Source organism: Cupressus sempervirens, chromosome 4 (assembly GCF_028749045.1).
Source record: "Cupressus sempervirens isolate cs-2001-9-10 chromosome 4, ASM2874904v1, whole genome shotgun sequence".
NCBI lineage: Eukaryota > Viridiplantae > Streptophyta > Pinopsida > Cupressales > Cupressaceae > Cupressus > Cupressus sempervirens.
In genome coordinates, this window is record NC_143121.1 from 513,661,954 (window position 1) to 513,806,132 (window position 144,179).

Below are 144,179 nucleotides of genomic sequence, written 5' to 3' on the forward strand. Positions count from 1 at the left end.
TGGCGCCTAACACAAAGGGTACCATGTTCCCTACCTGTCTAGCAGATATTTTTCAACATGTGGATAGAGATTAATGAGTCTGCATGTGGGGATGAAGCATGATTTCACACATGTACTATGAGTTCAAGAAATTTTTGACATGTTAGAGATAAAGCCTAACTATGTTAATCCCCTACTTTGGTGATTCCCACCTCTACAAATGGTCATTAGGAAATATTTTGTGTGTATGTAGTGTTTGTGTATCCTAGATTGTGGATCTAGAACGTAAAACTATTAATAATCTACTCTATGAGTGAAAACCTAGCATGTGTATAAGTGTATAGAAATCATACCAAGACCCCAAGGCTAAAGTACTCTAACCATCTTCATAATCTACTTGAATCTTCATGGTGATATGTCGTGATCAAATGCTTGCAGATAGAGAATAAAAACCTCACTTTGCAATGAAGAATAAGAAACCAACCCTTTGCTTTCACCTTAAAATTTCCTAGATTGTATGTAGTATTTGTGTGTATGTAGTGTTTGTGTATACTAGATTGTGGATCTAGATTGTAAAACTGATAATAATCTACTCTATGAGTGAAAACCTAGCATGTATAAAAGTGTATAGCAAAGAAGTATGAAGGTGTAAATAATTAGATCTAGACATAGTATAGAAATCATACCAAGACCCAAATGCTAAAGTAATCTAATTATCTTCTTAATCTCCTTGCATCTCCATGGTGACATGTAGTGCTTGAATGTTTGATACAAAATAAAAACCTTGCTTTGCAATGAAAAATAAGAAACCAACCCTTTTCTTTCATACTGAATTTTTTTGAAGTTAGATGTTGGTGTCCATGCATGCTTGCCTCTTCTTCCTCTTATGTAAATATGAGGGGTTTGATGTCCTTTCATAGTGAATTTATGAGATTTTCCAAAATTATCTCGTGGGAGCTAAGTGTAGTGAGAAGGAATTAATTGGAAGAGTAAAATAGATCTAGACATGAAATCTCATGACCCTTTGAGAATAGGATGGCTTGGTCAACCTATTTTGGAATAAGATGACTTGGTCAACATATTTTGGAATAGGTCAACCTATTCTTGGAATATGTTGAGGTCAACCTCTCCTCCAGGAGGCCAAATTGTTAGAATTTATTATTCTAGCTTCAGGAATTGCAAGACTTTTGGGTGTGATGTGCATCAAATATTGGTAATTTGAGACTATATTCAAGATATGAGGTCTAGAAAGATGAGGATGCTTAGAAATTAGATCCTACCTCAACCAATGTGTGAGAAAAAGGAAAATTAAAGAGGACTTATTAGGTCCTACCTCAATTTCACCTTGGAGAAAGAGAAGAAAAGAAGGCAAGTGTGTTCTCAAATAGTAATCATGAAATGAAAACAAACTAAAGAGGAGCAAAAAGGTCATAAACTAAATTGCTTCCAATTTAAGATGGTATACAAGATCATTTGTGTAATAGTGCTAAAACTTGGAAAAAAATTACAATATTGTTAAATTGCACCAATGTTGGAGTAGGAAGTTGAAAGGTTGCAGATATTTCAAGAACTGTCAGTAAAATCTTATAAAAATCAATGTATGTTAGTTCTAATTAGAATAAGAATGAGTACATTTTGTTTAAGTATTGTAAGGAAAATCTCTTGTTTTCTAGTGTTGGATACAATTGTTCAATTGTGTGTTGTCTTTGATGTCACACAAATGTCATATCAGTCATTAGACAGTGTCTACCAAGCTCAGAAGGTCAGCAAGGCAATAGATAGTGTCTACCAAGCTCAGAAGGTCAGCAAGGCAATAGACAGTGTCTACTGAGCCCAAAAGGTTAGTAAAGATAGCTTGTAGTGTCTATCGAGTAGACAGTTGGTTATCGAGCCTTCAAGGTAATCAAAGAAATTTAGTTCTTACCGAGCTCACTCGATAATCGAAGAAAATATAACAAAAGTAGTTCTTACCGAGCTTACTCAGCAATCGAAGAAAATATGATAGAAACAGTTCTTACCAAGTTCACTCGGTCATCGAAGGTAATTTGGTAAAAGTAGTTCTTACCGAGTAAACTCGACAGCTAAAGGATTTTAAGATATTGTAATATTAACTGAGTCAAGAAGGTTAACTCTGAAAAAATCCTAGAAGCAGTATTTACCAAGCAGGGTCAGCCAGTAAAGGATGTTTATTTGTTTAAGAATAATATCTGAAGCCAACTGATGAATGGTTTATTGGTAAATATAACATGTAAATGGGCCGACTTGACAACTAGAATGGTATAAGTAAGAAGTTAATTTGCAAATTCAAAGTATGATGAGCAGATATGAGAAGTTAATATGATATGAAGACTGATTATTGTGGAAGCAAATTTGAAGAATGATCAGAGATCATTAAGGAGCAACAGAGTCATATTTGATCAAGGAGGATCTAATGATGCTAAACAGAGACCTATATCCAACAAATTTAGTTGCATCTTGTTCAGGTCAATTCATTGTTGCTTTCTAACCATTGTAGTAGTGATTTCAAATCTCTTAACAGAGTTGGTTTAACAACCATTTTGTAAATCCTCTAACAAGGTGATAGTTCAATTGAATTGTTCTAAAGACCTATAGCAAGGCCACTCCTAACAGGGTGATTAAATCCTCTAACAAGGTCACACCTAATAGTGTGTATTGCAACCTTTAACAGGGTTGGCTCCTAATAGGGCTCACTTTAGAAGAGTGAAAATTGGTGACTAGTTACTTGGTGGTTTTTCCCATATTGGGTTTCCACATTAAATCTAGTGTCTCTTGTGTTCATTTTATTTTCAGTTACATGTATGAATGCTTAAAGATAAGTAATAGCTTAATTTACCGAGTTGCAACATTTGTTTACCAAATATCAGTAGTAACTAGTTCATTAAGACATCTAAGGGATTTATGAATTAATTTTTGTGAGTAATTGATTCACCCCCCCTCTTAGTTACTCTATCTTTAATTCCAACAATTGGTATTAGAGATTTTGGTACTTACAGAAAAAGATTTCAAGGATCTAAGCTAAAGATCAGGATGTCTTATAAGAGGGAAATTCCAAGACTTAACAGGGGCAACTTCTCAGCATGGCAAGGGTTGATGAGATTTCATCTGGCCTCTATTGGAGACACAGGACTAAAATACTTTGATGAAAAATATGCAGAACCAGCTGGTACACTATCTGTCAATGATATTGCTGAAAAGAAGACCCACAACATTATGATGATAGATATAGCATCTACTCTGAGTTATGAAGAATTTTATGACATCAAGGACTGTAAATCTACCTTTGAAATGTGGGAAAAGCTAAAAAAAATCTATGGAGGAGATGATAATGTAAGAAGAGCCAAAGCAGAAAGTTTGAGAGGACAATTTGATCAAATGAGGATGAGAGAGGATGAAAACATAGCAAAGTATGTTGAAAGAGTCAAAGCATGTGTTAGTGCAATCAAAGCATCTAGAGGAGATATCAATAAGGAGATAGTTATAAGTAAAGTTCTTAGAACTCTACTCCCTATTTATGCAATTAGAGTCTCTGCGATTCAAGAAAGGAGATGTGAAGCAAATCATAAAATAAATTTAGAGGCCATAGTTGGAAGATTGATTGCATTTGAGCTAGACAACTATGACAACTATGTTCCAGCTGCCAAAAATGTTGAATCAGCATTTGAAGCCAAGCTTTCAATCAAAGAAAAAGGGAAAAAGATGAAGGAACCACAATCAGAAAGTGATGAAGAATCAGAACAAAGTTCAGACAATGATCTTGAAGTGGTTGAAGCTCTACTAGCAAGAAAATATTCAAGCAAAGGAAAATACAAAGGCAAAGTTCCTCTAATCCATTTCTCTTGTGAAGAAATTGGACATATTGCTGCTAGGTGCCCAAATAAGCAAAAAAAAAGATGAGAAGAGAGGTCACAAGTACAATGGAAAAAAAGACTTCAAATCATTCAAGGATAAAGGTAAGAAAATATGCTTTATGGCTAAAAATTCAAATGATTCTGATAATGAAGAAGAAGATGAAATTGTCTACATTGTTGTAAAAGATGAATCTGATAATGATGAAGAAATGGCACTAATCTCTCATATGAGCAAAAATGATACATGGATCATAGATAGTGGTTGTTCTCATCACATGACCGGTGATAAGACTAAGTTTGAATACTTTGAAGACTATGATGGTGGCAGTGTAAGATTTGGTAACAATGAACCTTGTTGCATAAAAGGAAAAGGAAGAATCTCTCTAACCAAGGAACTTGTGTGTGATAATGCATATTGGGTAGAAGAACTAAAACACAATTTTTTGAGTGTGGAACAACTACTCAATAATGGATTCAAAGTAGAATTCATGCATGGAAAAGCAAGATTACTGGATGGCAAAGGAAAGCTGATTGGATTAGGCACTCAAACAAAAGGTAACAAATTTTATCTTGAACTAGTTGAATGTTCATATTTCATTGCTCAAATTGAAGAAAGTCAGTTATGGCATAGGAGGTTGTGTCATGTAAACTTTGACAACTTAATAAAGATTAGTAAATTTAGAAAAGTAAGAGTTATTCCTAACATAAAGAAACCTGAGGTTGGTCTATGCGAGAATTGTCAAATTGGTAAAATGGGAAAGACTAGTTTTAAAAGCAAGAACTATCAAACTGAAAAAGTTCTAGAAATTGTGCATACTGATTTGTGTAGACCTATTGGCATTGAAAGTTATACTGGTGAAAAATTCTTCATTCTGTTTGTTGATGATTACTCAAGAATGATGACTATCATGTACCTTAGAGAGAAATCAGAAGCATTTGAAAAGTTCAAATGGTATTTGGCTAGAATAGAAAAGGAAATAGGCAAAAGACTGAAATGCTTAAGGTCTAACAGAGGTGGTGAATTCATCTCACATGAGTTCAATAACTTTTGCATTGAAAGAGGAATCAAAAGACAGGTTTCAGCACCTAGAACTCTAGAACAAAATGGAATAGCAAAAAGAAGGAACATATCTATAATGGATTATGCAAGAACCTTAATGATTGAGAAAGGAATTGCTATCAAATACTAGAAGGAAGCTATCAGCACTGCAGTTCATACCTTGAACCAAGTACAGCTGAAAAATGACTCATTCAAAACACCCTATGAATTATGGTATGGTTACAAACCCAATGTAAGTCATCTAAAAGTATTTGGAAGCAAATGTTACATTTTGAAAGAATCTAGAAAAGGTAAATTTGATGTAAAAGGCGATGAAGGAATATTTTTGGGATACTCTTGCAAAAGCAAAGCTTATAGATGTTTGAACTTATCTACTCACAAAGTCATAGAAAGTGCACATGTGAAAGTTGATGAGTTTGCAGAAAGAATAGAAGAAGAAAGAAAGAAGGAACCTAAAGACTACAAAAGATTTGTTTACATTGAACTTGATACAATACCAAGTATACCTATCAATCACGAATCCTCAACTCCCGAGTCTTCATTAATCGAGTCACAAGAAGTTCAAATTGAGTCAGCATCTACCGAGCTTCAAGAACCCAAGTTGCAAACAAAAGCTACCGAGTTAGCATCTACCAAGCTTGAGCAACCAGAATCAGAACCAGAAGTTGAGATACAGAAGGATAACAATGCAAGTCATTCAAAAGGAAAGGAGCTCGTGTTAGCCAAATATGTCAGAAAGCATCATGCACCAGTTTAAATCATTGGTGATAAATTAGAAGGAACAATGACAAGAAGTAAGTTGAAAGGCACTTGTTTACTTGCTGGTTTTGAACCTAGAAATGTCAAAGATGCACTAGACAATGAAAGTTGATTGAAGCTATGAATGAAGGGATAGAACAAATAGAGAAAAACAAAACATGGACTCTTGTATCTAGACCCAAAGACAAGAATGTGATTGGAACAAAGTGGGTATTCAGAAATAAACTAAATGAAGATGGTAAGGTATCAAGAAACAAAGCTAGACTAGTATGCAAAGGATACTCTCAAGAAGAAGGTGTAGACTATGGAGAAACTTTTGCTCCTGTTGCAAGATTGGAAGGTGTTAGAACCTTACTTGCATATGCTACATTCAAAGGATACAAAGTTTATCAGATGGATGTCAAGTCAGCATTTCTCAATGGCATATTGGAGGAAGAAGTTTACATTGAGTAGTTTGAAGGTTTTGTTGATCCAGACAAGAAGGACATGGTTTGCAAACTGCATAAAGCATTATATGGTCTGAAACAAGCCCCTAGAGCATGGTATGGAAGATTGCATAACTATCTTATTCAGATTGGTTTTCAAAGAACTAATGACAACAAAAATATGTACATTAAGGAAGGACCAGATAATAAGATTGTTTTGGCAGAAATATTTGTAGATAATACTTTGTTCACAGGAAATGATGATCTTTGCAAAGAATTTTCAGAACAAATGAACAAGGAATTTGAAATGTCAATGTTTGGTGAGATCAAATTCTTTTTTGGTATTCAAATTCAACAGAATAAGAATGGAATCTACATCACTTAATCTAAATACATCAAGGAGATATTGAAAAAATTTGGTATGGAAGATTGCAAACCAGTTGGGACTCCTATGTGTATTGGATTAAAACTCACCAAGGATGATGAATCAAAGGAAGTGGATCACACATTGTATAGATCTATGATTGGAAAGTTGCAATATGTAGTGCACACAAGACTAGACATTGCCCTTGCAGTAGGAATTGTAGCAAGATTCTCAACAAAACCAAAAGAAAATCACATGATGACAATCAAAAGAATCATGAGATACTTGAAAGGAACTGAAGAATATGGACTATGGTATAAACTTGGAGGAAAATTGGATTTAAAGGTGTTTACTGATGCAGATTGGGCAGGAAATATTGATGACAGAAAGAGCACAAGTGGAGAAGCTTTCTTTCTAGAAAAAAGGTTAGTTTCTTGGACAAGAAAAAAGCAGAATTGTACATCTCAATTCATAGCAGAAGCTGAATATGTTGCAGCAGCAGTAAATTACTCAAACATTGTGTGGTTTAAACAATTATTGAAAGGTATGAAGCAAGAAATCATAGAACCAGTTGTTATGTTTTGTGATAACACCAGTGCAATTAACATCTCCAAAAATCCAGTGATGCATTCAAAAACCAAGCATATTGCCATTAAGTATCACTTTGTTAGAGAATTGGTGCAAGAAAAGGAAATAAGATTGGAATATGTGCATACAAAGGAACAAATTGCTGACATATTCACAAAGCCTTTATCTAAGGATGCATTCTTGTATCTAAGAGGTAAGTTAGGGGTCATATTCCCCTATCTGAAGCTCACTAAAATACAGTTTTTAGTGATGCATCAATAGGAACAGAATTGAAGATCTATCAAGTTGATGCAGCAAACTAATGAAGACATTGCATATGAATCAATACATCAAGTACAATGCTATTCAGTTGTTTTGATTTATCTTTGGCATGTGCTGTCAAAGAGGGAGAATATATATTGTCATATCTTTCTAAAATTTGCAAATAATAAGAGTTTGTGTAAGAGGGAGAGATTATATGTAAGAGGGAGTTTTTTCATTAAAAGACTTCTTTTCAAATTTCATTTTGCTATGACATATTGTGTTGCCATCAATGCCAAAGAGGGAGATTGTTGGATATAATTGTTCAATTGTGTGTTGTCTTTGATGTCACACACATGTCATATCAGTCATTAGATAGTGTCTATCGAGCTCAGAAGGTTAGCAAGGCAATAGACAGTGTCTACTAAGCCCAAAAGGTTAGTAAAGATAGCTTGCAGTGTCTACCGAGTAGCTAGTTGGTTACCGAGCCTTCAAGGTAATCAAAGAAATTTAGTTCTTACCGAGCCCATTCGATAATTGAAAAAAATATAACAAAAGCAGTTCTTACCGAGCTCACTCGATAATCGAAGAAAATATGACAGAAACAGTTCTTACCGAGTTCACTCGGTCATCAAAGGTAATTTGGTAAAAGTAGTTCTTACCAAGTAAACTTGAAAGCCAAAGGATTTTAAGATATTGTAATGTTAATAGAGTCAAGAAGGTTAACTCTAGGAAAATCCTGGAAGCAATATTTACTGAGCAGGGTCAGCCAATAAAGGACGTTTATTTGTTTAAGAATAATATTTGAAGCCGACTGATGAGTGGTTTATTGGTAAATATAACATTTAAATGGGCCGATTTGACAACCTAAATGGTATAAGTAAGAAGTCAATTTGCGAATTCAAAGTATGATGAGCAGATATGAGAAGTTAATATGATATAAAGACTGATTATTGTGGAAGCAAATTTGAAGAATGATCAGAGATCATTAAAGAGCAGTAGAGTCATATTTGATCAAGGAGGATCTAATGATGCTAAACAGAGACCTGTATCCAAAAAATTCAGTTGCATCTTGTTCAGGTCAATTCATTGTTGCTTTCTAACCATTATAGCAATGATTTCAAATCTCTTAACAGAGTTGGTTTAATAGCCATTTTGTAAATCCTCTAACAAGGTGACAGTTCAGTTGAATTGTTCTAAAGACTTCTAGCAAGGCCACTCCTAATAGGGTGATTAAATCCTCTAACAAGGTCACACCTAACAGTGTGTATTGTAACTTTTAATAGGGTTAGTTCCTAATAGGGCTCACTTCAGAAGAGTGAAAATTGGTGACTAGTTACTTGGTGGTTTTTCCCATATTGGGTTTTCACATTAAATCTGGTGTCTCTTGTGTTCATTTCATTTTCAGTTACATGTATGAATGCTTAAAAATAAGTAATAGCTTAATTTACTGAGTTGCAGTATTTTTTTACCAAGTATCAGCAGTAACTAGTTCATTAAGACATCTAAGGGATTTATGAATTAATTTTTGTGAGTAACTGATTCACCCCCCTCACAGTTAGTCTATCTTTGATTCCAACATTCTAGATCCTAGACAATGTTTTCTTCCATTTCTATGCCTTATATGACCATGTACAACCTATAAATTGTGTATTATTAATTTCATATGATATATTAGTTAATAATCTTTATTTTTGTTTCGGTTTGGATCATTTTGGTGAAGAATTGAATGAATTATGAATGTTTCACATATTTTTTGAATACAATTGTGTTGCAACATGTATAGTCATGTAATGATTTTTTTATGGGGAAAAAATTATATATGTAGAAAGAGGAATGAATTATATTACCAATGAAATTGGTTTGGCACATTTTCATTAAGTTTTGTGGATGTTATGATAGTTTTGGTAAAAATTGATTTCAAACCCTCTTTAATGGAGTTGTTGATAAGAGTTCGATAATATCTTTGTTTGTATCCAAAGGAAAAATGTGATTCTTGAGATTTTTTACAATTAGATTAAAAGGGATTTTAAATTTTTTTGGTTTTACTTGAAACGGGTTTGTATTTTGCAAGATATTTGATGCTCTAAGTAGATTAAGTAAGCAATCTTTCTTGTCTTATGATAGAAAAATGGGCCTCTATACAAGGGGTATATCACTTGATTCCACCATTGGATTTTTTTGACTTTAGAATATGTTAGTAAAATCCTAATTTTCTAGATTTTTACTGAATCATTTCCAAAATTAATTTCTGGAAGAAAAGTTGTTGATGACAATGTGCATGTCTATCCAAACTATCAATGATAGTCATAATAATAAAAGACTAATTTATGACTACTTGAGGTTATCTTTGTAAGTAGATATTTGAAGGATTTTTGAAAGCATTAATTTAATGGAATTTTGAAGGATATAAGACTAATGTTTAGAATATTTTTTGAAGCTTCTTAAGGAGTGTTCCAAGGAGCTCTACATCAAATTTATATTAGAGCTCAATGAAATATTTGGGATGAGAAAAGTTATTTGGGTATTTTGATTTTTGTTGGTGATGTTTTGTGGTTGTAGGTGCATGCTTACTCCCTAAAATAAATGGACATAGAGGTATATAAAAGGTCCATAGGAGATGGTCCATTGTGTGTTTCCAAGGGACTAGGGAGAGAGGCAAGAGATGACTCCTAGGTGCGACACAATTGTTGTTGGTTTTTTCACTAGCATTGGGAGAGTGGACTAAAAATTGGAACCAACCTACGAACTCCATAGATGAGAGTATAATTAAATACATGGTTCAGTAGAGGCATCAAAGAAGAAGACATAAAGAGGAAAATTTGAATGAAGACAAATATTTTGGTCTAAATATTTTCTTGTAGGTTATTTGTTCCATGTTTCCAAGGGACTTGGAAACTTTATATGGTCAAGAGTATGGTAAAAGAGCACCTGCACCTAAATTAAAAATAACATATGGAGTTTAAGAGTCATTATATGAGATATTTAAATGTATTTAGTTCATTTATGATTTATTTGAGTCATATGAATCTCATATGAAATGTATTTCCACTAAGTTGTCAAAATTATCCAAATAGGTCATTGCAAGGGCTATTGCTTGATATGGTCAAATCTTGTAAAAGTACTCATGAATAGGGTAAATAAGCTATTAAAAATTCATGAATATCCCATTGTGACCTGTAAATGGTGTCTACATAAGGTTTCAATGTCATCTATGTAAAATTGCTAAATGTAGGTAGAAGTGCAAACTTACAAAATTACAATATTTCAAAATTGCACCAAGGTTGGAGAAGGAAGTTGCAAGGTCACGGGTGTTAGAAATGTTTAAAATAACTTGGGAGGGGGTGGGGGTGTTGAATCAATTACTCAAGGTCCTTAAGTACCACTTGAACAATCAAACACAAACACTCATTGTTCTACTTGTCTTGTTGTTGCTTGGTCACTACTGCAAAACTATCTTAAACATAACTTGCTTTGCATAATGAAAACATTATCAAATAAATAAAATATAAAGCATTCAACATAGATTTGACATTATGATTTAACATGGAAACCCAATTTGGGAAAAACCACCAGCAACATGTCACTATTTTTCACTCTTTCGAAGTGAGCCCTATTAGGAACCAACCCTATTAAAGGTTACAAAAAACACTGTTAATGTGACCTTATTAAAGGATTTAATCACCCTATTAGAAGTGGCCTTGTCAGAGGAATTTGATCATTCCATTTAGAATGTTACCATGTTAAAGGATTTACACAGACTATTAAGTCTTCAAATGATTGTTAGGTCAACCTGTGTTAAAAGGATTTCAATACAATTGTTTACATTAATTAGAAAGAAAACAATAAGTCTATTATTACAACTCACTTTTGTAGGTTTGGATCTATGTTTGATCCTTATGCTAACTCACTGATAAGTCTTCCATTATCATCTTTGATCTTGATTCGCTTGGAAACCCTTCAAGCAATTAGTCTATTCTTCTTAAGAACACTTAAGTCTTCTGTCAGATTCACTTATCAATATTAACATCATCTTTGCAAGCTTTCTCCTTCAGCTTCGCACTCACATGCACTTGTACATTTCTAATCCAACTTTGTTTGTATACCTTTCACATACGCATCACCTCGCACCTTGGATGCACATACAAACACTCCCTCAATAATTTTTTTGGCTCTATAACTCTTAAAAAGGCAGTTCTTGGTTTTCTCTTTTCCATCACCACCGTAGATCTTAGGGTTTACAATCAAGTTCAACTTGATTCAATGTATATGTCCATCTTCTTGATCATCCTCTAGAAACTTCTCTATAATCCGTCTGTTAAGACTTTACCTAATCATCTCCCTAATTTTAATGATCCAACTCATCAATCTTATCTTCAACACGATTTACATTTCCAAAGAAATAAATCATGTTGGTTCGATCTTCATGATTTTCTTGAATTAATTCTTATATTATCACTCAGCAATCTCTAAATTCTAACACTCGCTCATCACTAAATTACTTGGTTGTTGTAAATCTTTATGGCTCGGCATCAACTATCTTGATTGGTTGATGTTAATGCTCGGTCAATGCTAATTTTTTCTCGGCACTAACTATACACTAGCATCACTCGATCTTCCTTAGCTTTTTGCTCTTTTTCTTGGCTTGGCTTATCTTTCTTGACATGAACAATCACTTTGTTTTATCAAAGTCTATCTAATTAAATGTCCATTGTAACTCCCTTTTCATAACTTCAACCTTTCCTTTAGATTCTATTATTATGATTGACTTCTCAAATCATCTTCATCAATCAAATATATATGACATTTATATTAGTTAGCAATATATCTTATCAATGGATTTGACATTAATGACAAAACAACAATTGTTCCAATTGTAATTTTCCAAAATCTCCCTCTTTGCCATTGATGGAAACATCTTCAAACATCTCAATACTAACAATAGTTTAGTTACCATACAATCCAAAAGATTTTGTTACCGTCATTCTGATTCATCTTTTCTAATCTTCTCCTTCTGAAATGATTGATCTCCTCTTTGATATATCTTTCTCTTTTGTGTGTTCTCCTTCTTTGACAATAATCTTTGTATTCATCTTAGTAATATTGTCCCTCTTTGGTTCTTAAATCTCCCTCTTTTTGTATATTCTCCCTCTTTTACAAAAATGCCAAAGATGTTTAGTTGTTTGAGCTTCAAACTCTTCATACATCTGAATTATGTAGATGTTGCATGTTTGACTGATTCCTGTCATCTGTCTATGACTGGTCTTTTATTTTGTACATGATTATCTACCTTAGACATGTCTTCAATTAGAATTGTATTGCATCACTGTGTAGGATATTTTGATTAGCATATGTGATGCAATGCACCTTGTCTCCTTAAGTAGCTTTGTTTAGGGGAATCACTCGTATTTTACCTCTAATATATTCATGAGCATCTCTAAGTAAGGGTTTTGTGAATATATCAGCAATTTGTTCCTTGATATTCACATATTCTAGCTTCACTTCTTTGTCTTGAACCAATTCTCTCAAGTAGTGATACTTGATAGCAAATGTGCTTAGTCTTAGTGTGCATTACTGGATTCCTTGAAATATTGATAGCACTTGTGTTATCACAATAGATAAACACTGGAATTGTAATTTCTTCTTTCATACCCTTCAATAATTGCTTGATCCACAGTATGTTTGAATAGTTCATTGTAGCTACCAGATACTTGGCTTTACTTGTTGATTGGGCAATACAATTTTTCTTTTTGCTTGTCCATGACACCAGTCTCTTTCCTAGAAAGAATGCACCTCTACTATTTCTTTTTCTATCATCAATATTCCTTTTCCAATCTGAGTCAATGAAAACCTTTAGTTCAAATCTATCACTTCTTTTGTAATATAATTCATAGTCTTCTATACTTTTCAGGTATATCATTATCCTTTTTACAGCCAATCATTTGATTCTCTTTAGGATTTTATGAAAATCTAGCAACTATCCCAACTACCAAAGCAATATTTTGTCTACTGCGAACAACATATTGTAGCTTTCCAGTCATGGATCTATATAGAGTCTAGTTCACATCACTAGAATCATCATTCTTAGATAGCTTGTCCTATAGACATAGGTGTACTCATTGGCCTTGAATCTTCCATACTATATTTAGCATCTCCTTGATGTATTTGGATTGTGTAATGAGAATTCCAAGCTTCATTTGACATAGTTGTAATCCAACAAAGAATTTGATTTCACCAAACATAGACATTTCAAATTCCTTCTTCATTTTATCAACAAATTATTTGCATAATGCTTCTCTTCCTCCAAATATAATATTATCAACAAATATTTTAGATAACAATTCTTCATTGTTCATAACAATCTTCAAATATAGGTTTTTCTTATCATTTGGTCTTTCAAAACCAATATTCACCAAATAGTTATGTAATATTTCATACCATGCTCTTGGAGCCTACTTCAATCCATAAAGGGATTTGTTCAGTTTACATACAATGTTCTTCTTGTCTGGTTCTACAAATCATTTAGGTTGTTCAATGTACACTACTTCCTCAAGTATACCATTTAAAAATGTATATTTTACATAGATTTGATATACCTTGAAATTCTTGTAGGGTGAATATGCAAACAGAGTTCTAACTCCTTCAAGTCTTACCATAGGAGAAAAATTTTCTCCATAAGCAACTCCTTCTTTTGTATACCTTATGCATGGTAATATTGCCTTGTTTCTATGGGAGATGTATCTCTTAATTCTACCATTGGATTTTTATAGATTTTGAATATGTAAATAATAACCTATTGTTTTAGACTTTTATCAAATCGATTTCAAATGTATACATGGAACAATAGCTATTAATGATTGTGTATGGGTCTATCCAAACTATCAATGAAAGTCATAATAGTAAAAGAATCATCAATGGTTGGTTGAGGTCAATTTTGTTAGTAGAGATTTGAAGGATGTTTGAAAGCATGAATTTGATGGACTTTTGAAGGACATAAGACTAATGTTGAAAGCTTTTTTTTAAAGATTCTTAAGTTGAATTGGTCCCTTAATTAGGAGTGTTCTAAAGGGCTTTACATCAGCCACTACGAAGAACAATGATCAACATCTTTCCCAAGTAATTTCCATGTCTTATAAACACAAAAATTTAATAGAGTAGTATCCATTTTATTTTTGTTATTAAAAATAAACAAAACAAGAGTGATGACCCTTACAAAGACATACCCTAAATATTACTTATAATAAGGCCAAGAATAAAACATTGTCTATACACTAGCACAATTTCCAGTAACCCACATCAAGAGTTGGTAAACAACTCACCCATAATGTGGGGAAGAGAATGAGAAACTAGATAGCAATATTTCTTGAAAAAAAATCATTCAAACAATACTATCCCTAGGATTCTCACTGCAAGGGGGGAAAGTGGTGTAATCTTCTTTGTGATGTTGTCAACACAAGGGATAGAGTGTTAACAAGAAAAGATGGGTATGTGATCGGAGGGGGGATCCATAATTCCTAAGGAGTTCAAACCAATAATATGACATAATCTTGGGAGGATCCATCATTAGCATGTGAAGAATCATTAGAGGAAGAATTAAAAACTAGGGCAATTAGTTGATCACCATTAGTTTCGTTCTACCAAGTGGTAGAAATTTTATAACATTAGAGATAAAAAAAAATTGTCGCCAACTGACCAACATAGAAGCACCAACAAAATCAAAAGGGAAGGTCATCATAATCCAATAGTTGAATCAAGGCCTATCTCCAACCATGAGAACCACATTCCAATGAAGAGGTTTGGAGACATCAATATTAACTAAATTGTGTACAAAGGTAAAGAGACACAGGTAGGTAGCGATATCATCCACTTTCAAGAAATAACCAATATAGTTGTGGATGTCTACAAAAAGAGAATCCTCCAAACATAAAATAGATTATTATGATGATAAAATTATTACTAGACACACATTGAGCAATTAAATAAGAGGGTTGGGTAAGATTTTCCATGGTTTGGACAAAAGAGAGTGAATCCCTCAAGCCCATAACTCACTCAACACCAAATCTTGGGTCATGTAAAGAAACGAGAGTAGTGTTAAAAAATCACTTAGCACAAAGGAAAAGCTCAATGTTACCAGAAACTAAGGGCTTCCAATAATAAATCACCCACTGATGAAGATCTAGTAATGAAAACCAAAGGATTAGAAATTGATACATCAATTCACAACATTGGTACAAATCTACATTATCTGCTACATCATGAAAAAATAACACAAAAAATAGAGGTATTTCCATAAGAAAAGAGGTCAATGTTTATGTTTGGGAGGAATAGTAGGAAAAAGTAGCCCGCACCTTCATGGAATAATTAGAACCTACCCATAAGAGTTCCTAGTGAGAAGAAGCCCTAAAACTAGCAAACACCACCTCAATAAAATATCTTTCACTAGAATTAGATCCAATTTTGAATCTTGATGCATGCATACCTTAAAAACAACATGCACAAAATCCCTAAAGCCAACCACCCTAACAATAGGATGAGATGGAACAAAGTACCCAACCACCATTGAAGTAGAATCTAGTTGGGCACACAATGATCCATCATCGGTTTCAACAACACCCATAAACTAAGACCTATGAGATATAGGCCTACATAGATGGTAGTAACACACAAATTTAAAATATGAGAGACAAAGATCATCAAGCATTGGGGACCCTGTGGTGACAACAACAATGATAATGAGATACTAATTTGTTATTGAGGTGCTCTGGAAGCACTCTATATTATTACAATGACTTTGGAAGTGTGATTAGACTCATTTGTAACTTGCACATTTCTGTCTCATCCTTTAGCAAATGATAATATCTTGTATCTCCACAAATTTTAGGAGTTGCCTACATTTTCCCTTTCTGTTGATGTATGTGGATTCTGAAAAAATGATTCTAGTGTTGATATCTCATATGCTAATGTTAGAAATAGAATATTAGTAAGTGCTTGGAAGATGCCTTTTCTTCCCTTGTTTAGCATGTGTCAGTATTGGAAAATATGTGGCATGTGATCCAAAATGTGTAAAAGATTGAGGTGTATATAGATTGTGTAGGAGGAAATATTAGAAGGCTTGCAAATGTTTGTTGGTTTGTAATGTCATGGGAGAAAAACAAGGTGATCAATCTTGTAAGACAAATAAAATAAAATTGTGTAAATCAAACAAATTAAAGACTTACTTTTACAACCTCATGTGTGAATAATAGAGAAGGTTAATTTGAGTTTATAGAAGATTGAAAATAGTTATAAGTAATTTACAAGAGGAAATTGCAATTTTTAAAATTAGGGTAAAATGTTATCGAAAGAAAACAAGAAATAAGTAAAACGATGAATTATTTCTTGATTTGTTGTATTTTTTGCTACTATAGGTTTACGAGTTTAATGAACATGTTTCACTTAATAACTAGTTTGTTATAACTAGACTAGTCATTTTCCTTTTAGTCTAAATAAATGGTTAGATTATTTAAATCTACCATTCTTTTAAGGAAAGAAAAATTTACTAATTTGCATTCCATCATATTTTTTACTTGAAATGAATGAGTCAAAATATTTTTCCTTTAATAATATTTGTTATTTGATTAGATGACATTATGCATCGGATTATTATTGTTTGATAATAATAGTAGTCTAAGAAGAAAAAAAACTATTTTCCACAATGAAGGGGTACAATAATCAAGGAGAGCAGGCTTGGTGGTTTTTATAAGACAAATGGAAGGTTAAGATTATAAATGGTTTTCAAAAGCAAAGCAAGGGATTTGTAGAATAGATGGAAAGATAGAAAAATCAAACACATGTTTCCATGGCGTAAATGTAGTACTTGGAGGAATAAAAGAAGATACGTATTGTATAAAGGATTAATTTAGAACTTGACTTTAAAAGAAGAAAAAGTGGTAAAAACCTCTGAATAAGTTGGTAGTGATCTTGGCAACTAGGAGGGATGAGAAAGTGGAGGGATGAAATTTGGAAGAGAAGGGGTTTTCCAGAAAAGTAACTTGCCAAAGGAATTCTCCCTCATAGGAAACACTCCAAGAAAAAAGTGATTCCTTTGTCTATTTTTCAATCCACAATGTATTGACTAAATAATCAGGCTATTTTTGTTAAATGGTATGGTGAGTGATCATTAGATGTGGAGATAATAAAGTGGTGGTTAAAGATCTTTAGTGAAAATGTAAGTGTTTGTATTATTTACAATCATGTTTTCTTATTGAATGTATGTATTCTAATTTTAAGAATGTATTTCTATCTAGAGTCTTGGTAATGGAAGAATTTTTTTTAGCATATGAAGTGGTATGCCAATTTTGATTGAGAAAACTACCTACATGGGTGAGATTAGAGAAATTACCTTTGGAGCTCTAAGGTATAAAACATTTGTACCATCTTTTAAAGTGTACACTTTCTTATTAAGACCTTTTAGTCCTCCCTTTAACGATCTCCTAGGTCCATGAATGCACTTATCCTCAAATTGTTGCATGTTCTCAAGTTTTTGTCCATTTTTGGGCATTCCTTTTGCATACTCAAGATTCTAGTGTGCATCTTGAGGTCCAAAATCTTTAGGGCCAGAATTGAGGTCATCCCTAATCTCTGGGTCATGGATGAGATCGTTCCTAACCCCTTGGTAAGGGATGAGGTTATCCCATATTTGAGACATGTTAGCTCGGATTACACGCTCATTTTGGGGATTTCAATTTGTTTCCCACTTTGTTGAGTTATCCCTTCTCAGTTTTTGTTCTAAATTTGATATAAAAGAATGCGTTCTCTCTATGTTTGACCATCCATTCTATATGAAAGAAATACATGATTTATGTAAGTTATTGTGTAATACCAATGCATGTCCATTTGAGAGCAAGATTCATTCAAGATATCATCCATTCAAGCAAGCTTTCAAGGAGTTTTCAAGAGATCATTCCTTCAAGCATTCAAGAGCATATCTAAATTCATGGATCTATGATTTGGAATTAGTAGATCTATTGAAATTCATAGAGACATCCTATATCATCATTTATATAAATGCATTGATACACCCTTGTGGATCGAGGGAGATCTCTTGCTTTATCGCTACTAGCTGATATGAATCCATCCATGAAGATTTGATAAGCAAGGTGAATATTTACATGTGTCTTTCATTTACATGCTTCATCATTTTAAGATTGATTCCTCAACCGGATTAGTCGAGGCAAGCTCCTCTTTTCCAACAAAATACCTTTTTTCCTTGTGTGTAGGCGCATGTTTATAGTTTTTCAGAGCAACGAATTCAAATCTTAAAATTGGGGTTTTAGGTTATAAGCAGATCTCCAAATCTCAATTTTTGGTATAGATAAAATCAAGGATGACGTTGTCCTTGACCTAGGCCATCCTTGGCCTCCAGGTTGTCCTTGTCTAGTGACCTTCAAATTTGTAGAATTCATAGATACAATTTTCTAGGTCTCAGATCGAAAATAGTTCTTGATTTTGACAAATCCTACAACAATGTCTTAGATCTATATTGAAATCCCTCAAATAGTTCTATGGTGATTTTTTTACATTATTTTATTATTTCATAACATTTATCTTTTTTTTTAAAAGATCTAGTCCTTTCATGCATTCTGTCATCATATATTTTTTTCATTGTTTGCCTCTCAATCATTCAGTTTTCTTGCACTTAATAAACACTTAATCGAATCATTCAATAACATTACAATTAAGGGAAATAATATCTTATGGATAGTTGTCATTTGAGTACACATCTTGAAAAGGTTCTTAAATTTAGCATTGGCATCCCTTACACCCCCCTTAGGTTGTGTTGATCTAGTTTGAGTCCTTTGAAGGGTTATGCTTAAGGGTCCCTCTTTCACTTTCCCTAATTTCACAAATAAAGTAAGGAGAAATTTATTTACACACCAATCATTATCTTTATATCTTCCCTCATTATTTTATTGTACATTTTGGTGAATTGACATCTTACCCTCCATTTTGATATATGGTGTTAGATTGTCTTTCTTAGCTACATCTACTTGGTTCATTGCATAACAACATCTTGATTTGGTAGTTAGATCTTACATTCATCTTGTTGAGTAACTAGGATCACTTCTGCAAATGTAATAATATTGTCATCGTATATTGATGTCTTTCAAATACAGATTTGGATCTATAATAGTAACTATGTCATGTTGTTTGGCAAGACCCAACCCAAAGAACCATAACAAGTTGGTTATAATGGTATCCAAAAAAATCTCGCCCAAAGAACCGTGATGAGTTGGTTATCATGGTGTCTGACAAAATCTGACTCAAAGAATCATGATGAGTTTGTTATCATGGTGTCCAACAAAATCTAGACCAAAGAACCATGATAAAACTTGCTCTTAGACATCCAACACATTTAGGTGCTACAAGTTAATGTAGTGTATTTAGGAGATAGGTCAAACTATTGATAAGGTTGTCACCTTAAAATAGTGACCTTACACACATGAAAGATCATCACCTTTCAATAACTACCATGAACCAAGTCAAAGGGTGGTACAATGGCTTTCACCTCAATCCTCTCTCATAGAGAAGAATGCATTACAAGGAATTTTCATTTAGAACTTTTCCTCATAGAGAAGATATCATTTACAAAGGATTGCACCTCAAAAAAATTCCCTGTGAGCAATGATCCTGGGAAGTCTAGTCCTCTAGTTACTTCGTTAAAGCTCTCTTCACCTTAAGGATGTTTGCCAAACTCCCTCTGAGTCTGATATCAATCTTCTGATTTTATGGTGATAGTTTGTTACTTCATCATGATGTACATAGGGGAAGGCCATCAAAATCATGTAGTCACACACATGCATCTTTAGACTTCCTCATATTATGAATTTGATTGAACATATCTTCTATTTCCTCCCTCTCTTTGTCCAATATTTCCTCAAGAGCCTCATTTTCTCTAGTCTGATCATCAAATGACTAATGAATTATATATCACGACATCTTTGGGCTACTCTCATAAGATTGAGTCTGCACAATATTTGGTAGCATGTATAATGTATCGAATTTCTTTTCTAGAAAGAACATCCTGAGACATAAAGAAAAAGATCAAGGAAAATAACTCTTACAAAAGGAGAGAGACTACAATGAGTAGATAAATATTTTTGAAAAAAAAACTTATGTGCACATGAGGGTCCATAAACATTTGAGAATTGAAATATCATTTCTAAAGATGGTTCAAGTGAGAATGGAACATTTGTTATTATTCCCCCCCGCCCCCCGCCCACCCCCCCCCCACAATCTAATATTCTCACTCATTTCATTTTATAGAATTTCCAATCACTCACTCATCTTCCTATTTAATTCTATGTGATGGTATTCCATACGGACTTATAGATTCATCTAATATTATTTTCACTTGTTGATTACCATGTCAATCATCATTGAAGCTTTGTTGACAAGCATGTTGGATGCATGATTTAGTTTTCCAATCTGCATGTCTACCATGAATCTTGTCTACAATAGCATATTCCAATGACCTTAATCATAGTCCATGATGGATGTTGCAAGCAAGTGTGGATATTTTTGTAACACCTACCAATGTGTGTTTATCGTTCCTTTCATCTTAGACTTCCTCATTTAATATGCACGACTATGCATCGTTGTAACAACTGAAGAGGTTATGGGCTCTTGCTCAGCGTTTGAACTCTCGCTCCTACTCGTCACTATTGCTCTACTTGGCGCTTTGTGCTCAGGCCATGGCCCCTCTCGATAGTTTCTCAGGGGATCCTCTATTTGCTCTACCAAATTCTAGAGTTTGTTTGGGGTTTTGAACTATTCCTATTGCTGGGGAAAATCTTTTGCTGATGTGGTAGGTTTTGAGGTTGCAGTCCATGGTTTGGGGATTCCGGTTGTGGAATGTTTGATCTTGTCCTCGGCTGTGAATCCTGTCACAATTAGCAGTCTGATCCATTTGGTTTTGGATGAAGATATCACCGATGAAATTTCTCTCACAGCTGAGGATTTCTTTCGGAGGGTCGCTATCTTTAGATTTCATGGATTTTGGCCTTCACTATAGGCTCTTCATGCTTGGATTTCCAAGCATTGGGACCCTCTGATTTCAAAATCTGTCTAGATTTTTCCTGTGACTAAGGGTTTTTTCATAGTAAAATTTGATGTTGTTGATGACATGAGGACTATTTTATGCAGCTGCTTCAGCTAAGAGGATTGTTACCCTCTGTTGGCCAAACCCTGGCACAAGGGTTTCATCTTGCAATAGAATCTTTTTCTCACATGCCTCTTTGGGTTAGACTCCCTAATCTTCCCCTTCACCTATGACTAGATTCGGTTCTTGAAGTTGTGGGAGATGCCATTGGTGACTTCCAAATGGTGGACTCCAAATCATCTAATATCATACATTCTACTTATGCTCACATCCTTATGGTGGTGGATATGTGGCAGGGACTACCTAAGAAGATCAAACTTGAGGTCCCTAATGGATCCTGGATTCAAACTCCTAACCGTGAAGGAATTCCTTTCCATTGTAGGGTCTACTCCGAGACTGGTCATGTTGATGTGTGTTGTCGTGCGGAAGTTAGGAAATCAAAGAAAAGGCCCTCTTGGTGGTATGGGGCTTTGGTTCAACATTACTCCATCTTTAAAGATGATGCTCTTAAGGATGCCCCCCAGTCTGTGGGTGCTGAGAGCGACAGTTGCCCTGCACGGGCTGGTCCAGATCTTTGATTCATTAAAGGGTATGGTGACAGGGTTTCCCCTTTCTCTACGATTTGAGTTCTATTGATCAAAGGTTTGGATGTGATTTTACCTATTTCTCTAGTTGGGTCAGATGGCGAGGCTTTGATTTGGGAGAAGGAGGCTTCTCAGGTGGAGGAAAGTTGGACAAAGGTTAAAGGCAAAAAATATAAACATTCCTAACAATCCTCGAACTATCTTCTTAAATCTCACTCTTTTGGAAGTAGAAGGTCTTAACTATTTTGTGTTGTAATTAGTGGCAGAAACATATTGTGTTATCTATAGGGCTGCCCTAGTCACCCTTTGTTGGTTGGTGACCTGTTTCTTCTTTTGTCTGTGATTTTTTTTGTTTGGGCTCCATTGAAAAGGTTTTGTATAAAAGGTTTCATACACCCTTCAAAAACTGTTTTCTTTAATCAAAAACAACTTAAGAAGTTATGATCAGATCATTTTGTCGTAGATACAATTGCCTTTGCTATAGATATCATTTCTTTTGTTGTGGATATGAATCCTGCTATTAATTGATGTTGGATTATGACCCTTGTTTCAAACTGTACCTCTTCATACCTTGCTCACTCAAGACGATAAGTTTACCTCTTATTCAATCTGTGTATTCTACTTTCAATCTGTAGCATCCTTTGTGGTACAACAGTGTTACCTAGATTGCATTATGTGCACAAAATGTACCTAGTGTGCAAATTAATGAAATGGTTTAGAACCCATTATAGAATTGACGGCTTTGTTTCGCGCACGCACAACAATATACACATTACATTTACTCCATCGACGGATGCATTACCCATCAATCTGTCCAATCTGATCCTTTGTAAAGCGTCTGCTAATTCTTATCATTGTTTCCTGACATTTATCCTCTTATTGTGTGCATTCTCTTTATGTGGTGAACAATTCAACAATTGTATTGTGACTTCCCTTAAACAAAAATATATATCTATCATGGCAACCAAACTTGCTCCTTCATATGGTTGTTGACTGTTTAAGTAAAACAATTATCGTCTTTATGTCATCAACTATTCAATTCTTCAGTGTGTGTTCTTCCTCATTTGGTCATTGCTAAATATGTCCCCCACCGTTGTGGATTCTTCTGTCAGTAATTCGATATTTAAAACATGAAATTGTAATCCTCTCGAAGTGTCTTATGTTTTCCATTCTTTTCATAAGTGTCGAATGAAATGATATCCTCCCCTTTCATGTTATTTCATGTCATTTCCATGCCATGAAGAATTCTATAATCCCTAAAAATGGCCTTCCAATGACTCTCTCTGTTATGTTGTTTGTTCTCGGGTGCTCAGCATATCTATGTTCGATATCTCCCTTTTCTGCATATTCTCCACTGATTTTCTTTATGAATATATTTTTATATTCTGTTTTTGGTTGTTTTGACATATTTTCATAAGAACTGATTTTGTATATAAATAGCGCCTTGTGAAATCTACTTCGTTTCATATCCCTTAACGTGGTTTAATGGTATTGCTGGAGTGTGATTGTCGTCTTGGATCAGGAGATATTGTTTTAAAGTCTTATTGTTATTATATTTTCTATTTTCTTAAAGCTGTTCAGAAGATTTAATTTCTTATTATTTTCATCTTTTTATATGCATTTGCAGCCTAGCTCTGATTCCATTTTGAGTAACTGGGATCTCTTGTGCAAATGTAATAACGTATATTGATGTGTTCCAAATGTATATTTAGATCTCATATAAATATGAGAGAATGAGACATGCCTCTATGGTATAATCATTGCTTTATTATATTAACATAAATAATTATATGTGTGTGTATTATATACAATATTATTTAACATGGATAAGGACATATAGGAAATGATGATTTACCAATAACAATAATGTATATCAAATCGAATCAATCTAACTGAAGCTACAACTGTAACACATCTCAACTATATAAAAAATAATAATAAAATACCTCATTTAGTAATTTGATCTTTAGTGTTAGCTTACATTCTATATTTTAATTTACATTGTTTTGCATCATAAAAGAGAAACCTTACAAAAACAATTGTATTTCATTGCATTTAGTAGTTAGATCTCACTTTATATGCATTTTGCTTAGATTTCTTATTTTCATTGTTAGATCTACTTTGTATGCATTTTGATCTTTTATCTAAACCTTTCATCCTTGTTAGTTTTTCTCTTTGTACATGCGCTTTATCACTTTGAGTCCCACGTATAGCATTTTGATTAGAAAAAATTGTAGGCTAATAGGTTCTTTTGATCTTGAGTCTTCTTTCTTTCTAAGGAATATTGATGAGACCACCATGCTTGCTCATGACCCTAATTATAGCATGGAACACAACTCCTTTCATTCTTCCATTGATAATGATGATGCCTTAAATCTTCCTTCTACCCAAGTCCAAAATCTTAATAATAAATTGGAGAAATTGGAGAGTTGGTTAGTTCATGAAACCAATAATCTTGATGTTGTATCCACTATAGAAGTTGTAAAGGAACTCATTCAAATAGATGAACATGGCATTACCCTCTTGCATATCATTTCTCATCTTGCTTAGCATTTCTCATCTTGCTAATCCAATGTTAAACCATTAGTGGATAGTGCTCAAAGAAAAGATATATTCCTCCTAAGGGTGTTAGGATTTCCCTACCCATTTCCAGTTCTATTCCTAGTGTTCCTACTTATGCGCCACCTCTTGTTACCACTTCAATTCAAGTTTACCTCTACAAGTATTCCTAATTCCATTCCTACAAGTCCCACTCGTTTTATTGCCTTCATCTATACATTCCCATCATAGTATTCCCTTTACATATTATAATCCTCCTCCAACTATTGTTCATATTTATCGTCCTCGTAGTTCTCTCTCCCCATTGAACTTTGTGATACAATTAGGCATAATACTTCTATTATTATTCCTACTTCTGATCATGTGATAAAATTAGACATAATACTTCTATTGATATTCCTACTTCTGATCAATTTCAAATTAAACTTGGTATTCCTTGACTTTCTTCTACACAAACTATAGATTGCCCTATGCATAAATGTCTTAAGTTTCCTAGGATTTCAAGGTCAACAAATTTACAACTCCAAGTTCCAAGTTCATCCATAAATTTGAATTGCATAAAAATGTGGAGAGTTAATTTTGAATTATATTACCAACTTAATAATGTCTCCTCCAATGTAGCTTGTAGACTAATAGACAATGCTTATACAAAACGCAAAAAAGAACTATTCAAAATATTTTTAAATTTATGTGAGATAAAATTTCTCTCTATTACTTGGACATACTTTATTTGTTGTAGCTCACAAACATGCTAATTTAAAGCTACAAAATTTAGAGATAAAAAGAGCACACATCTCAGACAACCTTCTCTTCCCTTTTTTCTTCTGAAACTCATTATTCTATTATTTTGAAAACATGAAAAACAAGTTTTTTTTCCTACATACTTTGGATGAATGAATTAATAAGTAGATTTGACTAAGTCCAGACTTGTCCTATAATATATCTGTTTTAGTCCCATACAATTATGTACGTTTTTGTCACAAATGTTCTTCGACAGAATCATCAGGGCCTCTTCAAAGCTAAAATCTTATTATAGTAGATGGAATCAGAAATATCTAGATGTATACTTTTAGTTCCTACCGTAAGCAGGTAACTATCGAAATCATGAGATGCCAATTATTTTGTAAGAACCAATCATATTTATAAATTTCTAAAATTTACTTATGTTTTATAAAGATAAATTAATTATTATTTGAAAAAAATCAACCAAATTCAACAGGAGTGCTCTAAATAGTACAAAATGTCATTAATATTATTATTAATGAATTTTAAATAGTTGTTTGTTCCCGTGTATAGATTAAGTTGAAAAACCTTTATAGTAGTTGTTTGTTTCATCATTTAAGACATTTTAACATTGAAAAATCTATGAATGTGTCCCTAAAATAGATTTTGGTTTGAAGCAATGGTATTGTGGATAAGTTAGATTTAAAACTAATCTACCATTTCCTTTAAACTTAAGTATGGTCAGGCTAATATTAGAATGGATATTAAATAAAGCTTACATATTCGTATTTATTATTAAGAAAGATTGCTTATTTTATAATTTATATATGATGTGCAATTCTTAGCTTCTTAGGTTTTAAGTTAGTGATATAATTATTAGTTGTCTTATAGAGAATCAAAATAAATTTTAGTGTTTTATTAAATTAATTTCAATTTATTTAATATGACACTATTATTATTTATAAGAAATATTTTGGATATCTTATTTTTTATTGGTGGTCAAGGAAAAAAGTAATTATTTTATCTTCCACCTCACTACCTAAGACATAAATGCATGTCTAATCAAATAAAAACTAAATCATTTTTCTTACCAAAGATTGTGAACATATCAATCTATTATTTTTAACATCTTTGAGTTTAAGTTTATTTAAAATCTTACTAAAAACTAATTATCATATCATTTAAAAATACATTTATTTAATTTTTTCTTTATAATAATTTAAAATTGTTTTATTCTAATTTTAAAATTAATTTTTTATTATATATTATAATTAAATTGATAAATAACAAAAGTATATTTTTAAGAATATAATTATTTGATAAATTTTTACATAAATTTACCCTATCAATTATTAAAGAAAATTATGTAGCTAATAAGTTTAAACATTATTTTTTTCAATAATGAATAAATAAGTTGATTGTTCCATTTCATCACAGACTGTTAAGTAAGTTGTTTCATACATAAAAGTCATTGATTAGTTCTTCATTATACACTAGTTTGTCCTAGAGATTACAAGTATCCAAATTTCCCATGTACATTTATAAATGTGGCATATTTAATATATTATATTCTACAAAGGCTTAAATGTAATCAACAAATTTAAAGAAGACCGATTTGCTAATTTTTTAAACCTTTATCATGTATTCTCATTTATTTCAATTGTTCCTCCGATGTATTCTAAACTGTGATAACTGTATTCTCTACATCTCCAAAATATTTATTCTCCACCTTCATTTTCCCAACCCACAACACTCCAACAAGTACACAAATGGTTCTAAATTGTGATCAATATCTATTTAACTGCATTGTCCACATCTCCAAAATATCTATTCTCCACCTTAATTTCAATTCTTCATTTTACCAACCCACAACACTTCACCAAAGGAACTTTGCTTCCTTGCACCTCTTGTTTTTATAGAAGTTGATTTAAATCTATTTAATGTTTAAATGAAAAACGATAATCAATTTGAATTAGAGTTTCCAACATGTCAGAGAACATTCTTATCAATTAAATTAAATAAGCCAAGGGCATTATTGGGTTATGTCAATGATTTGAGTTTCCAACATGTCAGAGAACATTCTTATCAATTAAATAAGCCAAGGGCATTATTGGGTTATGTCAATAATCAAATCAAATAAGTGCTACATAGTGGCATAGTAATTGCCTTTAGTTATGTAGTCAAGTATTGTTCATAAAATAATAACAATCATAATTTTATTTGATTATAAGATATTAGTATTTAGAATTTGTTATTGGCAAGAAGTAATAACAACAAATTTAAGAAAAATAATTTAAAGATGATTTTATTGCGTGGAGATGTGACATTAGGTATGTGATTTCATATCTATAAAATTAAAATATTTTAAAAATAATAATCTATTATATAATTTTTTTTTTATTTGAAGACATTATATTTTAGATAGATAAAACTAAAATATTATATCATGATAGAAAGAGAGAGTAATATAAAAATTAGAAGTTTCTATGTTGATAACTTCTATTATCAACATAATAAATTCTACAAAGAAAAAGTTTATAAAAAGAAACAAATAACATTGGGAATGATTTTGTGTATCCCTTAAAAAGCGGCCTTATAAAGCATATTCATTTCAACCAAAACCAATGATACTTGAGATAAATAACTTTTTTAAAATAGAAAAATAAAGAATTATAAATTTTTAACTTTAGTAGGAGTATGTTTATTTTGAAAAAACAAAAAATAAATCATTATGATAGGTGGAGATTAATAGTGTACAATCAATATAATACTGTCGCCTTAAAAGGCAACTACTAACAACGCGGAAGTGAGTTATAGTTTTCTCTAATTTTGGAAATAATTGATCTTTGTTAAAAAAAAAATCCATATATACTCCACATAATTGAATTCCATTTTTTTTCCAGTGTATAAACAGAATGCTAGTATGTAGCACAAAACCTTAAAAAGTCAGATTACATAGATCCTTACCTTAAAAGTCGGTTCAAAATCTCTCGACTGTACATTCGAAGCATTCATTTTAAGTATTTTCTAATCCTCGGAAGAAATGGTGTTTGACAATCATATATATGGCACATTATCCCCAACTGAAGATTCAGATAATGCTATGTTTTCAGTGCTAAGAAATTTTAATAACGATAATCTTCTCGATCCAACTGATTTCGAGCCCATATGATTGGACAGCTTAGCCTGAGGAAAACTATCAACCGCTAGACTCAAAACTTTGGGCTGAGGTATGTTTTTCGTTATACATGGAACCTAACAATGTTTGAACAATAGTGGTAGAAAAGGACCTCGGCCTGCAAATTAATGTTGCTGATACTAGCTAATTCATTGTCTCCATTTGGAACGTGTTTTTGGGCTAAGTTCATATCTTTAAGAATATTATTGAAAATGTATGGCCATTATCTCTCTTGGACTAAAATTACAATAGGCATTTCATAACATGCTCAGCTGCTCAAGTTTACACTTGCAAATTATGTACTAGGCAAAGGATGTTACATAAGCAAAAGATTCGGTGACACTCGAAACAAGAGCCATCTTAGGAAAAGAAGACAAAATTTTCAAATTGAGAAATCTGATGGTTCGTGATCTGATTGCCTGTAAGATGCGCCCACTTCATCACCAGATCTTCTCTTATTGAGGCTTGCCCGTTGCATCAACCGAACCAAGGCTTGCACTACTTCAGACATCGGAGGCCGAAATTCAGGCTCAGGCTGCCATCCCAAATTGTAGAAATTAATATTTGAAAACTTTTAAATATTGCCATCAATCCTAAATGACAAGGTGCAAACAAAATTCTGGGCTGTATCTATGTAAGTTTCAGTATCTTTACCTGGACACACAACGCAATAATATCCGCAAACCGTGATAGAGACTTTGCAGGATATATGCCCTTCAATGATTGATCTACCATTTTTGACAATGCATCAATATCATGAAGCTGAGGTGTAGCCCACCTAACCAAAGATTGCTCTGACCGTGATCTTGAACTGCAGTACACGGGAAATATCTTACATGTGTGATGTGAAGCATATAACTTCCAATCATTTGCATCAACATACAAAAGATGCAAAACAGACGTACCTGTCCAGCGGCTTACGTCCTGTCAAAAGCTCTAACATCACCACTCCAAAACTGTATACATCACTCTTCACGGTGTAGATTCCTGACATGGCATATTCAGGAGCACTGTATCCAAAAGAGCCTAGCATCTGAGTGGAAACCTGAAAAAGATTTCGTAATACTGTTGTCAGCGGCTGAGGGTGACTACATATCGAGGATTAAACTAACAGATTTGAGAATTATTCAAGCAATTACGCAAGCAGTGGACTTCCATGCTAAACAACGTTAACTTGAGGTGCAAATTAGAAAACTTTCACACCTGACGTTCTGAGCTTGGATTGAAAGCTGCTACTCCACAGTCAGAGAGATGAGGGTTTAGTTCATCATCAAGTAAAATGTTTGCTGACTTGAAATTTCTATGCACCACAGAAGGCATACAAACTTCATGCAAGTACCTGCAGAATGTAAATGATTTGAACTGTAAAAACATTGAAGAATTTAGACTTGCTAAAATGAATTTTACTCTGTTCGAAAACAAAACTTACTCTAGAGCTCGAGCTGTACCCAATGCAATCCTCACTCGAGAGTTCCATGTCAACCTCTTACAACTATCATCTGTAAAGTGTAATATATCATGCAGGGTCCCATTGCCAAAATATTCATAAACAAGGAGACACTGGCCATGTTCTGTGCAATAACCCACAAGTTCAGTGATGTTTGAATGTCGTAGCCGTGACATGTTAGAAACAATTTCAAGAAAGTCTTCATCTTTCTGTACGGATAATGCTGAATTGTCCATCTTTTTCACTGCCAAAATCTAACATTTCATATAGATGATGCATTAGTTTGCATTCTTCCAAATGGAGACCACGGGTTTTACAAAAATCATCACTTACCATGAGAAAAAAATAGTAAAAACAAAGAAATAACAATTCAAACATTCTTTCCAAAACCATTACAAGTTCATTTTGAAATTTTTATTCAGGCCAACCAAGGTTCAAGAGAGTCAATCAACATTGACCAACTCTAAAACAAATAAAATTCTATACGTACGTGCTTTAAGGATATTTTAAGAGATCATGTATTTTCAAAGTTTCAATAAATTTGCCCAGATTTTCCCCATGTTTTTGCCAAGTCCCAAGGTTTTTGAGAATTTTGGGCCTGCCTAATCCGAGTTTTTATACAATAGAGAAAATCACCTACCATGCAGAACAGAATCAATATCAATTATCCGTCATCCTCATAATCTAAGCAAGGTTAGTGATGAAAGTATAAGTAGAGATTCTATTGGTCATCCTAGATTCGACTTCTTAGGTACCAACTCCAAAACATTGTCAAGATTTTTGCAATCTAGGAAGGCAATTTTTGGGTTAATAATCACAACATTGAGAAAATTGTGATAGAATCTAAATCTCAAAATCTTGATACCAGTCCTCGTGAAGAAAACTAAGTGACAAAAATAAATACCATGCCAAATCCTTAAAGAATTTAAGGATTTGTATCGCTTCACTAGTCCCTTTCAAAGACGCCGATTCTAACACATTAAATGGGAACCTGACTGTGATGAAGAAAACCAAGTAACAAAAATAAAGAACATGACAAATCCTTATAGAATTTAAGAATTTGTCTCGCTTCAGTAGTCCCTTTCAAAGATGCCGATTCTAACACATTAGATGGGAACCTGACTGTGATATGATGAGGCCTTGGTCAAGCATGCCTCCTTTCTGAAGGATTCCAAAGACTAGCTTAACAAAGGTATTGATCTAAAAAACAAGACTACAAAGGTTCCCCGCAATTAATTATCAGCAAAGAAAAACAAAATGAACCTTTCTTCCACCTTACTACTAAATTGCCGAGTCTAGTACATGGGTAGGATAAACTGATACAGCATATAATACAAAAAAAAGTAAATAATATTTACTATAGAATATTCAATAATACATATAATGACATTTTATTATTTAGCCATATGGTATGTAGTATACCATATTTAGTTTCACTTCTTTAATTAAATCATATAAATAAAATCTTTATAAAAATTAAAATTGTGTAATATCTAATTGTATTATTTAATGAATTTCTAATTTACTAACATATGTAGCATTTTATATTTCGAAAAATTGTATATATTCATATATACAATTATATCTTAATGAAATATGAAAACTATTTACTTGTATATGTATAATTGTTTTTAATAAATTAATAACACTAAATATAATATTTACTCGTTCTATTCAAATACTCTTCAAAGTATAATACAAATGGTTATTGACCATATCCTAATCGGCCATATTTGCACGGTCCATTCATTGAAGTGCTATGCAAGATATTCCGCAATATAGATTTATTTATCATAAAGGATACTTAGTTCAGGACTTACTACGCACAAGATACAAACCAAGACCCCATATAGAGACATTTTGTATACACGTGGCAATTTCACAACTTTAGTCCATTCATCAAAGTGCCATACAAGATATACCACAGTATAGATTTATTGACGCTCATATAGAGCTGGAACTGATTACTCTATGGCTTGTAGTTCTGACTTGACATCTGGTGCACTGACAGTATATGTCATGCAGGATATGCAGTTTGGGGCAGCTTCCACCTTAACTATAATTGTATTCCTTACCTAGCCCTTTCTTAACTATAATTGAATTATACAATAACCCCAAACAATCACATCAGTAATCTTGTAGCGATGGCAACCGAATCATATTCAATCATATTTTTCTAATTGTTTGTGTGCATTTTTCAAGAAAGGAAGTTTTACTCTTCCTTTATATTATTGGTGGTGCCCCTTCACCAAAGGTCACCACTCTTCCAAGATGGCCCAATAATTATCTTATTATCATATAATTATATTATCACAACAAATATTATAATATAGTTATATGATCATTGTGATAATATAATTATTATATTGATAATATAATTATTATATCACAATCTTTGTGTTATCGATGTCAGCTGAAAGAATCCGACCATACCTACAATAACATTAACACTGCCTCTTAGCTAGGGAGGAATCCTTCTTGATATATGAAGTATGTACTAATATACATCATGGCTACTCCTATGAATGGAAATGCAAATAACGCAAGAGCTCATTGCGGAATCACTCAACATGACATCATCATCTCATTGTAACGTTCACCATAGCTACTACAAAAGTGTGAATCAACACAAGTGTTGAGTCATGGAGTCTCTCACATGACCTCCACCATAGCTACTCCCACAAGGTGGATCCATCATGGTAACTCCCATGAATGGAAATGCAACTGAGCACAAGTGCCCATCACAAAAACACTCAACATGATATTGTCATCTTATCATGATCTTCACCATGGCTATTCCCAAAGGGTGAATAAACACAAGCGCTAATTCATGGGTCATCTCACATGACATACACCATGGCTTTTACCCCAAATTTCTCCAACTCAAAGAAAATTGCATACAAGGGTTGATGCCTCAAATTTCTCCCTCTTAGAGGAAAATGCATATAATAGTTGATACCTCAAATTTCTTCATCTCGAAGGAAAAATGCATACAAGGGCTAATACCTCAAATTTCTCCATCGCAGAGAAAAATGCATGCAAGGGATTGCACTTCAAGCTTCATCCTCAAATAGAAGAGTTCAATAACAAGGGATTGTACCTCAAACTTCTCCTTCATAGAGAAGCATTCATTAAAGTACATCTCAAGAAATCACTGATGTTGAGACTCCCTCTCAAGAAGTGCTTCATTCTCTACAAATATAAGATTGTCTTAGAAAATGCACAAACTTTACTCTGGCAAGAGTTTTGGTGAGAATATAGGCCATCTGATCATCAATACTGATGTATTTCAACTAAATAGCATTCCTTTGCACCATGTCTCTAATATGGTGATATTTGATCTCAAAATGCTTTGTTTTGTTATGAAACACAAGGTTGGATTGTACATCACTCTTGATGAATGCCATAAAGACCCTCTAGCCTACACACACAAAACTCCATACCATGTATCATAGTCCTTTGATTGCTACATTTTCCTAATCACTAGAGAAACCATCTTGCCTAGTCAACTCCCTTTGAATCAATATGACCAAGATCCTCAAAAGCCAACTGAAGAAGATCCTCTAGTTGTTCTCTTAGTCACGGAAGCATACCCTGCTCACATGGTCCCAATCGTAGAAGATATCTTTCTCCAAGAGACTCATCATCTAGTTTGGTCCAAATATGACTAAAAGTTCTAGATCCAAGACCATCTTGAAATTAGAATAGAAATCCACTTGCAGTCTACTCCCTCTCATTGGGAGAGCCCTCTTACTCAGCTTTATAATCCTAGATGCTACCATCACTTGCACAAATGCCTTTGCAACATTTCACAATTTAGATTATTAAAATATTAAAATAAGTTCCAATTTACTCCAATGACCAAAAAGGAGTTTTCGAAGTCACATTACTTCACGAGCTTGTTGATCCTTTACAAAGTACTAAATTTGAAGCTCTTTAACTCATACCATGACTTCTTGGAATTTAGCTCCCTATGAATGCAATCTCCCATCTTTCTTATGCTTCTCAATCTATCCGATTAGCATTAAATGGTTGAGATGAATTACATTGCTGCTCAATAGCTTTATGCTTGAAAAAAAACAGCCAGCTCGCTTTCTCCAAAGACCTAGGTATAGGGAATCACAACCACCAAGAATGAGACTCGACTCATTCTCCCATGCAAGTATAAACAGTTCCAAGAAAGACTTTGATAGATATCATCTAATAGCATTAACATACGCCAAAGAGAAGGATGAGTCATCCACACCACATGATATAACAATTATTGTTCGAATGCAACCTTTCTTTGCATGCCCAAATTAAATCCTTTGCTCAAGCTTCTCAGCTTGTCACAAATCAATTACAAGAAACCGCAATTTTAACGTTAGTATGACCAACAAGTACCCCACTATGAGGTGCTAATAAAAAAAATCAACTACAAGATATAGAAATGTTTCCTTTTGCTCATTTTTCACATCATGCAACTGAAAATTTATGTAAGATACATAACCTACACTTTTCATAGAAAAGTCAATTCCTTCAACTTCACATAAATCTCTTTCGTATGTGGATGAGATGTATCTTTCAAGGAATGTATTAGAAACATATTGATCAGCTAGGCTTATGAAGCACATAATGTAATGTATGATGCTTCTCAAAGCTGCTATTATCTATTATCTCAAACCAAGAATAATTAAGGTTCTACAACCATCCACAACATCTTGCTCTATTACTCAAGTATGGCCTTTTGGAACAAAGCACTGCTAGCACTTTGCAAATATCCTCTAATAGCATTAACATAAGTTAGAGAGAAGTATGAGTCATCCACACCACAAGATATAACAATTATTGTTTGAGCAAACTTTCTTTGCATGCCCAAATTAAATCCTTTGCTCAAGCTTCTCAACTTGTCACAAATCAATTACATGAAACCACAATTTTAATTTTAGTGTGACCAACAAGTACCCCACTATGAGGAGCTAATAAAAAAAATCAATTGCAAGTTATAGAAATGTTTCCTTTTGCTCATTTTTCACATCATGCAACCAAAAATTTGTGTAAGATAAATAACCTACACTTTTCAGAAAAAAAGTCAATTCCTTCCTTCACATATCTCTTTCGTATGTGGATGAGATGTATGTTTCAAGGAATGTATTATAAACATATTGATCAGCTAGGCTTATGAAGCATATAATGTAATGTATGATTCTTCTCACAGCTGCTATTATCTATCATCTCAAACCAAGAATAAATAAGGTTCTACAACCATCCACAACATCTTGCTCTATTACAAAAGTATGGTCTTTTGTAACAAAGAATTGCTAGCGCTTTGCATTATCCTTCAAGCTTGTACATCCACTCTTTTCATAGATGCTCAGTTGGATATGCAGTTAAAGAAACATCATGAGCAGCTTTGACCTTCAGCTCCTGCTATCTCCCCATACAAATTTCATCAGCTTGGAGACTTTCCATTTTGTATCTCTCGCTAATATTCGTCAATTTCCAGCCCTGCAACAATATCAATGATGAGACAATTGGTCCCCTTCCATTACTCATGTCACAAAAAAAATCTCTCTACAATCGAGGAAGCAATCTCCACATTGGAACAAAAACTCCAAGTCACGAACAAAAAGGGATCTTCCACGTGTAGGTAACCCATAACGAATTGAATTCATGGCGGCAAACTAAAATGTGCATAATAGCTCCCATGAACATATTTTTTATCCCACCACATATGAAGCAATGATTAATTCCAGCCTCTCAAATTTAATAATGATGAGCCCAATAATAATAAACCCTTCATGTTTTCTTATTTCAGACATACGATGGAACAACCAATACTAAGGCTCCCATTAAATATTAACATTGTGATATTTTCTAAGTCTCACACCTTTGTTGTTCCTAATATCTCCTTCAATAAAATGTCCCATGGCTCTGCATCCCACTCAGACTTGGATTGGACTCATCGTGATCCTAAAGAATCTATTCCTTGCTATCCAAAATACTCATCGATACCATCCTCCAATAATTCTAATAATAATAATCATCTTTGGCATTATTGCGACACTGTACAACTGTTCCATCCTTATTCGCTCATGACACCAACTTGTTGACAGTGATATCACTTGGTCACACATATCATCAGAGGCACACTCTGCAATATTACTCACGACAATACCTTCTGATTGCATATCATTCACCATTTGGAGTACAGTGACATACAGAGATCATGTATACAATATCTGATCCTTGGCAACAACTGTCATCAAAGTTCCTTTGACAATAAGAGATCGGGCAAACAAAGGCAAGTACAATTGAGCGCACTACAACATTTTGATAATCCTAATCAAAGCATCTTCGATCATCCTTCGTAGAATGTAATGATTGGCAATGGCGACTACAAAGTCGATGAGACTAACAGTCCTAATTAATTGATATTTCCATTTATGATTGGTCTCAGGACTTCGAGGGATTTGTCAATATTTCATTTGAATTTTAATATCGTTGTCCTTGATCCAAATACTTGATCCAACCATGGCTCTGATACCATGTTATTTTTCTAATTGTTTGTGTGTTTTTTCAAGAAAGGAAGATTCACTCTTCCTTTATATCTTTTTGTGGCAAAGTAACAAGAACCGGAATTGGCAAGGCCGAATCAATTTGTGAATCGGCCATGAATCAGAATTAAATCGGCTATGAATCGACAAATTAAAAAATCCCTTTAACTTTAGAGATTTTAACAATTTAAAACTTCCTTCATGCACCCTTTATTGAATATAACTTAAACACACTATAACATCATCAAATAAAAGTTAACATACATAAACATGGAACATAAATGATAAATCCATCACATACGTAACTATGTTACACATAAAATGTAAATTGTGGGTTGTAGCTGAAGTAAATAGAGATCATAAGATCATTATGATTCAAATCATAGAATGTATGTAAGATGAAGATCCATAAGACATCAAATCATAAACGTATGTAAGAATCTAAGATGAACATCCATAAAACGTATGTCTATCAATATCTATAAACAAAATAAAAAAAAAAGCTCTAGCTCAAGCCTCATCATCATCCTCAAGGTCGGTCGCAGCCTCAGCCTCTGAGTATCCAGTCTGCCTTCTAGAAAGGCGTATCCTCAAGGTCGGTCGCAGCCTCAGCCTCTGAGTATCCAGTCTGCCTTCTAGAAAGGCGTCCTTCTAGAAAGGTGTCTAAGGTAGGTCCTAGAGGACTACTGAGCCATTGCCCCTGCATGTGAGATGGGCTCATGAATAACATCACTAGGGCCTGTGTCTGTGCGTGCACGTGTGCATCTACCAATGCTTGAACATGCTCTAGCCTCAACCTCTCTATCCACCTAGTCAACCCCCTCATAGTCTTCTCTCACTTTTTCTCTTCTACTCATGCTAAACAATTAGAAGACCCTTTAGGGTTAAAACAAAGAGGAAAGGCAAAACAAAAGATTAAAAAAAATGCTTTTATTAAAAAATGAGTTCACTCTTTGGCTTGTCATGCGGCCGATTCATGGAGCTGATTCAGGCGATTCTCTGCATGAATTGGCGATTCATGGCAAAAAATCGGTGATTCGATTCACCGGCTCCAAAAAAATCACCATGCCTGAATCAAATCGCCGAACTAGCGATTTTGGCAATTTTTGGAACTATGGTTGGTGGTGCCCCTTCAGGGTCATCACTCTTCCAAGATGGCCAATAACTAATGATATATCTCATGTAATTAATTATATATTAATTAAATATATAATTACATTATCATAATAAATATTATAATATAATTATTATATCACAATAATTATATTATCACAACCTTTATGTTATCTATGTTAGCTTGAAAGAATCCGACCATAGCTGCAATAGCATTAACTGAATATGTTGCCACTTGCATTCGTGATGTCCATGAGTAGTGACTTGAGATCACTCTCTAAGACCTCCGAAGAAAAAATCATCCTTCTAACATGTGCATTCTTGTTAATACATAAATATATTATCACTTCAAATATTATAATGCAATTATTTATCACAATAATAATATGATAATTATATTGATAATAAAATTATTATATCACAACTTTTGTGTTATCTATGTCATCTGAAAGGAATCCAACCATAGCTACAATAACATTAAACATCGAATATGTGGCCACTTGCATTGATGATGTCCATGATTATGAGCAGTGACTTAAGATCACTCCTTAGGATCTCCGGATAAAAAATCATCCTTCTAACATGTACCACCTACACACACAAGTTTTATTTGAAGTATCTTACAAGTATTATAGCATCATAAATTTTACTTTCAAGTTTTTATACCCCAAATTCACCTCTTTTTATATTTACACAAAAAATCATTTGTCCAAGAGTTTTGCCAAAACCTTAGGCACACCTGTGCCAGTCTGGGATGAGTACAAACCTGTGCTACTCCAAATCTGCTCGTCCCTATTATGTATGAGTTGGAAATGGGACAACACATGCATTGCATGCATGGGACCTATGTTTGGACATTTCATGTTACAAACGTAAATGGTAGAATACTTGACTTATTAATCAAAGATCAAAATGATCTATATATACAAAAAGGAGACTCAAATAGAATAGAAACATTCTATTCTAGACTACACCTAAATATTAGAAACATTCTAATATTTACAGAGATATAATAAGATACAATAGTGAGCATTAAAAAGAAACATAAAGATTATTCTAATACCCCCCCTTAATGCTCAGTCTATTTACTACACCAATAGATCCCCTAAATTCAACTAACTTGTCAGGACCAAGGGGTCTTGTGAAAATATTTGTTGGTTGCTCTGAGGTAGGGACATAGAGTAACTGAATAGATCCATCTTCTACTAACTGTCGAATGTAATGGCAATGAAGCCCTATGTGCTAGTTCGTTCATGAAACACTGGGTTCTTGGCAAGTTTGAGTACTCCCTGATTGTCTAAAAACAAAGAAGTCGAACCTGCTTGAGGAATATGCATATCTGTAAGCATCTAACGAAACCAAACTGCTTCACAAGCTGCCTTGACAACTACTCTATATTTTGCTTCTGTAGAGGAGAGTGCATGTGCATGTTGCTTCTTACTAGTCTAGGTAACTACTGCAGATCCGATACTAAACACATTAGTCTAGGTAACTACTGCAGATCCGATACTAAACACATAGTAGATTTCCTGTCATCAATTGAGCCGGCCCAATCAAAATCAGTGAATCCACTGAGCTGAGGAGTAGTACTCCTTGTGTAAAGAAGACCATAATCTAAAGTACCATGTACATAGCGTAACACACGGTTCACTGCAATCCAATGATCACTCTTGGGGTTTGTCATGAATCATGAGATGTAGCTGACTGCAAAACTAAGATCAAGTCTAGCAGTAGTAAGGTAGATGAGACTACCTACTAGCTGCCTGAAGAGTGTTTCATCTACAGGAGGAGAATCAGATTATGTGGACAATTTTGGACCAATCTCCATAGGAGTGGAGGCAAGTTTGCAATCCTGCATTTGAAACCTGTCAAGCAAATTTTTGACATACTTGGACTGAGACAAAAAAAATACTGTTGTCAGTTTGCCAAACCTCAATACCTAAACAATAATGAAGCAATCCGAGATCTGTCATATCAATAAAATAAAATAAAATAAAAAAATAAAGCATTGGCTCTAATACCATGTTACAAACGTAAATGGCAAAATACTTTACTTATTAATCAAAGATCAAAATGATCTATATATACAAAGAGGAGAGTCTAATAGAATAGAAAAATTCTATTCTAGACTACAACTAAATATTAGAAACATTCTAATATTTATAGAGATATAATAAGATACAATAGTGAGCATTAAAAAGAAACATAATGATTATTCTAATATTTCACTCCTACTTCGTGTGCTAGAAGCCACTGGAATGAGGGATCATTTTGAAGACCACCCTCCTAACTAGGAAGCAATGTGCTAAAGGTGGAAACAAAAGTTGTATGCAAGGGAATTATGGTGTTTGAGCACTCTCTTCAAGAGGAGGGAGCATTTAATGATAGACGAGGGTTGATTTTGATGTTTGGTGGTGGCAGCATGTTAATGGATTCTAGGAACATTTGGAGAGGTAGGTAATGATAGGAATCCTTATATGATTGGTTATGTTGTTTGCATGATTTGTGTTGAGTCTTGTTGAACATTATCAAGGGTAGCATCAAGCACAACTTTCTATTTCAAAAAAAACTCTTCTAGAAGGGTTAACTCAAAGGCTTGTTGTCTTTGCATTCTATTTATATTTGATCCAAGATATAAACTTACTTTCTAATTTTCATTTAATAAACCACTTCAAAGTCCAGTTGAGTTTCTCTAAGCTAGTTCAGGATATATTCTATCTAGTCCTCTCTAATGCCAAGGCACATGAGCCTAATGATGGTGTGTTGAAGTGAGAAGAGATGTATAGTGTGTGCTTTAAGTGTGCTAGTTTGTGCATTTGCGTTTGACTTGTCTATTTTTATGTTAAGACTTTGGTGACGTTGATGGCTTACTCTGTTTCCTTTGTCTTTTCTCACTTGTTTTATTTTAAGTTTTGGGACTGTTGGTTCCCAAAACTGCAGATTGGAAATCCAAGAGCCTACCACTTCTTTGATAGAATTCCACAATCAGTTCTGGCCAACGAACGAGAATCACCTTGATTCCCCTCACTTCAGGCTCTGCTACACCTAGGCAGGTAGACCTTCTCCTACACCTAAAGCAAATTTAAACTTTGGAGTTCTTCGAATGGCAAATTCCTTAAACTCGATCTTACTAAAGTTGAATGTTGAGTTTCTGAAATAATTGAAGGAATTGTATAATGTTTGTCAATAATGAATTTTGATGCTTGTAGGAAGGAAGTTATAGATTTTTTGACTTCAACAATAAAAAGACCAGTGCCTCTGCTCTTCCAGGCAATAGAGTTAACTTCAGTGAATTTTCACATACAACTTTATAATGTTTTACACACTTTACTACCAACAATTAAATAATCAAGATGCGATAGATCAAATATATACGCAATCTTAAATTAGTCCAAATTGAACTTTAACTCCTTTGGTAGGGAGACAAATTGGACACAGATATGGAAACAATTAAATATTTCAATATATCTATGATGATCACATTTAAGATGCTAAATGACCATGTCCACTTATCCAGCATTTAAATTGTATACAGAATTCCAAAAAAAATAATTACAAAGGACTTTTCATCTGCAGTTTAAATCTCCATGCCATTTAAAAATAAACAAAAGACATTTTATTTTATTATAAAAATAAAATAATGGAATTTATATTACAAAATCGTGATGTTGCTCCTTATTCCTCCATACAATAAATGTTTTTGTTCTTATAAAAGATGTTGAATCTGTCTTTCAAAAGAACTTTGACCACCTTCTATTTATATCCCTTTTAAATTCTAAAGTTGTGACCTTTCCAATGAAAAGTCATATATTATATCCACACCTTTTAATTAATCAATAATATCGCCACAAACTCTACAACCTTTTATAACATATTCCATTAAGTGATAATTATATTCATCCTAGTCATGTTACTTCATTTCTGATGAATATCACTTTAATATTTATGATTGTTGTAAGTCTCTTTGCCTTGGTCCTTTGAATATATCCGGTGATAATATTTTTTTCTCCTGTGTATATTTTCCAACCTCTGACGGCTCCTCAGTCTTCATCACGTATGAAGAAGTGTTGTCATGAATGAAAAAATGACTTTCAATCAGGATGCTAGATCTTCCTTCTTGTCGTTATTGCCATTGTGCATCTCAGTCGTTGTTGACTTCGTGGCTTCCCATATATTTTCATTGCCTCAACACAGATGATGCGAACAGTATTCTTTTGAACATGATAAGGATAATCATTGTTGAGGGTGAGTGTCTAGACTGTGTTTCTTCAGAATAGGGTCTCCCACTCTAACATCTTCATCTCGTGTGCCATTCTATGACTTGTGTTTGTAAGCTTCGTGAGAGTAACCATCTTCAGAAACAGTTCACTTGCATTAGGTGCTAAGCCAGTGCCATCAATCATCAACATCAACAGAGTTTCTTCATTAATAGAAGAAGGCTTTTGAGCAATTATTATATAATCTTTCCTTGGCTTCATCCATACATATAAATATTCATCCTTGTATTCTGATAATGTCTCAGATGTATTCTGAAATCTGTGTATGTTCTTGGCTAAATGTCTTTGATTTTGGAAGAAACTCGCACTAAATCCATTTGGAGGGGTAGTGTACATATCTAAGAAGTTCTCTTGCAGAGATGTACCATATAAACAGCTATCAGTTAGAGGCTGTGATCGATTATTTCATAGCTGAAAGTACTTGCACTTGGTCTGAGATCAGAACACAATAATCTCTAGATATTATGTTGCTGGCTGGGTGCTGTACTTAGACCCAATGGAGCCATGCATAGCTGATAAACATAGAATCATAGATGGAACAGATCTGGGATGTTTGGAGTTACAGCCTTGGGTCTGGTTTTATATTTCACATCCTAAAGACACTCTATCAATCATTGAGTGGCTACAGCAAGATGACTAAGGCTGAAAAGCATCTGGAATGAACAGTGCATATCTGAGGTGTATTTTGGTAGCAACTTAGGTGGATCTTATAAGGTTAAATACTGCTGCAAGAGTTTCTCATGAAGAGTGCATTCTGGAGCATGTATTGGTACTATTGAGCATGTTGAACTAGGCTTTTAATTTCTTATATGTACCCTTGAACATCATAACTCTTCTACGATTGGCTGCATCTTATTTGTTGCTGCTTTGAAGCATACATAAATAACAGATGTCTCTGCACCTTCACAAATGACATCCTTTCTAGTTTCTACTGGTACTTGAGAAGCAGTATTCTTTAGCACTGATAGTACATATGAGCACACTGTTCCTAATGCTTGAGACTGAAATTGTCATAACTTTACAAGGTAAAATCCAGATTCTGCATATTGTGGATTGTTTGCAACATATGAAATATATTCATCAAGCCATTTCAGAAAAGGAATAAATGACCACTTCCAACACTCATATTTCATGAATAGAACTGTGTGGCAATTGTTTCCAACATCATAAATGGAGGCCCTAATTTTTACCAAAAAATTTAGGCCCCATCAGGGACTTTGATGACAAAAACTATCAGGACCTGAAATTCAAGTTGATGCTTTGTTTTGGATTTTCAAATGAATTTTGACTGATAAAGTGAATGATTGGATTTAACCTAAATACTCAAATGCGCTATTTAAATGACAGAAATGAAAGTTTAACTATATGTTGAGCCAATTAACTATCAAATCTAAGAGATTATTCTTTTGCTCCTTTTTGTGTATCTCAATGCTAGATGCAACTACATGATTTCAATTTATAAATGCAAAAATCATCTAGATAAAAATTTGTTATTGGTTTTCTACATGCAATGAATGCCTAACTATATGTTGAGCTCATTAACTATCAAATCTAAGAGATTACTGTTTTGCTCCTTGTGTATCTCAATGCTAGATGCAACTACATGATTTCAATTTATAAATGCAAAAATCACCTACATAAAAATTTGTTCTTGGTTTTCTACCTGATTTGAAAGAGGTTTCCTGTATGTTTTCATCTTGGTTTGCATTTGCTTTGATGAAAACGATTTTGTTGTTGATTGATTCTATTGATAGTGTTTACGCTGCTGAAATAAACCTAAAATTTGCAAATTTATGAACCCCTAAAGTTGAGGCCACCTGGCCTGGACAGCAGGGTTCGCTGCCAACTGTGAAGTTTCATCTCCTTCCAGAAAAAACAAGAAGACATCAGATTGCTGCCAATCGAGCAGTCTTATCTGGTATAGCAAGATAAAATTCAGATTTTAGTAAAAACCACCAACTTCTCAAAGAAGCCCAATTTTGTCTTGTAGTGACAGTTGTCTCCTAGAAGAAAATTAGATTTGTTTTAGTGACAGCTGTCTCCTCGAAGGAAATTAAATTTGTTTTGTCTTAATTTTATTTCCTTCTAGGAGACATCTATCTTGTAGTGACAGATGTCTCCTGGAAAGAAATTAAATTTTTGTTTTGTTTCCTTTTATTTCTGTTTTGTATCTTCTACTGACTTCTAGAAAGAGGCCAAATCAAATTGTTTACTCACCTTGCACAGTGAGTTGACCCACCCCAAGCAGGTATATATAGAAGACTCTGCTAGGTTTTTTGGTTATGCTGAATAATTTGTTTGTTGTTATGCACGTCTGGTGAAGGGACAAAACCTTCACATATCACCTCTGCTCTGTTGTGTACTGTGCAAACTCTATTTTGGATAGGCAATTCTGTAGCTTGAAATCAGTTGTTTAAGGATTCTATGTTCTGTAAGCAAACTGCTGCTGTTAAAAGATTTTGTGTCAGTAAATAAATCATAATGAACAAATGTTTAAAAGGTCTAAAAGGAGTTCAGTTACTTCTCTTGAAAATGTATGTTAGGTAAGCAGTCTGTTTTCAAATTTTAATGTTTAAGAAAAACAGAAGATTCAGATCCCTCAAACCTTAATGTAATTACAATTCATGCTAATCCAATCAAACGAAAATATTGTATCCACCTAATGTTAGTGTAGTTTTTTATTGTTCCTATTTTGCTAGATTTTTCCTACACTTTTAATAATCTCGCTTAGGTTAATAAAGCATGTCTTATTAGGTGAATGGTTGTGAGGTGTCACCTTCCTACATGTGAGCATCCATTAGCTATCTTGGGAAGATACTTTGCTATTTTTAGTCTAATAGATGGTTGCTCCTCATTGGTTGGTGTTGCCACCTCCTCCTTCTTCCTAGCCTATATAAGCATGCTACCTGACTTGTATTTGCATCTCTTGTTTTTGCATCCTCTTAATGTTATTTTACTTCTAGCATTTGCATTACTCTCTTGGAGACTAACTCTATGTTGCTATTTTGATTTTGTATCATTTGCATTCATAGTTTAGAAATTTATTCTTTGCACTAGTTTTCTGGGTTATTAATCTTTTCAGATTCTAACATGGTATCAAAATTTTTCTATGTGCAAGAGTAGATTTTAGTTTCCTTATTTGAGAGATTCGAGGGGGATGGGGGCTAATAAATTTTATTGTAGTTTTTTGAAAAATGAAGTATGCTCTTCTCTTGCATCTTTGGATGATCTTGAGAATCAGAAAAGTTTGACAAAAACATTTTTTCTCTGGGGTTTCAATCTCAAATCTGACAACCAACATGCATATTTGGAGTTTTCAATCAGTATTGCAAGTTCTAGCATGCCATTGATGGACTTAAGAAGCTGATCCAACATTTGCATGTCATATTTTGGTTGTTGGGGTCGTTTCTTGATTTTTGGAGCCATTTTTTACTGTTAAAGGCGCCTAATTTACACTACGGCTACATCTTCTGTACATCAACAAGAAAAACGCTTTCTGAGTTTTTGCATGCAATCTACATATTTTGGGTATCTTTTAGTTTTTGCATGCAATCTACATATTTTGTAGAATCGAGCGCGGAAAGATACAACCGTACCCCTCTCCGTTGGCAGTCGCAAATTTGAATACAATTTTCAAATGCCTCGTTCTTGCTCATACCGACTCCGATTTCAATGATTCTTGTTATGACCTTAGCTATTTTTTTGTGCTCTATCCACTAATGGAGTTGTTTTTGAATTTTCATGCATAAATTTTTCAGAAATTGTAGATTCTTGGCCATAACTGTGCACAGTTCTCGTTTTGGAAACTTCGGAGGATCATAACTTTCTCATACGACCTCGTATCGAGGCGATTCTTTTTTTGAAAGTGCGTGATTTTTCAAGTAGATCACAATGGTGCTATTTGTTTCCTTGATTATCGTGCCTAAGTTTCACTTTCAGCATATGCTCTTCATGAGGGTTTGTAATGCATTGAAATCAAGACCACTAAGTATTTCTTTCTAGTGGTAGTTGTAAACACACTAAAATAAAGTGCCAAATCATTTCTTTTCGAGGGGGGGGGTGTTCTTTGATTGAGTAAAATGGGGGGGGCGGGGCGCATTCTCGTGGCTGGGTTCTCTTATTTTTAACATTTCTTCATCATGGATCACACAAATATGTCCATCCTAACTCCATACAATTACTGAGTGGAAATCACGCATGACAATTCACTTAAGGAAAGTTGGATTAAATAGGATAACTATGGGACTTAAAACTGAACCTGATAAAGATGAAGATAAGCCTAAGTGGTTTAACAAATGTGATGAGACATATTGAACATTGTGTTTGTCTATTTCTCCTAACTTGCTATTTCACATTGAGTCTTTGGATACACAAAATGAAATATGGACAAAGCTAGAAACACTATTTGGCACACAAGATTCAATGAGGGATCATATGTTGGAAAATTAATTAATTAGTTTAAGTTCAAGCAATTTCAACACAATTCAAGATTTCTTCACCAAATTGAAATCACTAAAGTTGCAGTTAAAACAATGTGGAATTGAAAAGAAAGATGAACAACTAATTCTTAGTATTCTCTCTAAGCTAAGTTCAGAATATTTTGTGTTTGTCTCTACCTTCTATGCTACTAAGGGTGCACTTGGTACTCAATTCACCATGCCATCTCTAAATGATTTTGCTGTCAATCTCACTCGAGAACAGGACAAGCTAATCCAGATGGGCACTCTTAAGTCCTCTAAGTCACATGCCTTAGCTGCCAACGAAGGCACAAAAGAACAAAAAGGACAAAGTAGTAACAACAATAGTAAGGATGAGAAACAAAATAATAGTGAGGAAAAGAAGGATCAGATACCAATTGCTTCAAATGCAACTATTGATACCTCATCCTCTAAGGGCGATAAGCCTAAGAAAGAAAAGGTTAAATGTGCCTATTGTAAAAGACCCGATCATGATGAACATAAATGTTTGAAGAAACAAATTGATCACTTGACATACATTCTTGAGAAGAATAATATTAGTGTTCCTCAGTCTATCAAACAAAGTTCTAATGAAGGGTCTAACAAGGCAAAAGCAAACAAAGGGGAAAGGAAAGGGCAAGGCTCTTGTTGCAGTTGCTTCCTCACCATCCACTTGGGTTCTTGATTCGGGTGCTTCGCACCACATGGCTTCATCTAAGGAAGAACTTGCATCCTTGGAGCCATGTACTATGCCTTCTATTTTGATGGGTGATGACACTCCTGTTGAGGTGTGTGGGAGAGGTTCTGTTGATGTGGAGGATGGCACATTCCATGATGTTCTTTGTGTACCCTCATTATCAACTAATCTCCTATCGATATACCAGATCACTCACACAAGTTTAGGCAAGCGGGTTGAGTTCACTCCTGATTCAGTGGAGATACGTGAGTTGCATAGTGATTCTGTAGTTGCAGTTGGGAGAGCAGATCATCAGTCACGACTCTATCTGTTTTCTCACTTTGTTCCTGATCCTCCTTCATCTGTTTTGCTCACTCACTCTAATGATGTGAGTAAATTATGGCATGAGCTGTTTGGCCATCTTAACTTCCACTATTTGCATCAGCTTAACCAGCAGAGCATGGTCACAGGGTTGCCTTCGATTCAATTCTCAGGAGGTGTTTGCCAAGGTTGCATTCTTGGTAAGCATCCTAAGGAAAAGTTTGACAAAAGTAAGGCATGGAGAGCTTCACAGATACTAGAGTTAGTTCACAGTGATTTGGCTGGTCCATTTCAACATCCTTCTTTCAGCAGGGCCCGATATTGATGACCTTTCTTGATATACATGGGTGTACTTTCTCAAACAGAAGTCAGAGGTATTTGATCATTTTCAAGATTTCAAAAATTTTGTAGAAAAGCAATCTGGGAAAGCCATCAAGGTTTTGCACACAGACAATGGTGGTGAGTATGTCAACCATTGGTTTGAAAGATTTTGCACTTCAGAGGGAATTGATTTACAGCATTCAGTTCCATACAATCCTCAGCAAAAATGGTGTTGCAGAACGGAAGAATAGATCCTTGGTTTTGCACACAGACAATGGTGGTGAGTATGTCAACCATCGGTTTGAAAGATTTTGCACTTCAGAGGGGATTGATTTACAGCATTCAATAATTCCATACAATCCTCAGCAAAATGGTGTTGCAGAACGGAAGAATAGATCCTTGAAGGAAATGGCAAATTGTATGATTCACTCTAGATCTCTTGCACCACAGTATTGGGCAGAAGCCATTAACTATGCTTGTTATATCCAGAACCGTGTTCCTCACCGAGCCTTGAAGGGAGTTACTCCTTTTGAAGTTTGGAGCGGTCGGAAACCATCAATTAAGCACTTTCGAGTTTTTGGCTCCCCTGCATGGGCCCACATTCCTACAGAGAAACTTAAGGCCTTAGATCTGCAAAGCAGACCTTGCATATTTGTAGGTTAACCTAATGGTGTGAAGGGTTATCGGTTGCTCCACCCTACTACACATGAGTTATTCATTGAGAGGAGTGTTCAGTTTGAGGAGGGATCTTCAAGCTCGCTTTCTATCACTTCTCCAACTCCTTCTACCTTGACCTTAGAGTCACTTGGAATACATGACAGATCTTCTGATGAGTCAGATTCACCTGAACAGTCTTCTACCTCTACTTCTGATGCAAAAAGTGATTTAGAGAACTCAGCTCCTTCCTCTCCTAGTCATCATTCAGAGGTTAATGATTCCCCTCCAGATTCTCCATCTTCCCGTCCACTTTGGGCTAGACAGACCTTGCAGTCTGCAAGTGATTGGGTTGGGGATCCATCAGACACCAGGTGAACTCGTTCACAATTCTAGGATGCTCCCCATGTCTTCATTGCTACTGCCTTAGATCCACAATCCTTTCATGAGGCTTCTGGTATTCCTGAGTGGGATACAGCTATGCAGGAAGAGTATAGTTCCTTGATGAGGAACCACACTTGGGATCTTGTCCCTCTTCCTAAAGGAAGAAAACTTGTTCGATGTAAGTGGATCTATCGGACAAAATTTGCAGCAAATGGGTCAGTTGACAAACACAAGGCTCACTTAGTCGCCAAAGGATTCTCCCAAGTTCCTGGGATTGACTACTCTGAGACTTTTGCGCCAATTGCTCGAATGAATTCCATTTGAATTATTCTTGCCATTGCTGCAACTAATCGTTTGGAAGTACATCAAATGGATTTGAAGAGTGCTTTTTTTCATGGTGACCTTCCTGAGGAGATCTACATGGAGCAGCCACAGGGCTTCCTTCAGGATTCTTCACTTGTGTGTCGTCTTCGGAAGTCTCTCTATGGCCTCAAACAGGCTCCTTGGGCTTGGTATGCCAAGATGGACTCCTTCCTTCTATCAGTTGGGTTCACTCGATGCCATTATGATCCTAATATCTACATTTTGCAACAAGATGATTCACTTCTATTTTTGGTTTTGTATGTTGATGACTTGCTGATCACAGGAAGTTCTTCACCCAACATTAAGGCTGTAAAGTGGCCCTTCAGTATAATTTTTTGATGACTGACTTGGGCTTGTTGCATTACTTTCTCGGGATTGAGATCCTTCAGTTTCCTTCTGGGATCACCATCACATAGTCCAAGTATGCTCTAGATTTACTCTCGAGGTTTCATATGGCTAACTGTAAGCCTGCTCCGACTCCCTTCCTTTCTGGAGTCAAACTTGAGGCTCAATGTTCTTCTCCACTTGTTGATGTCACTTTGTACCACCAACTTGTTGGGAGTCTCATTTATCTAACTCATACAAGACCTGACATCTCCTATGTTGTAGGCATGGTCTCTCGATTCATGCAGGAGCCCCATGAGCTGCACTGGAAAGCAGCCAAGCGGATCCTTCACTACATTCAGAGTTCTCATAGTTGTGGGATTCACTACGCAACAAGTATTGAGCTTGATTTGGTGGGCTACGCAAATTCAGATTGGGTAGGTGATTTTGAGGATCGCAAGTCTACTTCAGGGTATAGCTTCTCACTTGGGTCAGGTCTTGTTTGTTGGTCGAGCAAAAAGCAGTCTGCTATTGTTCTATCTTCTACTGAGGCTGAGTATCAAGGGGCTGTAAATGCCGCCATTGAGGCCATTTGGCTTCAACATCTTCTCACTGAGTTTGGTATCCAGATTAGACGGCCATCAATCATATTTTGTGACAACCAGAGTGCCATTCAGATCTCACGGAATCCGGTTCATCATCAGCAAACCAAACACATAGAGGTCCACATGCAGTACATCTGGGAGCTCATCCATAGTCATGTCATTGACCTTCACTATTGTTCGACTTCCGAGCAAGTTGTTGATATCTTCACCAAACCGTTCACTGAGAGCAAGTTCCTTCATTTGCGAGCTTTGTTGGGGGTGCCGGATGCTTCATCTTTTGGGGGGCCTCTTCCTCTCACTCGACGTCCTGACTGTTTTTTGGGGGGTCTCTTTTCTCTCCCTTTTGAAAAATCTTATGTACATGGGTACCTCATCAGGCTTGACTTGTCGGGACCCATTTCTACATCCACCTAAGCTTTGCTTATGGGGGGGTGTTAGTGTAATTTTTTATTTTTCCTATTTTGCTAGGTTTTTCCTACACTTTTAATAATCTCGCTTAGGTTAATAAAGCATGTCTTATTAGGTAAATGGTTGTGAGGTGTCACCTTCCTACATGTGAGCATCCATTAGCTATCTTGGGAAGATACTTTGCTATCTTTAGTCTAACAGATGGTTGCTCCTCATTGGTTGGTGTTGCCACCTCCTCCCTCTTCCTAGCCTATATAAGCATGCTACCTAGCTTGTATTTGCATCTCTTGTTTTTGCATCCTCTTAATGCTATTTTGCTTCTAGCATTTGCATTACTCTCTTGGAGACTAACTCTGTGTTGCTGTTTTGATTTTGTATCATTTGCATTCATAGTTTAGAAATTTATTCTTTGCACTAGTTTTCTGGGTTATTAATCTTTCCAGATTCTAACACCTAAATAGTATGTACAAAATCTGAGAAGCAATAAATGAGTGTTACAGATGAAGGCATGGTGAAGAAATGATTAATTATTCTGCTCTAATCATTTTAAAATAAAATTTGTAACAGCTTGTAAACAGATACTGAAACCTCACACCTGGAATACTGGCAAACCTATAATGCCAAAAAAAAGGCCTCTGGCATACATGTCCTCAATGGTTCAGTTTCTACAATCTTCACAGTGTTGGGTCATTCATTTGATGGAAGAAGCCAAGTACATTGAAAGAAGATAAACCCAAAAGCAAATAGTTACAAATGCCGAAGCTGCTGTTTGGAAGCTCGGAAGCTTCAAAAGTGATGATTGGAAAAGCCTAGGGGCTCTGTACAGCTTGTGTGCTAGAGGAAAGACTGGAACTTGGGCTTGGAAACCTCCAAAATCAACTTACTGACTGACTGTGCTAGAAGAGAAAATGCTCAAAAAATACTGGAAGGGTCAAATCTAAAACAATAAATATGGGCACCTGCCTCAGCTCAACAAAGATAAAATAACAGGCCTGACACATATAAAACATGAGAAAATTCATTTGAAGAATCCCAAGTTGCTCTTCTGATCAACTAATCTACTCTAATCTTTTAAAATAAATTATTCTTAGAACTTGTAAACAAATACTAAAACCACACACCTGGCATATTGGCGACCCAATATGCCAAAAAAATGACATATGGCATACATGTCCTCAGTTGTTCAGTTTCTATAATCCTCTCAGCTTTGGGTAATCTACTTATGGAAGAAGCAAAGTAGATAGAAAAATAAACGCAAAAGGAAATGGTTGTGAATGATGTAGCTGCTATTTTGGGAGCTGGGAAGCTTCAAAAGTGATGATAGGAAGAGCCTAGGGGCTATGAAGAGCTTATGTGTTGTAGGAAAAATTGGGACTTGGGTTTGAAAACCTCCAGAATCAACTTTACTAAGTTTCTGCAATGACTGGAACAAGAGATAAATGCTCAAAAAAAAAGCAGAATTGAAAGGGTCAACCAAAAACAACAAATCTGGGTGCCTGCCTAAGGCCCAACAATGATCAAATAACAGGCCTGACAAATAAAACAAAGAGGCAATTCATTTGAATAATCCCAAGTTCCTCAAACACTTGAGACATTGGTATGAAATGAATTGATGCCTTTCACAACTCAAAGCTCTGACGGGATTAAATAAATTTATAAGGCTATAGTCTATACAAAACTTTCAGGAAAGCAAGTCCGACAGTGATACGTGTTCAGTTTCTACAATCCTCTCAGCCTTGGGTAATCTACTTATGGAAGAAGCAAAGTAGATAGAAAAATAAAGCCAAAAGGAAGTGGTTGTGAATGCTGTAACTGCTATTTTGGGAGCTGGGAAGCTTCAAAAGTGATGATAGGAAGAGCCTAGGGGCTATGAAGAGCTTGTGCGTTGTAGAAAAAATTGGGACTTGGGTCTGAAAACCTCCAGAATCAACTTTACTAACTTTCTGCAATGACTGAAATAAGAGATAAATGCTCAAAAAAACGCATATTTGAAAGGGTCAGCCAAAAACGACAAATCTGAGTGCCTGCCTAAGACCCAACAAAGATAAAATAACAGGCCTGACAAATAAAAACAAAGAGGCGACTCATTTGAAGAATCCCAAGTTCCTCAAACACTTGAGACATTGGTATAAAATGATTTGATGCCTTTCACAACTCAAAGCTCTGACGAGATTAAAGAAATTCATAAGGCTATACAACACTTTCAGGAAAAAAAATCCGACAATTATACATAAAAACAAATAAAAACAAAGAGGCGATTCATTTGAAGAATCCCAAGTTCCTCAAAACACTTGAGACATTGGTATAAAATGATTTGATGCCTTTCACAACTCAAAGCTCTGACGAGATTAAAGAAATTCATAAGGCTATACAACACTTTCAGGAAAAAAAATCCGACAATTATACATGACATTTTTTTCATATGCTTCTACATCTGAGCGAACACATTATCAAGAAATTACTCATGAAAACCTCAATGAATTGAGAAATAAATAGGTACTGTAATCACTGGAATGGTGTCTGCAACGTAGATTGGTTAGTGAAATGGAACACAATGGCAACCAAAACAATAATCGGTATATGCTAAAAAGCACGACACTCTTTATTTAGACAAAATTAAAACAAACCAAGGCTAAGAAAGTAAACCATTAACACTAATATACAATATTGACAGTTAAATTTACAGTTACTAGAATGGCAATTATATAGCATTTAGACAAAAATAAAATGCTGAAAACTAGAGATGATGGAATTCAGATCAGAGAAAAAGTGTATAATATAGCTGTTCTCTCAAGAAGTGATGAACTTTGTAATACAAAGAAGAAAATCCCTTGAAGAAATTCATGATCATATTTATACCAATTTACAGCAATTTACAGCCAGATCGGTACAAAAGAAAAGTAAAATCCAGCATGTCAATTTACAGCCAGATAGGTAATAACTAATAAAGAAAAGTAAAATCCAGCAAGTCATGCCCCGAACTATGACATGATCATGTTCACTGTACTAGTAAAAAATTGTCTTATTCCACAAGACTTTATGATGTTCAGATCAAACACCTGCAAGACCTCACTTGGTAACTAAAACCACCCTCCAAATATTGCAAACAAACTTTGAAGAACATCCCTTACCTATCAGAGATATTACTTTCCATCTGATCAGGGATTTAACAAATTAATTAATTGCTAATCAGCCTTCGAAAAAGGCACAGGACAATTGGAAAGGACGCAACCCTAGAAAAGGGTGCTGAACATGAAAACAGATGTGAATCTTTTACTTCACATGATGATCAGAGATTTCAAGAAATAATTAATTGTTAATCAGTCTTGGAAAAGGCAAAGGACAGTTGGTAGGGGCAGAACCCTATAAAAGGGCGCTGAACATGAAAACAGACGTGACTCTTCATTGGAATCGAAGGATATATAAATATAAATAGAGAGAGAGAGAGAGAGAGAGAGAGAGAGAGAGGGGAAAGTTGATATAAAAGGCATGGATGATGAAAAATAAGCATTCAATTTAGTAAGAATTGAAGACTTACAATACATGTGTTTTTTAAAATTTAAACAGCAACTAAATATTTTTCAAATATTGTGGTATGAAGTAGAATGCAAACCATATGAATTGGTTGACCTGTTTTTGGACTGTCATTGATAGGAAGAAGAAATGTATGCAGATATCTATCACTTCTAACGTATGCACATTTGATAATGATGAAGATTCCTTAAAGCTTTTCGACAATCCACCATTCCATTGCGTAGAAGACAAATGGCATATGAAAAGTGCAAGAAGCATAAAGATCCATTCAAGTAGAATGGTGGATGCCAATAATATGCTCGTGGGCTTGATGGATAAACTGAATGCCCCTTGTATGATATTCCAAGTGCTTAATAATAAGGAAATGTTCTTGAGAAAAGCCTCAAGGGAATTCCTTGTGCACATTATGATGGATACATATAAGGGATGTAAGTAGCACCTAAGTTCCACTTGTGTAGTAATAACCCAGAGTGGGGCTAGGAGGCCAAAAGGTGGCTGTCATTCCATGCTCCTGGGATTGATGGAAAGGAATAAGCTGGAGGCACCTTAAATGTTTTTCCAATGAACTCTAGCAATGAAATCAGTTATCATGTGATCAACTTAATTTTCCTAAACTTAGTAGGAAGGATACGTTTTACAAATTATGTCTCAATGATCATCTAACATAATTGGAGGGTCTCAAACATATACTTCATAGCATATGATTGAGTTAATGTTCCTAACACTAGTAGGAAAGATATGTTCTATATATTATGTCTCAATGATTATCTAACAAAATTGTAGGGTCTTAACCACGATCTATTTTTATACAATCGGTCAATGATATTGCTAAGTCTATTCCATTTCCTACTTTACTTGGAATTGTAAATTTAGGGCAATTACTAGGGCATTGGAAAAGGAGACATTAGGCAGCACAAATTGAATCATTTGCTATCAGTTTCAAATTTACAAAAATTAATCAAACATATATATTTACTGCTCAGTAACTTTCCTAAACAGTCTTGAGACTTTCTGGCAATTATCAAAAGGCCATTGGTAAGCATAACTTTTTGAATTCCAGTCCCCTCAGCGCACCACTTGGAAGTTGGGCATGTCAAAATGCCCTTTTGAACACAAGAAAACTATTCTTATATGATTGTATAACTAATTTTCTGAACGTCTTAAATTATGACAACATAGTCCAGCTATGCTGTCAGTATCAGAGAACTTAAGAATAGAACAAACATATACAGCCATTGATAACCCAAACTTCGCCTCTCTACGGGGTCCTTTCTCCAAGTACCAAAGGAAGTAGACAAAATACAAGTATAAACATAGAAAGCAAGAAGAAGTAGATCATGCCAGCCCAACTATGCTGTAGTATCAGAGAACACAAGAAAACTATGCCCTTTTGAACACAAGAAAACTATTCTTATATGATTGTATAACTAATTTTCTGAACATCTTAAATTATGACAACATAGTCCACCTATGCTGTCAGTATCAGAGAACATAAGAATAGAACAAACATATACAGCCATTGATAACCCAAACTTCGCCTCTCTACGGGGTCCTTTCTCCAAGTACCAAAGGAAGTAGACAAAATGCAAGTATAAACATAGAAAGCAAGAAGCAGTAGATCATGCCAGCCCAACTACACTGCAGTCTTCTCTTTGTTGAGCTACGGCTTCTAGCTGCGTCTTAATTTGATCATAGATTCATAAGTATTAGTTATTGAGATTGCCAGGTTGTGAGACATTGGCAATATGTGAGATAATGTCACAGTTGCACGTTGTTGGCCAGACAATATTGTCAAAGAGTAATATAGAGTTGTAGTCACATGTTTGTTGACATCATAAGTCGGTGACTGTACCATGGAAGAATGGGAGTTTTGGAAGAAAAGAAAAGAGGAAATGGAAAAAGGTAAAAAAACACCACCAATTACTTTAAGTGCCCAACTTTGCTCCCTGACGATAGATCCTTGTAGCAAAACCCCCATTTCCAAGACACGGCATTCCATGGCACTGGGACCAGTACATAATGTTCCCACACTGTCTCTCTTGGGGGCCACCCAGGTCATTTCCCTTTAGGGGGTCACATTAAAAAGTAGTAACTCAAAATAATAACAAAATTAAACCTAATATTCTAACCATATATCTAAGGGCAACCTAATATTCTAACGGGGTGGGTGTGGGGGCGCTAAAAAACCTATAAAAACAGTTACCCATGTTCTTTTGCAATTTCCAGAAAAGGAAATAGGAGAGAATAGGGGAAGAGAAATAGGATGTCCCTAGCAGACGATAGAAAAAGAAGCCTTTTAACACTCATAGTTTTTTTTCTAAAAAGAGTTTTAAAAGGTAATAAATATATTTTATTTACACTATCTTTGATTGATCTAATACTAGATGAATTCTATTTATACTCTTAGTTTGCCAAGTCAACCTCAATTCTGTGTAATGCTGCCATGGTTGCAGTCAAGTTATTTAAAAATCAAATGAAATGAACTTAATGAAGATGCTTGAATTTCATAGATATACATGTTGAAGATCCTGGCCTCTTTGTCAAGTTCTATTATCTACTGAATTCCCCACTCCGGAACATATTGACCCTCCTAATATCATAACATGGCGCATTGAAAACTTATTCATTACCAGGTACTCTTTTTTAAGATGTATTACAAAAAGTATTATCATCTTTAGAAAAAGCAGCTGCTAAATTTTCTCAGATTGTTAAAACATGGCTGACGCTGAAACATTGAACAGCAAAAAAGATAATTCTACAAATTCTAAGAATAAAGTCTTCGTCAATGGTACAATTTCCATGAGATAGGGGTGAAGACACAGTCAGATTCATTGCCTACCATGCAAAATGGCTTACATCAGTAGAAAGTTGTATGGATTTCACATCATTTCAGCTTCTTTTATTCATATTGTTTACATAAATAAAAAATTTCAACTTCTCTCAATTCTTTTATTTTTGTGCTGCCAGCAACCTGCAGTAAGAAAACTAAAGGATAATCCTCGTGTTTTGGGTCCATATTTTATTTAGTAAAAGGGTAAGTTGTACTTTACTTTTGCAGTGACAATGTGTTCCTTTCCCTAAAGTGGCAATGAAGGAGAGTTGAATATAATGGCAATTCCAAATTTGGGCAGTGGTACAATTTCCACAAGATAGGGGTGAAGACACAGTCAGATTCATTGCCTACCATGCAAAATGGCTTACATCAGCTAAATTTGTATAGATTTCAACTTCTTTTATTTGTATTGTTTACATAAATATAAAATTGCAACTTCTCTCACTATACTTATTTTTGTGCTGCCAGCAACCTAAGTAAGAAAAACAAAAGGATAATCCTCATGTTTTGGGTCCATATATTATTTAGTAAAAGGGTAAGTTGTCCTTCACTTTTGCAATGACAATGTTTTCCTTTCCCTAAGTGACAATGAAGAAGAGTTGAATATAATGGCAATCCCATAATTGGGCAATGTAGGAAGTGAAAGAACAGCTTATAAAATCGCTAACAGTGATAATTCTATAAATTAACTGAGAGTACCATAAAATTTGTTTGTGTACCATAAAATTTGTTTGTGTAATTTCCCCCTTTTGGAACTGCCGGCATAAGAGTAGCATTCAACAACTGAAAAGGCAGTGTAGGTTTAGGTCCAGTTCAATCATGATACAAAATAGATGAATTGGTTAGGCTCAGACAGTCAGTTAAGGTAGTTAAATGATAATGGATTTTTCAGTTAATTCCCATTGATTGAAGAATTGTTTGTCCGACTTCTATCAGGGCTGTATTGCCTATGATAAAATAAAACATAAAACACATAGGTAGTGCTTGAAGGTAAAAGAAAGGTCACTTCAGAAAGTTGATGACAAAAGAAACTTTATTCTCAAACTTGTGTGCCATTTGGAGACGGAACCCTTCGAAGCCTTAATTTCTTAGGGATGAAAACCTTCAAGGAGCAATTCATGATACAGAATGTCAGCAAAAATGTGTGAAGCATTATCAAAACATTTAGACTTGCACATTGCAGGGCATCATCAGAAATTAGAATCATCATAGGGATACTAGGTAAGCCCAGTAAATTAGTCCCAAGAATTTCATATTTCAATGAAAAAATAATATCAATTGATACCATATCTCTAGGTATCAAAACTGGTAGATTACAATTTGAATGTATATTTCTTAATTGTATCAAACTGGTAGAAACTATTTTCTGTATGCATTAGTTGAGGACTTTGCAGTGGTCTCAAAGCTAAGATCTGGTGGCCCTATGGGACGCTTACACACACACACACACATATGGTGTGTGAATAAGTGCCCAAAAAAATCGGATATCAACTTTGGGAACAAAAGTAGAAGAAAATGCCACACAAGGATAAAGCATTGAAGCCTTGGGATCCAATATCTAAAAGCTTGGAAAGAGGCAAGTGCACTTGATCAATAGAAGAGGATGAGGTATTACCAATAGGTCTTCCATCACTAGAAGAAATCAACTGCAGTCTGACATATTAACTAACAAAACTTTTTCTTGCTCAAGGGAAAGTGAATCCAAGGAAGGAGGATCTGCAATGTCTCCTTTTTGAACCAGCATCATAAGAACAATTAGGGTCAGTCAAAATCATGAATAAGGAAGATGAGTCAATTAAAGTCAGTTAAATCAAGAAATAAACGAGTTAGTAGAGGTCAATCAAACAAGGATTGATATGTCAATTAATTGTCATAAGTTGAGTAAGGAACTTGTTAGTTAGACTGCGATTAATTGAGGACTGGATTGCCTATTGACTGAGAAAGCATAGAGTATACAGATAGTGCTGGGAAGAAGAGAAAAGCAAACTTTAAAAGTGTGTTTAAAAAATGAAATTAAATCTGAAGCTTCTGATGTCACAACAAATGGCATTTGGAGACAAAACCCTTCAAGTGTGTCAACCTGATTTTGTGGGAACAAAAACCTTCAAGAAGCAATCCATATTCCTAATTTCTTAAGAGGCAATAACCCTTAAGAATCAATTTGTGATGCAGAATATCAGAAAGACCGAGAAGAGCATCATCAGAAATATCAGCGTACAAGCTGTCATCAGGAAAATCAAAGGCATGTAGTAGGTGCATCCAGTAAGTTGTATCAATCTATTGAATTCATAGGATGTATGTATTTGAATAGGATAATGTAAAATATCTATTTTAGCTTATTTATACAGGTAGTGCTGGGAAGAAGAGAAAAGCAAACTTTAAAAGTGTGTTTAAAAAATGAAATTAAATCTGAAGCTTCTGATGTCACAACAAATGGCATTTGGAGACAAAACCCTTCAAGTGTGTCAACCTGATTTTGTGGGAACAAAAACCTTCAAGAAGCAATCCGTATTCCTAATTTCTTAGAGGCAATAACCCTTAAGAATCAATTTGTGATACAGAATATCAGAAAGACCGAGAAGAGCATCATCAGAAATATCAGCGTACAAGCTGTCATCAGGAAAATCAAAGGCATGTAGTAGGTGCATCCAGTAAGTTGTATCAATCTATTGAATTCATAGGATGTATGTATTTGAATAGGATAATGTAAAATATCTATTTTTAGCTTATTACAAGTTATCATATTGGTAGTTTTCAATTCAAATGTATATGTCTAGAGTTGTATCAGACAGGTAAAAGTTGTTTTGTATGTGCATTTAGTTGAGATCTTTACAAATTGGCCTTCCAAGTTGTTGGGAAAGTTTGTCAATGGTCCATTTCATCTTAAAAAACCAAACTTTACAATGATTTACAATAAGATGTGATGCCAGAAAACATTGATTCAAGGGGAGCTCATCTATGGAATCCTAGGGCAGCGTAACAAGAGTGAATGCACAGATCCTGCACATTGGTGGTAATGGGGTTCGGGCATGCAGTCAGTTCTCACTCAAACAAAGAGCCAAGATAAGGAAACTATACAATAGTCATGTCTCAGTTTGCGCACTTGACACCTGCAATGACAAGTTTTTCTACGATTTGTGGTATTCTACATCTGCAAGTCCCTATTTTGGTGTCATGCATTGTCAATCATAGGAGGAAATATAACGCCATGGATTCTAGGCTTAAGCTGCAAACCCAGAGGTATATACATTCAATGCACGAGCCAACAAGCAATGAGAGAGATAATGTCATTCATGAATTCCTATATTGCTCACTCTCTTTATTTCAAGGAGGAAATCTCTAAGATTGTAATAGCAAGGATTGCTATCTAGGATAAGAACCATTACACGAAAAATGTACTAAAGGAGGAATGAAAACCACAAGGTTCCACTTGGGGTGCCACATTAATGTGGATGGATGGATGGACGAACATGATCCATGGTCAAAGGAAGGCATTTGCTTCCTTATGGTAACTGCAACTATGCAAGACTCCAGTTTCAAATCCTCAAAGATGCCATTTGCAAGTTGTGCAAGCTGTGGCATATGTGTGCACAGCAGCCGAAATGTTAGTTGAAGTTGTCAACTAGGAAAGAGGGAACGTGAAATGTTAGGGTAACAATGAAAAACCCTAATTTCAGAAGGATACTTATCTACCAACAGAGAAAACAAATTAAAATGCAAATTACTAAGATAAAAAGCAAAAGTATCCAATCTGTGAGATCTCCATTGTCCTTATCCTTCTTCAAATTGACTCTCAGATTTTTAGGGTGTACAATTGCATATTGAAAGCATAATAATGATGACAAGAAGGAATCAGAGGTCTGTGGTTGTGGTTAGCAAAAGTGAGGATTCGAGTGGTAATTTATATATGGCTAAATGGGAAGTTGAAAAGGTAAATGTACAAGGCAATTGGGCAAAGAGTGAAATAAATAATTGCCAGGAGGTCTCAACACCGTTCAAGAAAGTTACAAGCAGTAAATATATAATTTTCCTATATTTAGCTTTTGGAATAAAATAATTACCCCTGGCCAAGCCTGGTGTACCCAGTAAAATAATTAAAATATAACTTGCAACTTCTTTTACCAATTTTTGTAACAAATTTTACTATTACTTTGATATTTGTCCCCACATCATCACCAGAATCTACTCAATTCAGAAAAAGACTCATTTATCATGCATGACTCATTTGATTATATAGCCCACATGCTTCGTATCCATGCCACTAATCATCCAATAGCATAGAATGCTTATTCAGCATTTATATTGTATCACTAAATGATAGTAATATTTCCTAAATGTACTTTCAAGTAATTTTTGGTGCAATCATCTTATGTCATCCCTAAGGTTTCCCCAAGGGTGGAAGGAAAGTCCTCCAATGTTGTTATAGGCTTGTTTCATTATATACCTATCCCACACTCCAAGAAAGGTTTTTAGAACCTACAAAATATTCCCATTATCTTCAATGGTAAAAAATACTATAGCCGCTTCTTTATATTTTCTATGTTTTCCAATCTATGCGATTCCAAAAGCATGATATTTATCATGGATCACCAATGTGATTCAAAACATTAATGACAAATACTGTTCACACAATCCGATCCAGAAACTTGCATTACATTTTGATGGAATGTGGAAATCTGAGAAAGAATTATTTGTAGTTCCAAACAGCAGAAAAAACAGCTATTGTTGACAGGAAATACTTAGAAACCATACCTTTCCATCAGGAAACTCTGCTTTATAGACTCGTCCCAGAGCACCCTCGCCAATAAGATTTTCTTGACTGAAACTGTTTGTTGCCACTTGCAAATCTGCTATAGAATATGCTATTGCAGTTATTGGCAGTTTAGATCTCTTGGTAGCAGAATTATTTCCAGTTCCCTTATCACCATTTGTTTTGTGTCGTTCAGAAGGTGGAGGCTTAAGTGCAATGACAGGAGAGGATGCTTTTATTTTCGATTCTGTACTGTCCTTTGCTACTGCATCAAATATACAGTGTTATGCTATATAGATTCATCTTCTCAAGACTTACAGTACATTATGACTCCTAGCTTTCTTAAGAAATCTGCCTAAGTGATATACATATATATATAAGACACACACACACACACACACACACATCTATTCCTCAGAAAATATTATCAAAGCAGATGTTAGTAGATTAAAGATGTGCATTGCATATATTTAGAGTGCTCGATGAAACAGACAGCTATCACTTTGGACTATTATTCACATATATGAGTTTAATACAGTGGAGATAACTTAGAAAATAAAAACTTCTTCTACCAAAGAAAAGAAAGAAAAGGCTCACCCTAACTACCAACGTGGTCAAGCTCAGAATAATACCTTTAGCAGTGAATGAAGGATGAGGACTCAATGATGCACCAATCTTGACCTCCTCTTCAACATGTTTTCTTCTTGGAGACCTCCGAACAAAAAAAATAATTATAAACACAGAAACAGCAGCTACTAGAATCCCTGCAATCGCTATTCCTGCAATTACTCCACTAGCCAGACCTCCCTTGTCACTGTTTTGATCCTTTAAAATGCCTGGGGGACTCTCTGAATTTGGAGAACTATTTCTTGGGTTGCCACTGGTATTATGGCCACTATCAGGTTTGTGAGAGGGAGGAGGTGCAGTGTATGGTGGGGGAGGAGGAGCAGGGCCTGTAGTGAAAGCATTACCACCAGTTCTGCATTGGAACACAATCATATATTAAGATATCCATATGTATCTCATGAAGGACAACAAGAATACAGCACAAAAAAATGATCATCTTTACAGCATGACCATGTTATGAGTATTAAATTACTAACGATCAAATGAAAAAAGGGAATCATGAATTCTTACTTAAAATTTGGTTTTGATTGGAATTCTGTTGGTATCCACCCATTGAAATCATTGTTTTCAATATTCCTGTAAACAACAGCCAACGAACATTTGGTTTTATGATAAACATCTAATAATATATAGGAAAATATAGGAAACCTATTCCCCATTCATTTATCAACAAAAATTATGAAATAATTAGAAATAGGCTTACAGGTCAATTAGAGGAAGACTAGAGAGTACATTAATAGGTCCAGAAAGCTGATTATTTTGCATGAACCTGCAAAGTTCATATCCAATAGACATGGTGAGCTTCATAGGGAACAAGCATATATTTCTATACAAAACATATTTCTATACAAAACATTATAAACTTCCATCACTTACAGCATAGAAAGATTTGACAGTGAACTGAAACTTGAGGGCAAGTTTTGTGAAAATGAGTTGAAGGATAAATCCCTGCCAATGCCAAAAACATAACTTTAAATTTTATGTCTCACTTTAACTTCAATAAAATAAGTACATTTTGGAAAAAGCAGGTGTTTGCCCTTCTAACAGAGACGATTTTGCATTAAAAGAGAAATTCTAACTTGCACAAGCACTACGGTTAGGATTTTAGACAACTAACTGGATGAAGTGATATACAAAGAATACAGATGAACTAGAATGTGCCCAATTAGGGCCTTCGACATAAAATTGAAGGAGGTGACTGAAAAAGAATATAGGTCCCCCTTATCTTGAAAACTTAAATTCAAAAGAATATAGATTAGTGAGATAGAAGCCGAGAGTTAAGCTAGTTATCCTTCCGTTACAAAGGATCCATTTGATCAATACAACAGCTTCAATAGACAACAAGACCAATTGTATGAGTTCTAAGCTGTAATTCAGTAATATCAAACTTTTCCATGCATACTCTTCCTTGCAAACCTGCTTTACTATTTACTCAACGTAATTGCATGGAAAATTGATCCTAAAACTTTGTGCATCATTTAATCCGTCAGGCTATAATAACCAGAGTTTCATGCTCGGGAATATTAATTGTATAGTCAATTCTATATAGAAATAATATTTGCTTGGATAGAGATTCACACGAGTGAATTCAAGAACAATATGGTCCCATTTTCTCTCTGCAACAACTGCCTTGCCTTAACCACCTAGATTGCAAACACGAAAAGGTAAGAAACTCACTATTGCCGGTCGGTGGCAATTTTGGCAAAATTTTAGCATTTGCTTGTCCAAACTAGCGATGGACAATATTAGATCATCAACTTATATCACTAATGTTGATTCACTCTAGCAGAATAGTCAAAAGCCAGACTAGTGCGCTCCAGGCATTCAATTAACCAAATCTAGTAACAAGAAACTATCAAAATGCAATCCAGAGCCCTTTCCAAAAAATCAGATAGCAACAATGCAGTATTAAAATCTTATCCTTGCAGCTCAGCATTTGTAGAAATGCACTATTTCCTACTCATCATGTGTTACCTGCATACCCACATGATTGTCATAATGTCAAAACCAACTAGCAGAATACTCACTCCAGAAGAGCACTCAAAACTCAGACTAATATCCTCCAGGTATTTAATCAACCAAATCTAATGACAAACTATCAAACACAATCCAGAGAGTCCTATTCAAAAAATCAGATGACAAAAAGGCATTGCTATTTTATTGTCCTCACAGCTCAGCAATTGCAGAAATGCACTATTTCCTACTTGATCACATGTTACCTGCTTCCCCACATGTAGTTGACATAATGATAAAACCAACTAGTAGAATAATCCAAAGTCTGACTAGTATCCTCCAGGCATTTAATTAACCAAATCTAATAACAAGAAACTACCAAATACAATCCAGAGAATCCTTTCCAAAAAAATTAAAAAACAGATGACAAAAGACAGTGCTGGGCTCTTGTCCTTACATCTCAGCATTTGCAGAAATGCACTATTCTTACTCGCATATGTTACCTGCTTCCCCAAATGTAGTTGACATAAAGATGAAACCAACTAGCAGAATACTCAGTCAAACCACGCAATCCAGAAAGTTCTTTCCAAAAAAATCAGATGAGAAAAAGTCAGTGCTAGCTCTTGTTGTAATGTCCCCTTCTCTGCGCTAGCCTTAATGGTGCCTAATTGGTCTATCTTTCCATCCGGATAGGCTAAAGGCATGCGATTTAGGATGCCAGCCAGTCACAAGAGTTTGGTTTCAATTGAGGAGATTTTAAATGGGAAATCCTAAGGTTAAAGTCAATTTATTTTATTGAGTTGAAATATAAAGTACTTTATTATTTAAAGTCACTTTAGGACAAAATGACTTAAGTGACTAAAAGATGAAATAGTCTTTTATCCCACATTGCTAAGATGTTTGTATCTCCCCACACTTTGAGGTTATAAAAGAAAGCATTTGCATTCGGATTGACACCATGAATATTTGTTATTGTTCAAATCCTAATCGGTTGCTTGAATGTGACTGGATATTTCCTAAAGACGAAACCCCTTGAGGAAATTGGTGAGGCTGGACGCAAACCTGGCACTCATAATATACTTTCAGAATTGGGAGTGGAAGTGATTCATTTGATTTATGGGAAGATTGAAGCCTTCATAATAACTAGACGTATCAGAAATTCAAGGTACTTCCCGTTGCAAGTGCAGGCAGTTGGAAGGTAAACAAGAGGAGGATAGTAAATCTATACTGCCGAGCACAGTAATACCTCAGCATTTGGATGCCAAAACGTGTGGTAGTCTAAAAGTCCACAACGTGGTCAACTCAGCTTCAAGTCCGGTAGCAAGTTGGAAGTGAGAATGGAATGCAAATAAGGGAAGGAGTGAGTGTGTGTTATAACCAGCATCGAGTTCTTCTCACAGCACATTGCAGACGTAGTACCCTCCAGCAGTGAGCCCATTCCATGGTCGGCATCCTTTATGGTGTGAGCAGGTATCGTGGGTCTGAGAATACTCAGGTAGCCGTCTGAAGAAGTGATAACAGTGATTGGGCAATCAGCAGGAAGCAAGAGTTAGGCACAAACTGCAGTGACAGCATTTCGGGACTGTATACTCCTCTCCAGGTTTCTTCCATTATAATTTATTCAGCATTCTAGAACTGTCATTTTTGATACGTGAGAAGTATCTCAGTAGTACTTGTATTTCAGTTTGGTTTTGCTATCAACATTTTATGTAGAAGTTACATATCAATATATCAGTATTGTTATCCATGTGCCGCCATTGTATAGATTATCTGGACGTTTACATACTGTTTGTCGGTTGTTGTTTCACCAATATTTTCATAACAATCCTAGTTTAAAAAATCGCTGTGAAAGCACAAATTTCATTCTTGGGTTTACATGCAGACTGTTCGTAAAAATGTCACTAGATAAGTCCTGAATTTCCAGCAGTTCTGAGGTTTGGCATATTACACTTGTCCTTACAAGTTCAGCATTTAAAGTAATGCATTAATTCCTACTCATCACATGTTATATTCTTCCCCACATGTAGTTGACAAGCTATGTCATTTCCGGCAGTTCTGAGGTTTGGCATATTACACTTGTCCTTACAAGTTCAGCATTTGAAGTAATGCATTAATTCCTACTCATCACATGTTATATTCTTCCCCACATGTAGTTGACAAGCTATGTCATTTCCTGCCTAACGATATCGCAATATTCATAAACCAGGGGGATGTAATTTAAAAGGGTTAACAATTGAATGAGGACCAACTTGATTGGAAGAGATCAAAATGGCAGCAATTTACTTAAAGATGGCCTAAGAAGTTAAGAACATATCATCAGAAATAACCATATTAAAATTAAATTTAATACTTTTAGGCAGTGATCAAAGAGCTGTTACTCTTGCACAGGGAATGGGAATTATGAAGAGCTACAACACTCAAAATGAAAGAGGAGATGATGCATTTTAGGAAGGGGAGATCATCAACAAAAAGTAATTCAAAAGAGAGATTCTAGATCATAACAATTCAGAGATACATTCAGAAAAAAAAATTTCTGGACTGAGGAAACAAACAATCAATTGAAGCAGTCAGGCCCTTCAATGCAGATTTCAGCAGCAGTCAGCAATCTATTGGAAATCCCAACTTTCCCAATACAACAAGCAATATACCAATGACTAAGAAAATTGTCATAGATATAAAACTTCATGATTTTCTAGGAAGCAATATGCTCAGCCAATGAAGAAGGCAGTGATTATCATTGATGTATATAGCAGCGACTGAATAAAACAAAAGGAAGCGATGATGTTAATAGAAAGTGATGAAGGATTTGCATGTAATCACAAGAGTAAAAAGTAATTGACTAGTGACATTAAATAGAGATTTATATTGAAGGGAAGCAACTTATGAGAATGATTGTGTCCACCCTTAAAAACAGCAACTTCCACAAGTTGTCTATTCAAGACATGAAGATCTAAGGTAAAAGCCAACAATGCAGGAAGGCATTAAGACAATCAACACAATTAGCATCGATGCTCATAAGAGAAGAACACTTCATCAGATATCAGCGGTCAGGCACACAGATGGATCAAATCAGAGATTGCTATTTATTGCAAGGAATAGAAATCTTGTTCATTGGCAGTATGCATGAGATGTACGCTTAATGTATGCATGACAAAGTATATTATCTAACATATAATTTCATATATGAAATGCTACTCACTATAGATTCTTAATATATTTATTCTCCCCCAGAAAACAATCATGTAGGGTGAGGAAGGAGATGTGTTTGGGAGAATCCCGCTCTCAGTAGCCCACCCCAAGTTGGATGGAGTTGTCTTAGTTAGATGTTCCTGCCACTTGTGGACCAACCAATAGAGTTGTCTTAGTTGGATGGCCTCGGGCACACTTTTGTGATATCCTTTCCACTCCCCATGATAGTTGGTTATGAAAAGTGAAATAAACAATTATATAAGTGTTCATTTTTATGAATCTCTGATAGATAAAACAATTACAATGAAATAGAACTCTTACTTGTACCATAGAAGAGCAGAGTATGTATTCAAATAATGATTATCTCTTACTGATCTGGTTCAGTATCTCCCTTTTGTAATTTGCTGAGAATATCAACTGTATGCTGAATGTGATCTGAATGCTGTATGTTACTGCAGGTTAGATTTAAGTAAGAAATACTGAAAATAATAACAAGGTATTACTTGCAGATCGCTGGATCCTGTGATGCCATGAATTGATTACATTCCTCTGCGATCTGCTCTCTTTAAATATGTAGACAGAGAATCATGACACTTGTAGAGTCATGCCTCTTTGGTGGCATGACTAACTGTCCATTAGTTAAGACAAACTAATTATAAGTAATGAGCCCGATAGCAATGCAAGTAATGAGCCCAATAACATATTCATTAATGTGCCAATACAAACAGCAATTGCCTTACTGCTTTGATATGCAGTTGATCATACTATCGATAGGCAATGTGTTGCAAACATATATTAATTCAAACACACACACACACACAGATATACAGATATATATGTATATATATGTTTTAAGTAGCAATGACAATTTGTCTGAAAACATAAACACCGATTAGTATATCAAGTAATCATCATTTACTTCTATTGATGCTAAAACATTAACACTCCCTCTTTAGCAAGGGAGAAGTAAAACACCTTTAGAGTTTCAGTATAGAATACCTGATCGCTTTATCTGATCTTCACACAATGAACAATTATAAGTCAGATAATAAAAATCACCAAGTTATGAACACTTATTATAATGTATATTATAATCTCTAATTGTTTGAAACAATATCTAGAGTAACCACAATGAAAATGTTACCTATGATCTCTAATTGCTTGAAGTAATGTCTAGAGATGTCCATAGTAATAACATAGGATTTCATGATCTCTAATTGCCCGAAGCAATGTCTAGAGATGTCCATGAAAATTTGTTACTCATGATCTCTAATTGCTCGAGGCAATGTCTAGAGATGTCCATGATGATAACATGAGTTCGTTATCCATGATCTCTAATTGCCCGAAGCAATGTCTAGAGATATCCATAATAACAGCCCTATTATTTACAAGATTGTCACCTTGTAAATAATTACCTTCTAAATAAATATGTCCATTAAAGATTGTCACCTTTCATTACATATGATGCTACTAACAAACAATAGAAGCATAGACTCACATGAATTTAAAATTTAATTTAATATTCAATATTACAAATTAATCATACCAAGTTTTTCTCTTAAGTATTTCAACTTCACTTTACCAAGAGGCTTGGTAAGGATATCAGTTGTTTGCTCATTAGTACAAATATACTCTAATTGAATGATTCCTCGATTCACCATATCTTGAATGTAATGAAAAGGAATTTCAATATATTTGGAGCGATTGTGGAATACCGAATTGATTGAAAGCTTGATGCAACTTTGATTATCACAATGAATCACAGTGGGCTTCAAATTTGCTAACAACTTCCGTAGCCATACCGCTTCTCTAGCACCCAAGGAGGATGTGATGTGTTCTGCTTTAGTGGAACTTAATGCGACTGAAGTTTGTTTTCTGCTAGACCAAGAAACCATGCCAGATCCTAGACTGAAGCAATATCCAGAAGTACTTTACGTTCAATAGGACTGCCTGCCCCATCAGAATCTGAATATCCATGAAGTTCGATGTTGATTTTATCATATTTGATTCACATTCCAATAGTACCCTTTAAGTATCTCAAAATATATTTAGCTGCATGTAGATGTATCTTCTTAGGTGCACACATAAACTGACTCAAGGTGTGAGTAGCATAGCATATGTCAGGACATGTATTAACCAAATACATTAATGATCCAATAATCTGCCTGTAGTAAGTAGGATTTGTAGGTTATGATTTGATCATATCATCTTTCAACTTGTGTAGATTTACTTCCATAGGAGTAGTTGTTGATTTACATTCCATCATTCCAAATTTTGTTAAGATATCAACTGTATATTTCCCTGATTCAAAATAATGCAGTTATCCTGTTGCCAGACTTCTAATCCAAGAAAGTAGTGAAGTAGACCTCAGTCTTTCATTTCAAACTCTGTTGTGAGCTCTTGTTTGCATTTCTTTATGAGATGTTCCACACCTGTTATCAACAAATCATCAACATATAACACAAGAATAATTATATCATCGCCATCTGTTTTGAAATATAAGTTGGGATCAGCTTCATTTTTGGAATATCCTAAACTTCAGTAGGTAGTTGTCTATCCTTTCATACCAAGCTCTGGGAGCCTTTTTGAGACCATAAAGTGCTTTCTTTAACTTACAGACATGAGTTTTGCTGTCATGAGTACTGAATCCTTCTGGTTGCTCGATATAAACTTCTTCTTCAATCTTGCCATTAAGGAATGTTGTTTTGACATCAATTTGACGTACCTTCCATCCCTTGGATGTTGCAATAGCCAGGATGGTTCTGACTAAAGTATATCTAGCAACTGTAGCAAATGTTTCTTCATAATTGATGCCTTCTTTTTGTGAGAAACCTCGTGCTAAAAACCTGGCTTTGTATTTTTCAATGTTGCCATCAGATGCATGTTTAATTTTAAACAGCTATTTGGAAGAAACAACTGATTTGTTCTTAGGTCTTGGTACAACATCCCATACATCATTTTTTAATATAGAGTTATATACTTCAATCATTGCTTCTTTTCAAGACTGATGTGAAAGTGCTTCTTTACCACTAGAAGGTTTTGTTTTTATAAGTTCAGTTAACAATGCAACATAACATGATTGATTTCTTGTTCTTTTGCTCTCTCGCATTACTTCATTATGTTCAACATGATTTTCTTCTATCATTTTCCTAGCCCAGAGTGGCCTCTTTTTATTATTGATATTTTCAGAATCTTCATGATTAGACATAGTGGAAGAGGAAGGTTTAGAATCATTCTCCCTCTCAAATTTTGTTTGTTGATCTTCTTCAAGAATAGACTCAGTAATAGATTCATCACTGTTTCTAGAAATTTTAAAGGCAGAATCTTCTTCAAATTTCACATCTTTGCTAATCTCAATTGTTCTTTGACCTGGAATGAAGATCCTGTATCCTTTTGTTGTTTCACTATATTCAATAAATATTCCCTTCTTCCCAAAAGGTTATAGTTTTGTTCTTTTCTCTTTAAATATGTGAATATAAACTAGACATCCAAATATTCTTAGATGACCTAGGTCAGGTGTAATGTCTATGAATACCTCTTCTGGAGTGGCTAATACTGAGTGTGGACATTTGTTTTGGATGTAAACTATAGTGTTAGATGCTTCAGCCCAAAATGAATAATGAAGATTTTGATCGTGCATCATTGCTCTAGCGGATTCAACAATTGACCTATTTTTACGTTCAACAATTCCATTCTGTTGAGGATAATAAGGTACAAAAAACTTCCTCTTAATCCCAAGAGTAATGCAAAAATTCTTAAAAATGTCAAAAAATGTATTCACCTCCATTATCTAACCTTAGTGTTTTAATTTTTTGTCCTAATTGGTTTTCAACTAATGCTTTGAATTTAGATAAGACTTCAGCTGATTCTTTCTGTTTTAGAAAATAGATCCAAGTTCTTCTAGAGTAATCATCAATAAATATTATATAGAAGAAGCACCCCTTAAGTGAAGGCTTGTACATAGGGCCGCAAAGATCCGTGTGGATCAGCTGAAGGATGGATTTAGATTTGTGATCACTTTTAAGGAATGACTGCTTAGTATTTTTTCCTAAGGCACATCCTTTGCAAATACTTAAATAATCAGTTTTTGGACTAGGTAAACCTAGGTAATGCCCGATAGTGAAGATGACCTAGCCTCCTGTGTCAAATTTTAGTGGAGTTTGTAGTTTCATGATTCAGAGCTAGTTTTGTATTTTGACTATTACAAAGTTTATAAAGACTTTCATCTCTAAATCCAATAGAAATGGCTTTCTTAATATTAGAGTTCTTGGGCCAAGATAGAACTTTGTCCTCTTGAAAAGTGATTCTGAAACTTTGATCAGCAAAACCAAAAATAGAGACTAGGTTTCTTTTTATTCCCGGTACATATAAAACATTCTTGAGTTGTGTAATTCCTGAATTTAGTTGAATTGAACAAGAACCAATTCCTCTAATAGGATGAGTAGAGTTATCTCCAATGATGACTTCTTCTGAGATTTGTTCAGAAAAGGTTTCAAATTTGTCTTTAAAACCAGTGATGTGTCGAGATGCTCCACTATCAATGATCCAAGTATTGTTATTAGAGTTTAATTCACTTGAAAGGGCTAAGTAAAAGCATAGTTTTCTCTTTCTTCTCTCTTCACCCTCTTCTTTGATTTCTGCTAAGGCTGCTTGAATTCTCTTCTTTTCAGGACAGAATTTGTGGGGGTGATCAATTTTGTCACATTTAAAACCTCTAACTTTTGACCAATTACGTTGCTTGTAAGATTTGTTAGGCTTCTTGTTGTTGTATTTGAATTTTCTCTTCTTATTTGTTTTTACATGAAGTGCTTGAATTTCTCCCTCTTGATTTGTGCTTAGTCCTCTTGAAACTAATCTAGATTCTTCTTGAGTGCATTCATTTTTTAATATATCAAATTTTAGAAGTTCGGGTCAAGAGCTTAATCCTCGAATAAATGTTTCCCATGATAGTGGAAGACCTCTCAATGCTATCATGCTGAGTTCTTTGTCATCAACTCGATTGTCCATTGTTGCAAGTTGATCTTTTAGTTCAGAAATTCTTTAGAAGTATGAGGTGATAGATTTTCCATTTTTCATCTTTATATATAGTAGATCTTGTTTTGGAGTTAATACTCCACTAGCATTGTTAATTTCAAATGTATCTCAAATTGTGGAGAACATTTCAAATGCAGTCTTGTGAATAGATATGGATGGTAGGTTATGATCTTTTACAGAATCTATAATGATTTTCATGGCTTTGTTATTATGTCTTTTCCGTGTTACTTTCTTTGGCCCATTTTCAGGTATAGACATGTTTGATTCAATGAATTCTTCTAATTCTATTTCCCTTAATATTATCATTACTCTAATTTTCCATGAAGAGAAATTAGATGCACCCTTAAGCCTATCTTTTAGTCTCACATGATTCACCATTTTAATGATTAAAGTTTTAGCCCCTTTTTCTTCTAAAAATCTGAGATTTTAGATTTTATTTTTTTGTCTAATGGTTTTTCTTATCAGAATGGCACTGATACCATGTTAATTTTTATGGATCTCTGATAGATAAAACGATTACAATGAAATGGAACTCTTACTTGCACTATAGAAGAGCAGAGTATGTCTTCAAATAATGATGATCTCTTACTGATCTGGTTCAGTATCTCCCTTTTGTAATTCACTGAGAATATCAACTGTATGCTGAATGTGATCTGAATGCTGTATGCTACTGCAGGTTAGATTTAAGTAAGAAATACTGAAAATAATAGCAAGGTATTACTTGCAGATCGCTGGACCCTCTGATGCCGTGAATTGATTACATTCCTCAGCAATCTGCTCTCTTTAAATATGTAGACGGAGAGTCATGACCCCCGTAGAGTCATGCCTCTTCGGTGACATGACTAACTGTCCATTAGTCAAGAGAAACTAATTATAAGTAATGAGCCCTAACTGTCCATTAGTCAAGAGAAACTAATTATAAGTAATGAGCCCAATCTCAATACAAGTAATGAGCCCGATAACAATGCAAGTAATAAGCCTAATAACATATCATTAATGTGCCAGTACAAACAGCAATTGCCTTACTGGTTTGATATGTAGTTGATCATACTGCCGATAGGCAATGTGTTGGAAGCATATATTAATCCAAACACACACACACACACACACACACACACACATGTGTTTTAATAAGTAGCAATGACAGTTTGTCTAAAAACATAAACACTGATAAGTATATCAAGTAAGCATCATTTACTTCTACTGATGCTAAAACATTAACAATAAGGAATGGAAGGAAAAATGTTAGGGAGAGGTGGTAGACATGGGTTCCTTCGGATTTAAGTAGCTCACCCCAAGGGATTAAATCATCACACAATATTCCTCCGCTTGTGGGTCAAGGGATGAGTCGTCTTGGTCACGCATTGCATGCTCTTGGGCTCAATGGGGTTGCATAGTCTTCCTCTATAATTTGGGTTCCCTTAAATTAAGTAGCCCATCCCAAGGGATTGAATCATCATGGGATATTCCTCCAATTGTAGGCTAAGGGGCAAGTTGTCTCGGTTAGGTGTTGTGCACTCTTAAGCTTAATTGAGCTGAATAGAAACCAAACACCCTTTATGGATTTCCCCTTCAAACCCTAAATATGATTAATTATGGGAAATGGAACCATGGATGGTTATTGTACGATTTATCTAACAATAAGATGATTGTTGTTGTATGTGCTTATAATTATTGATTGGATCCCTAATAATCTTAAATAGAAATAATTAGTCTTATGAATTACATCTCAAATGTTGTCTAACATTATTCTCAATGCTAAACCAAAATTGACATTGGAGAGAAATTATTAAATTGTTGGCTATATCTTAATGAGCTATATTCCTCATTTAAAAGTGAACTTGTTATTTCAGGGCACGATCTACACTTATCCCAAGATAAGGACATTACAATTGATCTCAAAGCTTTGATCCTCTTAGCCTACAAGTCAAAGAGGATTACATCAAATGACAAGAACTACTGAAAAATAGTGTAGTGTTCAACTAAGCTACACAATGATATAGGTAGTGGCTAAAAGGACAATCAAGAGATAAAACCAAGGTCATAGATGTGTGTCATGCATCTAATCCTCTTCTTAATATATGGGAAGTTCACCCTTGCTTTATGAAAAAGAGATATGATTACACCATCAATATAACCAGAAAATTGACAAGAGGATAAGATACGAGGACACTTGTCTTAAAATCACGAACCTTGCACATTTGCTATCATTGGTTAAGATAACTCCCATTTGAATTCAAGCAAAAGATACATGCCTTGAATTAATATTAGATTTGTGCTATGAAAGCTAATTATATCCCATTGAGGATCCAAGAATGATGAATCTCCAACGGTTAGTTTTGGGCAGGCCGGGCTTTCATGCCCTACGTAAAGAGATCATAATATTCATAAATAACTGAAAATATAGACAATGCAATTTATGAAGAAGATTAGCAATTCAATGAGGGCTGACTAGATTAGAAGAAGTTAAAGTGTTAACAATTTACCTAAAGATGACTGGCTAAGAGAATATAATTATTAGCAATAACCAAATTAAAACTAGATTAATCTTGTTAAGGAAGTGCTTGAAGAGGTGGAACTCTTGCATGGGCAATGAGATTTATGAAGAGTCCAAATGAAAGATATAGAAGGAGAGACAATTCATTTGAGGAGGGTGAGACCATCAACAATAAAGTTTTCAGATCATAACAATTAAGAGTTGCATTCTGAAAAGGAAATCATACCGAAATGAAGAATCAATTCAAGCAGTCAAGCCCTTCAATTCAGATTTCAGCAGCAATCATCAACTATTAGAACTCCCAACATTTCCAATACAACCAGTAAGATATCAATGACAGAGAAAAGTATCTTAGTTATAAGACTCTACGATTTTCTAGGAAGTAATATGTTAAGCCAACGGATAAGGAAACGATTGGCATTCATATATACAGCAGAGATTGAAGTAAAAAGGGGGTGATCATGTTAATAGCCAGTATAAAGGATTAGCATATAACTGCAGGAGTAAAAAGAAATTTACTAATGTTATTAATTAATACCTAGGTAAATATTGAAGGGAAACGTCTGATGAGAAAGGTTCTATGCATCTCATATGAAAAAAAACTTCCAAGAGTTGTCTCTTCAAGCGATATCAAGATAAAAGGTAAAAGGCCAGTATGGAGGGAAGCCATGATGACAATCAATCCAATTAGCAATGGTGATCTTAAGAGCAGATCAGTCCATTTGATATCAAGGCACAGAGATGAATCAAATCAGAGATTACTAGGTAATGCAGGCAATAGCATTCTTGTTAAACAGTAGTATGCACGAGTGTATGCTTAGTGTATGCATGATGAAGATATTCTAACATATAATTTCTTATATAAAATGCTAATTATTCATTTGTCTTAATTTATTTATTATCCCAAGGAAACAATCATGTATTGGCAAGGAAGGAGATGCATTTGGGAGGAATGATATAGGGTCCCTATTAGTGTAGGTATTTATTTTCCTTATGTTAGTAGGGAATTTTTTTTTTCTGCACATATTATTGAGCTTGCTTAGGTATTAGAATGGTTAGGAGGGCACATGGCATAATCCTACAATTACACGTGTCATTCACAACCACCTTTGGGTAGTTGAATGTCTCACCATCCCATAACCATTTCTTTCTTTGTCTTTGCCTAAGTTGGCATAACCATGTATTTAGCATTTATCAAGTAGGTAAAACTCCCCCCTATTTTGGGTTGTTGGGAGTTATTATTCCTCTTGGATTTATTTGCCCATGTTTTGCTATATAAACAACCCTCACCTCTCCCTGTCTTTAGTTCACTAACTCATCTATTCATGAGTGCTAGTTCAGTGCTAGAGGAGTGCTGAGTATTGTTCATATCTGGATTATTGTCTTGCTTTCTTTCAGTCATTTTGATCTTGGGAGGCTTCACAACTAAATCTAACATGGTACCAGGAATAAGTCTGCAATAGTTAGGTATTAGAATGGTTAGGAGGGCACATGACATAATCCTACAGTTACATGTGTGATTCACAACCACCTTTGGGTAGTTAAATGTCTCACACTCTTTTGAAAATATTTGCCACCTCCCATTACCATTTCTTTCTCTGTCTTTACCTGAGTTGGCATAACCATGTATTCGGCATTTACCAAGTAGGTAAAACTCTCTCCAATTTTGGGAGGTTGGGAGTTATTACTCCTCTTGGATTTATTTGCCCGTGTTTTGCTATATAAACAACCCTCACCTCTCCCTTTCTATAGTTCACTAACTCATCTATTCATGAGTGCTAGTTAAGTACTAGGGAAGTGCCGAGTATTGTTCATATCTGGATTCTTGTCTTGCTTTCATTCAGTCATTTTGATCTTGGGAGGCATTACAACTAAATCTAGCATGGTACCAGAGGAAGTTGTGAGTTGTGGGTTACCATATTGTTGGAAATATAGAGTGTTTTCATTCTCAAAAGCAAGTATTATTTTCTCTTGCATCCAATGATTGCATTAAGAATCACTTGAAGGAACTACAGTTTCTGGGGGTTTATTGTCTCTTGCTTTACAGTTCAAGTACCTTGGGAGCTTTCCCAAAGGAAATCTCAGCTCACCATTGAGTTTAGAGCAGCTGAGAAAATCAAAATAGCCTTATGTTTTGTCTAGACTGGACACCAGATGTGAATTTAGTGCAGGTTCAATAACAATCACCAAATCCGAAGGTTAGCTGACTTTTCAAGGCATTTTGAGGCCAAACGAACTGCACCAATGTGTCTTGAAGGACCAAAAACTTAAGGATCATCTATCAATTTGTCAATTTTGAGAAAGTCAAATTTGGATACCTTTGAGTAGCATGTGGCATAGCCCCCACCATGAATTAGATATCTTTTATTGTTTAAAAATTTCAAAATGATAAACCTCGTGCCTATTGCACTGAAACCTACACATAAAACTAAAGACTTGCACCTTGTGTTGTGTATGTTTGCATTTGTGGGCTCTCTTGTACACTGTGTGCGCCTAAGTGTGTGTTGTGGGCCCCAACTTTTCTGAAACAATTTGATCCTTTAATTAAACAAAATTCAAAACCTATCAAAATTTTCTCGGATTGTTGTGCCCTTGTGTTTTGTACCACCAATCTAGTGCTTGACCTTTGTACTAGATTTGGCATCAAGTTTGGAGGTTTTCCAACTTTTGTGGAGATTTCATATTTGATCATATGCTACATTAAGTTGACAATCAAACCAAATGTGGCAACTCTTTGAACCAGTTGATGGACTTGTATTTTGGCAAATCTCTTAAATTCAACAACAGTTCCAGCTAAATTTGACAAAGGCTGATTTTTCAAATTTTGGACCCCTCACCAACATTAAATTTTTTAATTTTACACCCACTCTTCTAAGTACAATATCCTAGGCATACAGAGGTATAATTAGTTTTTTTTTTTTTTTTTAATTGGGACAGAATTCCACACTCTTCATAATAGAGTGGTCAGTTTTTGCTCTAGCGATCCCATTTTTCCAAGAATTTGGTTTTCTAATAAGATATATAGGACAATTCCCATTTTTGCAACTTCAAATGGACGTCACTTTCATATACAACCTCAGATTGAGATGTTTCTTTTTTTTAAAGTTCATATTTTTCCGAGCATTGCACACTGGTGCCATTTTGAGGATGTAATCCAGAGATTTTATTGTACTTACAATATTTGAGCCCATATTGGGACATTGTAAAACAAACAACTTCAACATTGTAAACATGCTGATTTACAAAGTGCCATGATCATTTTTTGTTGGTGGAAGATCCTTGATTGAGTGAGAAAGGTGGGTGTCTCTTGTGGTGTGTGTGTTTCTGATCCACTTTCTTACACTCTTTCATTTCAATTACAGATTCTCCTAAATTTCTACTCTTTAACTCCACATAATTATGCAACTTGGAAAGTAAGTACATGGAGTAAACTAATGGAAAAAATTTTAAATCATTATGTCGATGGCACCATTTCAAAACAATTAATAATCCTAATCTGAAAATAGAATGGCTAATCAAAGGTTCTATGGCTCTTGGAACGATAGGAAAATAATAAAATATATATCTCCTGATCTTATCTTTCACATTGATAAGTTTAAGACAATCAAGAAAGCTTTGGATAAACTTAGCAAATTGTATAGTCAAGTTGATGGCATTCGAGGTTACACACTTATAAGTGATCTTCTAAATTTGGACCGTAAAAAATTTGATACAATCCAAGACTTTGTCGCTAGAGCAAATGAGCTAAGAACACAAATGTAAAGAATGTGAAATTGAGAAGGAGGATACATAGTTGGTTTACAACTTGTTAAGAGAGCTTCCTTCTTGAGTCATCTAGATTCTCAGCCACATGCTTTGATGGCTAAACAAGGAATCTAGAAAAGGGCTCTAGAAAGAAGCAAAAGCAATTGAAGATAAAGCCACATAAGTATCGCGCACATGAGAAATCATTATTGAAAGATGATTCATTCAAAAAGGAGAAGCCTACTTGTGCAAACTGCAAGAGGATTGGACATGATGAATATTCTTGTTAGAAGAAGGATATTGATGAACTGAAACATCTTATTAAGAACATTATTGATCTTCCTTCTACAATTTCTGGGTCAACTTCTTCCAATTCAATACAATGAAGATTTAATAAGGTAAAAGGTCATGCACGGCTTGCTTCTGAAGCAAGTAAAGGTAAAGGTAACGCTCTTTGTGCTTCTACAAGTTCTGAATTTGGGAAATGGCTCCTAGATTCTAGCACTTATCATATGGCTTTTACACACTCTATGTTCTCTTCTTTTGAGCCTTGTTGTTATGTAACCTATTCTAATGGGCACCAACACTTAGATGAGTGTAACTGGAAAGGGTTCTATTGATATTGGGGAAGGCACCTTCAATGATGCTTTCTGTGTACCTCATTTGTCAAACAAACTTCTTTCCACCTATCAAATCACTTGCATTGGAACAGGGAAGACTATGGAATTCACACGTAATTCGATTATCATTCAAGACTTGAAAATCAAAGAGATAATTGCTACTAGGGTGGTTGATCATTCATCTCAATTATATATATTTTTAGAGTTTGCACCTAGTAATCCTTTGATTGTTGATCATACTCCATACTCCCAATGTGAACTTTGATTTTGAGAACTATGAAAACTTGAACTTGGGTATTCTCACATCAAATCCAATTCTTGAACCATTTTTTAAGGATACTTGTGTTGCTACATTCATGGCTACTTGTGACTCAATGTAGCACGAAACACTTCATCTTCCAACTCCAGGGGTTGACTACTTGACAAACATTGCAGGTTTGTTTATGGAGTCTCATATTTCAGAATTGGAAGAAACTATTCATAACATGCATCTTGTCTGTGATGGAGTTTATTTTTCTTTATTGTTGTGAAGGAAGCTTTGGGGCCTCTTATTCATTCTCCACATGATCAGTCATCATAGTTTGACATGAGTGTTGATACTTTTGACCAACATTTACGGGAAATATCTTTATCTTCAGACAAGATACCTAAATCTTTGAAGCGCATTCTACATACATCTCTAATAGGTTCAATATCGGCATTTTCATTAGTGTGGTCAAGAACACCTGATTTGCAGCATTAACATGGAGATATGTGAGCGACATTTAAAGGCTTCATACATTTTGCATTTTCTTCCTTTATATTCCTTTCAAGATTGGGGAGATAGTTTGCGTGCACCTTTGGTTTCGTTTCTTCCTAAGGGGAGGAATGTTGTTCGACAATCATTATCCACCTTTTATACCCAGTTTCACCAACCATTGGCACAATTGATTACTTGTGGGAAGGCTACATAGTCCTTATCCTTTCTATTTCCAAGGGAATAACTTCCCTACATGGGATTCTTTTTTCTATTGGGAAACTTGTTTTCTTCTCTCTTTTGGGAAGGAGTTTTGTCCCACTGGCTTTTGTCCTTTCCTTTGTTTGTGAAAGTTTGTTTTGTACAAGAGTACCTAACATGGCTTTGTAGCCAAAACACATCTTTGTGGCTTCCCACCCACCTAAAATAAACTTGCAAGAAGGATGGAGGGTGGGGAGGGGGGTGGGATTAATGTAGGTATTTATTTTCCTTATGTTAATAGCGGATTATTTATTTTTCCTGCACGTGTTAGAAAGGTTACCAAGAGGACACGTGGCACAATCCTATAATTACATGTCTCACACCCACCTTTGGGTAGTTCAATGTCTCACTCTCTACCAAAAATTTTTGCCACCTCACATAACCATTTCTTTGTTTTTACTTGAGCTGGCATAGCCATGTATTTGGCATTTACCAAGTAAGCAAAACTCTGTCCTATTTTGGGTTGTTGGACGTTATTATTTCCTCTTGGATTTGTTTGCCCATATTTTGCTATATAAACAACACTCACCTCTCCTTGTGCTAAATTCACTAGCTCATCTATTCATGAGTACTAGTTCAATGCTAGGGGAGTGTTGAGTTTTGTTCGTATCTGAATTCTTGTCTTGTTTTCTTCAGTTATTTTGACCTTAGTGGCTTCACAACTAAATCTAGCAATCCCCTCTAAATAGCCCACTCCAAGTTGGAAAGAATTGTCTTGGTTGGATGTTCTTGCCACTTGTGGGCCAAAGGGTCGATTTCTATTGATTGGATGCTTTGCACCCTTAGGCTTGGTTATGGATCGCCTCAAGCACCCCTTTGTGTTATCCTCTCCAATCCCTGTGATGGTTGGTTGTGAGAAGTGAAATAAATAATCATACAAGGAATGGAACCAAATATGTTAGGGGAAGATAGTAGACATAGGTGCCCCTAAGTTAAGTAGCACATCCCAAGAGATTGAATCATCATAGGATGTCCCTCCTCTTGTGGCCATTGGGTGAACTCTCTTGGTTGAGCGTTGTGCACTCTTGGGCTTGAACAATCTACCTCTATAATTCTGGTTCCTTCAAATTAAGTACCCTGTCCCAAGGGATTGAGTCATCATGGAATGTTCCTCCAATTGTGGGTTAAGGGGCAAGTTGTCTTGGTCAAGCGTTGCACGCTCTTGGGAATAATTGAGCTAAACAATAACCGAGCACCCTTTGTGGATTCTCTCCAAACCCCAAATATGATTATGGGCAATGGAACCATGGATGGTTATTCCATTATATATAAATATATATATATGACTAAGACAAGATGATTATTGTTGTATGTGCTTATAATGGGTGATTGGAAACTTAACCCTAAATATAAATTATTGATTTATGAATTATATTTCAAATGTTGTCTACCATCATTGTACTTGTTGAGCCAAAATTGATATTGGAAAGGAAATTGTTAAATGGTAAATTGTATCTCATTGAGTTACATCTCTTATTTTAAATGAATAAGTGATTTTAGGGCAAGTTCTAGGATCATCCCAAAATAGGGACATTACAAACTATCATATGTTACAAGCCATCTTTAGGACCTTCTCCAACTTCAAGTTGTTTAAATTAATATTATTTTTTAGTAAATCTCTAATTCTTTTAAAAATCAATATGGCATATACTTCTTTATCTTTTAATTCCATTTTATTTTTACACCACGGTTGGTTGTCAAGACTCAATTCATCTCACACGCAATAGTCTTGAGAAGGTGCAAGAGGTATTTAGCACCACAAGTTATATGTTACAAGCCTCCAATTTCGAGTTATTCAAGCTAACATTATTTTTTGGTAAATGTTTAGTTCTTTTAAGATTTGATATGGCATGTGCTCTTTTGTCTTTTAATTCCATTTTTACTTTTTACACTGCAGGTAGGTTATCAAGACTCGATTCATATCACATATGATAGTCTTGTGATTGTGAAGGTGCAAGAGGCATTTAGCACCAGAATCATCAACACTCTTTAGTGAATACAAAGAAGGCAATAACATACAAAGAGAGCTCAAAGCATTGATTCTAGATGACTAGTAGTGGGGAGAGAGCTTAAAGCGTTGATTCTCAATGATTAGCAGTGGGTTTGTGTAGGATATATTATGAGTTGAGTATGATTAGTTGTGCTCGTGCAAGCCAACCATGAGTATGATTAGTTGTGCTCATGCAAGTCAACTATGTTTAAATGAAAATTATGATGGCATGGACTTCATAGTTGAAAAATTAGGAAACATAATCAAAGCCTCTCAATGATCCAAAATGGGCTCATGTGGAACATATTTTGGGTTTCAATAAGCCTCTCATGCGTATAATTAGTTGTGGTCATACAAATCAACCATATTATGATGGCATGGACTCCGTGGTTGAAAAATTAAGGACCATGATAAAAGCCTCTCAATGATCCGAAATGGGCTCGTGTGGAATATAGTTTGAGTTTTGCCAAGTCATATAAGTTGACCATATTATGATGGCATGGACTCCATGGTTGTATAAATAAGGATTATAATATAAGTCAAAAAGAATGACTATGTCCTATCCCTGCCATAGAAAATAAACTAAATATCAGAAAATTGTCTTATAAAATAAGAATTCACATTTTTCTGAAAACGCCTACATATCAGAAAATTGTATCATAAAATAAGACTTTTCATTTTTCTGAAAACACGTTAATCCTAAGGAAGTAAACAATGCCCAGAGATAAGAGAGGTCAGTATAGTAAAAAATGATACCTAAGTAAGAAACAGCGATCTATATAATAGAGCAGCTATGCTTGGAGACTAGTAGCAATACCAATGATCCTATTAATAAAAGTCTCATGAAATAATCATTTGTCAAGGGGTGGTTTATATTAAATAAACAATAGTTACAAAAGGTAAAGATACAATGAAAGGGTACCACTCGCACAAAAGGACACAACCAAAGAAAGGGACGTGTCCTTCCCATGTCACAAAGGACAATATAAGGACAATATGCTCAAAAATTGGCTCGAGGAAGGCATTAGAGATAAGCAAGAAGAAAATCGATCAAGAGAAGAAAACCATAGATTCAACATTACTAATCAATAATGCACGGTACATTCAAACATATAATGTGGTCTTTGGTATAAGTTTCTAATACATGGCATGATAAATGCCATTTATATTTGCACAAGACTGACTAATGATGGATTGTTGTTATGACTACTTAGCATAGCACAATAAATATTATCTATATCTACTCATTACCAATTTGTATATATTCTTGATAAATATTTATTACATATTCAGAATACAAGAACAATATTAAATTTTTTATATGTACTTATTGATTTTCAAGGTCAGCCATTCTGAAGAAACTAGGACATTACAAGTAGGGGAACAATGATGGGGTCATCTTTTAAGTATGTCACCCATGGTATAAGATTGGGAGTCCCATGGGGCCAAAAAAGTACAAAGGGTAGTCTTTGGGTAGAATTTATGGACTTCCAAAGGACCCTACTATGAATGCTCCTCGTGCTCTCTATCATGGTAAACTAATGAATTAAGTATGTTCAATCATGGGAAGTATGATTGAAGTAGCAAGATCGAGGAGAACAGTTATAGCACACCTCAATAGGTACTCCACCTCATATGGATGGCACAGGCCACATGAGGCCAAGAAGGATGGTATGTCCACTCTTGGGCCTAGGATAGAGGATTTGTAGGGCGCCCTACCAAGTCACCCTACCTTAGCTCTTTTGTGGTTGAGCCTTCTAAAACTAATTTAAACAATCTTGCGATTCGATATATACTTCTAATATATGCTTATTTCTAATCATAAAAAATTATTTTATGAGTTAAGGTTGTAAATGATTCCTAACTTGTTTGTACTGTGACTTGTTTGTACGGTCTCAATCCAATTGAAAATTATCTTCAACCCTACCTTGTTTCAATTTAAAATTGTGATCTAGGGCCAAGATTTTGGTATTTATAACTTGGGAAAATTATAGACTACAAAAAAAAACATTTTCAAAAAATTGTAAGAGATTGTTATTAATTGTTAAAACAAAAATGACCAAACATGCACTCCTAACATTTTCTTCAACCCCATAGTTCTATAGCAAAGAGATTCATTTTGTCAAGGATGTTAGCAAAATATAGAGATGAAAAGGTTGCTACCGAGTACAAGACTGCATTCCAAAGATTATTCATAAATGTTGATTAACACAATGTTGTCTTTATTAACTTCCTGCACTTCATATCTTCAAATAATCATAACATGTGTAGTCTTTCAAATGAATAAAAGAAAGATAAAAATGAATAGTCATACCTGCATGTCCAAGGCTCTATTAGCTATAAACTCTTGCTATAAAAGTTCTATCTCAAGTATTCAAGTTTTTATTTTTTAGCATCCTTATTTAATAATTTTTGTTTTATGAATATAAATGGTACATGCAAATTCAGTAGGCTGGGAGTCCTTCAACTGAAAAGAATTGGAGTATTTACGTCTTTATCCACTTAGTTAAGCACAACTTTTGATTGCAAATAAGACTAAGGATTTGGTTTTTCTGCAGTCCACTTTGTGTCTCTTGTCACATAAGAATCCTTGTTATAGTTAGGAGGCGACAAGAAATTGTGGTCTAACTCTTTAGTGCACCTATTGCATAGCTTGTCAATCTCTATGAGTGAAGCAGCTTCTGCAAATGACATGGCTACTATGAGTGGCATTATAGATTATTGTGGTTAAAAGGAAACCAAATGTTGACTCTAATGCTCCCGTAAAGAGCACTATGAAGAGTATTGATTCATTGAATATTAATTGTAATTTACATTTTTTATTGACATTTGGCAAATCGCTGAATTACGCATTTATGAGTATTTTTTATTGCAAGTATAAGTATTTTCTTTATTGCAAATTATGATGTATTCAAATATTCTATTTGTTAGCAATTACAAGTATGAATATTTTTATTACATCAGAATATAGTATAATATTTCTGTAACAAACATATACGATACCTAGAGGGTAAAAATATCAACTACCATACCCAAGCTTGTACCCATCATCGTGCAAATTTCAATACCTTAGAGAAAAATCACACATGAACCTATATTGTACCTAGGGTAAAAAAATGTTATAATAGCATATCCATCCTTGTATAAATCCCAAGGGCCAAAAGCTTAGGAAAAATCATAATATAATTGGTCTATTTCAAATTTCTTGCAATAATTTCCATTTGGTTGCAGGCATAGGAATTGAGAATAGGAATGCACATTGGGAATAGGAATGGCTATTCCAATAACAGATATTTTTTGGAATGGACATAAGCTCATTTTAGAGGGAAAATGGGAATATGTATTCCTATTCCCTATCCCAATAGACACACCAAATGGAAAATAGAAATACGTATTCCTAATTTCCTATTCCTATTCCAGCAACCAAACGGGCCCTTTTTAGTTTTCCTGTCTTATATTCTTCATTTTCCAACAATCATTGTATCCAGCCATTTATGCCAAGAAGAAAATTCTTAGTGGGGATTTGATTTTGACTATAGTTTCAATAGAAGAGTTTCAAAAAAATTGGAGCTTCAGCATCTTCTATTATTAGATAAATCAGATCTCATTTTGCTGTTTCCCAATCTAGGAAGTCTGCCTAAATTTCATACTGGTTGCAAACAGCTACAAATGGGTTTATCACGTAGCATAAATCAACCTCTCAGTTACAATCTAATTAAACAAAACAAGGATGTGCTTTGACATTGGCAAAAAAGAGGCAACCAAACCATCTTTATTCTTTAAGGAAAGATAACAATCATTGTGCGCAAATGACTTGTGTAGTAGTATTCTAGGATTCAATTCTTCACTATATTGAATATATATAAGCTATACTCTCCAAGGCCATCATCCAAAGTTGCAATCAAATCCTTTACTGTATAGAAGACCATAAAAATGCCTATTTGCATACTAATCCTAATTTGAATTGATAGCCTGTAGCCTTGATTGGGAACACGTTATGCGATTAAAAAATTAAATGCAAAATCAGAAGTTATCGTTAAGAGTATAATATCTTACAAGGTATAAAGGTTCAAAAGCTTGCGAAAGATGTCTGAGAGCTGACCTGAGAGGGAATTGTGACTCACATTCCTGCAGACAATGCAATCCATCTCAAAAAAATGTCTTCATATATGCACCGAATAAGTTGATAAAAGTTATATGTAAATGCTTTTAGTGATGCTGTGCATGATCATATTGCTAATGTATATGCCGATATAGCTGACAGACTTATTAATACCGACCCTGATAACAGAAGAATAAAAGTTTACTAAAGAACTTACAAATATTGTACTGGTATGTTTCTGGATTCGATTGTGTTAAGATCTTAACACAATCTTAACACAATCGAATCCAGAAACATACCAGTACAATATAATGGATTGTGGAAATTTGTTCTCTTTAACTTACAAATAGTTGAGTGAAGTCAACTCCGAAATTGAATAAGGAAGCACATCGGTAAAGCTATTGCCAGCAAGATTGCTACATACAGCAAACAGCAGAAAAGCATAATGTATCAGTATCGTTCTGAGGTGAATTAAGAACTTTAGATGAAGATATAAAATCTACTCAGTCTTCTAACTCACAGATATGTAACATTGGAAGGAAGCTGGTATGGGATGGTACTTTGGATGTTGTTGTTGCTCATATCTCTGTGTCACAAAACAAAACTCAAGCAACGTAATCATATAAATGTCATTAGTCACAAACATCTCCAACTTAATTGTTGAAAAAAAATGTCATCAAAATAGATTTCTTACAAATGTGTCACGGAGGAAAGACTTGAAAGCTCGTAACCCAATGATCCCGTCAGCCCTAGACCAGATAATTTTCTGTTCAAATTCAATCACCACACTTATATCTTCTTATTTTATTCGGGTATAAATCTTTTAAGATATATTAAGAAAAATAGACAGTACGTATCATCTTTTCTAAGCTAATCAAGTAAACACAATTTTATTAAAACGTGCTGGGTTTCTCAAGAAGCGCAGTTAACTACATTGTCGTGACAGCGGATCCAGAACAAGATACTCCTTTCCATGACTGGCCACATGGATCTCCTCCAGTTGCATTCCACCCAGTAAGTTGAGACGGAGAATTTAGGCTGGTGTAGAGGTTTGTCAAAGCGGAAACTGAAAATCCATCCAAAGCATAGTGTAAATCAGAATACTACAAATCTGACATATTGGATAAACAAAACCATCACTGACGTTATCTTTTATGTACAACATTGTTTCTATCTATTGCCAATGCAATGACAAAACATTTTTATATAAAAGGAAGCATTTACGAACAACTCCCAATATATCTGTTTCAGATAGTCCCTGTCATTCATAACTTTCTAGTTACAATGCAATAAAGTGATCTAAAAAAAATACATGGAAGTGAAACAAGCAACATACTCGAAATATGTCATTATCACGTAATCACCACAGAGAGTAATACTATACATTGAATTGAAAATCAAATGTACATGAATTTCGCCAGAAGCTCTTCACTGTTGATTAATCATAAACTACTTATTGATCTGGGTTAATCTGCACTTTAAAGAGTTTAAAATCATAATCATGCACCAGACAATTTGTCGAGATTAACTTGTTTTTAGCAACAAATAAGCAATCCTTCATTATGTGCACGAGATGAAGACAATGCTAAACACGGGCAGCCCAAACCAGTGTCGCTAAAATGTCCACACCTTATCTCCAATCCAAGTTCTTCATTCTCCTCAAACTATACTCGGCAAAACACACAGTTGTGGAATGTTCAGATTCAAAAGCTCTAAAAAGAAATTTCAGACTAAAAACCCACCTACCATATTAATCCACGAGCTCTCCAACAGAAATTGCTGAGATATTAAACTCGTAATATTATCACAGTCAAAATTTTAAGAGCATTTGCCAAATATTATCGCAAGCCAGGAAAAAAAAGGTAGTATATTCATCAGGTTTAAGGAAACCGAAATCGTTGCATTTGGCAAAGAGATTGAAGAGCTTCTATGCTTGTAGAGCTTGTATGCTCTTTTCAGCGAATTTAGACCATATTACCCTGTGCTTCAGTGGGGCGAGTATTAAATAGTATAAAAATTGGAATCTCAAAGTAATTTTGGTATCACCCAGCAAAACTAGTGGCCTAACATGACAAGTAATTCGATTTTTCTAGTTTAATTAGTGGTAAGAGTTGAATGCATCCTACCGTCTGGTGCATTGGTGAGTCCAGCAACTGGCAAAGGTGCCACAATGACCGCTAAAATGGAGGTGATGAAGAGCCAAATCGTCGACTTCCGCCTCTCCATCTTCTTCGAACTTCAACCCCCTTGCCTCTAGCTCAAGGCTTTAAAAAGAACCGTGCATTTTGGTTTTGTCTAGGGAGCTAAACCCATCTACCAAGATGCCCATGAAATCTACCCAAACAGAGTAGAATACCCCTTTTAAACTTATGGGCATTCTTCCTGGTTCACTTCCGTTAGAAATCTGGCAGCTCAAGCGAAGTAACAAAGACTATATCACCAAATCGACCAACTCCATGTTATTCGTGCAACAGAACTGAGCCGGCAATGCAATTTTTACATGGAGTGGCATTTGCAAAAGATTGACCAAAAAGATCGCGGATGCAATGATAGTGATAATGTGTGAGTGGGACCTCTTTGCGCCTACAAATCCTGCTTGAAAGCACTGTACCGGAAACGTCAAACAGTTAAGGCCCAAACCGTAACAGGCCCACCAAACCAGTGTATAAAGACTACATTTATTCTAACAGATCAGTCTTTATAAAATATTGGGCATTCACTTTTCCTTCCTATAAACCCTAAACGACTCTCCTCTGTTTCGTGGAGGCCGCGTTGGTGCTTAATTTAACCCAGTGGCCGGTGAAACACGCAGAGAAGTGTGAATTGTTTATTGTTTTCAATGTTATAAACGTTGGAGCAGGGTAACAGCACAGAGAGAATCGAGGGGAAAAGTAGGACACATGGCACATAGCTGCCCCACATCGCTGCAAGTGTTGTACTTGAGAATCTCCACCGTCGATTCAGTGCATTGTTGCATTCCCTTTTAAGAATTTTTGGGGGCAGGTGGGGATTTGGGTTTTTACAGAGGGAATTCTTGAATTATGGTGAACGTTTTATTGTTTTATTAGGGCAGGTGAAAAAGGGAATAAAAAGTGGCGTGTGTATGTGATAGGCGTGTAAAGGGAGTGTCGGTGGCAGCCAGGCCGAGACATTGACATGGACACTGACAAGTGACCGTGACTGTGACTCTGAAGATGGGCATGTCCAGGACTTCGCTCTCTTGTCTCTTCTTTCATCGATGAACAGAAGATCCATAAATGAATGGATGAATCAATAATTTCTATCGTTCAGGAGGTAAAAACTCTCCGTGGACCAGTCAATCTGTCAATTTGGTATTCTGCATCCACCTTACAACATCTGCAAATCTTTTTTTTTGAAAACTTATTTTCTTTAAAGTGAACGAATCAAGGTATATTCTGAAGTGTTGTTTTTAATTCATCAGGAAGATATTTATTATTATTAATATATATTTAATAGAGTCAACAGCTTAACAGAATGGGACCATCAAACAAATAGTGTGGATTTATTCTAAAAGTTTGGTAGGAGATTTTAATATTTTGCGCATAAGATTTTAGCATTAGATCTTTCATTTTATGTTTGATTTGTATTTTATAAATTTGATTTAGTTAATTTTGTATTTGGAGAAAAGATTTTGAATGGAAAAAATAAAATTATACAATATTCTCTAAGAAAATATTGTGATCTTAAGCATTAAGCATTGATGGAGCATCTTATGGAATGAAGAAAACTTCTTCTTCTTAGATCTTGAAGGATTTGGAAATACAAAGGAATAAAAAGTAAATAGTGTCACATAATGAGAATTTGTTTTGTTTTGTAATTTTGTTCTTTTGAAAAAAAATTGTAATATGGAAAACAAGTGCCACATAGTGGCTAAGTACTTGACGTAATAATTATGTAATTTTGTAGTGCAAATATAATATTGTAATATTATAAAATTATGAAAATATGTTATTACAATCATGTTTTGCAAGATATTAGAAATAGCCTCAATGCTGCAAAACAAAATATTACAAAATATGAACAAAGTATAAAAATTTATACTCAAAGACAAAATATGAACAAAATATAACAATTTATACCCAATATTTCACGCCAATTACAAGAAATACAAAGAAATATTCACAAAAATTAAAGTTAAAATGTGAGATCAACCAACACAATGTCCTATAATAGAGCTCACATTTAGAGAAGACTCGTGGACTTTCTTTAAATTAGTTGCAAATTCATAAATATCTTAATATCAATTCAAAGCCATCTTCGCTGAGAAAAAGAAAGGACTTGCCTATTAGCATTACAGTAAAATAATAAATATAAAATGTAAAATAAAGTTTCAATTATTTTAAAGCTTGTAATTTATTTTTATATTTAAAAATATTCTTAAAATTAAAAATATTTTTATATTAAAAATAAAAAGATATATTGTAATATTATTCAATTGCATTTCAATTATCTTTAATATCATTTTCTAAAATATTTTATTTTTTCAATTTCATTATTTTATTATTAAAATTATATAGAATGATTATAGCCATAAACTAATTAAAATAATATTTAATAACAATCCTTATAATAAATAAGAAATTAAATTAATAGAATTGAGAACTGAAACTAAATCATAGATAATTCACAAAGATTAGCTTTATATGTTGAATAAGAATATAAAACATATGAAAAATAAATCAATAGAACATAATAAATATTTAAAATTATATAATAGTTAAGCTAAAAATATAATTTACCAAATTAATTTGAAATAAATATTCATTTTATTGCATTATAATAGTTTGTAGCTATAGATAAAAATATGGTAATAAAATTGGCTCATCTATGTTTGTGTTTAATAGTTCATAGTTCTTTGTATCTATGATATTCTTTAATGATTTTTTAATTAAATGTGGAATGTATAACAATGAAAATTATTTAAAAAATAATAATTGTATTAGATTGCAAGAAATATGAGAGCTAGGCAATTAGTTATCCATTGTGTCCAATGTGAAATTGCTTGGGATCCATGTACCTTGTCACTTCAAACATTATTAGGAAAGCAACAATTCTAAGTAGTGCACCAAGTCAAAAATATGCTCTAAGAGAACCTATCATGAACATGTAAACCATGTAATTTTACATTTTAGACAAATAGAAGAAAAAAAACTAGACATTTTATGTCAACATCTAAAAGTTCATTGTATTATAAGTAAATTTATTTTTAAAAAACTTTGTAACTTTACATATTTGTAGATAGTTTGTGTTTGAAATACAATATGTCTATGGAATGTCAAAACTATTTTATAGTGAGATTGTTGTAACTTAATGGTGAAGCCTAATATATTGTCTTCAAAATGGTCATTTGTTAAACTTTTTTAGATATAGCACTAATGTCATACGTGTGCCTATTTAATGCCAATATAATTTAATAATCCAATATGTTGTTAATGATTAGTTAAGCCTCATGTACTTTCTTTAAATTTATCATTAGTTAAATCAATTTAGTTGTTGTGATGATGTCATGCTTTCTTGTTGTCTTGAAAGGATAATTTGGGCTATCTTAAAAAATAAAGGTTGTATATGTTCTATATGCTTTAAATTTTGGTCTTGAAGGTTGTAATGTGATGCATTATAACAATTCCATGGAAGGCTGAGTAGTAATGATGCTTTTCATTCGTGAAAATTGCTATTAACCATGACATTATGATATAATTTTTATTTTTTATTTTATTTATTTATTTTATAAAAAAAATTGAATTGATGGTACTGTTGAATAGGTCGACTGAGAAAGAGGTGGGTGGATTGGTTATTCACAATCACATTCTTAAACTTTTATTAAATTGGTAAATATTTAAAGATTTACTAAATCGATAAATACTTACAGAATGCAAAAACATATAACAAACATTATATCATCTTAAACTTACGAGTTGTAAGACCTTTTAGCCCTCCTTAGTGTGGTTTGGTACATAATGACCTTTTTTTGCATTTAATTACTTAAAACAAGGTCCTTTTTCTTCTTCTAATCTTTCTCAAAATGTTATGTTGACATTAATTTCTATGCATGACTTTTTTATTTATTCCTCTAATCACAAAAAACATGATTTAAATGCATTTTCAACATTTCTTGCATATTTCATCATGTTTCCCCTAACCCTCAATATGTCTTGGACTTGGAGCTCCTACCTAGGAGTTTGTACCTCTAGGTAAGGGTTGAGGTATATCCTTATTTAGGAGGTTAATTTCTATTGGTTCCCAAGCTTGATGCAAAATATTGTCATTTTTCGGCTTTGTGTAGTTGGCCCTTTCGATTTCGATGCCCAAAATTATTATAAAAGGAGGCTTATTCCCTTCATTTGATCATCCATTATCCTATACAAAATCCACAAATTTTCATAAGAATTCAGTCTCAAGCAATCGAGTTTGTGTGTTGAAGGAGTCTTCAAGTAATTAAGGCATTATGAATCTTTCCAGCATCTTCATCATACATTCCTTCTTCTACAGCTAGCTTCTTTCTTCATTACAAATAGTGGAGTTGGCCATCAAGGAGATCCATCTTCATTCAAATTCATCAAATCCATCATTGAGGCAAATTACAAGCATCCACTCAAATGAGGTTTTGTATTACATGATTTTCTTTTGATCTTTGTGTTTAGTCAAGATTGTTGCATTAACATATTTGGATCATATTTTAAACATAACTGCATCAATATTAGTAAAATATTCTCCATTAATAGATTTACTTATACTACATGTTAGAATTCTTTCATTCATAACTATTTCAATTTAAGGTTGATTCCTCAACTAGGGCTTGACGTCTAAGGCAAGCTCTATTAGCAATAAAGGATATTGTTACCACATGGGAGTATTCTAGAGATATTGTATTAATGGAAGGTTTGTCAACATATGTTATTTAGTTCATGACATACTCAAATTCTATATATTGTAGACCGGTTATCAACTCAATGAGGACAATGGTTGACTCATTTGATCATGCAAGCTAACATTGTGTATCAAAATGAGTGTAGACATCATGTCTATGTTCTTATACTTTATGTGATTTTTGGTTGAATTACAAATTGTTTCGTGAAGACTGGTAGCATATCAATGTACAAGAAATCATGATAAAGATAGTTGAAGATATTTTTTCTATAAATTTAAAATAAATAAATAATAATAAAACTTATCAGTGAACAAGAATTAATTTTGGTGAATGTGGAAGATGGTAGAAGACTTGTTCATGTGTGTGTCCTCATAAGTGAGAGGCATTTGGATTATTTTGGGAAGGTCTCTAGTGTGTAATGTGCGATGCATTTTACTAGTAGCCGACTATGTTATTGAAGTGTGTGTAATATCATTGGAAAATGTTATATTATTATTGTAATGTGTCGAAAATGTTATTTAATGATTGTATAGATGCTTATAAAGGCATGTATGCCTTAGCATGGCCCTATGTGATTAAATACACATTGGGGAAGCTCCAATAGGTCAACCTAATTAATTATTTGTAAGTGGTATAAAGTAAATATATTTTCTTTAATTGGGTGAGATGAACAATATGCATGTTATGCTTGGATACATATGATGCAAGCTTTTATTAGAGAAGAGCAAAGATGTTATTTGGATAAATTAGTGCACTTCAAAGGAACTATTTTCACAAGTAAGTTGTAGATCAATTAGTTCATGTTCGTTGGATATGTTATCCTAAAATAATTATATTTCACTTTTATTGGAGCATTTGAACAATGGGTCTGCGTATAATCATTAACCTTTAGTAGGGTTAGAACTTTATAGCAAGAATTCAAGGTCTCCTAATGGAGATATCCTTTAATAGGGATTGTTGTACTAAATGGATAGTATTTGAATCCAACGGGGTCACATTCGTTCATAAGGGATTTATATATTAGTATACTATATTGTATGTACCATCCCCACTAAGGTTTTCCCTTTGATCAAGGGTTTTCCTAGTAAAAAATCATTGTGTTATGGTGTATGGTTTCTTATTGTTGTGCATCATTGTCTTATTATTAGTAATAAATTTTATAAGTGTATGTGTGGACTTTACTTCTTCACATTTTTTATCAAAGCATCAGGCCCTCTTTAAGAAGGAAGATTAGCATCTTGAGGAGATCTGTAATGGCTACATGAAGGAGAGTCCTAAATTTGATGGTGAAAACTATGACAGTTGGAAATACAAGATGAGAACACATTTGATCTATATGGAAATACATTACTATTTGATAACAAAGAATCAAATTAGTGCCAAAGAAGAGAGTGAGCTATCTTTGTGCACTAATGAGGAAAAAAAGTTATTTTAGTTCAACATGATTGCAATAGAAGCACTGATCAATACCCTATCTAAAGCAGTTCACTGAGGTAAAAGAACTTAATTTAGCACATGAAATTTGGACTAAATTAGAAAAGTTATATGAAGGTTATAAATATACAAAGAAGGCAAATTTACAAAATTGGAAAACTAGCTTAGAAAATGTAGGAATGCGGGAAGATGAAACCATCAGAGCATATGTACTAAGGATTATAGAAATTGCAAAAGGAATAAAGTGTACAAGAGGAACTGCAACAAAAGACAATGTCATTAAGAAAATTCATAGATCCTTAACACCAGCCTATGACAACAAAGTCAATGCTATTGAGGAAATCAATCCTCTCATCGAATATAATAACAAGGAAATGTTAATTATTAAGTTACAAGATTTTGAAACTATAAGGTTAAAAGATTCTTTACCTAGAGTTAAGACTGCATTTAAAGCTAATGTATACATAAGGATAAAAGGATACTAACCAAGAGTGTGAGCACTAGTAACAAAAAACTTGGATATTGTGTAAAGTAAAATGAAGAAGAAGAAGAAAGAAAGACAAATGAATTTGAAGCTTTCGTCACAAGTTTGTTATACAAGTAAGAAGATTGGTCATTTTACATCTAGATGTCCTATAAGAGAATCTAAGGTTAATCCTAGGCCCTACCAGTCAATAATTATTAAGGAATATCTCTATGTTAGTGATGAAGAAATTGAGATTAAGGGAATTAACTTTGAAGATAGTAATAATGAGGTTGAGATAGTATTTTTTGCAATTAAAGATGAAAGACCTACTATTGAACAAAAAGAACTTGTTTTACATGTTGAGAAAAAGAAAACTAACTAGATTATAGACATTGGATGTTGACATCATATGATAGGTGATAAATAAAGGTTTGTAGAGATGAAAAGGTATGGTGGAGGTTGATGGAGGTGTTGTCAGATTTGGGTACAATACACCTTGCTTGACAAAATGAAAAGGTTCAATATCACTTGATGACAAGACTAAAACAAATGATGCGTTATCTGTTGATGGCTTGAAACATAATCTTTTAAGTGTTGGACAACTTGTAGACAAGGATTATCATTTACAACTCATTGATAAGAAATGTTCAATCAAGGATAAAGAAGGAAGTGAATTTGCAACTAGTACTAGGGCCAATAGTAATGCATTTAATAAAAATCCTTTTGATAAGTTGTTTTGTTGCAAATTTGATGAAAATTGGTTATGGAGTCAAAAAAATTGTCATATAAACTTTGATAATATGGTAAAGTCAGTAATTCCAATGCATTCATAGATTTACCGAAGATTGTAAAATATTCTAACATGATGTATAAGGAATGTGTGATGGAAAAGCAAAAAAGGAGTACATTTTAGAGCAAATTATTTACTACTACATAAAGTTGGAGATTGTACACACTGATTTGTGTAGACCTACTAAGACAAGAACATTATATGGTTAGAAGTTTTTATTATTTTCATTGAAGATTAGACTAAGATGATTTGGGTTGTTTTCTTAAGACAAATTTTTTGAAGCATTCAATAAGTTTAAGATAGTTAAAGCAAAATATGAGAATGAATTAGGATTCAAGATAAAATGTTTAAGTTTTGATAGAGGTAGTAATTTCACATCTAATAAATTCAATACATGTTACAAGGATAATGAAATTTGTAGACAAACAAAAAGAAGAAACAAAACTATTTGTGAGGCAACAATACTAATATTACTTGAAGTTAAAGTGGTACATGTACATTGGAGATAAGTAAGAAATATGACAATATATACCATAATCAGAGTTCAAATTAGATAGGGATTAGGTAAAATACCTTATGAAATTTGGTTTGGTCATGCACCTACAATTAAGTGTTTTAGAATCTTTCTAAGCAAATGCTATATCAATAGAAATGATGAAATAGGGAAGTTTGATTTTAGAAGCAATGAAGGTATATTTCTTAGATATTATATTAAAAGTAAGGCTTACAAATACAATGACTTAACATTAAAGAAAATTGTTGGAAGTGCAAATGTAAGAATTGATAAAATATTTCAAATGCAAGAAAGAACTTTTGAATATGACTTAGATGATGATAAAAATCAAGCTAGAACAAGTCAAAGACTAGTGCAAAAATCAAAATATAGAACATGAACTATTCTTTAAAATTGACAATGGAATTCATGTTTAGATAAAGGAACCTAAAGAAGAACAAAGAACACCGAGGTATGTTTCTTCGAACCATCCTGGTGATCAGATTATTGGTAATGCAAGTAGTGGAGTAATGACAAGAGGAAGAGTGAGAAATGAGATTTGTTTGATTTCACAATTTGAACCTAAGAATACCAATATAGCATGTAAAGATAATTCATGGGTTAATGCTATTAAGAAAGAACTTGAACATATTAAGAAAAATGGCACATGAGAATTAGTTCCTAGGCCTAAAGATGAGAATATATAAGTGGGTATTCAAAAAAAAGACATGAATAAACAAGGAGAAGTGGTAAGAAACTAGGCAAGATTGCAACTGATCAATTCATGTCCCTGTTCTTTATGAGAATCTTGACAACTATGGAATGTATGATGTGAGGAGTTTGTTCACATTTTTGTCTCACGCTACATGGAGTTTTTGGCCTCCAAAACTTTTGTTCGACCAATTTGAAATTGAAAGGGTTGTGAATGTGCATGTTTGCATATCTCTAATGGTATCTTTGAGGTTGTGCCTAAGATCCTTGCTCCAAGTTTTGTGTGGGAGGGTATTAGTAGGACATTCTTTATCTATAGTGAAGTGACCAAGCTTTTTAAGAGCCTGATTGTAAATAATTGTGTGACCAATTTATAAATTGTTGGGTCCACCTGTTGAAGGGTCATTAGCACCTTGAGGAACCATTGTAATGTTTACCTTCATGCTGGAGAAACTATCATTCATGGTATTGGTCAAGAGCTATTTTTTTAACACCACCTAAAAGGTTTTGTGGAAATCTAGGTGTGACTTGACCCAGAGTTGATGTGTAGCACCAAGATCTTTAAGCCTAACACTACGCCTCGCTACTAACCTTCACACTAACTTGGTTACTCACTCGCACTTAGTTTAATATATGATTTTATTATTATTATTTATTTAGTAATATTATATTATATAATTACTATTAAAATTCTATCTTAAAATAGGGACACAACACTATTCTAGATCTCTTGTGAATCTTACAACCTTTATTCTTAAACTCAACAACATGGTCATTCTCACACACCTAGCCAACTCTCAAAAGATTACAACATGAACACTTCACCTAGTAAAACTTGCAAGTATTGTATTTTCCATCAAAAGTAATAGAACCTCTACCAATAATATATCATCACCAAATCTAACCTGAACACCATCATATTTCTCAAATGTTACAAATTCACTCATATTACTAGTCACATGACTAGAACATCCATTGTCAATAAACTACTCATTCTTGTTTCTTATAATATACAAAGTAGTTTCAACATTATTATCAAGTTCTATACAAATGTTAGAAAATAAAATCCAATTTTCTTATCTTCTTTAACATAAAATAGGCATTTTTTTAAATTTCCAACTCATCATCTAATATGCTAGTATCCTCATTAACAAACTAAGTTTTCTTTGTAAACTTCTTGAATTTTTTTCTTGGATCTTTCTCTAGACACCTAATATCCAAATGACGAATCTTACTAGATCCAAAACATTTAAGAGTTAACATACCTTTTTATTTTCCAATATTTTTTTCTACTTTCCTTTCAAAGTTCACTTTCATCTCATATGAATCTTCGTCACCATTTGGATCTTCTTCAAACTTAGATGCTTTAAATACTGTCTTCGATATACTCTACTCTCTTCCATTTTTTTAAAATTAAAATATAGTCAAGTCCCAAATAATTATTCTTTGATAAGATTTAGTGGATCATAAACTTTTTCTATTGTCGAGATCTTGTTAGTGTAACTATGATGTCAAGATTGTATCCATGAAATACTCATTAGTAACATAGTAGTAACCAAGTCATCTTTAATTTTTATTACAAATGAGAATATTAAATAAAATAAAGGGAAATTGTTGAACTAAAAATGAAATACTTCAAATGGTTCAAAGGTTCAAGTGGTTCAAAGGATTATGTACGTTCAAAAGGTTCAATGGGTTGAAGAGTTCAAAGTTCAAAGATTTTTGGTTCATTGTTTGAATAGTATCTAACCAATGAAGTTATAAGTCTTTGGAAACATTTAAAATTACGAGTAGCAAAGACACCAATATTAAAAGATCTAATGAAATATGACAATAGTTGTGCAAAATTATTGCCAAATATTTCTACCAAACGTTTCATATAAAGCATGACAACAAATGGGTCATGAGAAGATTATGAAGCATATGAAGATTTAGTAAAAGGTGTCATTGGATATATTGCATACCATTGTTTAGCTTGTAGACATAAATGCACAATATAGAAGCCTTAGATCAAAGAAATACATAATAAATTTATTGTGATGTTTTGAACTTTTAATGAATGGGACAAAAATGTTGGAATCCAACCATTTGGCTCAGAATGTGTCATTGAAGCCATCACAACCATTGCTTGTTGAAAATCAATACAATATTCATGTCCTCGTGGATGATGGAGAAATTAACTAAAGATCTTATGAGGATACATTTAATGAACAAATTGAACCAGATTATAGATTTGGGAATAGAGCTCCAAGTTTGTGCCATGGAGCTTATGAAGAACCAATTTCTTGAAATCAAATCAAAAGATTCTTTAAAATAAGAAAGACACTTGAGATTATACATGTCACATTCATGTCCTCATGGACAATGAAGAAACTAAATGAAGATCTTAGTGAGAATACATTTAACGAACAAATTGATCCAAATTATAGATAAGATACAAAATGCCCTCTAGGGATAGTGCTCCAAGTTTGTGCTATGGAGCTTGTGATTATACTAGGACCAAAATGTCCTCTAGGAGTAAGAACCAATTTCTTGAAATCAAATCAAAAGAATCTTTAGATAAAGGAAAGGCACTCGAGATTATATTAGGATCAATGAAGATACATGGACAAGCTCATTGACCAAGTATGGGGTAAATCCTGATGATCAATATGATAGAGAGCCAAATTGTTAATAAAATATGTAATTCTTTAAGTCTAGTGACACTCTAAATCTAGAGTCGAATTTGAACTTGTAATGGCCTATCATACCTTTTTATGGTTGAGTTATGCATTGTCATGTTTTTCTCATTCCCTTATGCGTAAATTCAAAGGGATACATCTTTGAGAGCTATGAGTGTTGGAAATATTAGATAGGCTAGGTTACTGAGAGCAGGGGGGGGGGGGGGGGGGGGGGGTGGGTGTAAATCATGAACCAATAAAACTTTTACTTAATTCACCAATTAATCCTTCATATAATATTCTAATCTAATTGCATGCATGAGAGAATGAATGCAATAAAACATTCATAGCATATTGACACAAGATATGGTGACCCATAAACCTTCCAAATAGAAAGTAAAATTTGGATGGGGATGATACCGACAAGCTTTAGTATTGTAATATAAAGTTGGCTAGTCGCTTACAATTGATCACTTATGATGATCTGCCTTGTTAGGAGCAATGAGGACTACTAGATCCACCTTGTGAAAGGAATTACAAAACATACAATGAAGTATGCACTCGGTAAAGATATTTGTCAAAGAATGTTAAGTTTACCCGGTTAAAGGATTTAGTTGATACACCTGTTAGGATGAACCATTGGCTAATCTCTGATCTACAACTTTGATTTGCTAGTTGAGATTCGTTTGAAGTGTAAAGATCACCTTGTTGTGATAGATAAATCTTTGTTATTTCTTATACTACTTGTAGCCTTCATAATTTGCACTTCTACTCTTTATATTCACTTCATACTTTCATCTCTTTTTGGATGTGATACAATACATAACATATATACCAATCCAAATCACAATTCATCAAACTCATCTACAACATAGGTTTCCATCAAGATCACAAAGTTGGCCCAACTACAGGTGGTCAGGTTTTGAACACAAACTTGGTGAGGTTTCGATACTTGGCACCATCATGCACTTGGTAGATGTAGAACCTCGGTTCATACTAATCACTTCCAAGTAGCTTGAACTCGATCAACACTTGCATGACTTGGTGAGCACTGTGAAACTCAACATATAAATTGAATCACTTGGTTGACACTCCATGGCTCAGTCAACACAAACATTGTGAGCTCGGTATAAACTGAATCACTTGGTTAACAAACCTTGGCTCAATCAACACTAGATTCACATCACTGATACTGCAAGCTTGGTAGATACTAGAGACCATGGTTGACACTGTACAACTCGGTTAATATTGTGAAGCTCGGTTAGCACTATCGTTGATCAACTTGGTAGATACTACTTGTCATGAATCGCGTAATGATTTTGCAACTTGGTAGGAACTATAGATCTCGGTAGTAACTAGATTACTTACTTAGCACTACAAACTACAAGATAAGCTCGGTAACAACTTAACCAATTAACTACGTGTGAGTCACTAATAAATAACCTTTGACCTTAATGTCAACAATCTCCCTCTTTGGTATTAGTGACAAAAACACTTATCAATTCAAAATTGAATGCTCAAAATTTCAAGTCCAAAAAAATCTTTATCTCCTTTTAGTATCTACAACTCAATAACATACTTTGTTCTTGAGATTTTTCAAAAATGCTTTTGTAAAAGATGTTTTCTAATTATCTATACATGTATTTGTATAATAATGTGCTACTCCCCCATACATATATCATATTATACCTCTCCCCAATACTTTTCATATATACATTCATCTTATATTATAGTTCTTCCCTTTATATATATCACATATATACTTTACTTCTCTCCCTTTCTGACATAAATGTCAAAGGTGTATGCTATATGGTAATGCCAAAATGTAACAAGAAGTCAAAATGTACCTTCAAAATCAATGCCATTGTCTTGTCCCAATTTTCCTGTAACACCTTGCTTGCATGATACAAAATCTACACTTTTGTTGATAACTCCATCATGTGATCAACTATGGAGAAGTTATTGTCATGGATGAGTGTCTTGGCATGTGCAATGTGTTTCTGCAATGCATCCATATTTAGAAGAATCATTCCTTGGATGTCTACAAGTGTGGCCCTGCTCCTAGCTTCTTCCCTTAATAATTATGCTTACAAATTTGTTAGATATCTGATCTTTGAATAGTGAGCGGAGCTATAGCTTGGGTTAAGTGACAACTAGTGTGCACTTGCCTTCAAGTCTTCATCTATCTTAGATAATTTTTCTTTGATTCCTTAGGTGAAGATAGATGTATCACACAACTTACTAAATAATGAAGTTACATTATTTGTAGATGTTTCCAATGAACTAAGAATAGTAGACAATTCTACTTGATTTATTGCAAATTTCTATGCCACTTCTTCCAATACCTTGTTTCAAATATTCTTTCTACTCTTTGTAGTAACTTATCTTGTCCTTTTAGATCTTCAATGAATTTTTGGACAACTTTTGCTAATTGATCCAAATTAGGTTGTGTACTATCAACCTCAATACTTAGTGCATCTACAAGTATATTCTTTACATCTTCAAGCACTTGGATTTCCTTGCTCTTCTCTAAGCTTCTGTTGCTTAGCTCTCTTTTGCAATAATTCACCCATGATGTTCATTTGATCAAGATTTAGAGTTGAGATATCCCAATTCAGGATAACTATATCCTCATATAGATCAATATCTTCTTCTTTACCCTTATCCTTGTGTGAAACTTTAGTACTTGGTTGAGACTTGTTCTCGATTATCCTTGTATTAGTTTAATGTGGAATAGAAACAATAGTAGAAATTGAGGGGCTAACAACAAAAGTAGATATTGCACTAATAGTAGATATACCTTGTTGTTGCATTGTCAAATATGATGATGATGGAGGCACTAACTACTTGGTAGATGAAGTGTTGATCACTTTAGTTAATGTATTACTTAGCTAAACAAGTGCAAAGATTGGTTGGATGCTTGGTGTTGCAGTGGTTGCCACAACCAACTTGACAGAAGCTTTCTCTGAGCTTGATGGTATTAAATATTTCCTTAGAGAGTGAGGAAATGAGACCATTACTACTATTGTAATCTTCCTTGGGTTAGTTTCCTCAATACTCTGAATCTCAAGGAGATTTTCCTCTACAACTTCCTGTTCTTCCTCCTCATTATCCAGATTTACATCTTCTATTTACACATCTTCTTCATCATTATTATTATCATCTTCCTTGCATCTTCATCATCTTTGTCACTAGCATGAACAATGAAGTCACTCGATTGATGCATGTTGTAGATGTTCTTCCATGTGGTAGTGGTAGACTTTACCATAGATTCTATGTCTTTCATCAGCATAATACATGTGTTGAACTTGAGAGTGAATTTTTCTTCATTTGTCTTCAAAGATTTTTTTCACCTCTTTTTTACTAAGACTCAACATGAGTTACCTTAGAGTCTATTCAAATATGTCTTTTGTTTTCTTCCTTGCATTCTCCCATCTAGGTTTGATTGCTTGCAAAAGCTCTTTAGGAATTTACTAAGCAAGCTGATTAGGTGAGTACTTCCACTTACAAAATTTTGACATCATCATGTCCTCAATCTGCTTTTTCTCATTTTAGTTTCATATTTTAGAGATTTGACATTTTCCATTCCAGCTCCTTCTTTCATTACCTTCAACTTTTCTTGAAGTGTAGGTGGAGGCTTCTCGAAAATAATTTGGTTGCCATCCTCCTCACCTAACTTCAATTTCTTTCTAGATTTTGATGCTCTTCTTGTGAATACTATAGTGGATGACTTAGTAGATTTGGTTATGATAACCATACATTTCTTTCTTATAGGCTCCTCTTCCTTAGATTTTGTTTCTTCTGCTTCATCCTTTTCCACATCATCTCCTTTTCCCTTTGTCAATAGGAGAGTAGAACTTGCTTGCCTAAGTTTTGCTATCCTCTTTCTTCCTTTTTTAACTGCTTGAGGAAGCTTAATTTAAAGTTCTATTCTTGCCTTGGCTTCTTCAGAAGTTCCAAAATATGGTGCTTTAGGATCCATAGACTTATTCAACAGAGCCTCAATGATATCTTTTGTATCATCTATGTTAACCTCATATTCAAAAGAGGCTTAACACTTGCTACCCTCAGTCTGACTACCTAAATATACACACTATCATAGTCTACCATGAAATAAATATCATCTTTGTAGTCTTCTACAAGTTTGTTTGGTATCCTATATCTATTATTCATCTTCTCTTTAAATGTATCAAAGTAGTTATCCATTATAGTATCAAAAATTCCACCCATCTCTGCTATGTATTCATTAATCTGATATAGAATAGGTACATCTTTCCTCCATACAACTGTGCCTTTACAAGGAAAAAACTTTTGTGCAAAGAAAAATAAACAAGTTATGAGTGAACTAAACTTACATGGATTGTTCTTAGAACCTCTGATGCTTTCCATGTTCTTATTGAACTTATTCAATAACAACTTGACAAGATCAAATGACATGCAATTCTTCATAATGTTTAGAGCCAAATCTACTACCTCACATGACACACTATTGAGATGGCTAGAGCTTTAGATTTTGTGGGAAAGCACATGAATTCCAAAATTTAATTCTATGTCTGTGATCTCACTCATCTTCATTCCTCTATCATCCCATTTGACAATAGTTTTCTTTGCTAGTTCAGCTCGACCTAGGGTTTTAGTCACCTTTGCTTTGTTTAACATAGGAGGACCAGTGATTCTATGAATCATTTTCCTTGTTATCAAAATGGGTTGATCAAATCATAACTCCCATTGCAAACATGGCTCAATATAAACCTTATCCACTTTTCCTGAAAATCCCTTGGCATATGCGAAATATGCATCAAGCCCTTTTCTTCCAAATGTTGATACACAGGTTTTAGAGTGCCATTCAAACTTAAATCATTTAGTGCCTCATGCATTTAATGTGTGCCTAGATCTTGAATTGAATAGTGATAATATGAGTGTATATCAAACACGAGTAATACCTAGGAAGGAATTTGAGATTGTGCACCTGTTGGGTCCAGTGATTTGGCAATTGTTGGACTGATCTTGAAGGGTTTCAAAAAACTTTGAGTATTCTTCCAACAATAAACACATAGATCGCTTGGAAGCACAAAAATCACTCTTTGCAAATGGTTCACAAAAATTCACAGTGAAAAATGAATTCAATTTCCTTCCTTTTAACAAATTTCACTTTTCAATCACCATAAATGCTTTGGTATGACCACTCGCTTGGTGATAGACTATCTTCTACTTGATAGATATTCATAGCTCAACAGTCTCAATAGTACTCGATAGAGTCTTCAACAACTCAGTGTCCACACACAATACTTTAGTATAACCTGACCTTGCTCGACAGAGTCTTATGACCCAACCTAGCTCAGTAAGGTCTATGATTTATGTAACCACTTGGTGATCCTAGTGCATCTTTAAATGTTGATATGGATCTTTCCTTCTAGCTGGCTAGAACTAATGTGAGATGTCTGATTCAAAGTCTTAGTTCTAGTTATTCCATAGGGAATTCAAGTTGAGATGCTTGTGTCACCCAACTCTTGAGTGACATCTACTTCATGACTCAAACTTGCATTCTCAAGAGATTTAGGTATCCATTGCTACTTCATCTGCTTTCTAATATTGTCAGCTTTGGCTTTCTTTTCATCTTCAATCCTTTTAGTGTTCATACGATTCTTGGAAAAATGTCCAAGTTCTGTAAAAATGAAACATCTTCTAGTGGTGTCTCTTTTCCTTATGTGATTTTTCACACAATTTGCTCCAATCTATCCAAATTCTCCATAGTAGTGGCATCTACACCATGTGTTGTAGTCCCATCTACATATAGCTTTCATAATCTATTCTGTTGGATTCAATATCTTGATTTTGCATTTAGAAGATTTGTGTCCTTGTTTCTTGCATTTGTGACATTTACCTTCAAATTTAGGTTTCTCCTTGCATTCACTTGCACTATATCCATGTTTATTGCAACTATAACACTTTCCATTGAATTTTTCTTTACCATGACTTCAAGATATGTTTGAAGTATGACCTAATTTACCATAATGAGTACAAGTAAGTCTTTGATTCTTTTAAACTCCTTGCTTGGATGATTCACCTTCTTCTATGTATCCTATGCCTGCTTTGCCTTTCTGTCTGTGATGACTTTGCTCATTCAATTGATTCATGCTTTCTTGAGATTTTATCATCCTCTCATTGATTTTCTTTTTAGTGCTTAGATCATTTTGCAATTTTTAATTCTGTGATCTTAGATTCACGAGTTCTTCATTTGCATTAGTGAGCTAATCAATAAAGTGTGCTTGCTGAAGGGATAAGTGTTGAATTTCATTATTCTTTTCTTCTATCTCTTCTTTGGCTTTTTCTTTTTCTTCCATGACTTCGCATAATCTTACTGACTGAATTTCTTGTTCTCTTTTCAGCTTTCTAACTTCTTCTTGAAGATTGGAATTCTTCTCAAGTAGATATTTGATTGCTTCATCAACTTTATTTGAGTTTCTTTTAGGACATATATCTTCAATTCTTTTTTCAGTGTAGAGATTGTCATTCATTTGTACTGCAAGATCTTTCCTTCTTTCCAATGATTGAGAGAGTTGCTCCTTTTCTTTCTTTAGATGCCCAATAGCCAATTCAAGATCCAACTCTTCATTATAAATAGCCTTATCTAGCTTGTATACCTCCATTGCCTCTAATCTTTGCTCAAGTTGCTAAACTTCTTTTCTGAGAACCACAAGGCTTTGATACCAATTTTTGGAAATATTAGATAGGCTAGGTTACTAAGAGGGGAGAGGTGAACCAAGAACCAATACAACTTTAACTTAATTCACCAATTAATCCTTCATATAATATTATGATCTAATTGCATGCACGAGAGAATGAAAGCAGTAAAATATTCTGTAGACACTTAAAATTGTCCTAAACACTATATTAATTTATTTAATATTTCCCTTGACATTATAATTGATTATTTATTAATTAATTATATCTGTCATATTCTTCTACTTATTTAATTAAATTTGTTTAATTAAATAAGTTAATTTCCCTAATGTATTTAAATTTAATTTGAATACTTCCCCTAATGTACTAAATTTATTTAATGCACAGTGCTCCATAAATCCCCTTTAAAATAAATTCCTTTAATTCCATCCATTCCATTAATTTCTTTAATCATGTGATTAAGTTAAATCTTATTTAATTTAATCCTAATCCCATCCTAAAACCTAGTCTACACCCATCACTCTCATCCTTCTAAGCCTACCCACTAATTAATCCCATTTTATTATCCTAAACCTCTCTTAATCACCTTTTTAGCAACTAAGTGGTTGCTCCCACATGTGCGAGCAACACATGATCCAATAAGGCTTCCACTTCATTTACACCTCTTACACATTGGTCCCCCACTCCTTCGCCAAGGTTGCTCACACATGTGTGAGCACACCTTGAGCCTCTCAAACATTAAAGGCTCTTTTTGACTTTTGCATGGCTTGTCCTTTAGCCCATATGTCTCCCTTGTGGCACCTATGTGGATGCCACATAGATGCCACCTCCCCAAGGCCTCTCTCAAACCTATAAATAGAGCCCTTGTCTTAAGCATTTTCTATCTCTCTCATTTGCATTGTTATCATGCTAGTTTAGTGTTAGAGCTTTTTAGAGATTTTTGTGATTTGTGTTGTTACTAACCTTTGGTAGTTGCTAGATTTTCATTTCATTTGCATTGTTAATCTAGTTCACTTCCTTGCATCGATCTTCACTTCTTAGGATGTTTTGAGAATGGCTTCTTCATAGCCTTTTCTTGAAACATCCTTCATTCATCTTAGTTAGATTCATATCACATTTTACACTTCATTTCATTACCTTGGGATTCAATAGTTGTGTTTTGGTACAACACATTTACATCCCTCACACTTATGCACACCAACAAGGCCTCTTATGGGTGCCCTTGTTGAGCTGCTTTGAGGTTGTGTGAGGACTTTAAGTTGTTGGTTGCATAGTTATTTTAAAAATCAAGTAGAAATTAGTAGCTTTCAAATTTAATGTGTATCTTGAATGCACATGCTACTAACACTTGCTTGTTTACGCGTGCTCCCGATAGGTTAGGTTTTTGCATATACATTTTGGCATGCCCGATGGGACCCACATCCCTATTTTATCTTCAAAAAATCAACAAAAAATTGTAACTCATTGTTAAAATCTGCGCATTATCGTCTATGAAGAATTGTTGTCTCTGTAGATCAGCATTTGCACATACCATCACCTGTGTTTGCTTTAAATCCACCTGTCACTGCATTAAGCCTAAGTTTTAGCATCTTCATTATTTTTTTTGTTGTCTGCATGGCAGGCAAACATTAAAACTTGTTGTGAAACCCAAATTGTCATCTACGATTCTTACAGAGAAATGTCGTCTGCAATCCTTACTTCGTCGTCTGCATTGTGTGCCAAGTACTTTGTCGTCTTCAAGTTTTAGCATCTCTGAATTTAATTTGTTGTCTGGGACTGACAACTTGCCATTGAGCTACTAACCGTAGACTTGTGTCTTTTGTTGTTCGTGAGTTTTGGCATCTGGAAAACTCTGTTGTCTGCGAGTTTCGACATCTATGCAATTCTGTCATCTGCACCTGGTGACTATCATCTCCACTTTTTGGTAGATTAAAACAATTTTTAGCACTTAACCCGTTGATTGATTGATTGACAGGGTAGATTAAAAAAATATTTAGCACTTAACCCGTTGATTGATTGATTGACAAGGATTTCTAACCAATTTTTATTACAAGAAACAAACTTTGGAGAACTTTTTTTTAAGGACTTTAATCATTAAAAAATTTGTAGTGATTTTAATCACTTAAAATTTTATAGTGATTTTAATCACTTGGGCAATTTGTAGTGATTTCGATCACTTGTATGAGTAGATGGTGAATGAACTTGTATGAGATAATCATTTGTCTTTGAAATGTATATTGCAAAATAATACCTAAAAGGCCAAACACACTTTTGAATGCATTAAGGTAGAAACATTACACCCAATCTTGAGTGCCTTAAGAAAATTTACACACATTTCATTGGAATGAATGATGCTCAAAGACACTCTTGAATGCTACTAAGGAATGAACAAGTTTTTCATTAGAATGCATGTTTAGGCTAGTCAAACACAATCTTGAATGCCTTAAAGGAAATTGACATGCTTTCATTGGAATGAATGTTTAGATAGAAAATACACTCTTAAATGCCTAAGGTCAATGCAACTTGTTATAAAATATTTAGATTTGGTGCTTAAAATGAATTCACTCAATCTTGAATGACTTAAAGGAATTGGTTTTATTTTCAGCAATTTGCTTATGTTTATGATCAATTTACCTTTGTTGACGAATCCTTGCTTTTCATTATGTTGATGACTTTGTCAAATTGGAAAGAACAATGCATGCTTAAAAATGAGTGTCTTCAAGAGTAGATTACAAAACTTAAAGCTCCGTTGGGAAAGAACAAGTGTCTTTTAACCCCGAGGCCACTTATGTATTCTCTCCTCTCACGCCTTCAGGTGATCTTGAGTGCAGAAGAAATAAGTGGTCTTGTTTTTTTTTTTAGGAGGTTTCCTTGGAGATTTCATCGCCCCTTGGGACAACCTCAACTCCAGTGTTCTGGCAGAGTATAAGAATCGAGAGGTGAATTGAAAGACACCTCTCTTGGAAGCAAAATTTTGTCACTCTTGGCTAAGCCCCAAAGAACTTTATTCCTTTGGAAAGTGAAGGCAGAGATTCGGGTTACCATCTCCCCTCAGCTATGTGGCACTATTTTCTTTCATCTACATATTTGGGCCTCATGTACCTTGCATGTATCAAGGACTCCTTTTGGATAATCTTTATACATCGTAGTGGCAACTTTATTAGGATTGTTGGTGTGTTTAGCATGCTTGATTGTTTAAACATCCAAAACAAATACCAAACATCAAACAAGTTCAAAAATAAGTGAAATGGCGAGCTTTTCAATGAGTGAAATAGTTGTAAGTGGGTCCTTTTGACCTATAATTATTTTTCAGGATTTCTTACATTGGGTCCAACATTTGAAAGTCTTTAGGTCTTTTTGTCACAAGCTTATTTGTAAGATTTTGAAATTGGATTTATTTTGTTCCTGCCATGACCGACAAAGTCAAACCTAAGAAAGTGAAATTGTCCAAACCATTTTCCTACAAGGAAAGGAAGAACCTAGCACATAGTGATAAACAATTTTGATACGCTATCAAGGACATCAAGAAATAAGAAGTCGAACAAGACTGTTATGATAGAATCAAATACAATGCTAAATTTTTAAATTGGTCTGCTTTTCTTGGAGTGAACCCAAGATTTTTGTTCCTAGTAAGAGAAGATTGAGTTAACTACATAGTGACCATAACACTTTCATTTTCCACAACAACCCCGTTTCCCAAATTTTCTAGTCTTCCATTTGCAAATTTCCTCTAGAGAGCCTAATCATTTGAACCTTAATCTTTTGGGCATATGGGCATCTTAGTTAACAAACTTCTAAGATTACAACACTAGACCTTTATCTATAAGCAAACATTTATCATAATTACACTCACTCATTTGGGATCACAAGTCCATCTCCAAATAGCGGGTAATCAATTTGGTGTCCTATCTTGCCTAAATATCACTCAATCATATTTGGTAGGAGAAAGATACTCATATCCTATAATCACACTTCATTTTCTAAACCAAGGTCTTTTGTTTACATTTAGGTTGTTGGCCCTTTTATCACATAAGGTTCAGCAACTCTCCCACACATTCTTCTCCTTCTTCCATAATCTTGCACCCATTGGTTGTTCACTATTGTATGGTACATACACTGTTTGAAAGATTCAGATTTAATCCCATGTCTCGTTTGTTAGAATCATTAAGGCAACAAGAGATGGATAATCTTTTTCCTCCATGAACAACCTCGTTGGGGAGCACATTTCCCTCTAGTTCAAACTTTGGCATGCCTAGCTTAACATCCACACAAGAACCAGAAGATCCTTTTTGCAACACAACTTTGGGAAGTAATTCGCATGATGACGAAGAAGTATACCAAGATGAAGATCCTATTGACAACAACAATATCCCTAGTGATGTCTGAACATTTCTTGCAAATCCATACAATTTGGAAATGATGGAAAAGTCTATTAGGGCAAACAAGACTGAGATCTTCCTAAACTTGGTTAAAGACGGTGTTAATGTCCCTACGAGTTTTGATGAGAGCACCTTGTTTAGATAGATTACGAAGGATGGTGCTCTCACGTTAGCAACTTCAAACACAACCCAAACATTTGGCAAAGAGAAGGAGGTCGTGGTGAGAACTAGCTCCGTACCTACATCAAGTGTCTCAACATAACCAACATTCCAATTAAGTGTGAAACATATCCAAAAAATCATTAGTGTTATGCCCAACACTATTAATGTTAGTATTCTACAGTCAACCTTGACAGGTCCAACTATAGGATGCTTAAACATTGGGCAAGTACCTACTCAACAGATGGTAATTCCAACACAACCAATGTATTCCTCTTATTTGCAAATGCCAACAAGTATGGTAAATTTTTTTTTGCCAATTCCAATGATTGCATATCAATACATTGGCCAAAGTAGAGTACTTCCACCACCTCACAATATGTTTGAGACTCCTTACAACTTGGGAGGTGGGTTTATCAATTCCCCATAGTAACAAATGCAACCAAACCAAGATTTAGCCCAGTAGTTGCATGAACTTCGAAACTTGGTCCAAACCATGAGCAACAAAGGGGTCAAGGATTCCTCTTTTGAGGAAATTTGCCCCTTTTCATTCGATAGATCTATTAATATGATCTCATTTTCACCAAACTTTGAGATTCCTAAATTTGACAAATACACGAGAGAAACATGTCCTATCACACATCTCAAGGAATTCTCTGTTTTGTGTTAGGAAGTAGCCTATAGTGAGGATTATCTTAAGAGGCTCTTCACACGAAATCTTGGAGGCCTCGCACTAGAGTGGTTAATGAACTCACCCAAGGGTTCCATTATCTCCTTCAATGATTTAACAGGAAAGTTTGTAGCACAATACTCTTACAACATTGAACATTATGCCACATTAAGTGATTTGTGCAACACAAAACAATGAAACGGTGAAACATTTGCCAACTTTCTATAACAGTGGAGGCATCTTGCTAATTGCATGCCATATAAAATCGAGGATTCTCACCTTGTGGATATATTTACCAAAAACTTTATACTAGAGATGTCTTTCCACATGAAGATGGCTAGTCCTAAGGACTTAGCCACCTTACTCAAGAAAATCGAGAACATTGAAAATGGACTCCTAAACAAGGGTTCCATTAAAAATTATAGCTCTTCATCCTCGAACAATGACACAAACAACAACAATAAACCCAAAATTTGGTCTAAAAATAAAGGTGTTACCCACAATGGTGTCATTGATGTTAAAAGTGTACAAAACCTCCAAGGTGGAAACAACAACAACAACTATCGTAATCGAAACAACAACAATTTAGACCATGACAATCAGAATCAAAACAATCAACAATCTCGTAATCAAACACAATTTTTTCCTTGCAACAACATCAATACCAACAACAATTACAATTGTGACTATGATTGAAATTGGGAACTCACTAACTTTCGTGAACCCTTAGATGCCATATTCCCAAAAACTTGTGGATCATAATTTGATAGTGTTTCCCAACACACAGCCCTTTGATGAGAATCAACCCAAATCAAAATGGTATAGGGAAAATGAATATTGCAAATACCATCGTATCAAAGGACATGACACAAACAAATGTATAAAACTCAAGGTCTTCATTTAAAGTCTTGTTGATAATGGAGAAATTGAGGTAGAAGGGGGACCACACTCTAAAAATGCTAAACTGAAGATATTTCAAAAGCCATTTCCTGACCACAACAATGACAAAAACAATAATGGAAACAACAATATGAATAATGTAAATCGAGCTTCCACATCAAATGCATTACACTATGACTATTCTACTAACCACATATTAGGGTTTGACTCCTTGTGTGGTAAAATAGAAACAAATTATGTATGTGGTTTTGACTCCATGCGTGGTCACATTGAAGAGGTAGACACTCATGTGAATACCTTTGTCCTACAAGTAGTTGATTGTGATGCAACCACTCGACAAGGAAGAATCACTTTGCAAGTCACCACTCCCAATCCCACCAATCCATCAGTTCCACATGTGCCTATTGTGCCACCCACCTCACAAAGACTTGCTTCTCACTATGATGTATTATCCTAGTTAGGGAAGACTCCTGCACAAATATCCATTCTAGAACTCCTCACCACCTCACCCATCCACAAAGAGATTTTGGAGACTGCTCTTTTAGAGTCTCATGTTCCTAAAAACATTAATGCATCCCAATTCACTACCATGATTGGAAACCTTGCCGCACAACAATACCTTGTCTTCATAGACAAATATTTCTAAGGTCCTAACCAACACCACAATTTGTCACTCCACATTGAAGTCCTTATACAATGACATAAGATCAAAAGAGTCCTTATAGATAATGGATCCAATTTGAACCTTTGTACATTGAAGATGGTTTGTTTCTTGGGGCTTCCATAAGACCTCCTAGATATCAATAAAAGGATAACAATCAAAGCATATGATGAAAGAGAAAGAGAATCAAAAGGAGTTATTATGCTACCACTGAAGGTTGGGCCAGTTGTCATAAACACTGAATGCCATGTCCTAGACTTGGATTTTCCATATAATATCTTGCTTGGTTGACCTTGGATACACACATTCAAGGAAGTCTCATCTACATATCATTAATGCTTTAAATTTCCCTACCAAGAAAGAGAGGTCACAATTATAGGTGATCCTTTGCCTTTTGCCTTTTATAAAAGATTGGAAGGTGCACCAACAAATTCTTGTCCAATTAGTGAGTTTGCTAAGGTTGTACCTAAATCACTCACCATAACAAAATTGCCTTCTATGATAGTGCCAAAGTTATCCAATAATGATTCTAGTTCCCGTAAAGAAAAAGAGAAGGTCGAAGATACTAAGGTCCATACTACAGGGAAGAAGGTTACTTTTGCTAAACTAGGAATGAGAGAGTATAAGTTTGAAAATGCCTTGTGTGTTGGATAACTACCACTTTCCCCCCATTCCTTTGGAAAAACTTCACAAATACCACCTTCTACAAATAAGGATACCATGCATGTTAACAAGACAACATTTGAACTTTGGGGATCACTTAGTGATGAACACATGGAATCTAATATCCTAGATTGGCTATATTTTGATGGAAAAGATGAACTTGTGGAATTCCCCAAAGATAAATATGTTAAGGCTCCTCTCATCATTAAAAACATGGGATATCATGGTATCGGCCCTGGACCTAAAGAAGATGGTATCGAACAACCCCATGAGGCTAATAACTATCCTAAAGGACATGGTTTGGGCTCCATTAAACCTAAGGTGTCCTTTGCTAACAATTATTGTATGCTTGAACCTGATTCTGAGACTGAAGAGGAGGAATTCTTTGAAGTACCCTTCTAATATATTGAGGATGACCTAGATAACCATGTCCATTCCATTACCATAGCCAACCTTTCATCCACTGATCTACCTCTCACCAACCCTGACATGATAGATTGGGACCTTCAAGACACACCACCAACTCTTGATATCTATAACTTTGATGAAGTAGTAATGAAACTCTTTGGCCTTAAAAATCTCCAAGATTACGAACATGAGATCCAATATAATGAGGAAGCCTACTTTGGTAGCCAAGTCAACTCTCTTAGTTGCAAAAGTGAAAATAAAGATAAAAAAATAGAAGAAACATCCTCTAGTGAAAACTCTTTTGGAGCACTTTTGGATGAAGAAAAAGATAAAATAAAGGACACATCTTCTGGTGAAAACCTTCTAGAGGTGCAAGAAGAGGAAGAGTTTGACTTTCTATTCAAATCTTTACCATTAGAAAATTCATCTATGCTGAATGAGGACACAATTCCAGTTAATTTGGGTACAAAGGATAATCCACAAGTCACCTACATTGTAGCTACCTTAAGTCCTAAAGAAAAAAAGGTAATGACTGAGTTCTTACAAAAGGGTAAAGTCAATTTTGCATGGACATACAAAGACATGCCTAGTTTAGACACAAATTTGGCTATGCATCACCTAATAGTAGATCCCAAGATTAAACCTGTGAAGCAAAAGTTGTGCAAAATTCACCCTAAGGTAGCACTTTTAGTCAAAGTAGAACTGCAAAAAATGCTAGAGGCAAAGTTTATTCACTCTATTGATTATCCTGAGTGGATTTCCAACATTGTTCCTATAGGAAAAGAATCTAGGGGCATCCGCGTCTGTTCAAATTTTTGAGATTTAAATCTCGCATGTCCTAAGGATGATTTTCCACTTCCTAACATAGACATCATAGTGAATTTGATTGCTGGACATGGGATGTTGTCTTTAATGGATGGTTTCTCTGGTTACAATCAAATCAAAATTGTAGAAGAAGATCAACATAAAATGACATTGACCACCCAATGGGGGACCTTTTGTTACCAAGTCATGCCTTTTGGCTTGAAGAATGCCGATGCCACTTATCAATGCACAATGACTACAATATTCCATGACCTTCTACATGTCATAATGGAGGACTATGTTGATGACATTCTAGGAAAATCAAAGACACATGATTCCCACATTGATGTGCTCACCACCATTTTTGAAAGGTTGGAGAAACATAAAGTATGCCTTAATCCAAAGAAATGTGTTTTTGGGGTCAAATCAGGCAAGTTGTTAGGCTACATTGTGTCAAGAAGAGGTATTGAGGTAGATCCCACCAAAGTGAAAGCCATCATGGAAATGCCTCTACCTACCATATTGAAACAACTCCATAGTTTTCAGGGAAAGTTACAATCCGTCAAACAATTTGTGTCCCATTTCTTCGATAAGGTACATCCACTTCAATGTTTGCTTTAGAAAGACACTAAGTTTCAATGGGATTGCCTATGTCAGAAAGCATTTGAACAAGTTAAGGTATACTTGGCTAATCCTTTAGTTTTAGTCCCTTCAATTGCAGGATGACCATTGATTCTATACATTTCAGCCACTTTAGTTGCCTTAGGTGCCCTTTTAGCACAACTAGATGACAATGGTAATGAGCAAGCTATATACTATCTCCGTCAAACATTAGTTGGTTATGAGTTGAATTACACTGCTATTGAGCGAGCTTGTTTGGCAGTAGTCTTTTTCATCCAGAAACTACACCATTATATGCTTAATCACACTACACATCTCACTGCCAAGATAGATCCACTCAAATATTTGCTATCAAAAGCCTCCCTCACTAGTTGAGCTGCAAAATGGGTCTTGATTTTAAGTGAATTCAACATTGTCTATAAGGATTGTAGGCCATTAAGGGATAAGTAATTGCAGACTAGCTTGCTGAAACTCCTCTTCAAGGAGACCATCCCATTATAGAAGACTTTCTAGATGATACAATTATGACTGTTACCCTGGTACACAATGGGAGCTATTTTTTGATGGTTCCTTCACACAAAAGGGATTGGGGGCAAGAATTTTGCTTGTTACGCCACAAGGCGACCTCATGCCTAAGTCTTATAAAATTTCATTCCCTTGCACAAAAAATATGGCTAAGTATGAAGGATTAGTCATAGGGTTACATCAAGCTATCAGATGGAATATCAAAAGCCTTCTTGTCTTTGGAGACTCGCAATTGGTCATTAAACAAGTCATAGATAAATACCACACAAAGGATGAAAAGTTGTTGCCATATCACCAGATAGTTGAAGATCTTAAACAAAACTTTACAAAGATAGTCTTTTAGCAAATACCAAGGACTAATAACAAAGCAACATATGTTATGGCTACCATTGCCTCCATGATTGCCATGCTTGAGTATAGTCCTAAGTGTGAGTTTCTTGTTGAGAATCTTTTCCTTCCTGCTTATGAGCAACCCAATTCAAAGCTGATGTGTAAGATTGTTAGTCCCGAGTCTCCATGACACACCGACATTTTTGTCTATCTACATCACAAAATGATTCCCACCGCCCTCTCCCTGAATCAAAGCAAAACCTTCATTCATCACACTGCTCGATATACTATCTTAGGTGACACATTTTTTTGAAAACACTTCAATGGAACCCTCCTCCAATATCTTAGTTTAGAAAAAGTCAGAATGACGTTAGAAGAGGTCCACCAAGGAATTTGTGGTGCCCATTCTAGTGGCCTTACGTTAGCAAAAAAGCTCCTCAGAATGGGTTACTAGTGGCCTATTATGGAAGTGGATGCCTATCATTTTGTGAAGAGATTTGTTCCTTGCTAGCAACATGGCAATTTGATACATGCTCCCACCCAAGACCTTCAACCCACCATCACCCCATGCCATTTTTCCCATTGGGGATTCGATCTTGTTGGTTAGGTATACCCAAATTTTGCAAATGCCACAAGTACATTATTGCCACCACTGAGTACTTCACAAAGTGGGTTGAGGCTATCCCATTAACCTACACCACCAGAAAACAAGTTTTGAAGTTCATCTTGAACTATATTATCTGTCGTTTCAGTATATCTCAAGACATCATGACTAATAATTGAAAACCTTTCAAAAATCAGGAAGTTGCCACATTGTGTAGGAAATTCAGAATCACCCAGCATTTTTCCACCAAATACTACCCCTAAGGGAATGGCCAAGCTAAAGCTACCAATAAAACCATTTTGAAAATTCTAAAGAAAACCATTGACACAACTAGTCATGACTAGCACCTCCAAATTGCTCCCACCCTTTGGGCCTACAACACCTCCATCTGTACCCCCATAGGAGCCACTCTATTTTCCCTTGTTTATAGTTCTAAAGTTGTCTTACCCATCAAAATTGAGCTCCTTTCTCTCAGAATCTCTCTCAAGAATTTGATGTTTGAAGAAGAATACCAAGCTACTTACTTGCAAGAGCTGCAACTCCTCGATGAAAGATGCCTCATTGCCCTAAACCACCTCTGTGTATATCAAAATTGCCTTCAGCTTCAGTTTCACAAAAAAGTCAAGCCTCAAGAATTTGAGGTGGGTGACTTAGTTTTGCAGCATAACATGAAGAACCTCCAAAACAATGAGAAGAAAGGAAAATTTGAACCTAATTGGCTTGGTCCATTTATCATTACAGCCAAATATGGTTCTAGGGCATATCAAATTGCCACTTCAGAGGGAGGTCCGCTCCCTAAACCTATAAATATCCAACACCTCAAGTGGTTCTATGCTTGAGTCTTGTAGTTCATGTACACTGTTGTTATAGTTCCACAAAATACAAAAAAATCAAAAAAATCAGAAAACTCCAAAAACATTCATAAAATGTTCTTGAAGAAAAGACTAAAAAGAAGAAAAAGTTCCTAATTTTTTTTTTTGGTCCTTTATCTATAAGATTCATCTCACTTCATCCCTTTTCCACCTTTCATCCCACCTTTGTGTAGAAGTCCTCTCTGACTTGCACTTTCATGCATCCAATAAAAAAACCTCTTATCCGCGAGGCTTCACTACACTCCCATTTTTCAAAAGGCCTCTAGTTTGTGAGGCATTTTTTCATTGAGTGCTTGTCCCAATCCCATTACACTAAGCTTTTTTCCACAATAGTGACTGCAAAAGAACCTAAACAAAATCACCATTTGAGACTTAATGATTTGAGATAGTGTTATTTTCATAGGCCTTGCCCAAATTTTGCAATGACATTAGACAAACATATAGGATGAATCCTTCCTATGCATGGTATAACAATTTTCACATTCTAAGACTTAACGTTCTTGGCAGGAATTGTGGACTGATTGACTACTTGGTTATGAGATCTCTTTTGGTTGATTTTCATTTTATGTGTTAGTGGTAGCCTTTAGGGTGTGCCTTGATTGTCCATATTATGGTGTCACTTGAATGGCTTCAACTAACTACACATGTCGTTTGCAGTATGATCTATTTTGATGCTTTAGTACATGTATGTTAGTTTCAAGTCATGATTATGCATTACTCACTAGGGGCAACAGGTTAGCACACTTTCCATCAAAGATCCCTGAAAAGGCTTTGGGTGTGCCTAGACCTCTCCAAATGTGTATAAATCATTTGTTCCATCATAGCTATATAGACTACATCTATCATCCTAAAGTATCTATTGTGTTGAGAGTCTAGTCCACACAAAGGAAATTTTTCATCTATGCTTCTATAGCATTTGGTGCATCACTCCTTTGCAAAATCAAACTAGGGTGTGCTCTCCCATATAAACACAACTGAATCCCTCAATATCATGTAGTTAGGATTCATGTAGTATAGGGTTTCATTGCACCTTGCTTGAGACAATGGTTCTATTTATTCCCCCTCCTATGCTATGCTACTTGGTTCCTATGAGTGAGGAGTTTTGCCACATGACTATTCATTAGGTTCACTTTCATATTTACATTTTAAGTTCAATGATTTCACTTTGCATTCATTAGTCTCTTTTCTACTGACATTTTAGGATACATTCATTATCATGTTAATTAGGCATTTTTAAATTTCATTAATTCGTTAGGTGCATAAATTATAATCATCATATTTAGTGGCATATACATCACAAAACATCTCACAAAACATGTAGTACATCCATACATATCATATAGCACAATGTATACATCTCATATTCACCATCGAACCTGCATCATTCACACATTAGGCATCGTATATAAATCATAGGCAATATAACATCACACACATCTTGCATCACAATGTCAGTATCCACATCATAGAAATCATAGGCATAAACAATAATCATCTATATACACTTAGGCTCATTGAATCATGTTATGTATATATCAAAGAATAATTAGTGTCTATGTACAATCCATATACAAAAGAATCATGTAGTCTCATCATGCACAAATGCATCATCAAAACCTCACTGCATCTACACCTCTATGTCAAAACTATTCACTATAAAGAATCATGAAGCTGACTATAAGGGCCTAACCCCTCCTGTATCCCCTCCTCGTAGAGGCCTCCCCTATCCCACTGACTGTGTATAGGCTGGCATCATCCTTGTATCCCCTTGGTCTTATCTATGTACCCAAGGCACTGGTTGCATCGACCGCCAGGATATCCTCGCCAACCTTGGACTGGTCCCATGACCCCATATCCTGCTATACTCCCGAGATACCACTGGGTATACAAATCTATCCAAGACTGCATCCTGCGTCCTCCCAAACTGTCACTGCACCCTACAAGGCATATACCTCATAACAACATGTATAGTCCACCAGATCAGCTAGCAGGCTCTCTATGTATATGGGAGGTATCTCTGATCCTCTCTATCATCCTCTCCCCCAGTTGCTAGGACACTGCCCCATTGCTCCACACCATCATAGGGTGTCCACTCAAACATAATGATATCATCAATACATCTCCTCTAGAAACTAACAGACTCTGTGGAGGTATCCTGGATAGGTGGCCTGTACCAGCATGCAAATGGCTCACCAGGATGTTGGGTCTCCTATCTAGTAATGGGGTGTATAACACCTATATGCTCCCACGACCATACCATGAGTAGTGTCAACCTTAGACCCATGGTCCGCTATGCCCTATAGGCACACATATGTAGGTCATGATATAGCTCAACTAAGATGGTATGACCCCAGCAGAAGACTGCACCATCATCCTATAATAATGTGCTAAGCACCCATGTCCACCCAATAGGAATCCATGCCCAACATGGTCTGGTACCATCTTCCATATAAGTGAAGCAAGGTATACGACAAGTCGAGGTAATCTCTGCTCCAACACATCTCTCCATGACAGCCACAACCTCTGTATTGGAACCTCTACCATCAACACCTGAAGCACTCTCACAGATAGGGATCAACACCCTCTAGCACATACTTAGGATACATCCTGTGGATCAACACTCGTAGAATCTACCACATGTTTAGCAAAGTGACTGTCGTCTCTCCAGTAGGTAGATGGAAATGTTAGTTTGTGGTGACTGATTAGGAAAGTACTATACATACTTCATAAATTCTTTAGGAAAAAAATTTGGGTCGTGGTCGACATATAGCCGACATGGTGTAACCCTAAAGTGGCATAAAAATACTTGTATAAAAAGGCTTAGGGTTAGGGATTTTTTCATTAAGTTGTAATGTGAAATTGGTTCTTGTGGCGGTATTGAGCCATAAGGGATTACAAATTGTAATCAAGTTATAATCATTGGATCGTAATAATATCGGACTTGCTGTTTGGTGGACATAACCTAGAGATTGGGTGAACCATGTTAAATCTTGGTGCCTTGTGTTTTTTTCTTTGTGATTTATTATTTTCTGTTATTGGTTATATTTGCATGTAATTGTTATTTTTGTCTGCGGTTTAATCCTAACAAGTAATCAAAGTTGAAGAGGAGTTCAAATTCTCCCTTGTTACTACCTTTGTAAACATATCTGTTGGATTTTCATCTGTATGTATCTTTTCCAACTTTAACTATCCATCCTCCAAAACTCACCGAATGAAATGGTACCGCAACTGTATGTGTTTGGTCTTTGAATGCAGAGCTGAATTCTTCGCAAGATGAATGACACTCTGACTATCTGTGCACAAACAATTATCCTTCTAAGGGTATCCTAGTTCTTCCAAGAAGAACTGAAGCCATATCATCTCCTTGGCTGCCTCTGTAATAGCTATGTATTCTGCCTCTGTAGTGGATAAAGCACTAACCTTCTGTAACCTAGAAACCCAACTCATGGCTACCCCACCAATAGTAAATACATAACCTGTAGTACTTTGCCTGGTATCAATATCCCCTACCAAATCTAAGTCAACATAGCTTTGTAAATCAGTAGTAGATCCCCCAAAGTGTAAACACTTATTGGATGTTCCTCTCAAATATCTGAGAATCCATTTGACTGCATTCCAATGCTCAATTCCTGGATGACTCATATACCTACTAACGACTCCCTCTACATGTGCAATATCTAGCCTAGTACATCCCATAACATACATCAAGCTTCCTACAATTTAAGCATAGGGTACCTTGAACATCTTATCCTCCTCTTCTTATGTCTTAGGACACATCTCCTTAGTCAACTTCAAATGACCAGGTAAAGGTGTGCTAATAGCTTTAGCATTCTCCATAGAGAAACGTTACAACACCTTCTCAACATAATCAACCTAAGATAGTGTCAATTTTCTATTTTTTCTATCTCTACAAATATTCATACCAATGATTTGTTTTGCTACCCCCAAATCCTTCATAGAAAATGCATGTGCTAATTGGCATTTCAACCCCTTAATGTGATCCATGTTAGACCTAGCTACAAGCATATCATCAACATATAAACATAAAATAATGTAGCTATCATCATCCAACCTATTAAAATAAACACAATGATATGAATGACACCTATTGTCTCCATGCTCATGCATAAAACTATCAAATTTCAAATATCATTGTCAAGGTGCTTGCTTCAAGCCATATAAACTTTTCTTCAATTTGCACACTAAGTTCTCTATACCTTTGATCGCAAATCCTTGTGGCTGAGCCATATATATCTCTTCATCCAAATCATCATGAAGAAAGGTTTTTTTAACATCAATTTGCTCTAAATGCAAATCTTCAGTAGCCACAAGACTTAAGACAGTACAGATAGAAGTCATCTTAACAATAGGAGAAAAGATCTCATCAAAATCAATGCCCTTTTTCTGTTCAAATCCTTTCACAACTAACCTAGCTTTAAATCTTTTCTTACCTCCTTCCTCTTCTTTCAACCTGTAAACTCACTTATTCTGTAAAACTCTTTTACTTGCAGACAACTTGCATAAATTCTATGTCTAACTATTTAGCAAAGAGTCCATTTCGTCTTTCATTGCAGACTCCCACTAAATCTTAGTATCCACCTGTAAAGCTTCATCATAACATTCAAGTTTACCAACATCAGTAAGTAAAATTAAATACAAAGAGGGAGAGAATCTTTCTAGAGGTCTAATTTTCCTTGTTGACCATCTAACATTCACTGGTTTGTGTGGTATTTGTTGTTATGGTTTTTGCACATCATGAGGAATGGTTAGAACATCAGCTTTTGGAGTATCATCCAACACTACATAATCATCTTATTTCTTCTCATGTTGCTACAATAGATCTTTGTACAACACTTGTTGAATATGACATCCCTACTTCATAAAATTATGATTTTCAAAATCCCAAAGCCCATAACCAAATTCATTAATGCCATATCCAAAAAATACACATTTATTTGACTTAGCTTCTAGGTTGCTTCTATTTTCAGAATCTATGTGAGCAAATGCTTCATAGTTGAAGATTTTGAGAAAAGAATAACTCACCTTCTTACTAGTCCATGCTTCCTCTAGAATACCATAGCCCAAAGGAGTAGAGGGACCTCTATTAATCAGATATACAATAGTGTTGATAGCCTCTACCCACATGTGTAAGGGCAACCCATCATGCAACCTTATGCTCCTTGCACGCTCCATTATAGTCTTGTTCATGGATTTAGCCACTCCATTTTCCTATGGAGTCCTTGGAACAATTTTTTCTCTACGAATACCATTAGTGGAGCAATAATCTTCAAATTCATGACTACAATACTCACCACTATTATCAGATCTGAGGCATTTTAATTTCTTACCAGTCCCATTTTCAACCAAGCATTTCCATTTCTTAAAAGTTTGAAATACATCAGATTTATGTCTAAGAAAATAAACCCATACTTTTCTAGTTGCATCATCAATAAATGTAACATAATAGTGAGAGCCACTGAGGGAGGATACCTGAGCCGGTCCCCATACATCAGTATGCACAAGCTCTAATTTCTCCCTTTTGCTTTCCTTCCCAGTCTTCAAATAACTCACTCTCTTTTGTTTTCCATACACACAACTTTCACAAAAATCCATATTAACACATTTTAGACCTGGCAAAACTTTCTTTGAATGAATTACTTTCATACCTTTCTCACTCATATGCCCAAGTCTATTATGCCACTATGTTGTACCAAAATCTACAGTAGCTATTTGTTCTCCCTACTCAACTGTAGCAATTGTTCCTAAGTATTCATTTTTCTCTAAAATAATTAAAGTAGAAGGAACAATATGATCTATACAAAGATATAAGGTGCCTACTTTCACACCTTTTGCTACTACAAGGGAACCTTTCGAAACCTTCCAATTTTTATCATTAAAAGTAACTACACAACCCTCATCACCGAGTTGCCCTACTGAAATTAAATTCCTACTCAACCTTGGAATATGTCTTACCTCATATAGTAGCCAATGATTCTCATTTTGCAACTTAATTTTAATTTTTTCCTTTCCAACAATTTGACAGGGTTCATTATCCTCCAAATAAACAAGCCCAAAATCTCCTTAGACATAATCAATGAAATAATCTCTATGAGGTGTAGCATGAAATGAAGCACCAGAATCTAAAACCCATGAATCATCAACACTTTCTAAAGATAGAAGCAAGGCATCCTCTTCGTATTTGTTACTTACCACATTTGCCTCCTTGTCTCCATCTAGTTTATCTCCTTCATTTGTCTTTCAATTCCAACAATCTTTCTTTTTGTGCCCTGGTTTCCCATAGTACTAGTAGTCATTCGGTCCTCTTGATTGAGACCTCCTCCCCTTTGACTTTCCTTTTGATTTCCCACGATTTCCAAAATTACTTTCTCTCTCAATCATTTTGCCCCTGCTTTGTGCATTCAAAGCACTTCCTAATGTAGATCCAGTTGAGGATTTCCTACGAGTTTCCTCACTCAAAATAACATCAATCACATCATCATATTTTAGGGTACTAGATCTAGGAACATAATTACTCATAACGATTACCAATCCATTCCAGCTTTCAGGCAAAGAACACAAAATCAAGAGAGCCCTAATTTCTTCTTCAAAATTGATACCCACAGAAGATAACTAACTAGTAATAGTATTAAACTCATTTAAATGATCTACAATAGATCCACCTTCTGCCATTTTCATATTAAATAAACACTTCATGAGAAATACCTTGTTTAAAGCGGAGGGCTTTTCATACAGTGTCGCTAGGGTTTTCATCAACTCTTCTGTTGTCTTTGCTTCTATAATATAAAATGACATCGATGGTGCAAGGCATAATATAATGCTTTCAAGTGCCTTTCTATCCAAAATATCACATTCATCATTTGAAATAAATCCTTGATTCTTAGCTTTTCCTTCTAACGGCTTCCATAAATCCTTCTGATAAAGATAGTCTTCCATTTGCATCTTCCATAACTAGAAGTTCTGCCCATTAAACCTGTCAACACTTAGCTTACCCTCATCTGCCATTGCTCCCACTCAACTATGAGACTCCCTCTCAATCGTGAGACTTTCCTATAGAGGATAACTGAAAAAACAACCTCGCTCTAATACCACTTGTTAGGATTAAACCACAGACAGAAATAACAATTACATGCAAATATTACCAATAACAGAAAATAATTTATCACACAGAAAAGAACACAAGGCACCAAGATTTAACATGGTTCACCCAATCCCTGGGCTATGTCCACCAAATAGCAAGTTCGATATTATTATGATCTAATGATTATAACCTGATTACAATCTGTAATCCCTTATAGCTCAATACCACTGCAAGAACCAATTTTGTATCACAACTTAATGAAAAAATCCCTAACCCTAAGCCCTTTTATACAAGTATTTTTATGTCCCTTTAGGGTTACAACATGTTGTCCATATGTTGGCTATATGTTAGCTCTATGTCAGCCACAATGTTGGCCATGACCCAAAGAATTTATGAAGTATGTACAATACTTTCCTGATCAGTCACCATAAACTAACAATCTCCTACTTGGGGATTGATCAAGCTCCACACTAAACAATAGAAAACTCAACGTTAGTATATGCCACCACTCAATCAAAGCTAAAAGTTGTGCTAAATGCACTCTCAAATCTGGCCACTCATGGACATGCTCCAGCTCACATAGTCTAACGTGTTCCAACTCGACCTTAGTCAATCTGTCTCCTAGCACCATGGTCGATGGATAGTGCTCCTGCGACCAGAGTACCACCTTCTCCATCTGCAACATAGATATACACATGGTCAGTTTCTGCTATCTTATGTTTCCCCTCCTCTCAGTATGGGGCATCCTCCCCTGTTCTCTATCAATTTGTCCTAATCAGCAAATATGTAAATCAACATAGACGTCGATCTACGAAGACAAAAAACATTGGAGATGCCGTTTCGACATCTCCGATGGTTACGCAGATGTCAGATTCCTTGCGATGGTTGTTTGATTATCGTCTACAGAGACAAAGACATGGAGACCATCTTCTCTACCTCGACTCTGCCCCCTTTTTCCCTCATTTGTCATTTTTGAAGACAACATGATGTATCCTGTCATCTCTGTAGATCTCCTAGTCCTTGTTTGATCGTTTGTGCAAACGAAAAGGTGGAGACTATCATCTCTGCCCCTACTGAGTTTTTGGGTCCATTAAGGTGCCATAAATGTAATTTAAATGATGAAATAAAAAATTTGACAAGATAGGATAGTCGACTCACCAGTGGGGCCATCTCAACTGGTCTTTGGTACTCTCAAACGTGCTCTCTAAGCTGTAATCTAGCGATTGGATCCATCTTTCGCTCTGGTTCTTTGCTCTCTAGGTGTGCAAATGACTCTTCCTTGAGCCCCTTGGAGGCTTATATAGGCCCCCCAAGGCCCCCTTTCAATCTCGTCTCCTTTCCTCGGCCATGTTGACCCTTGTTTATCCCCAAGTCATGCAAAATGTTCATCTATTCCTTTTTCCTACCCTTTTCTCTTCTTCTAAAGACCTTTTCGCAAAAATTGCCCAAAATTCATTTTTTACGCTATTTCTATGAGGGGGCATCCTCCTCCCTTGTCGTCTCCTTGACACCACTCTTAAGACTCCTATTCTTTTTGGGGCAACCTATATTTTCTTTTCTTTAATATAATGTCATCCCGATATCACATCAAAGAGGGGCAAAATGTAGACACTTAAAATTGTCCTAAACACTATATTAATTTATTTAATATTTCCCTTGACATTATAATTGATTATTTATTAATTAATTATATTTGTCATATTCTTCTAATTATTTAATTAAATAAGTTCATTTCCTTAATGTATTCAAATTAATTTGAATACTTCCTCTAATGTATTAAATTTATTTAATGTATAGTGCTCCATAAACCCCCTTTTAAATACATTCTATTTATTTAATTCCCTCCATTCCATTAATTTCTTTAATCCTGTGATTAAGTTAAATCTTATTTAATTTAATCCTAATCTCATTCTAAAACCTAGTCTACACCCATCACTCTCATCCTTCTAAGCCTACCCCCTACTTAATCCCACTTTATTATCCTAAACCTCTCTTAATCACCTTTTTAGCAGCTAAGTGGTTGCTCACACATATGTGAGTAACACATGATCTAATAAAGCTTCCACTTCATTTACACCTCTTACACATTTGTCCCCCACTCCTTCCCCCAAGGTTGCTCACATGTGTGAGCACACCTTGAGCCTCTCAAACATTAAAGGTTCTTTTTTACTTTTGTATGGCTTGTCCTTTAGCCCACGTGTCTCCCTTGTGGCACCTATGTGGATGCCACATAGATGTCACCTCCCCAAGGCCTCTCTCAAACCTATAAATAGAGCCCTTGTCTCAATCATTTTCCATCTCCCTCGTTTGCATTATTACCATGTTAGTTTAGTGTTAGAGCTTTTTAGAGATTTTTGTGATTTACATTATTACTAACCTTTGGTAGTTGCTAGATTTTCATTTCATTTGCATTGTTAATCTAGTTTACTTCCTTGCATCCATCTCCACTTTTTAGGATGTTTTGAGAATAATTTCTTCATAGCCTTTTCTTGAAACATTCTTCATTCATCTTTGTTAGATTCATATCACATTTTGCTCAGTATAAACTGAAACACCTGGTTGACAAACCTTGGCTCGATCAACACTAGACTCACATTACTAATACTACAAGCTCGGTAGATACTAGACAAGTCAATTAATACTGTGAAGCTTGGTTAGCATTGTCATTGATCAACTTAATAGATACTGCTTGTCATGAACTATATAATGATTTTGGAACTTAGTAGCAACTATAGAACTCGGTCGTAACTTGATTACTCGGTTAACACTGTAAACTGTAAGATAAGCTTGGTAACAACTTAACCAATTGACTAAGTGTGAGTCACTAATAAATTTTTTTTGACCTTAATATCAACAATAAGAAGCTGGGGTTTGGTATTGAATTTGATGGTGGTTATCATGACCTGGTCATACATTTATGCCATACAATGAAGGAACATTTATGAGTGGTTTCTTTGATTCATCATTGAGAACTATATATTTAATAATGGAGCTTCAAAGCTACAACATGGAAAGCTTTGTCCATGATTTTGATAGAATTGAAACATCAATATTTCACCATAAGAACAAAGAAAGAGCTTGATCTTGAATATTTCCCTCTTGTTCTATTTGGAGAACATCAATTCTAATCAACATCCTTTCCTCTGGATTATTCAAATAGCCACAATTGGTAACACTAATCACAACCAACATCAATATTCAATAGATTTAATAAATTTCACATATTAAAGGCAATAGTATTTGTGTAGTAAAAAAGATGATGCTACTACAAGCCAATTTCCTTTTTAGAGCATAAAGTGATTCAGATATTTTATCTACAGTAGTAATGATTTGCCAATGCTAAGAGTTACTATTCCCTTTGGTAACTTCTACGAAAGATGCATCTTCTATAAAGCCTTCTAGAGTATTATTATTAGGGTTGTGATTGAGAATTTCAATGGATATCTTCTTGATGGTGATATGCATTAGCCAAAAGATGGTGGTCTTTCCATGTTGGAGGTGAACTAGAAAAAAACACAAACTATTAAAAGCTACAAATCTAAGCTATCTTGTGGTGGAAAGAGCAAGACTACATCTAAAAACTAAATTAAAGAAGACTGGAAAGTGAAACTTCCAGTTGCTCTACCATCTTGCATGGTGGATGGTACATGTCTATCATCTTGTTGGAACAACTATATTAATATTTCCATATACAAAAGAGGTAGAATGTTAATAGAATTTAAATATAAAACTATTGTTAGTCCCACCTATATAGGTTGAGACTTATCTTTTCGCCTCAAATTCTTACTATTTATTTTCTTGTGTTCCACAATATTAAATCACAATTGTAATGTTTAGTTCCAATTTTATTTTTATTTTGAATTTTTGTCAAACATTTCTCTTTTTTCATTGGCTATTCATATTTTTGTTGGCAATTTTTATTTTTTCATTCAAAAATTCAAAAAGTGTATTATATAACTAATAAGAAATAAGAAAAAAAAAAAACTTTATAGATTTCTAACATTTTTTTATAATCTTATTGAAAGTTAGGATTTCAAAATGTCCTACAATTTGATTTGGAAAAATTGATAATAAGCAATATGTAAACAATAAATAACTGATTAAACTTTTAATATTTCTTTAAAATATTGTTTTTAATTAATTATTTGTTAATGTTTAAAGTTTAAAAATGTTGATACATATTTATATTTATACATATTTAAATATTTTTAATCATATATTATGTATCACTTTGTTTTTACTATAGAATATAATGAGTAAAAAATAATCTCATAATTAATTATCTTTGCTTAATTTTTACATCAGACAGGACTCCACCTCCACAGAGCTCTTGTTGTTAATATTCTTACAAGGATTTGAGATTAATATGGGGCACAAATTATAGGTTGGAGATAAATTTAATTGTTTCTTCAAATTATTAAAGCAACAAAAAATAGGGGGTTGATCCTTAAGATCAAAATAATAGAAGACCTATTAACAATAGACAAAAAGTTTAAAAACCAACTAAAGTTTTAAAACTTTTTGTATATATATGTGTCTGTATATATGAATATATATGTGTATATATGTATGTTTGTATATGTATATGTATATATGTATGTATATATATTCAAAAAATATTTTGAAGCAATGTTCAACAAAATGTGTGTCGTTCTCTTTATCATCACTAATGTAAAGGTGATATTCTTTCTTGATGTTTTGTGCTTGATATGTATTTTTAACACCATCCAAATTAAAGTGTGCATATCGATCAGACACTTGGACCATAATAGTGACCTTCACTGTAGAGTATTATTCTGATTAAAGTTTTTGATTAGGAAAACAGGTTTTACAGGGATCCTGAAACCCAAAGTTTTACAGCAGAAAACAACTTAAAGCAGAAAAGACAGAAGAAAAGCTACCTCAAAAGGCCAAAAACAAAAAGGCCCGAAGCCTGAGAAACAAAGGCCAAGAATAGAGCCTGGCGGGCAGACTAGTGTCCCTTCTTTTCCATTGCCTGCAGGGTTTCTACAGCGTCACTTTCCTTCTGGTTGGCCTCTTCCTCCTGGCTCGTGGGGAGGAAATGCATCTGGTCCCCCTGACTTTCTTAGATTCCAGTCTCTTTCTGAGGATCTTCCTGGCTGGTTCTGTGCTCTATACTCTGCTCCACGTTCCCCACAAGACTGGCATTGGTCAGATAGTCCCCTAGATTAACAATGTTTTCTTTCAAGGTATGGAGGGTATCCACAATCTATTTAGTCACAACCTGGTGGACGAAATCCAACCTTTGGACCTTCTGCTCGAGCCAGGTGATTCTGTCCTCCTGATTGTCTCTGGGGTCCTGGCTTTTGTCTTTTTCCTAGCTGCCCACCTAGTCTTTACTACCTCTGGCCTCATGATCCTTGACATCCCCCCTGTTGTTGGTCTGGTTGGACCTATCCTTCCTAAAAAAGCCACTTAATGGAGCGAAAATTGTCAATCAGGTTGTTCTTTGCATTGTTGAGAAAGTTGAAACCTATTTCACGAACATTTTCAGAGAGAACTAGAAAAGTTGGGTCAAGGAGCTCATCATAGTGGGTGCTACTGTCGAGATCCCCCAACACCTGGATTTTATAGGTTCTCTAACAATGCCCATATTGACACTATCCATATTGAAATTGCTCCAGGCTCTTCTCTTATTAATCCTAATGGCTTCCCCCCCTTTTCAACCATGATTTCTATCATCTCTTCTACGGGCGAAATGGGGACCTCCAAGGGGGAGGTGGGCGCAGTAGGGCTGGGGGGAAAATCGGCATGGTCACTGAGATGATCATGGGTTGGGGTCTGGTCCAATTTTCTTTTCTTGGGGTTATCCTGGGTTACCAAGGGGGTCTCCTCCTTCTTGTCATTATCTTTCTCCTTGTCATCTTCCAACTCACTTTCCTTCTTTGCCACCAAATCTGCCTCCTTCGACTCCGTATCCGACTCATCACTAGACTCCTTAGGATGAGGGGTAGGGGGGTTAGGGGGAGGGCACCTGGGGCTCTTCCTGCTAGGGAAGTGAGGAGAGGGATTGGCTTTTGGGGTTTCAAACTTGACAGATTTCACAATGCGCACTTCCCTTGAGTCTAAGCTGGCAGTGTCCTCCGAGGAGCCACCCGAAACCCTAATGGACTTGACTCTTGTCTAGGTTTTCAAAAACTCAAAAATGAGGAGCAGAAGACCTTCGTGAAGGGCGGGGTTCTTGACAGGACATTTCTTGTAACTCTCTATATTCTTAGTCATAGAAGTATAAATATAGAAAGGAAAGGAGATTTTCACTTTATGTCTAAAATGATTAAGCAGAACAAAATGATGGGTCCCGACTCTATCAAACCTGGGCTCCAAAGTGACATACTCTATGATGATCCTTAGAACAAGCCCCCAGAACTTCTTGATGGACTCAATGTCATAGTAGGTGTCGATCTTTACCAGTTTGCTTTTCTCCTTTTCATTCTTGACGAAAGCGTTGACAGCATTGGCAGACATCTTCTTATCCCTGAAGAAGCTCATGCCTTCCTGGGAGAAGCCTGTCACCTCCGCAATGAGACCCTTTGTGATTTGGTGGGAGACACCATCAATTTTGACCTTTCTGTTGTGCTAGGTTTCAACCATAATCTTGGTAACCCCCACGTCGAAACCATGGATCCTCTCCATGAAGCTGGTTATGCCGCCCTTCTGGAGTTTTTTTCCAAACCTTCCCTTTTTCTTTCCATCTCTCCATTTCTCCCCATGGCTCTCTTCTAATCCTTTCTCCCACCATTGCGATATTATGCCTCTCTAACCCTAAACCCTTAACAGAATTGCAGAGCTCAAAGATGAAAAAATTGCTAAGGACGAGAGCTTTAATGCGCGTGTTATTGGTTTTAACTCTGGCTTTCTTCTGCTCGTGTAATCCATACACGTTATTATGAAACGGTGGGGGTTCTGCATAACTCCAAATGATTCCCTTTTTAAAACATGATTTAGCATGTCTCATCATCATAAAAAGATTTTGAGTTGGTACCTTGAATTTTCTCCTTTTGGATGAGCTCCATAGCCGCCGTCGAAAAATGATTATTGTTTCCCCATGTCATCACCGAATTGAATGTGATCGTTGCGTTTGCAAACCCATCAGCAACCATGTTAGCTTCACGGTAGACATGGTTGACGTGGTAATTTTTAAATTTGCTCAAGTCCATTTTTAGGTCCTCAATTATGCTTTCAATGGTCCATGATGGTTTGGTTACTCCTAAAATACAATTTATTATATTTAGGGAGTCTCCTTCAAGTCACAGTTGTTCGATCCCTGAGTCCAGGGCCAGCTTAACAGTGAGTCTGGTCGTACTGGCTTCAGCCAAATGTTTGGTTTGGTGACCAATAGGGGAGGAGATAGTAGCAATGCCCCCTCCCAAGTTGTTTCTTATGATTCCACCGCATCTGACGGGACCGGGGTTCCCCTTAGCTGCTCCATCAAAATTGGCTTTATGCCAGTTTTCGGGGGGGAAGGACCAAGTAGCCTGCTGTCTTCTTTTGATCCTGTCTTCTTTCCTGGTCTTAATTTTTCCTTCGTCCTTTATGTTTCCATCTCTAGTTGTAGAATAGTTCTCTTTCATGAGGCCATCAATTTTCTCTGCTATAATACCCTCAGGAGCTTCTCTGTCTCTGAATATCCTGTTGTTGCGCTCCTTCCAGATTCCCCAGCAAAAGTGTGGGATAATCTAGGAACTCAAAATTTGGGATTCCAGGCCTTTGTGGTTGCTACTCCACTATATGAAGAAATCCTGGATACTGGCTCGCGAGCACCAGTAGAAGTTCATATTGGAAGTTAGAAGACTCCACACTCTAGAGGAAAAGGGGCAGTGAATGAAAATGTGATTAATCGTTTCCAGGTCATGCTTACAGAGGCAGCATCTGCTGGGAATAATTTGGCCTCTCTTGGCTAAATTATCCAGGGTAAGGATTTTGTCTTGCAAGAGGAGCCAAAAGAAAATGTTGATTTTGGGCGTTAATCCAGGGGTCCAGGCCTTGGCCCAAATAGGTTTCTCCCCTATGCCCACAAGGGAAAGATAGCCTAAGGCTACAGTATAATGGCCTCCAGAAGAGTCTTCCCAGAGTAAGGCATCGCCTATCTAGTTGATGTTGATAGTGGTCAAAGAGGCCATCAAAGGCTCGAGATCCTACGAAAGCTCCGCCAGATTGTGCCATTCATTCCCATTTCTGTAGTTCCTAACCAACATACCATATCTTCCTATTGCCTGATCAACCCACCTGCCGAATGAAGGATGGTTATTGAGAGGTTCCTGAAAAAGCCAGCTGTCCTGCCAAAAAAGGATTTTGTCTCCCATTCCAGCTTTCCATTTGGCCTTGGATTTAGCAAGGGGAAGGGCCTTCAAGATACCATTCCAAATGTTAGAACCCAACGGCAGCTCGACTCCTTGGAAAATGGAGGAGAGAGATAGGCCTCCCAAGTACTTCTTAGCCAAGATGTCCCTCCAAACCCCTGTGTCTTGAAAGATGCGCCAAGGTAGTTTAGCTAAGAGGGATTGATTGAGGTGAGAAATTTTCTTGATTCCAAGACCTCCCTGGCTTTTGGGCAAGCAAACCTGGTCCTAGGCTACCAGGTGGTATCTCTTGTGGTCATCAGTTCCAGTCCAGAGAAAGTCTCTCTGAATCCTCTCCATTCTGTCTGCAAACTTAACCGGAATCCCAAAGAGACTAAGGGCATAGGTGGGGAGGTTCTGGAGAATCGAGTTAACCAGGGTGCATTTACTTACCTGACTGAGGGTGGCCCCTTTCCAACTAGCAAGTTTCTTGATGAAGTTGTCGATAATGCTTGTCCAAAAGGAGTCCGGGGGTTTGGAGCCTAGAGGAAGCCCAAGATAAGTCACCAACAGGGACCCAATGCCACAACCCAAAATTTGAGCAATTTTCCTCTGCCTCTCTAGAGGAGTGTTGAGGAAGAAGACAGAGCTCTTATCTAAGTTAATAGCTTGTCTAGTACCCCTAGTGTAGGAATTAAAAATGCTTTTGAAGGTCCTGGCCTCCCGAATTGAAGCTTCACCCCCCAAAATCGTGTCATCCACAAATTGTTGATGAGTGAAAGTGGATGGACCCGAAGAAGGCCTCAAACCCACTAAACATCTGTCCCTAATCTTCTTTTGGAAGAGTTTTCCAAGGCATTCCACCATGATAACAAACAGGACCAGAGAGATGGGGTCTCCTTGCCTTAGACCCCTAGAGGGGGAGAAGAAAGGAGAGGGGTGGCCGTTGACCAAAACCGACAAAGAGGGTGAAGGCACAAGCTGGGAGATGAGCTTGCAAACCTGATCATCGAGGCTAAAGGCATGAAGAACAACTAAGAGGAACTTCCAGTCAACCCTGTCGTAAGCTTTTGACAGGTCCAGCTTAAGAAGGAAGCCTTCCTTTTTGCCCGCCTCAAGAGAGTGGATAACCTCATGAACTGAAACAATTGAATCAAGGATCTGCCTGCCTGGGACAAAGCCGGTTTGCTGAGGAGAGATAATCAAAGGGAGAACTCTAAGGAGCCTGGAAGTGAGAACCTTGGCAATGATCTTATAGAAGGAATTGCAGAGGCTAATGGGCCTGAATTTATCCAGAGAATCAGCACCCAGGATTTTAGGGATGAGGACTAGAAAGGTAGCATTAAGTTCTTTAAGCAAATTCTTGGCTCCAAAGAACTCCTAAACCGCTTTAACCACATCCTTTTTCACTACATTCCAAAAGATATGACAGAAAAAAGTTGGGAAACCATCCAGGCCAGGAGCTTTATCCCCCAGGAGAGAGAAGAGGGCCTGATGGATTTCATCCAAGGAGGGGATTGCCTTTAGCATGGAAAGAGTAAAGTTATTTTTGAGAAGTGAAAGAGTAATTCTATACAAAGTCAACAACCTATAAAATTGTTCCAAGTGGGAAATTTTCACTTAGTGTTTGGAATTTTTTTGTTTTCCACTTAGCAAATTATGCACAACACATATATGGTTGAATCAATTTACAAAAAATAAATAAATAAATTCTCCAACAAGAATCTCGTTTTCTAAATATTTCAACCTTGTTAATTCTTTCTCAACTTTTTTTTCACACTTTATGTGATTATATATCTTATATTTTACCATCCTTTTCATCTTAGTATCTTCATCTCTCAAAGGAAATTTAGTAAAATTACAATATATCTCACAACTTCCTCTTATGTAATTTATTTCATCTATTGCATTATCATTTGATTTGTCACACAAGATTGATGCTATGAATTGGCTTGGTTGTTTAGCAAAAGCATTTAGAGAACCATCACTCTCTTCTATCATCTTTTGGAACCCTTGATAGTAGAGATCAAATTCAACATTATATCGACAACAACAAGTTTCAAAAGATTCATTTATCTTTGTAAAATAAGGCTTTTCTATTTCAACATTGGTTGTCTAATCTTTATGTTATGACTTAAATTAGAAAATGAGATATAAAATTCATGATGTGTGACATCCAACAAATGTTTTTCATGTAGAAAATATTCCTTAGGCTCAATCCTTCACTTGATAATCTCTCTTCTATTTGGTGAAGGACAAGTACAATCAATCTAAAATGTAGTAACAAATTCCTAACTATTTCCCTAGTCCTCTCAAATTAAGGAGCTCTACACATTTGTGCCCAATTCCCTTGTAATGTACTATCACCCAAATTGATTCCCCTTTTCAAATAATGTGATATTTCCTTATGATTGTACCTAATATGAGATGAAAGTGAGTAGACTTGTCTTTAATTTAAAATAGATGTTACCATCACTCTTCATGAAATGGATCTTTCTACATATCTAGTTGTTTTTGTTGGAAATTACAATTGGAGTAATTGTTATGTTGTCATTGATGTCAGACCTATTGGTAAGATAGAGTGTCAAATCTATTAGAGAGACATTTACTAATAGTGTAGAGTTCCATATCATTTGATTGATGAAGAGGACTTGAAAAGAAGAGATCATGAGATGACCTAGTGAAAGGTTGCTAAGTATCATGTAAATACAATGGGTGGTTGATGGGTTAGTCCTTGATATGATATTGTGTTTTTTAATCAATATATGAAGTGTAGAAGACAGTTGAATGAAGCTAAGAGTTTAAACAAGTCAAAAGGATAACCTTGACCAAGTATCAGTGTTGCACAGTCAATGAAGAAGATGAAGAAGAAGATTAAGGAACTTAAGTAAAAGCCAAAAAAAATAGTTTAGGCTAGTTATTTATGAGAAAATGTATGAATAAGTGTAATTGCAACTGAGTGTAGTAATAGTCAAGTGAGCATGTTGATGTTGAGTGAGAAAGTATAGTGTGTGTCAAGTTACACCATGATGACCAAGTAGAGGAACATAGTGATTGTTGAGTGAAAACAAAAGTTACAGTTTGAGAAAGATTTGATTTTGAGGCTGACACCATTGGAATTTTGAATTAGTCAAAGTGCATAGAAGATAAGGACTAATGAGTTGGCATATTTAATGTATGAGGGGAGTTTATCAGATGATCAAAGGAAAGGATTTGATCATAAGTTTCTAGAATGAGAAGGAGAACAAAAAGATAGAAGGATTTGATGAATATGACCTAACCCTAAAATCAACAATGATGTTTAATTGAAAAAAGATCAAAATTACCTATTTAAGAAGGCATAAGGAATCAATTGCAAGGTTAGTTCATTATTGATTGACAATCTTAAGGATAAGTTATGAAGAGGAGAACAACATAGGTTAAGTGTGAAGAGTTTGTGAAGAAGTGATTGCTTGAGGAGATGCTAAGCATATCAGTAATGGAGATGTCAATAAAGGCCATTCAATGAACCAATAGATGAGCAAATGGAGATCTAAATTTGCAAAGTGAGTTGTGCTTTACGAATCAAACATACTATTAAATTTTAATCATTGTATAAGTCTAAAATCCTTTAATCAAGGTTTCCCTGATAATCATTTTGTAAATACTTTAATCAAGGTGACATTCTAATGGAATGTTCCAAAGTCCTCTAACAAGGCCACTCCTAACAGGGTGCCTAACTCCTTTAACAAGGTCACATTTAATAGTGTGTTGTATAACCTTTAATAAGTTTGGTGCTTAATCGAGCTCACTTTAGAAGAATGAAAATTGGTAGCATGTTACTTGGTGGTTTTTCCCAAATTGGGTTTCCACATTAAATCCTGGTGTCAAAGTGTTATTTTCATGTGTGGATGTTATTTTTTTGCATGCTAGATTTTATAGTAGTTTATGTTAGAATATATAGTGGGGGGGTGAATCACTTAGCCAACTATTATCACAATTATCAACCTTAATAAAACTTAACCATATGAGCAATATAATCAGAAACCACAACAAGATACTCATGCATAATAACACTAGATATGTTAACTAAGGAAAACCCTAGTGGGGATGATACCCACAAGATGATGTACTAATATAAATATTCCTTGTTAGAGGATGGACCCTGTTAGGAGTCTATAACAACATTAAATACATATCTGTCTCTATTAGGAGAATTTGAATCTGTGTTAGGAGATTCCAACCCTATTAGGAGTTGTACCAACCTTGTTAGGAGTTCTAGAAGGTAGATGGACCCACTATCCAAATAGCTTCATGGGCAAGAGCAATGAACCCACTGTCTAAATGATCTCTGTATTATTCCTTGTAGGATAATAGAATTACATTGTACTTATCCTTCCTCTTTCTCTGTCTTGTCAACCGAACCTCTACTCCTTCTAATCTCAATGCCAGATCACAAACTTCACATCCAATAATCCTTTGGATCACTTACTCACATTCACTAAGCACTCTTCTTCTTTTTGCACTTCCTTGATTACTTTACATTCAATATATCGATCACACTCACATTACAAATAAGGAAAACATATTTCCTTTATAACGTATCTTCAAAATAATTCCTTGAGTCAGCATTGAGACTTTCCTAATTAATTATAATAAGACAACTAATTATTTCATAATAACAATAGTACTGTCAGCTCATTGTCTATACAAATTCTCACATGTGCAACACTAGGGCTTGCACACTCACTAACGTCACCATTAGACTGTCTTCTGTCACTATCGAACTACGCATCTCCATATTATATCTCTATTAGAAGATATAATGCAATCATAAAAAATTCTTAACAATTACTTTGTCTCTATACTAGACTCTCTTTGAATTACTTACAACTTTTGTATGATTTTGAATTATGTTATCTGCATTTAGCCTTGTCATCAAGACATGGTATGGAACACATCCTTACCCATGCATCACCAAAACATTAAACCTCTTTTCGTATGATGTTGATCTCTATCTGCTACTCTGCCAGTCTTCACATAAAAAAATGCTATGTTGACATCAATGACAAACACAATCATGAATACAACATGTCTATAATGTCACATGCTCATGATGCTTAGGATACTCCCCCAAAGGAATACCATCAACATTCATGCTAACAATTTATTTATTGGTAGTTGGCACATATAGAGATAGAGAGTTAAGAAATTACATGAAATGTTAAATTATTGATGATATGTTATATAGACTGAGTGGATATTTGAGATTGATTAATTTGTTTGATCTTATTAAAAAGTTGAATTGGTACATCTGAACTTGAGGATTATTGGTTCACTCGCTTTAGTTATTCTAAATCATTATAAAAATTGGTATAAGAGATTTGGTGCTTATCAAGAAAGTTTGAAGGGATTCAAGCTAAAGATCAAGATGTACAAGAGAGAGATGCCTAAATTGAACAAGGATAACTTCCTAGCATGGCAAAGGCTGATGATATCACATTTATCTGGTATTGGAGATTCCACATCTTACTACTTGGATAATGACTGCATTGAGGTGCCTAGACCTATGACATTTGAACAAATGAAAGAAAAGAAATAACACAACCAAATGATAATTAAACTTTCAACAACCCTCATTTATGCATAATTTGATGATGCAAAGGATTGCACTATTCATAAGAAAATGTGAGACAAGTTGGAAAAAATCCATGGTGGAGACAAAAATGTGTTAAGAGTTAAAGCAAAAAGCTTAAGAGGAAAAATTGATGATATAGAATGCAAGAAGGTGAGAATATTGCACAATATTGTAGCCAAATCAAAGAAGTGGTGAATTCCATCAGAGAAGTTGGAGGAAATATAAGTGATGAGACTGTGATAAGTAAGGTATTGAGGACTTTACTTCCTATTTATGCAATCAGAGTATCTGTTATTCAAGAACTGAGATGTACGCTTGGTAATGATTTGACCTTAGATAGTCTGATTAGTAGACTTACTACATTAGAATTATCAAATTTTAATAATTACTATCCTACTAGTGTTGAATTTGCATTTAAAGCCCAACTAACTCTTGACGGATCTAAGAAAAAGAAGAAAAGAAAGCATGTAGAAGGTCACAATGAATTTGATGAACTTGAAGCATTGTTGGCAAGAAAACTTCCTAGATGAAAAGGCAAATACAAAGGTAAACTTCCTATTATCTATTTTACATGTAACAAAGTTGGTCATATTGCAGCTAGATGCCCTAACAAAGATGATAGGAAATATTTCAAGTACAAAGGAAGGAGAGATGATAGAAGCAACTGAGATAGAAGAGACTACAAAGATAAAGGTAAGAAATCTTGCTATATTGCTGAAGAGGATGGTTTTGACAGTAATTCTAATGATCATGATGAAGAAGTTGTTAATGTTGCAATGAAAGATAATTATGATGAAGATGAAAATATTGCATTAATCTCACATGTGAGTAAGAATGATAGATGGATAATTGATAGTGATTTCTCACCTCATATGACTAGTGATACAAGTAAGTTTGATAAGTTAGAACATTACAATGGAAGTAGTGTTAAGTTTGGTAATGATGCACCATCTTATGTGAAAGGTAAAGGATCAATCAAACTGAATGAAAAGATCACGTGTGACAATGCATATTGGGTTAATGGTTTGAAATATAACTTGTTGAGTGTAGCACAATTGATAAGTACATGCTAAAAAAATGATTTCTAGAACAAGAAGGCAAAGATTTATGATGCTACTGGTGAACTAGTTGGAAGTGGAGAGAAAACAAGAGGTAACTTAGTCTATCTGGACCTATCTAAAGAGACTTATCTATTTGCACAATGTGAAGATGTTTGGTTATGGCATAAGAGGCAATGTCATGTGAACTCTGATAACTTGGTAAGCATTAGTAAAGTGAAAAGAGTTAGAGGGTTACCAAGATTAAGAAAGCTAATAAAGTGATGTGCAAACAATGTCAAATGGGCAAAATGACAAAGTATACTTTCAAGAGAAAGACCTATTATTCTAATGATATTTTGCAGTTGGTTCATACTGACTTGTGTGGTCCTATTGGAATATAGAGCTATTATGGTGATAAATACTTTATTATGTTTGTTGATGATTTTTCAAGAATGATGACTGTGATGTTTCTTAAAGAAAAATTTGATGGATTTCAAATGTTTAAGTGGTATCTTTCTAGAGTTGAGAAAGAAACAATAAAGAGTATAAAATGCTAGATAGAGGTGGTAAATTCATTTTAGATGAGTTCAATATATTTTGCAATTACAAAGGAATCAAGAGGCAAATGAGTGCACCAAGGACACCACCATAGAATAGTATAGCTAAGAGAAGGAACATATCAATTATGGATTATGCAAGAACATCGATGATGGAGAAAAATGTTACATGGAAGTATTAGAGAGAGTTGGTTAGCACTGCAGTCTATACTCTGAACCAAGTTCAAGTGAAGAAAGGAACAAACAAAACACCTTTTGAACTCTAGTATAGATGTGCACCAAATGTAAATCATTTAAAAATATTTGAAAGAAAATGTTATATATTGAAAGGTTCAAGAAAAGGTAAACTTGATGCAAAAAGTGATGAAGGCATATTCCTAGGTTATTCCACTAAGAGAAAAGCTAATAAGTTTTTCAATTCTAATACTAACAAAATGAAGAAGAATACAAAAAATAATCTAAAGATTATAAAACATTTGTCTGTATCTATGAAGGTGAACCTAGCACCTTACCTGAACCAAAAAAGGTGACTACTGAGCATCAAAAACCATGCACTGTTTAGTTTCTATAGAAGAGCTTTGTTGAGAACCAACATTCTACCAAGAATTAGGCTAAAGGAGTTGACTCATAGACTGTTACTATTGACCAATAGACAGAGGAAGTTGAGTTACATCCAAAGACAATAGGAGATGTTGAACATACAAAATCTAGTGAACAACAACAAGAGGAGCCAAGATCCAAACCTGTATTGGAAAAGTATGTGAGAAGACATCATGCACCAGAATAAATTATTTGAGATACAGATTCAAAAGTCATGGCAAGAAGAAAATCGAAGAATGAAACATGCTTATTATGTGAATTTGAGCCTAAATCTATAAAATATGCTTTGGAGAATGAAGATTGGATCAAGGTAATGAATGAAGAAATAGGAAATATTGAGAATAACAAAACATGGACATTGGTACCTAGACCAAAAGATACAAATGTGATTGGAACTAAGTGGGTGTTCAAACAATCTAAATGAGAAAGGTGAAGTCACAAGGAACAAGGAAAGACTATTTTGTAAAGGATATGCATGAGAGGAAAGGGTTCACTATGGAGAAACATTTGCCCTAGTTGCAATGTTGGAGGGAGTGAGAGCTTTTTTTGTACATGCTGCTTACAAAGGAATCAAAGTGTACCAAATGGATGTAAAGTATGCATTTTTGAATGGAAATTTGGAGGAAGAAGTCTACATTGAACAACTTGAAGGATTTGTTAATCCAAACAAAAGGAATATGGTATAATCTAAGTATATCAAAGAAACCTTGAAATTTTTTGGTATAGAAGACTCAAGGCCAGTTAGAACACCAATGGTGACTAGACAAAAATTATCAATGAATAATGATTCTACTAAGGTGAATCAAACATTAAATAGGTAAATGATTGAGAAACTACAATATGTTGTACATAGAATACTTGCCATTGCATTAGTTATTGAAATTGTTGCTAGATTATCAACTAACCCTAGAGAAAATCATATGATGGTAGTAAATAAGATACTGAGATACCTAAAAGGAACAAAAGACCATGGCTTATGGTACAAGAGAAGTGATAAATTAGAAGTAAAAGTTTACACAAATGTTGATTGGGCAGGAAATTTTGATGATAGAAAGATCACAAGTGGAGGAGCTTTCTTCTTGGGTAGTATATAGATTTCATGGATAAGCAAAAAGCATAAATATATTTCACAATCTACAACAAAGGTTGAATGAGTTTCTATAGCACTAAATTGTTCAAACATTGTATGGACCAAACAATTGTTGAAAGGTATGAAGGAAGATATCACTGAACCTATTGTGATTTACTATGATAACACAAGTGCTATAAACATATCAAAGAACCTTGTGATGCATACAAATACTAAGCATATTGAGATCAAGTATTATTACTTGAGAGAGTTGGTATAAGAGAAAGAAGTGAGATTGGAATATATGAACACAAAGGAATAGTTGGCTGACATATTCACTAAGGCACTACCTAAGCATGCTTTTGAGTATCTAAGAAGCAAGTTAGGGGTCATCCCCCTACCTAAAGAAAATTGAGTAGAGATGTTACATTGTAACAAATGTTGTAAATTAGGATATCTTATAGATTGATGCAAGAGGTCACACTTTAGGAGTTGCCTATATCCGTGAAAAGGAAATGCAAAGAACATACATATCAATAGTTGAAGCTGCAAGGAATTGATATTGAGATGACATGTCTATATTAACCATATACACATAGGTAAATGTCTTTGGCATTGTTGTGAAAGAGGGAGAGATTAGAATGATTAAGTTACCATACAACATTGATAAGATCAAAGAGGGAGAGTATTATTGAGAATATTACTACATGGAAGTTACCATTCATATGTCAAAGGGAAAGAATGATTATTGTCAAGAGGGAGACATAGGTTGTTACATAGAAGACTATGTACTGAATTGATAGAGGGAGCATCCTGGGATTGATTGGACGAGAATCAAAATGAAATTAAGAAAGAGAGAACACAAACACAAAGGGAGCATACATTATACAATGTTGAAGCTTTTTGGATTGCATGGTAACTAGTATAGTAAGTGAAGTATATGAGGTGTTGCCATCAATGCCAAAGAGGGAGATTATTGGAAACTACAATTGGAAAAATTGTTATGTTGTCATTGATGTCAAACTATTGGTAAGACATAGTGTCAAACCTACTAGAAGATACTTGGATGAAGCTAAGAGTTGAAACAACTCAAAAGGACAAGCTAGACTGAGTATCAGTGTTGCAAGGTCAATGAAGAAGCCAAAGTAGAAGATTAAGGAAATTAAGTAAAAGCTAAACAAAATAGTTCAAGTCGAGTCTTAGCTATTGCTAAGAAAATGTATGAAGAAAAGTAGTTGCAACTGAGCGTAGTAATGGGCAAGAAAGCACATTGATGTCAAGTGAGAAAGTATAGTGTATGACGAGTTACACAGTGATGACCAAACATAAGAACACAATGATTGTCGAGTGACAACAAAAGTCACAGTTTGAGAAAGATTTGATTTTGAGGCCAATACAGTTGGAATTTTGAATTAGTTAATGCACATAGTTTACAATCACCTAAAAATGGTCATCTAGACTATTAGCCCCCTTCTCATAATCTTGGCTAATTTAATTAATCATTTACCTAAACCAAATTGATAATAATTAATTAATTTGATTGCAACCTATAGTTTGACTATGTTGTCCTAAGTTCATTATTTGATTAAAAGAACATGTCCCCTTTCTTCTAACCCACTTAAAGTGCACATATAAAGTCCTTTTTCTAATTTACAAATTAAAAGAAAAGACTTTGTGACTTTTGTCTTATATGGAAAATCAACTTCTATTTTATTGGTTGACTTGCTTATGCACATGGATTACTCCTATTTTTGAACTTCACCATTGAGCTTCCATCATCTTGACTTTGATCTCTACTATTCGTATGAATTTAAAAGAGAGAGAGAGAGAGCTTTTCCCCTCAAAGGATCCATCTACCATTTGAATATTGTTATGCTGCTAGTTTCCTAATGGTTTCTTTGGAACTTTGTGGAGGGCTTCCATTTTCTTGTCTTCATTCTCTCATTCCAT

At 34.9% G+C, this 144,179-nt stretch overlaps 1 protein-coding gene across 2 annotated transcripts; it reads right to left on the reverse strand.

Annotated features, from left to right (window-relative positions):
- Window positions 1-28,159: 28,159 nt before the first annotated feature.
- Window positions 28,160-89,215, reverse strand: LOC149562188 (protein STRUBBELIG-RECEPTOR FAMILY 8-like). Of its 2 annotated transcripts, none has more exons than XM_089825731.1 (16): window positions 88,351-89,215; window positions 87,158-87,290; window positions 86,919-86,990; window positions 86,745-86,810; window positions 86,569-86,640; window positions 86,179-86,250; window positions 62,975-63,046; window positions 62,802-62,867; window positions 62,609-62,674; window positions 62,104-62,450; window positions 61,474-61,736; window positions 29,898-30,169; window positions 29,672-29,807; window positions 29,374-29,513; window positions 29,123-29,279; window positions 28,160-29,003 (listed from the first exon to the last, which is right to left on the reverse strand). In XM_089825731.1, exons 1-16 carry the CDS (start codon window positions 88,448-88,450, stop codon window positions 28,851-28,853), a joined length of 2,187 nt encoding a protein of 728 aa, XP_089681857.1. In that variant the 5' UTR covers window positions 88,451-89,215; the 3' UTR covers window positions 28,160-28,850. The 2 variants fall into 2 exon arrangements, with proteins under 2 accessions (XP_089681857.1, XP_089681858.1); XM_089825732.1 differs by having other exon boundaries at window positions 86,745-86,828; window positions 88,351-89,042.
- Between the last annotated feature and the right edge of the window lie 54,964 nt (window positions 89,216-144,179).

Coding starts and splice junctions, on each gene's coding strand:
- LOC149562188 (XM_089825731.1), bottom strand. CDS start 88,450: ATGGAGAGGCGGAAGTCGACGATTTGGCTCTTCATCACCTCCATTTTA. Junction 62,868..62,974: donor CTGTCAAATCTTTCTATGCT/GTAAGTGATGGA, acceptor TGAACTTTGCAG/GTTCATGCAAAATAATCAGC. Junction 62,675..62,801: donor AGTCTTCCTCTAATTGACCT/GTAAGCCTATTT, acceptor TGTTGTTTACAG/GAATATTGAAAACAATGATT.